Below are 144,179 nucleotides of genomic sequence, written 5' to 3' on the forward strand. Positions count from 1 at the left end.
TACTGAAATAAATAAATAAATATACGGTATATTGCCGCGTATAAGTAGACCCCACAACTCGTGCGCTTTGTTGGCACCAAAAAAGTTCGTAACATTTGACACGTTTCACTGCTGTGTTACGTGCAAACATCAAGCCTTCTCATTCATTTCTACCTTTTTTTTTTTCATAACTTTTTTCACCCTCTCCTATTGACTCAAGGGATGCCACACCCTCCGTTCTCACGTCATTGCCTTGAATCAAAGGACAGTGATTGCTTCAACCAGTTGTGAAGAACAAAAAAAAAAAAGAAGCTATAATGGCATCGGAACATAGTCTCTGTATTATTCCTCCCCAGAGTACCGCTTATGAAGGAAGAACAATATTTAAAAATGCGTGTTCAGATAACGTGAAGGTTTGTTGACTGTTGTGCGAAGTAATGACACCTTTGCTTTATTGCACTTGACGCATGGTGACTGTGCCCTTGGCTCTGTGATTTCCATCAGGCGCTGAGAAACATGCTGCTGTTCCTGATGCTGTCGCCACACGACAACGAGCAGCACGACCTCATCCACCGTGCCAAGTTGGACAAGAACCTCGACGAGCTGCCACAGTACAAGTGAGATGTCTTTTCAGCACGCCTTCCTGGCCGTTGCTGTTGCGGGTTCTCCTTGAGCTCCACAGAAGGGGATTAAGGGGTGCCTGGGGAGGGGAGTGCGAGTGTTGTGATGCTGGAGGATGAGCTCTAAGTCGTGAATTGTTTTATGGTTGCATGCAATGGAGGCTAACAGAGAGCATTCGGCTTAAGTTAAGGGCAACGCAGCGAGCTATGGAGAGAAAAATGACAGGTTTAGAGGAGTGGGTGAGGGAACAAAAGCGGGTTAATGACATCCTAGTTGAAATCAAGAGGAAGAAATGGGCTTGGGCAGGGCATGTGTAATGCGAAGGCAGGATAACCGCTGGTCCTTAAGGGTAACGGAGTGGGTTCCAAGAGAAGGCAAGCATAGCAGGGGGCGGCAGAAAGTCAGGTGGGTGGATGAGATTAAGAAGTTTGCGGGGATACGGTGGCCGCAACTGGCAAAGGACAGGGGTTAATTGGAGAGACATGGCAGAGGCCTTTGCCCTGCAGTGGGCGTAGTCAGGCTGATGATGATGAGGGTGTTCCTGCATGACAAAGTCAAACACAAAGGTGATACGGGTAGCACCTGTGTCGTCTTTCTTCCTGTCCGTTGTCTTCGTCGCGTTGGGACGCCACTGCGAACGAAAACCTACTCGACCTATAAGTTTCACATTCGATGTCCATGCACTGTTGCACACACATTCCCAAAATTTGCAACGCCATGAAGACAAAGTCCTGACTGCACCTGCTTTTCTGTGCCGTGGAGCCCTTAACGCTGTATCCCCAGTGGCCCTTTAATGCCATTCTTGAGCCATTGTGTTCTGTGGTGCTACTTCGTCATTTTTGGTTGCACGGAGTCTTCATTTTTAGTGCGTGTAGTGCTCATAAAATGATTAATGGGTGTTGCTCGCAGGGAGCTGCTCAAGCTGTTCATCACGCCAGAGCTCATCGACTGGCGCAGCATGTGTGAGGCCTACGAGAAGGAGCTGCGGACAACGGCGGGCACCATCTTTGCCGTTGGCGATGAGATGGGCGACCGTCGCTGGAACGACTTCAAGAGCCGGGTTGTGGAGCATGTGAGTCAGCTGGCAGAGGCAGATTGTTTCTGAACGGACATTTAGCTCATGTGTGCGTTGATTGTGGTCACTTTTTTTCTATTATAAGAGGCTACTCCTGTTTGCAACCTCATTTAAACTCTAATGCACTGTGCACTATCGTGAGAGGTCAAAAGGTACCATCAGAATGTTTGCTCAAGCGATGTTTGGTTTAGAGTAAACGTCTTAAGTTTTAGTGACTCTATTATGAAATCAGAAGCAAAGGTTAGTTCTCGCATCCAGTCTGTCAGTTGATTGGTGGCGACTTATTCTTCTGAAAGATCACCTATTTAACTGTGACTAACCGTTTCATTCGGGAAGGCGTCTAAGTGGGAAGCTAAGAAGATTTTTTTGGTGTCCTGTAGACTTTGTAAATTTTTAGTGCGGAAGCATGATTTCTTTACCAATCCTGAAAAAGGTATGGTTTGTCTGAAGCCTCTAGATACGTGCAGAAATAAAATAAATATTGCTGCGAAACCCCCCGGCGACGCGAACAGATCAGCTTCGCTGGCCAATGTACGAGAGCACTATGCTGCCGCTGCAGCCGAACACGCCTCATGCTAACTGTCACCCTCTCGCACTGTGCATTGCTCGTCATCGTGTTCACGAACTTCATCTGTGCGCAAAAGTCACGAAAGAAAAGGAAACGTGCATAACTGGCTTCCGGGGTCAGTGGACACCTCAGTCGCGCTTTGAGCAAATGTGGCAGTAGTGAGAGAGATGTGCGCTGCTTGTGTTTGTGTTGACAACGTTTTGGCAGAGACGCAGCACTGGAGCAATATGTCACTGGCGTTCATTGGCATTGGCAATGTTGTATACTCCGTTGATTTTGACAAAGGGAAAGGAGTGTAATTGGTTCCTTGGGTCAGTGGACACCTCAATCGTTTCAGGTAGGTGGCAGTGGTGTCCACCTGCTTTTTCACAGTATTTCATGCTTAGCAATGCTAAACCGGCAGCAGTTATTTACTGGTTTGTTTTACCACTGTAAGACCAGATGTTGCCGCTACACTTCTCATTTACCTCCAAATGTTCTTAGAGGAAATCAGGGGTGCCAAGCTTATTCTCTACCGTTGATTGAGGATTAACACTGAAGTTGGGTCTACGGAAACTCTGGAAAAGGTATGTTTATTGTACATTTATCAAATTACAGGTTAATAGCTTGCACTAATATAGTTGTACAAACCAAAAGCAAGGGGCTTTTATTTTCGAGCTGCGCTAAAAAAAAAAAGTTGGTTTCACGAAACCGCTGTAGTCGGGCCAAACGTCTGCATTTTGATTGGCATTGCTGAGCAGAAAAAACTGAAAAGCTAAATAAAAGGTGCACAGTTTGAAAGAGCTTGCAAGTGTTTCGAATCGGCTGAGGCCCGCCCAAAGTAGCAGTGTAACAGTGTCGTTTTTTTTTCGTCTATTTTTTGCTGGATGACCAAGCTCCCGGGCACAGTAGGTAGAATGTAAAAAGGGGAGTTTTTGGGAAAAACCTAACTGTCACTTTTTCTTCCCTTTCAGAATATCCGGGTCATGTCTCAGTACTACACACGCATTGCGCTGGAGCGCATGTCTCAACTCCTCGATTTGTCTCAAAAGGTGGGTGTTCTGGCTTTGCTTATTTAGTGACGCACTTCGATGTGCAATTCATTCTTCTTCTTTTCCACTCTGTGTGCCTCTGTGCATCTTCACTCTATTACTTGTCATTTAATTATGCAGTGAAACCCTGCTACAACGAACACTCCGCTCACCGTACACCGTCAGCTCACCGTACAAAGTAACGAAACAAAGATCTCATCACAACGAACCATTTTTGGAACGCGTTTCCACTTCACCAAAGTTTCTGATAAGTGGAGCTGAGTTCAGGAATTTATTTGACGATAGAGTATGCATATCGTCTGCAATCTGTACACTTCCGTAGGTCCATGCTGCTTTGTTTCACTCAAAATTTTTGCTGATATAAATATATCCTCCTTCTAAACCACCCATACACCACTGTATGAGTACACTAGCAGAAAGGCCACCATTGTTTGGTGGTGATGACAACTGGGCTGGCTGTGTTGTGACAAGGCGCAGTTGCAAGCTCCCGTTTTCTTCGTAGCCAGAGCTACGATCAATCCGTATCCTATGTCACATGAGAACATCAAAGAATGCAGCACGTTTGCCCTATATTTTTTCACTTTTGCTTGTGCGCGCTGCACTCGATGCTAGCACGGTGACCGGGTGTAAAGAGGGAAAGTTTCTTTCTTTAGAAAACAAGTCGCGCGTAATCGGCGAGGCATCAGATGGCAGGAAGAAATGAGCCATCGCAGTGAATTTGGGCATCGCTCTCAACGATTATGAAATGAAAAGATGAGATATCTAAGGCCCTGTTTCTTCAGGAGCGTCTGCAAAAGCTGACGCAACCGGCTCATGAGGAACTTGAGAAGGCTTGGTACGTGTGGTTTTTCTGCATGCACCACAAGAAAGTACCGATAAACGGAACTGAGCTGCAACAAAAGGCGCTTCGCTATGCCTATGCATGCTGGGCATTGATGATTTCAAAGCCAGTGCAGGCATGGTGGCTGACCCGTTTTAAGGCTAGACTTGACGTTGTTGCTAAAGTGTTGTGTGGCAAGTCGGCTTCTTCAGACTCCAGTGGTGCATCGGCTTGGATATTGACTGCTGCGCCTGAAGTAACGAAAGAGTGTGCTACATCAGACATTTATAATGCTGATGAGACAGGACCGTTTTATAAACTCCTGTCCACTAAGACGCTTCACATGAAGAGCCAGCCATGCAGCGAAGAGAAACAGAGCAAAAAGCGCGTGACCGTTCTTCTGTGAAGCAACATGGACGGCTCTGTCAAGCACTGCCGGCTGGTTATTTTCAAAAGTGCGAAGCCGCTGTGCTTCCAAGGTGGCGAGAACCTGCCCGTCAAATACTGGCCAACAAAAGGAGGACGCAGGCCATATTCAAGGACTGGATCACCGCTTTCGGCCGTGACATGAAGTCCCAAGACCATAAGGTTTGTTTGTTGATCGATACCTGCTCTTTGCATAACGTTGAAGACATTGGGCTACAGAACGTGGAAGATTTTTCCCGCCGAACTGCACAGCTTTGACCATCCAGCCCTTGGATCAAGGTGTTATAAGTACAGTTAAAACTCGATTTAACGAAGTTGAGGGGAGCCATGAATTATTTCGTTAAATCGAGAACTTCGTTAAATTGAATGAGGCATTTCTTGGGCACATAATTCGGTACATTCGATTACAGTTGAACCTCGATATAACGAAGTCCTACTTGCAGCCGAAAATTTCGTTGCATCGCGAATTTCGTTACGTCGAGGTTCCCATGTTTCAGCTGTCAAAATAAAGTATAACTGGTTCAGGAACACTGCTTGTTGATGGGAACTTGTAAATCACTTATTGAGGAAATACGCAAGAAAATCGAGTAATAGTATCGCTAACAAGGGCACCGGATGTTTTTTTCTACATCAGGAGCATAATGAGTGATAGCAAACACTGCGACGGCATCATTTTTCTCCGTGTGCGCATAGCAAAAGAACGAGCGCAGCGCCTAGTACTGAAAGCCGCCACAAGATGTCGCTACTGGTATCATCATCATCATCATTGAACATTTGCAGCCGGGGACGCATCAGAGAAAAATAAAGAAAAATGTTCGCATCGCTCACGCCGGCGCGGTGGGATTGTGCTCGCGGCGCGGTTATACTCCGACGTAGCGCGAGCGCGCGTGCGCGCGCGGCACGGCGACGTCACGTCCGCGAAACAGCGGCGCCCGATCGCCAGCGTGTTCGGCGGCTACCGGCGCGGAATGCAGCCGGCTGCATTTCGCGCGGGCTGCGCCGAGAGCGCGCCGAAGCCGCCCACCCAGAATGCACCGCGCGCGCCTCCCACGCCACGCCTCCCCTCTACCCCCTTCGCCACTCGCCTCCTCTGCCAGGGCACGTTTTTTTTTTTTTCGCTGCTCATCCGTTTTAAAGGTACGACCACACTAGCTCCACGAGTTTGTCAACACTGAAGACTTTTTTTTGTTGTTGTCTACGAGGACATCGCACGGAAAAAAAAAAAACGAACGGACGCTGCAAGAAAATTCCGGTTTGCGCTTTCACGTTCAGAGTCTACAGCTCGCCAGTGGCGTCATGGCGCGGCGCGTCTTGAAACTTCCATGCCGCGGGCTTTGTATGCGCACGACAGATGGTGCGGCGGTACGTTCTCGCAGATTCCCACACTGCCGGCAAAATTGGCGCGTAAAAGGGCAAATACAAACTGCGTTTCGTCTCGGCTAAACTTTTAGCTCTCATTCGATTGTCAAGGTAGCTCCTGGCACATGCATGCGATGCGCAAGGACTTCGTTACATCGAAAGTGCGGAGCAAAATTACTTCGTTAAATCGCGAAAAAAAATACATGGTTTTCAATGGGGAAGTGATTGGGAAATGAAAAAAATGCGTTACATCGCGAATTTCGTTACATTGAGGTTCGTTACATCGAGGTTCGACTTATATGGTATGGCGGCATCCAGAAAGCTATCACAGCATCATATTTGTGAAGCGTAAATGCTCCCAAAATGAAACTGCGGACCGCGGAAACGACCGGCGCCACTAGCGCGTATGAAAAGAAACAACAAAAATTCTTACTCAACAAGAAAGGCCCGAGGGGACTACAAATTTATTTTCCGCCAAAGAAGTCGGTGATCTTTGTCTGCTTGCGCTTTGTGAGCGACGGCCGCACCGATTTCTCGTAGGTCTGAAGTGCGTCTAGCGCGTCTTCCGTCCCCTCATGTGCGCCAGCAAAATGTCGCAGCAGATCGAGAGCATCCATCACCTGACCTGGTGTCGGCACGGGAGCTTCGGCACCTGCAGGGTCGTCGGCAGCGTCTTCAGCCGTCACTCCCTCCACGCTTCCTACAAGCCGCAACATATCAGCATCAGTCAAAACTTCCGTTGTGACTGTGTTTGCATCGGCATTCACGTAGTCTGAGAAACTTATGCCTGTGGGCACTTCATCCACTGAGCGAAGGTGTTCCCAGGCATCTTCATCCTCGTGCACGGCGCTCGCGCAGTCCGGACCAGCTTCGGCAGTTTCAGAGCCTAGTGTACCGAAACCGGCAGTCCTGAAGCAGTTGACAATTATCGACGGCCTCAATACTCTCCAAGCCGCCGTCACCATCTCAACCACCATAAAATTATCTATTTTCGTCTCGCGCTTCAGCTCCAGGTTGAGGAGAACTCTGTCGATGACTCGACGCTTGTATGCGCACTTCACGCTATTAATTATCCCTTGATCCAAGGGCTGAACCACGGACGTTGCGTTTGCGGGGAAGTAGCGGAGCTCCACGCTGGTCAGCTCGACCTCTGCAACGTGGTGGGCCATGCAGTTATCCAGCAACAGGCACACTTTCCTTTTCTGGCGACACATGTCGCTGTCGAATTCCTTCAGCCATGTAGCGAAAATGGCACGCGACATCCAAGCCTTTGAATTGGCAACGTACTTCACAGGAAGCTTTCTGGTGCCTTTAAAACAGCGCTGCCTCGCACTCTTTCCGATGACAAGCGGGTCTCGTTTATCGGTGCCGTCCATGTTGACACACAGCAAGAGAGTCAGCCTTTGTTTGCTGTGTTTGCCACCGTGGCATGCCTGTCCCTTCAGGGCGAGTGTTTTTTTTAGGCAGCATTTGGTAGAATAGACCGCTCTCGTCGGTGTTGTAGATGTCGCTGGGGGCATATTTTCCCAGAATGTCGGGCACGTTTTCAGACTGCCAGTCACCGACTACAGCCATGCTTACGCTGCTCGCTTCACCGCTGAGCACTTTCCCGACGATGCCGTGTCGTTCTTTGAAGCGCGACAGCCAGCCGGGACTTGCCTTGTACTCGTTGTCGCCCAGCAAGCACGCGAAAGAGCGAGCTTTTTGTTGGAGCAGGTCTCCACTCACGGGAATATTCTTCGCCCGCAAATCCATAAACCAGGCGAAGAGGGCCTCTTCCATTTTGCTTTGAGGAGTAGTCTTCAGCGTTTTTTTTCATGAGAGATTCCCCGACGAAGTGGCGTGGAGAATGTCATCTTTCCCTTTCAATATTGTTGAGAGAGTACTCGCTGGAATGCCATGTGCTGCAGCCACGTCACATTTCTTCTGTCCACTTGTCACAGCACTAATTATGTCCACTTTCTCGTCCAGGGTAAGCCTTCTTCGTTTCTTGCAGGGCTCCATCTGCTAGTCAGGAGGGTTAGCGGCGCGCTTGCTCGCACACACCACGTCCGCGTTCACGATAGCAAGGCTAGACTGATGGAGGCCTAACAAGCTGAGCTTGACAAAGACGTACGTTCAAAGGCACAGAGAAATATCCGCACAAGAGCGAACACAGAGCAGAACACACAAACACACAAAAAAAAACACGCGAACTGCAACAGCGCCATCTATGAAATGTGGCACGAATCTTTTTTACTGCTGGTGCCATCTCGTGAGCTCGACTCAAAATTAAAACTCGTTTTGCGTCGCGCAGTTTGAAAAAAGCGGCGGGCCGAAGATGCTCTGCGCTGTTACCGCTGGCTCGCAATCAATAAATTTTGGGGTGCTGACTACAAAATAGACCAAAAATTAACACTTTTTCACCTTTATCTCGAAAAAAGGTTCGTTAAATTGGGACGGGTCACGGAATCGGTTTTGTTATTTCGGGTTAGTCAAAGCATTGAACGCTATGGGCGTCTGAGGGGGAATTAGGATACCTTCGTTAAATCGGGATTTTCGTTAAATCGGGTTTCGTTAAATCGAGTTTTGACTGTAGCATAAAAAGCGCTTACCCAAAGCAGTTGATTCAGTGGCTTGTGTTAAAGATCGACGCCAGTTGGGAAACCAAAGTGGATTTATACATGGCGCTGCAGATGATCACAACAGTGTGGACGGCAACTAGGCTCAGTACATTACAGCACTGCTTTGTGCACGCCAGCTCTGCTTGGTGCTCAAGTGCACATCAGGCGAGGGAGACTGCAGTCCAGTGGCTCCACCCTCCACGGTGGCCACTGCAGCATGGGCAGCCCTGTGCAAATTCCGAGGTCCGCCAGCTGATGTTCACCTCAACGACTGCACTGCTGTTGGCACAGAAGTGATAGCTGATAAGGAGCTGAGTGACCGAACTATTGCATCTTGGTGGAGCAGCATAAAGGACGGGACACAAGAAACAAGGAAGGACGTACTCAGGCACTGAAGCGTACACAGGTTTCTGGTGTCCCATCCTTTGCGCTGCTCCACCAAGATGCAGCAGTACCAACTAGCCCAGCAACTTGCTCTTCTGACCAAACTACATTATAATACCCTGCTGTAGTAAACCCGGTTATAGTAAAGTGAAACTGCGGTCCCATTTCGCCTTCCATAGACAACTGTACATTTTTTTTTCGTTTGTAGTAAAGATTTTTTTTTACAAGAAAAGGCTGTAGTAAAGAGCGTCCGGCTGTGGTAACGGACTTCCCACATAATCATGACATCGCGGCACGCGCGAAGTCGGGGATCGCGAGGCCAGCGTTTAGAGGCAAATGGATACCGAATGTAAAACGGCGCTTTTTTGAGATGGCTTCTCCACCAAGTTCAAAAGCGCGAGGAGAAACCAACTTTTTGAAGGCCTTGGGACCTTGAGGCAAAGTGTGTGGCGTGCATGAAAAAAAAGTGAAACTGGCTATGAACGTATAAAGAAGATGGTGCAGTTCACTGACAAAGGAAAGCTAGCAAAAATAGAGTGGTGAGTAGAGAACGAAAGAAGAGGATGAATGTTCGCAGCTGTTGCTTAACTGTGCTGCACACGTTTAACTCTTGCCTTTTAAATGACTTTGAGGCTGCAGAAGGTGACGCCGTGTTTACGCAAAGCCTTGGTTTTTACATGGAATCAAACTGGTGTTATATTCGCAGCGACGTTGCATTCTTGCAAATGCTGCTCAAGACCAAATCGAAAACATGGTAACATAAAATGTGTTAACTGAAAATAAATAACTAGCACTTAAAGGGTTGATAACAGCAAGATGTTAGGTATTTAGAAGTGTTTCTTTTATGAGGCAACGCTTAGTATTAGTAAGTAAAGAGTATCCTCATAGCCGTGCCATCACCAATTGATATACCTAATAAGGTCCTTGATGTAGTAAAGATTTTTGCTTGTCCAAGTGACTTTACTATGCAGGGGTTCTACTGTATACTTGAAAGTGTTCACTGCAGCGACGGATCATGTGAGTTAAACCGCACCATTTGAAAAGAGTACCGCTTGCTTGTGTGTTCCTTCTTATATTGGACAAAAATTTGTATGTCGGAATCGAGTGTAGATGCCTGACCTGGGAAAAGTCCCTGATATAGCTGTGGCCGTATGTCTCAACTCGTTAGTCTGGCCATTTCATTTCCTGTTGTGGTACGTTTAAGTCCACTTGAATTCACGTTTCATTCTGGCCATGGTCACTTGACATGGGGATATCCCAAGCTCTGCTTTCCTTCTCTTCCTCTTGCCTTCTATCTCTTCTCACAGAAAACCGGGTGCTGTGCTTAGTGTAACCTCTGTCTTGTCATATTCTTACTGGATAGTGTAGTACTACATGCATGTCCATGCTTGCATTGCGATGCATTTGAGGAAGCAGAATGTTTCGCTTGATGTTTAGAGTCTTGCGTACACATGCGCTCATGTGGTGTCACGACGCGTACACATGCGCTCATGTGGTTTCACGACGCGTACAGATGCGCTCATGTGGTTTCACGACGCGTACAGATGCGCTCATGTGGTTTCACGAAGCATACAGATGTGCTCATGTGGTTTCACGACGCGTACAGATGCGCTCATGTGGTTTCACGAAGCGTACAGATGTGCTCATGTGGTTTCACGAAGCGTACAGATGCGCTCATGTGGTTTCACGACGCGTACAGATGCGCTCATGTGGTTTCACGAAGCGTACACATGCGCTCATGTGGTTTCGCGACGCGTACACATGCGCTCATGTGGTGTCGCGACGCGTACTCATGCACTCATGTGGTGTTGCAACATGTACACATGCGCTCATGTGGTGTCTCGACGCGTACACATGGGCTCATATGGTTTCACGATTTTCCCATGCACCTTCCAGGGCACGGAGGAGGTCCTCTCGGAGCTGGTGGTGGCCGGCCGGGTCTGGGCCAAGGTGGACCGGCTGGCGGGCGTGGTGTGCTTCAGCCGCCACAAGGAGCCCAACCAGGTGCTCAACGAGTGGTCGCACAACCTCAACAGCCTCATGGCCCTGCTGAGCAAGACGAGCCACCTCATCTCCAAGGAGGAGATGGTGCACAGACACCTGCACGCCCAGACGCCGCCACCCGCGGCCGCCGAGACCACCTGACCACCTCAATCGCACCACCTTGTACATAGACAGCCAGTGACTGACCCCAGAATGAAATGTGCACTCTTCCTCCCATTTCTTTTTTTTTTTCCTTCTTTCGTTGTTTCAGCCAAGCTTGATTTATTCTGGACAAACATCACATAAAAGCTGCTGCTAAAGAGGCTGCGATGGGGCTGTGTGGTGTGCTTTGGTTGCTGGGCAGCTGACTGAAGTTGCCTTAGAGGAAGCAAATGCCAGTGTGCTGACATTCTTGATCACTCACTTGTTTCCCCAGGAAACGTGCTAAAATGCATTCACAGTTCAAATTGTGGGGGTTATTTGCTTATTATTAACGCACAATGGGTTAGCAGTGGCTGCATTCTTCTTCTAGCCTCTATGTGCCAGCCCTAACGATAGAAGCTTTGACTTCCCAGACCGTGGTGTGATGAGTTGCAAACATTTCAGGTTTACGCCAGAGTGGACTAACACGAGTCTTCTACTCAAAAAGAATTTGTGGTACTTAAGCAGTAAAAGGCAATAGTAACAGACCACTTTAGCGATGGAGCATTCTGCACGCATGCAGGGTTGATAGCTGCAAAAACGATAAGTGAACACTGCACTGCTCGTGGCTCGGGGTGGTAGTGGCTCATGGTGACCGAGTGAATCAGGGACAGTATAGTCCCCATGGTACAAGTGAGATCCATGCATGTACACCCCTCCCTTCCCATGCAGCGTGCTGCCTTGGGCGAAGCAGGTACAGGGAGTATGCATGCATATGATAGATACATATGTATCCCCACAAAAGATATAAGTTTGCATCTTTTTTTATGAGTAATGCACTCAAACTGGACTGGCCGACCTGTAATCATGATCGAAGGAGCTCGCCAGCAATCTTCACCAAACATGATCTGACACACTGTTTTCACTGCACCAAATTTTGACGCAGGTTCCTGGTAGGCCATTGCTAACTTTATCCTGAGTCCTGGTGGGTGTAGGTTAAAATATGTGACAGGCACGTGCTGGTCTCACGAATGTGAAGTCTTTGAGGCATTCTGAGCTCTGATGTTTTGAAAATGCTAGCCAAAATAAATCTTTGTTGCTTTGACGTCATCTAGCATCTCAAAAACTAGTCAACTTGAACATTTTTGTATCGTCCCGCATGTTTCAATGTAGGGAGTCTGCATGCATTTGCGGCCAGCTGATATTTGCAAAAGACAGTGGTGCTCGCTTGAGCAACACAACTGAAATCGGTGAGTACTAGTCACTGTTGCAAACTATGCTCATTGACAGCACGCTGACTTTTTAAAAAATTTTCGTTCTTGGCGTCTTCATTTCCGTCATCTTTTAATGCCGTGACATCGTTCATTCTCTACTTTCCATTCAGGAATCCTTGGGAGTTCTCATACCTCTCGTGACGCAGTGGTGCAGCAGTTAAAGGGATAATGAACCAAACTTTTGCAGCTGCTCTTTTACATGTAAACAAGAGCTCGACTGCTGAAATTGATGAATGCGACAAGCATTTAAGCGAAAAAGGCGGATAACGCTTTTTTTCGCAATTTATTGCCGTATCGTTGCACACCTGGTGGCTGCCTGTGGAAGCTGCGACTAGAGGCCATTAACGTGTTGGTCGTGGTGAACTACGGTGGTCGTATAGAATCCAATGGGCGACGGCACTGCCACGTCAACGTAGTATATGCCCTGGTTGGTTTGGTTTGATTTATAGGGGTTTAACGTCTCAAAGCGCCTCAAGCTATGAGGGACGCCGTAGTGAAGGGCTCAGGAATTTCGACCACCTGGGGCTCCTTAACATGCACTGACATCGCACAGTACACAGGCCTCTAGAATTCCGTGTTTGTGTTCGAGGGCCCGAGTGCGTGCCTTTGTGTGTTTGCATGTCCATGTTGCGCTGTAGTGGAAGGACCCAGAGCTTGTGATGCCATAGCTCTGGAATCCGACACGTATCCTCTGGAGTGCACCCATGTTGGATGTGCACATCTAGCAGGCGGCGTCCAGATGCTGTCTGCGAGAGTCGCATATACTGGTTCATGAGGTGGGCCTCCTGTAACTCTTGGCAGGAGTTGAGCTCCCCCAACGCCGACAACTTAGTGTTGGATGTGGCCATTGGGAGGTCCAGTGCTCGCTTTGTAGCCTTTCTAATGATGGCGTCGATTTGTGTCTCGTGTTGTTTTGTAGTGCGGTGATAGAGAACAGAGTAGAGGATACTGCTGGCCACGAAGGCATGGGCGAGCCTAAGCGCGTCCCTGCCCCTCAACCCATCGTGTTTGAAACGTGATGGATCATGCGCCTGACCTGTTCGCCTAAGCACTTGAGTTTGGCTATAGTGGATACTGGGCTGAGCCTGTTATGAACAGACCCAGTATGCGGAGCTCCTCGACCTCTGATAGGACCTCCTGTTAGAGTGATTCACAAACTCATGTTTTCTTTAGAATTGGCTCTGATTTTCAGAAGTTCCGATTTCGTGGTAGCACATTGAAGACCAGAGTAGATAGCGTAACTATCGACTATGGTGGCGGCCCACTGGAGGTGGTCTTCTATTTCCCCAAGGTTCCCTTCTGTAGTCCACATTGTTATATCATCCACGTAGAGTATGTGATGGATGTCCCCCACCCGGGCCAATTGGCGTGGAAGCCGTGTCATGGCAGTGTTGAAAGGGAGCGGTGACAAGACCGTGTACCCTGTGTACCTATTGTGTATGGTCCATATTCGTCTTCCTCGAGGGCCTGACGCTTCGAGAGAAAGTCTCGTACATAGGCGAATGCCTTGTGCCCACTATCGGTGGCACTCAAGTTTGCTAGGATACCGTCATGATGGATGTTGCGGTCCCTACCATTCGCGTGAAACAGTGAGAATCGCTGCACCTTTCGTTTCATCAAAACCAATTTAGTAGTTTTGAGGAATGGAAATAGCGCAGTGACTGCCTTCCTTGTCGGTGGACATCTCAGCCAGCCACGCCGTGAGGGAAGGAAGGATTGTGGGAGTGAAAGCTCAGCAATTTTGTTAACATGCACTGACATTGCACAGCACGCGGGCGCATTTTGCGTTCTTCCTCCATTGAAACATGCCTCCGTCCCCACTTCCTTCTCTCATAGCGCGGTTGTTGTCGATGGAGAAGTGAGACAGTTACTTTGCTATTTCCTTTCCTCAAAACCAATTTTTGTAACGAAAGCTACACTAGGCTAGCAGAAACGCACTTCGCGGTGCCTGCAGAAGGCCACTACTGCGCATGCGCCATTACCAAAGCAACCAGTACCATGGCGCCGCTTGGACTGTCAGTCAAAAGAAAAGAATAAGAGAAGAAAGTTGGGGTCTAGGTGGGAGAAACAACCGGGCCGCCGGCGTACGAGACGAAGACGCTGCCACGACACTTCAACGTTTGAAACTGAACTGAATATGTATTAAGGCTGACATGAGTAAATACGAGCATGTTAATTACAGATGTCGCAGTTAAGCGAGTACCAAATTCCCTCCGTTTCCGGGAAGTTTCCTCCGTGCTTGGCGTGTAGTAGAAGCGCCATCATGTGGCACCCACTGAAAACCCCTCTTGCAATGTATGGCGCTGCCCCGCAGATGGCGCATATGGCGGACCGCGCACACCTTTCGCATTTTCGCACGTAAGGAGACAAAGGTGCACTGAAGAGGAATCTGAACTCGTATATTTACCGCTGGAACTGGACCTACACGTTCCGAGTGTTCTCGGAAACTTCGAAGTATTGTCCTGTGCGGCCGATTTCCCTAATTTAAATCGGATTAACGTCGGGCTCCCGCCTTTTTTTTTTTTTAATTCCCCGCAAACGGTGCGAAAAGTCCACCAATCTTTCACCCAGTCCTGTGGTGGCTTGCCGCTCTGCCATCGGCGGAGTGATACGTTATGATTGGCGGAAGCAAAGTGTTCACACGTATTTTTATTTCTGTGGGCCTAATTCGCAGCTATGCAGTCTCTGACTAGACCTGTTTGTTCACGGAAACCTAAAAAAGAAAACAGTAAAAGCGGTAGCAAAGTCGCCACGCGAATGCCTGAAAGGCACTCCATGCGTTCGTAGACTCCTCCCACCGTATGCGGGGAATTAAAAAAAAGCGGGAGCCGGACGTTAATCCGATTTAATTAAGAAAATCGGCCGCACAGGGCAATAAATCGCAGTTTCTAAGAATGCTGGGAACGTATAGATCGAGTTCCCGCAGCAAAAAGACGAGTTCAGATTCCTCTTCCGTGCCCCTTTAAGTGCACTGCCATGCTCGTCACGACAGCAGTACAGGCTGCGTGAAATTGAGTCTTCCGATCCAGAAGACGTCGCATGGTACAAGGCCGGCCGACAGTGTGAAAACGAGGCGGAAAGGCTAAGCGGGCGGCCGAGACGCCCGAAGAACGAGAGGAACGTCTCGCGAAGAGACGCCGCCGAGCTGATGAACGACAACGACGGCGTGTCGCTACCGAAATGTCAGTAGACGAAGCTGCTTTCGTTACGTATATCCTTGCCTAGCTGAGCTTAGCCCCTGCCAAAGTTTTTATTTATGCAGCAACCGGGGCACTCCACTACGGCGTCTCTTTCTGCATTCCATCTTCCACTCCCACCTTTATCCCTCCCCTCGCGGCGTGAGACACTGCGTCTTTGTTGCCTGAAAATCCATCGGCCATTATGACAAGAAAAAGACGAAGTTAACTGGTCCCCGACTTGCTGGGGGACCAACCCTAGGGTAACCACCTACCTGGCCGGGGCTTCGTCAAAACAAGACCTGGGTACCGGCTGGGAAATCACTGCACTCCAGATTATGATGGTCATCTGTACCGTAGCAAAACAAACAAACAAACTGACCAAACAACTGAAACATACAAAGCGTGGCCTTGTGGTAGAGCATCCGCCTCGCATTCGGGAGGTGCTGGGTTCGATCCCCAGTGCCGCCGGGTACTCACCGGTTTCTTTAATGGGTACATTTCCCCTGGCCTGGTGCTCGGCTCTTCTAGGGTGAGATGCCTGGGAAAAGGGTCTTAGACCACAGTTGCCTTGACGGATGAGAGATAAGTTCCGCCTTCAAGCAACCCTAAATCCGCCTCGTGCGGTAGAAGCCCAACTTGTGACCCAATAGGAATGCTTGCCCAGGTTGGCCGCGCAGTGGGCGCTTTTGATCTTGGAGGACCTTGGTGTGAGTAGGGGGCTGTCATGGGCTGCGTGCGTGGTGGGGCTTTGTGAGACAGCTAACGTGTCCTTCGCACTAGAGAAGCACGAAAAAATAGGCGTCTCTTCAATACACAGTAATGTGGCACTCCTGAAGAAATGCTGCACCGAGACTCTCACACTTGCATCGAAATATGGTTTATTATGCCAGAGCGGTGTCGCAAATACGATCTATAAAAGGTGCTGTCAAGCTATGAGTGAAGTAGAAACTTTCTCCGATCTCTTGGTGATAAAGTGGGAGACAACAAAGTCTGGAGCGTCACCAATTGAACCAGCGGCACGTCGGTGAGGCGGCAGCAGTCCCAGCGCGCTGCAGCCGTCAGTCGCCGTCGTATGAGGCGGTGGAACCGGCGCGCGTGTCGTAGGCCGTGAACACGCGCCGGCCCGGCATCACCGTGATGCCCTGGACGGTTCCGCGCCACTCGAAGTGGCGCAGCCGGTGGCCCCGCCGCTGTAGGCCTTCCTGGACGTCCTGCGCACCCCGCGATGCAAACGAAGCAGTTGACCACACCCTGCCAGTTTAACCGGCGTAGTGGTATTTTATGTTCTTTGTAGCGAAAGCTACATTGGCCACAAACTTGCGATTTCGCTGTAACGGTGCTGCGAGGAGGCACAGAGACCAACCTTGAGCCGTTGCCTAGCAACCGCCGCAGCTGGCGGACTCCGCGCGCTTGCGCGCCATCTGGCATGACGTCACACCGCGCGCCTCGACGTTTGGTATGACGTCACACCGCTTGCCTCGTTGCTGCGCTCGCTTTCGCCACGTATATCCTGGCAGAACCAAGCTAAGCCACTGCCTATTTTTTTGTTTTGAAGGAGCAATCGGTCATGAGACGGCGGGCAACGCAGTCACTTATTCATCCATCCCATGTCCAACAATCTTTGGCAAAAATTTGAGTAATGAAAAGTGTAAGGTACGTACTAGTATAGAAATATTGAAGCTAATGGTTCATTCTTCCGATATATAGCAAAATCTTTCTGGCGGATTCAGCTGCCGCCAGCGGAGCCCTGGACTAGGGGCCCCGACAACCCGGTTCCTGCGAATTACTCTGTTTCAATTAAAGGTTTTCTCTCTCTCTCTTATAGTGTTTCCATCACTTTCATCGGGCAGTTTAGACTGCATGCCATTGAAAACCAATGGGGAACGCTTTTGACGATAGCAAAATCGGTAATAGAAAAAGCAATGCAATCCTTCCGACGGCAGATCTGCGAATATATTGATTGTTGTAGTGAAATGTTACAGTATATGAAAAAATTGCGCTCATACACTTTTTTCCGTTCAAAAATGCTTTTGTCACGAATTGCCGGGTATGCATAAAGGTGGGCGTCCGACGTTACGGACGCAGCGAGGGAGATGAGGGCCGAAAAGAGGGAGAAATCGTAACGTCCCCAGTGACGTCACTGTGCATGGACCAATCAGTGCTTGGCAACCTGGCCAGTCTGCGTGGTGCGTTGTCATGACCACCAATCAGCGTGACGCGTCGCACCTGGCGTGTTTTAACAGGAGGCAGTTACAGGGCAGTTACGCTTCCTATAATAATTTCGACTGTCCATACCCTTGCACTAAGAAATGCATTCCGAACGACGACGCATAAAGCTGGAAAGACGCCTTAACAACTGACGCTGTGAAAAATATATCGGCAGAACGATCCGATCACAGCGTAGACGCAAGCACGTCCACGCTGAACTGCAAGATAAGAGATTTCGACTATCGCTTTGGGAGAGCTCGCATTTCGTGACACGCGAGACCGCCCGTTGTTGGGCCTGGGCCTCCGAGCCAAGAACGGTCGAGGCGACGGTGAGTCGAAGGACGTTTATGTACAATATGTACAAGGGCGTTTACATGATAGATACAAGGGCCAAGAGCACCACGGGCTAGCACAAAGAAGGGCGGCGCCCGGCGGCGAGCGTAGCTCCGGCGTGATGGCTCTTCTGCTGCCCATCTGCTGCTCGTGCTCAGCGCGGCTCCGTTTTTATAGCCGCCGGTGTCCGTTGCGGCAGCCAGCAGTTCAAATCCTCCAATCAGGTCACGGCACTGGCCACCGTTCAAATTAGACGAATGGTCGAGAAGGGCTCGGCCGTTGAAGGCTTGCGGACTGGAAAGGGCGACCGGCGAAGCGTCGTAGGAGTTCGCACCGACGGTGAGGAGGGGGAGGAGGAAGGGTCCGCGCCGGCGAGGCGGGATGATTCACGCTGCAAGCCGCGACATGTCCGATGAGAGTCTGGGCTTGCTTTGCGCGACGGCGGGCGCGCGGCGCTGGTTTCCAGAGAGGCCAGCGGAATGTGGGCAAAAACACAACACCGTGTACTAAAATGTGTTCACGCATTAAATAATCTCCCCTGTTACGCTGTTCTAGGCTGGTGAACAGGGTTGTCTTTCTTTCACCATGGCTGTGACGCCAGCGCTCGCCACCAACTGTGCCTGCTTCGTTCCTAGAGCAACCCACGGGCTCACCACGTGTAACTCATCTTGTGCCTCCCTTCACACTTCTCCGGTTAGGCACGAGAGACAAAACCCACAAATTTCAGAAATGGAACTCAGCTCCCTTAATCTGTTAGTGCGAGCCGTAATTGCGAACAGCGCGAAAGACGGACTGAAAAGTTGTCTGCATAGCCGGCCACGTCGTCTGCATTTTCGCCACCAACGAATACGGACCCCAATAGTTCGAGTTAACGCGCCCTGCCGCTTTGAAGCCACCTGCCGCCTGTCGACAGCGCTCCTAACGAAACAATTGAACGGCTTGAACAATGGATTCCCCTCAGCACACAACTCCACTTCGCACCAATCTCCCCTCGGGACCGATCCGGGAGGCCAAGGAGATCCGCGTCCTTGGCCTCTTCATACACCACCAACGCAGAGTCGACAGCACCCTAGCCAAACTTCGCACGGTGGGAGACCAGGTGGGACGCATAGTCCACTGTGTCTCCAACAAGCGGGGCGGATTACGAAGCAAGGATGCACTGCGGCTTGTCCATGCTTTCGTAACGAGTAGAATCCTCTACTCAACTCCCTACTTGCCCCTGCGCAAACACGATGATGACCAACTAAAGGTCATCCATCGAAAAGTCATCAAGCGGGCTCTCGACCTCCCGGTAGCCACGTCCAACCAGAGTCTTCTGGCCTTGGGCGTAGTGAACATAGCTCCGAGAAGCCCACTTAGTCAACCAATACTCGCATCTCGCAGAGACCACCTCCGGTCGCCGCCCCTTGGACCGGCTACAAATCACACATGACTACCACATTGAGGAAAGGGAGAGGGTGCCAGAGCCCTAGAGACGCGCCCACCGGGTCCGACCCCTTCCCCGCAACATGTTCAAAGCAGACCACAGCGGTCGTCGCCAGGCGCGCGCGGAAGCGTTGGGGCGATTCTATGGACACCAACAACACGTGTATTACGTGGACGTTACCGCCCACACCACGGGGGGTGGCACACGGCTGCAGTAGTACACAACACAAACACAGTTAACGGGCTCACTTTCAAAACCTACAGCGTCTACAGCGATCAGGCCGCCCGCGCACTCTCCCCGGGCTATTTCCCTGTCCACGGAAGCCTACTCCCAATCAGACAACCGGGCCCTTACCATCAAACACACCACCGATTACTACAAGGAGGAGCACCGGTGCTACCCGTTCCCTTGTAAAGGACAGGATCGCGCCGACGACAGCCTCATAAAAATTCTCACAGACACTGCTGTACTGTGCCCGGCGGTACTGAAGCATTTCAACACATCCTTTGATGGCGCGTGTCAGTTCTGTGGGAGGTGGCTGACACCTTCCACATGGTCTCGATGTGCCAATAAAACCCATCGATTCCCCCCCCCCCCCCTCCAACTCCACCCGACCAGAGAGGACTGGGAGGCGGCCTTGCTCGGCTGTCAGGACCTCAAGACCCAGAAGGCCTTGGTTCAACGGACGCGGGTGGCGTTGCTTGCCAACCGGGCACCGGATTAAGGGCTCCACCTAGTATTGTGAGGGCTCAGAGGGCCAATAGTGCCCTACCCCAGTCACCTTTCTGTAACAAGTTAATGGATGATAAACATTTTTCACCACTACCACCCCATAACACCAATATATAAGAAACCGATACACTACTGAAACCCTCGACGTTTGCGCATTTTCACGCCTCCTGCAGCATTCAGACGAACTGCTCAACGCTACTTAAGCTTCATTTATAGGGTGGTGGATGAACAAGGGAAAAGAGGGCCCGTTATGACATACATGATGGAAGCCAAGTTGCAGGGCACCGCCAGCAGTTGACCACTCAACACATCAGCCGTGCTTCTGCATGTTCACTTCAAGAGTTACTAGTGCGGGCGAGGACTTCTTCTATCGACCGCAATATGCAGTGTGTAAGATGACCCCTGCGCCCAGCCGATGCAAAGATGTTGGCAAACGTTCATCGTAATGTGATCCCGGCCGCGGCGGCCGCATTTTAAAAGATGGAGGCAAAAACAAAAGGCATCCGTTTGCTGTGGTCCCTCATGGCCTGTGCGTCGTTTCGCGACGATAAACTCAGCAATTAACATTTTCATTACCGCTACATAATAAATCACTAGAGCCTCAGTACAACGTTACACTGTATCTCTCCGGAGACCTTGGTCACCTGGAGGAATGGTCCGTAGGTCTATGCTCGGATTTTTATCCGGAAGAATCGCGAGCTGGCTTGGAGCCATGCTAGTAGTATTGTGCATCTTTATCGTGAAGTCTTAAAAATTTTCTCGCCTCCACCGCTGGCTCGCTTAAGCTGAAACTGTGCACAGAACTTGGGTATTGCGGCAACTTTTGTCTCGTAGTAAGTTTCATTATCAGCAGTACTTATCTGGTTTGGCCGTGCATGATACAAACCCATTGTCGTCTGCTCCGAAATAGACAAACCGAAAGCCGCGAACTCTGGGTTTAGGCCGAAGAGGCCGCCATTGCCCTGGCCATCACACGCACGGAGGCTCGATATATACTGTCAGATTCCAAAACTGCCATACTAAATTTTGCTCGCGGGAGAGTTCACGTCCCTGCATTTCGCATACTGGACTCCCTCGCCGCGCACCCGCCCCGCCATGTGGAGCTGATATGGGTTCCTGCCCACTCCGGGAATCCCGGAAACGAGGCCGCCAACGCTTTAGCCCGAGCTTCTCTCAACCGGGCACCGGCGGCCTCCGACCTGGGGTTCTCGCGGGAGCGCATGCACTCATTCAGAGAAATGACGCAGGCCTGCAAAGCCGAGCGTCGGCTCTACCCCCCACCTCATCCTTCCCTCGACAATTACCATCAGACACTTTGGAGGCGGCTCCAAACACGCACTTTGCCCTCCCCTTATATACGCTCGCGATATCACCCAGTCCACACGAACCCTTCCGGTACCCTCTGCCACCACCCCAAAGCCACTCTCGACCATATTCCTTTCCTCTGCCCGGCGGATCCTCCCCCGCGGGGCCTGGAGCACCTTACCACTTGGGAGGCTTGGGAGACCCCTACTGCACTCCGAGGACCCGGCCAAGCAAGCCATCGCCACCGGCCGGGCTGCCAGCGTCATGAGCCTCCGGGACTTGAACGTTTGAGTGCAGTGGGGCCGTGCGGGGGCCCAAGGACCGACGTGTCCAAAACTCCCTTGTTACAAATAACGTTTTCATCATCATCATCAACTCTGGGTTTTCGCGCAATGGCGTTTATGGCGCCATCTCTTGTTTACGTAGGAAAGCGCCACGACGCGAAGGGCGTAGTGATGCAAAACTATCGAAAAATTGACTATCGATAGTATCGATGGTTTTTTTTTGAAACTATCGATAGTGTAAAAAAACTATCGATAGTGCTAGTATCGGTAGACTATCGATAGTAATACTATCTATTCTACTATCGATAGTACTATCGATAGTAGCACTATCAATAGTAGCATCCATAGTATCACTATCGATAGTACCGCTATGGATAGCAAGACTATCCATAGTGAAACTATCGATCGTAAGACTATTGATAGTAACAACATTGGCATTATGCATTTGTTGGCCAGCGATATAACCAAAACATTTGCGATACCTGATTGGTTTCACGGTCTCTTGGGCTTAACATCCCAGAGAGACTCAAGCTATAAGGGATGCCGTAGTGGAGGTCTCCGGGTAAATGAATTGCGACTAGCTGTGGTTCATTAAAGTGCACTGGGACAGTTCGGAAAAATACCTGGAACTGCATCCGATGGAAGAACAAAGAGCACAAATTGTGCTGGCTTACGCGACATTACCGTGCACTGCAGACTTCCGTCTTGCTGACGTAACCGCTGCAGTAATGCTTTTCGCATTCATGCTTCGAAACTAGGACATTCGCACGCTAACATTTCATCCAACAACTTTGCATAGGGAACGTCTGCAGAGCTCGGTGACGCGTATAGGCCGTGAAAAGGGGCGAGTCCTGTCAGTTAATCGTATCATCTCCATACCACACACTCGGGAAATCAAGTTTAGGTGCAGTGGGTACGCGTGGTTGATTTTATGGAACCGATAGTATTTTCGAACATGCCTTACTTCTCCATGTACCTATTGTTTGCGTTGGTGATTTCAACATTGATCTGTCATCTGAAAGCCCTCTCTGCCTACGTTTCCGGGATACCTTCGAGTCGTTTGGCTGTTGTAATGTTATAAATGCACCAACCAGGATTACACCTAACACAGAAACACTGCTTGACCTGTGCATAACTAGCCATAGTAACGAGGAAACTATTTCAGGAATTTTAACACTGCCAATTAGCGATCATCTACCCATATTCTGTTTTTTTTCCATGGGCAAAAAGAAGGGGAGGTCGTAATCGGTTTGCTCCAATTTTTCATCGTAATTATAGTGCTGAGGCGAGCTACGTTCCGTACTGGGTTAGAAGCGACAAACTGGGATGATGTTTACTCGGAGGAAAACCCGAGTTTATCCTATGATATTTTCCTACTTAAGGTAAAGGAAAGTTATAACAGAGCATTTCCTTTGCAGCCGGTCAAAGTTTGCAAGAAATCCAGAAAACCCTGGGTAACCAAACAGTTATATAAAAGAATAAAGGCACGCGATAAACTGTACGACAAGTTTGTTCGGTCAAAGAACCTTGATCTCTTAGCTGAATATAAACGAACCAGGAACAAGCTCAGTTCAGATCTTAAGAAGGCCCGGTTACAATACTACACGCAAAAGTTTGAAGCCATCTCCAGTAATACTAAAAAGGTATGGAACTGACTCAAAGACATTATCGGAAAAACTAGCAACAAGATACCTAACGTTCTTAAAATTGATGGTGTTGAGTATAAGGACACTTGTTTGGCCAATAAATTTAACACTCATTTTGTAAACTCTGGGGCTACGACACAACAGGTGGTAGATATTGATGGACTTGACAAATACATATCTCCTAGTGTGGTTGATTCATTGTTCCTGACTCCATGCAGTGAGCTTGAAATTATTTGCTGTCTTAGCTCTTTAAGCAAAAATGCTTCCCCAGGGAACGATGATATCAAGGCTCTGCCTATAGCATCTGTTGTTGACCTCATATCTCGTCCTCTGCAGCATATATGCAATAGCTCGTTAGCTACAGGAATCTTTCCAAACAGCATGAAAATTGCAAAGGTGGTGGTTTTGCATAAAGGTAGTGCGCATGATGATATTAACAATTACAGACCGATTTCAGTACTGCCATTATTTTCTAAAGTGCTTGAGAAAGTGATAAAATCACGCCTAAGTAAGTTCTGTATTGAAAGAGAGCTCCTTGTGAGGCAGCAATATGGTTTCCGTCCAAATAGCTCAACTGAAATAGCCCTTCTGAATATTAAAAACAAGGTTATCAATAATTTTGAAAATAACCGATTCACGCTAGGTCTGTTCCTTGATTTCAGAAAAGCGTTTGATTCTATTAAACATCAAATATTATTTCATAAACTTCCTTTTTTTGGAATCCGTGGCGTTGCTCTCAATCTGATTCGCAGCTACCTGACGGACAGATACCTATTTACAAGCCTTAATGGACATTCTTCTATTCTAGAACCGATTGCATATGGTGTTCCACAAGGTTCAATCCTGGGACCCTTGCTGTTTATAATTTATATTAATGATATTGTCCTCATACCAAACACACCCGATATTATACTTTATGCAGATGACACCAGTGTGTTTTTTTCAGGAAAACAGTTATCTACACTAGAAACCTTCGCGAACACCTGGCTACATGAGCTTTCATGCTGGCTCCGGATAAACCAAATGCAATTGAACGTTCGGAAAACAAAGTACGTAATGTTTAAGCCGCGAAATAAACCTGAAAATTTTAATATCCTGGTTAAGTACCAAGACTCAGCCCTTGAACGCGTTTCCATTTATAAGTTCTTAGGTGCCTTATTTGAGGAAAACTTAAGCTGGACTTCTCATATAAATAAGGTTCACACAAATATCTCTAGATCTCTAGGCATTTTGTATAAAGTGAGATATTTGGTTCCCAGCTCTATTAAACGTCAGTTGTATTTTGCTTTAGTACAGTCTCATTTACATTACTGTCTGTTAATCTGGGGCACCACTACCAAGACAAACTTGCACAGGCTTGAGATATTGCAAAAACGAGCTCTGCGTTGCATAGAAGATGTAGGTCCGCTAGAACATACATACCCATTATTCTTAAAACATAATTTACTCAAGATAAATGGACTGTTTCAGCTAAAGCTTGCATATCATATTTATCATGAAGTCACCCGTGATCCAGTTTCCTTTTATGATTTATACTTCCCTAACAATAAACCTTATGATTTCAGGTATAGTCATTTTCAAATGCCTCTGATGAGAACGAATTATGGTATGCAGCACATTGATTACTTAATTCCTGATTTACTTAATAAACACCCACGTATTATGGAACTTCTGCAGCAGCCTCGTTCCCCCCGTAACTTCAAGAATAATGTTAAAATGTACCTTCTGTCCCTGTCTCCTCACAAAGTATAGTTTCTAGTTTTTTTTTGTTTTTTTTTACTCGCTGGGTGTATGTCCAGGTTCGCTCTTTTTGGTTTTCTTGTCCTAAAGACGTAGGAGGCATGCGATGCGGTTTTCATTGTTTTTGGTTTGCGTGCTATTTCTCCCCTTGCCTGTATGTTAATTCTGTGTATCTCATTGTTTGCTATTTCAATTTTTTTGTTTTGTCCTAGAGACATTTTAGCTATGCGTTGTTGTTTCCTTCATTTTTCATTGAATCTGTGTTAATTATGTGTAACTCATTGATCTTTACATATAATTCATGTAGTACGTATGCGATGTTGTTACTTTTCTTGTTTTTCTTTTGTGTACTTTACTGTGTAATTTGCCACCCCCCTGAGCAATGTAACGGGTGACGGGGCCACGTCAGGCAAAAAATGAATTGCCTTTTGTCCCGTCACCTCTGACAAATTGATGTCAAAATAAACTTCACTTCACTTCACTTCATATATAACAAGTAGTATCGATACGGCTATCGATAGTATTATCAATAGAACTATCGAAACTACTATCGATAGTATATCGAAAGTAATAACTATCGATAGTACTATCGATAGCGCGCTATCGATAGTACTATCGATAGTCTTTTTTGCCATCGATAGTTCGATAGTGAATCAACTATCGACAGTACTATCGATAGTTTTGCATCACTAGAAGGGCGCCGAGGTCATCATTACAAACTGTGCGGGTCCTTTGATGGCGCCACTGCCGCCCTTCGCGGCAATCCGGCGCTGGCGGCTTTCATATCGTCGATCCCGACGCAGACGATTACAGAGTTACATCATTCGCGGCTGATTCAAGTAAGTATCGTTTTAAAACTTGCTACGAGACAAGAGTTGCCACAGTGCGCAAGCTCAGTGCTCAGTTTTACCGCGAACGAGCCAGCGGTTGAGGCGAGAAAATTTTTTGAACTCTTCACGATAAAGACGCACAGTACTACGTAAGCGTAACGGTGCTCACCGCGTCTACGAATTCCTCGGCACGCACGGAGTCCGGCAGCAGCGGGTGGTGCAGGCGTCCGCAGTCGATGGCCTGCTTGATCGAGTGCTCCATCCACATAGTGCGCATCAACACCTGCGGGTAGAGTTACTGTATAAGTACCTACAGCTGAGCGTAGGTCCGCTATATTGTTCTCCAGAACATTCAAATTATGAGGGAAAGCCGCACCTCTTGCACGCAGGAGGCGGACATGGTGCAGCTGTTAGAGCGAGTGCAGGCTCAATCCGCTTGATTCTGGCTGGCGAACTTGCTTTATTCTAGGCAGATTATTGTCGCATTTAATGACAGAGCTTGTCATTCAGTGCACCAAGGTCTATCTCAATGAGTTAAGGACGAAATAGTCGCCATGCGGTAGATGGGTGGCGCCATCTGTTGTAAGTGCCACAAATCACAAACGTTTTCTTTTTACTAATGGGTGAACACTGAATGAATTGCGCGTTATTGATTCAAAAGCGTCGTTTTCAGTGAAAATCTGTACTCGGACAAAATAAAATGGCGCGAAGCGCGAGGACAGTATGTGTACGAATGGACTGTCAGCAACGGTTTAGTGCTAGACGATGCAAAGGAGTTGGTTTCTCCGCAATGTATGGATGCTTTTCAAACATGTCATCGCGTTTAGCCATTAGAGACGCGAGCTGTCCAAAGCAGACGCGCATCTGCGCATGCCCTGTCGTACCTGTGTCTATTTTGTCCTCGTTTTTTCGTGCTGCTACGTTTTCAAGATGGATCAATACCAACTGGCCCAAACTTCGGTGCTTCTGCAGTGAAGCTCCGCCCACATTCAGCCTCCGCGTACAGAATTCCTCCACGACGAAAAAGTAGTACGCTGCTTAAACGTTTATTGTTACCTAAACAAGAATCTTATCGCAAGAAAAAATTATGAACTCTAGACTTTTGATACGTGGATTGTTTGATATAGTGAAACATTAAAAAGTTCATTTTGTTTACTGTTGCGATTGGCCAGCGTAGTAATACAGGACGCCTCGGACCGCGGCCCAGTTTTTCAAATGCTGTTTTTTTAAAGTTGTATCTTACTATAGGTGCTTTATACATTAAATCTTCGTTGTCCGCACGGAGCGGTATTCAAGTGGGAAGTTGATGACCGTGTACCTGTGCGGCCCCCGTGACAGCTAGCGGGCCCCCAGTGGGTGCCACGATGGCTCGCAGCTCATCGCCGTTGGCCGTGATGACCAGCGGGGAGGCGGATGCCATGGGCCTCTTGCCCGGCACCAGCCGGTTGACCGCCTGCGGCGGGTATCCCTGGAAGCCGTGGCGGCCCGGATAGGAGAATGCGGCCAGCTGGTTGTTGAGCAGCACGCCCGTCGAAGGCGACAGCCACATTGAGCCGAAGCTGCGACCCAGTGCGACTTCGATAAGCACTTCAGGCAACTTACTGCGACGCCAAAGACGGTAAAACTGCTCATCGCCAAGAACCTAGGTGTCAACAGCGATGCAAGCGCACCGGTGGAAGGACCTGAGAAGCGTTGGATACCCAAACACTCATTCCCTTAGTTGGGTGCTTTAATTCACTTTTGCTGGACGGTAGTTACCACACGATGGACAGTTGGGGTTTTCCTATTCGAAGAAACCAGTATAAACGTGTGTCGACCCTGTCAGTCTAATTTTGGGCTGACTAAATATCTGAAGCCGAAAAATAACCAGCTCGCGGTCTGCTTCGCATCCGTGCCGAGGTCTGGCACCGACAAGCCTGAATGCTGGCTGATACGCAGACTAAACCTTATGATTCCTTCCGACGCCCTGAGTATGCGGCCCAAATTCGGACGAACAAAGATCCTACGTGGCACAAAAAATTGGTGGGGCTTAGCTTTGGTTAAGCCTAGGTAATTGCGAAAGCAATATGGTGTAACTTGTAGCATCTTCGATATCCATAGCCTCCATCAGGTTAAACGGTAACACAACACAATAATCTTGACTCGCTTCCGAAGTCTTCCATACCTATACCGAAGAACCGGCGAGCAGGCGCTACTTTTCTCTACACCTGCGCTTGTTGTGTTATCTTCTTGTCCGTGTCTTTTTGTGCGCAGTACCCCCCTTGTATTCACCTGATAGCGCCTGTATGTCTGTGGATGACGTCATACCACACGCTGCAACACACATCCATCACCGCAGCAAGGCCTGCAAGCTCTTGCAACTTATATGACGTCGATCGCTTGCCGCCGTTAGCAGGTGGTCGACCGGCCGCGAAGTTGTAGCTGCGGCGCGCTGAAGAGCCGACTTGGTGCCCCATCTCTCGCTCTGGTATGACGTCAGTAGTCACATGACCGACCACCGACCGTGAAGGGTAGGCTGCGGTACCGCGAAGAGGCGACACCTGGCGTAGTATTGCTTTCGCAATAAAACATGCAGTACGTGTCCCAAGTTCATGGGCGATACGCGCAACGTGGGATTGGCTGTAAGATGCAACGAACGGCGGCGCTGGCTTACTCCCAGTTGAGCGAGGCGACCATGACCACGGCGTCTCCGTCGGGGCCGAAGACGGCGACGAAACTGGACCCGTGGTCTTCGACCGGAGGCGCCTCCCAGCCGTAGTCCTCGATCCGCTCGAGCGGCGCATCACCCACGGCTGATGCCAAGCTCGAGACCAGCTCGAAGCTCAGCAGTTCGTCCATCACCTGCGGTTAAGCACGCGGTACAGATAGAATATGATAGGATAAAATTTATTTGCTCTATTTTACAAGTTATTACGGTCAACACAGGTCGGCGCCTCTATTCCAGGGCACCGCTGAGCTTGGCTGCTCGCTGGGCATGGATGTCCAGTTCTCTCTGGAAAACCGTGTTGCCGCTGGAGAGCTAACTCTCCCATTGTTCCGCACTCGGATTTTGCATTCTATGGAAAGCCTCGTTTCTTTTGCATTCCCACGTGATATGATATAGATAGGTGGGTTTGTCCCAACACCATGGGCATATGTCCCTGTACTGATCCGGGTACATTTTGCTTAGTATAGGTAAGTTCGCAAACGTTCCCGTTTGCAGTTGCTGCCAGTATGTTGATTTAAAAGTTTTTTTTTTTTTTGGGGGGGGGGGGGGGGAGGATACTTTGCCCTCATTCCTCTGTAACAATTCAATATATCCGAATACTCCGGGACTACCCGCGAGAACTCCTCAGGGGCCGCGTGTTGAAGCGCTCGGTTCGTGTGCTCGCGAGCTACTTCGTCGGCCTTCTGGTTGCCCTCGATTCCAGTGTGTCCCGGTATCCAGAAAATAGTGTATCTGACTGGTTCCTTGGGGAAGTCTGCGCGAAGGTGAATGCGAAGTGCTTTCCGACTGATTCTGCCGTTCATATAGTTGCGGTACTGAACTCTCCGACTTGTCGTACTTCCCTTACGCGAAGGCAGATTAGTGACCATGCTACGTCCCATCCACTGTGTTCATATCCGCCCACCATGTATGCATACATCCAATTTGAGGTCTTACCGGCCACGGTGGCTGAGCGGTTAGTGCGTTCGGCTGCCGAGTGCGAAGAAATGTCGGCCGCAGCGGTTGCGGTAGCAGATTGAAGTGAAATGCAAAAAAATTGGCAGATGCTTAGCTTGGTTAAGCCCGGTAAGTTGCGAAAGCAATAGCCCTGGCTGCGCCTGGTTTGGCTGGTGGTGTGTCTTGCTAGTGCTCTTAGTAAAGCTTATGCGCATGAAAGTTTTGCCGATTTCTTTTACATGGCATTATACTCACCACACGAGGGCCTCCACGTGCTGGGAGATTTATGCGTGCCTCGGTCGCCAAAACGAGCGGCTGACGCTAACGGGTGATTGTCTAGAAGCTTCCCTCTTCCTTCACTCTCACTTCCTCCCTTCCTGTGCGGTGCGGTTCGGGGGTCCGCCGAGATGATAGAGAATTTCCTTTCCTCAAAAAGCGTTGCGTTCAAATGTCAAGGCATCGCGCCGAACGGGTGGTGGCGTTCCTCCCTTCCTGTGGTTCGGGTTTCCACCGAGATGACAGAGAATTACTGCGCCATGCCTTGCCCTTTGAACGCACCGCTTTTTGAGGAAAGAAAATGGCGCAGTAATTCTCTGTCATCTCGGTGGACACCCGAACCGACCGCTAAGCGCTCCGCGCGCGGCAGGAGCGGGAGTTAGGCCGCGCTTGGTAGTTGCGGCCTCGCTACGCGACGGCGCGAGTTGGGCCCCTGGTTTTTGCGGCAGATGGCATGACATCACAGCAGGGAGTCATGCTAAAGGTCATTGGTAGCTACCGGCCTCGCTACGCGACGGGCTGAAAGTGCAACTAGTATTGCTTTCGCAATAAAAGACTCCTGTGTTGCTTGGCGCTGCCAATGATGTTAAAGAACCCCAGGTGGTCAAAATTTATCCGCAGCCCTCTACAACGACACCTCATTATCTCGTCCCTTGAACACACATCCCTCCACCCATCTGCTCTCTTCAGAGGCCCTCACTTATATGAAACTTAAGACAGGAGTCTACTATAAACCTCCGATATAGGCTCGCCCAAAAACCTCCAATATACATCCAATATAGGCACTCCAATATAGGCCCTCAATACCTCCAATATAGTTCCACCTTCACCCTCCAGAAGCCTACGCAGAAGCAGCACGAAAAAGTGACGGCGAAATTAAGGTCGAAGATGCAACGGGAAGGCGACTAATGTAAAGCGAAAGTCACAACCGTTCCCCTGCTGTTGCAGTTTCACCGCATGTACCAAACTCTGTTGTCACCTCACAATCACTTAGGGAATTTTTAGATAAGCTGCATGATGTTTTATTGTCTACATGAATTATATGCCAGTGTTTTATTTTTTGTATAAGTGGTGAACGCTTTATGTACCGAATTTTTGTGCCCGTTTCAATGTTTGTGTTTTTGCTATTTTTTATACCTCATTATCCACTCCTGTTATAGCTCGTGATCTGGGCTGACAGTATAAATAAATGAAATGAAATGAATGAAAGTTGAGATGATCCTCAGACAATTTTATTTTGTGACGTGAGCTACATTGCCCACAGTCACCGTTTCGCGTGCTCTTGCATGACCATACTGCGCATGCGCGAGGAGCAAGTGATGTCACTACGCACAGCTGGCGTGCCTCACCCTACGTGCTTGCCTTCCTTTTCTTAAAATGATCGGAGTGTAAAACGTTGACAACGCCAACGCCAATGTACACAATGAACGCCGACGGCCTATGGCTTCAGCGTCCCGTTCATGGCACAAACTTGTCAATGCCTGCAGCCCACAAATCTCTCTCACCACCCCACGTACCTATAAGCATGATTCAGGCGTCCACTGATCCAGGGAGCCATTATGCGCACTTCCTTTCCCTAAAATGGTCGGAGTGTAAAATGTCACCGCCAACGCCAATAACACAACGAACGCCGACGGCATATGGCTTCAACATCCCGACGTTCATTGCACAACCTTGTCAATGCCTGCAGCCCACAAATCTCTCTCACCACCCCACGTACCTATAAGCATGATTCAGGCGTCCACTGATCCAGGGAGCCATTATGCGCACTTCCTTTCCTTAAGCTGGTCGGAGTGTAAAATGTCACCGCCAACGCCAATAACACAACGAACGCCGACGGCCTATGGCTTCAGCGCCATACTGTACGGAGGTGGCTGACACCTACCATATGGTGTGGGCATGCCAGAAAAATCCTTCTCTCACCCCCCACCCCAACCCAACCCGAGAGGACTGGGAGGCGGCCCTGCTCGGCTGCCACGACCTTCCGGCCCAACAGGCCTTGGTCCGGCGTGCTCGAGTGGCGGTAGAGTCAAATGGGGTCCCGGAATAGGGATCCCACCTAGTATTGTGAGGGGGGTGGCGCACTAGGGGCCACCTCCCAAACTACCTCTCTATGTGCAATTTGTAATAAATGCTTTTCACCACCACCACCACCGCGTTTCTGGCACAACGTTGTCAATGCCAACGCACGCAGCGCACGTGTGTCACTACCGCCACGTATTCAATGCGAGCCAAGGAAGTAGCGACAGCGCTTGCTGCCGCCCACGCCAATTCGAGAATCATCATCACGGACTCCGGAAAAGAATGTGATCATTACTTGGCAGGGGTGGTGGTGGTGAAAAACATTTATGGAAAATTAAGTTCTTTACAGAAAGGTGATTGGGGTAGGACCCTATTGGCCCTTTCCCCTTACAATACTGGGTGGAGCCCCTATTCCGGTGCCCCATTGGCAAGCAGCGCCGCCCGCGTCCATTGAACCAAAGCCTTTTGGCTCTTTAGGTCTTGACAGCCGAGCAGGGCCGCCTCCCAGTCCTCTCTGGTGGGTTTGGGGTTGGGGGAGATAGATGGGTTTGATTGACACGCCCAGACCATGTGGAAGGTGTCAGCCACCTCCCCACAGAACTGGCACGCGCCATCAAATGATGTATTGAAATGTTTAAGCACCACCGGGAACAGCACAGTGTTAGTAAGAATTTTGATGAGGAGGCGCTCGTCAGCCACCAGGGCTTACGAGGAGGCCGCTGACGCGGCTGCCCGAGCGCTTATTCACCGGTCTCCTCATCCCAGCTCTTCTGGCTCGGAGACTAACCAGCCGCTGCTGCGATTCAGGGAAATAATAACGCATTATAGCGACAACCACCCCCTTTTCCCGGCCCCTGCAAAGGGGCTGAGTAAGACGGAGGAGCGAACTTTAAGGCGCCTGCAGACAGGTACTCTACTCTGTCCTGCAATCATAAAACATTACGATCCTAGCACGGATGGGCGATGCCCGCACTGTGGGGATACCTGTGATATCTTCCACATGGTGTGGGCATGTACTCAAAATCCCCACCTCCCCACCTCCCCTCTTCCCCTACCCCCACCCGAGAGGCAGGGGAGACTGCCCTCCTCAACTGCTCCTCGCTTGAGTCCCAAAGGGCTCTGGCGAAACGGGCGAAAGACGGGGCCTCGTCATGCGGTGTTCCGGACTAGGGACGCCGACCATGTAGCGGGGCCACTCTGTGGCTCCCAAACTCTATTTCACCAAATCAAAGTTTTCACGACCACCACCGCCACGTAGTTTAAAGCACGACTCAGGTGTCCACTGTTCCAAGAGGGCAGTTATGCGCCTTCCCTCTGGTTCAGGTGTCCACCGAGATGCGGACACCTCGCCCTCATCTCACGCTACGTATATCCTGGCATAGCAAAGCTAAGCCACTGCCAATTTTTATGCGAAGCATATTACTAGAGGTACACTACAGCCCTTCGCCGTGGTTACGCGCTGTGCACACCACGTGGTACAATGACGTCACACCACGTGACATACCACGTGACACAAGACGTCACGACAGAGGAAGACGGAGGTACACTACAGCCCTTCGCCGTGGTTACACGCCGTGCACACCACGTGGTACAGTGACGTCACAACACGTGGCATACCACGTGACACACGACGTCACGACAGAGGCATTCCCGCGCATTTCGAACGCGCGTTCACACTCGGTGTAGGTGAAACGCTCGCTCCACCGGGCATGCGGACGCGGCTTCCGTGGCAATCCAGGCGCCCACCCAACGCGCGTCTCGGGGTTAGTCGGCGTTCCGCTGTAGCCATGCCGTTGTCTTCCCCCACGACGAAGGCTTCTAGTGGTTGTATTAAAATGACCAAGTATTCAACCAAGGAAAGCCATGTATTACCAAGCCTAGCCATCAATATGCTTCGCATCTGACCAGGGTTAACCAAGTTAAGCCTCAGCCATTTTTGACAGCGACAGCTGTTAGGCGCCCGTTGCCTGGATTTGGCGTCGTAGCAGCAGTGCGTAACCAGTAGGTGGTCGCCATGGGAACCACTCGGACAGAGGTTAAGGCGAAGGTTTCCGCGCAGAGCAGCTAGGTTTTCTGTCGTAGTAGTAGTCTTAAAGCGTCCGTGGCTCCCAGCGTGAGTGGAGGAGGAAGGGCTGGTGTGATCACGTGATCGTACCCCAGACGTCGACATAGCCCACGCCTTGCGCCTCGCACTAATTTTCCCGGAACAAACTCAGCGAAGGTTTCTGGGAAAGCCAAGTTGGTGTTCGTGGTCATTTCGCGTCGGTGCAGCCGGTCGTGACCAAGGGGTGGGGGGGAGGATCCGGGACCCCGCACGGGCTTGAAATTATTATGCAGGGTGTTTTGCCCAAGACTTCGCACTATTTTCAAAAATAGGCGTTTCAGGTTTTGCCCGCCGCGGTGGCTCAGTTGGTTAAAGCGCTCGTCTACTGAGCTGGAGTACATCGGTTTGAACCCGACCGCGGCGGCCACGTTTCGATGGTAGCGGAACGCTAAGAGCGCCCGTGCACTGTGCGATGTCAGTGCACGTTACAGATCCCCAGGTGGTCGAAGTTCTTCTTCTTCTCCACATGAAAATGAATTAATCCGGACACCTTCTTCTTATTCAGCCTCTTTATTATGGCACATACCCACGTGGGGGGATTGGCCAAGGTGTAGCGGCACCTCTTTCTCTCTTTCTTCTTTTACTCCTACCTTCCTCCCTTCCCTGACGGCGCGGTTCAGGTGTCCATCGATATGTGTGATACAGATAATACTTTCCTCAAAAACCAAATTTATTTTATTGCAGTGAAGTTGTTTCTCTCCGTATATCTAGATGTACTTTCCTGATTTTATAAGAATTAATTACAAATAAGCGTCATCTACAGCATATGCCACCCGCCATGACAAGCAGCTTTCCCATGGTGCGCGCATTTAGCGTTGCAACAGTCTGTATATGAGCACGAGCCGTAAGCTTCCGTGTGAAGTTAGCTGGTGAGAGCGAAATGAGAAGCAAGCTTGTGAAACCGTGGCTTCGCGCTTATAGCTTTCCCCGCCGTCGCAGAAAGTTGTCCCGGAAACTCACCCACGCACCCTATCACATCACTGACCGAGCACCTACACGACGCTAAAATTGCATAGCCTTTTATTCGATAATCACGACGCCCTATATTATATGCAAGTGGCGCGCTGATCAAGCGAACCACGTTTCAAAGGGGGCGCTCCTATCATCATCAGAGAAGAGGAAAATGTAAAAGCCTGTCGACTAGCACAAACTACGGCCACTTTATGTCACCCCGTATGACGCACTTAAAAACACTGGGAAGGCTTCGAACTTGTGTCCATAATTTGCTTTTTCTATGCAAACTAAAAATACTGTTGGTTCATAATCTTGCTAAGTGCGAAATATTGTACGAATGCACAGTTTTAGTCAATATCATGTATCTTGCCACATAGTGTATTTTGCCGCCCTACCCCTATCCTTTCTAACTATCGCTGCCCCCCCCCCCCCCCTTTTTTGTTTCCCTCTCCCTGTCCTTTTATTCCCGCTAGCCGCAGCTCAGGTGCTTCAGGTTTCGATGACAGATGCCGCGGCTAGCAACATCTCTTCCAGACCAGTGGGAGGCCGCATTGCTCAGTTCCGACTCGGACACACAGATCCGGGTTGTGACAAGAGCCCTAAAAGTCGCCGAACGCCACGGGCTCATGGCCACTTGATGGGGCTGTAACCCCACACCGTCAGATACATTTTTTCGACGGAAATAAAGTTTATCCTCCTCCTCCTCCTCCTCCATATTTATTTTTATTTTTTCTTAACAATAAATATCCACTAACAACCACAACAACATTACTCGTGGACTCCACCGCCTCGTACATGACGGACCGATTGAGGTGTCCACTGTCCCTGGGAGCCAGTCATGTACAATAATTGGTTTTTGAGGAAAGGAAGTGGCAAAGTAACTGCCTCGCATATCTCGGTGGACACCCGAACCGCGCCGTAAGAGAAAGGAGAGAGGAGGGAGTGAAATAAGAAAGGAAGAAGGAGGTGCCGTAGTGGAGGGCTCCGGGATGATTTGGACCACCGATGATGATGATGAAATAACTTTATTGGCTCCCGTCAAGGAATCAGAGGGCGAAAAAGACGAGTCTTGACCGCCGTCATCTTCCTCCCCTTTCAGCAGGCTGGGATCCCTTGGGATTCAGCGGTGTCCAGGGCCAGACGGATGACTTCTTTTTGTTCTTCTTTCTGGCTGGCCATTAAAGCCTCCCAGGACTCTATATTCCTGTCTGGTTCGTTGTGGCTAGGGCATGTCCACACCATGTGGATCATGTCTGCTATTTCATTACAATGTTTACACCTGGGGTCTTGGATCGCCGGATGCCATCTGCTTAGTGCGAGTGGGTTCGGAATAACTCCCGCCTGTAACTTTCTCCAAATGACCTCTTCCTTTTTGCTGAGGCCCTTGCATGGTCCAGGTAATGTCTGTCTTCCTAATCTGTAATGGCTAAGAATATCTTGGTACGTGTTCAGCTCCTCGCTCGTCTGAAGGGGCTCTCTGCTCGACGAGACCGCATTGGGGTCCCGGTGTGCGAGTCCTCGGGCCAATGCGTGCGCTGTCTCGTTTCCCCGGAGGCCCTCGTGGGCAGGAGTCCAGACAAGGTTAATTAGTTCTGCCGGTGTCGGGCCGGCATTCAGAATTTTGACTGCTTCGACAGATACCCTGCCTGCGTTGTAGTTGCGGATAGCCGATTTGGAATCTGTTATAATCACCCTGACATTCCGTTGAGTTAAAGCCAGCGCAATGGCTACCTCCTCAGCCGCTGTTGCATCTCTCTGTTGGGTGCTGCAGCACGAGACTCGGTCTCCGCCCTCCCTGGTCGCTAGGGCTACGAAACCCGTTCTGCCTTCATATTCCGCCGCGTCCGTGTAAACCACGTCCTGTCTATTGGCTAATTTTTTCTGCAGAGCTTTCGCTCTGTCCTTTCGCCTACCCTCATGGTGTACCGGATCCATATTCCTTGGGAGTGGTGGGATTCTGATTTTGTTCCTTATGTCTGTTGGGATATTCTCCGTGTGTTTGAGCCGCGCTCGAGGTTCGAAGCCTAGCTTTTCTAGTATTTTTAGCCCCGAATGGTTGCGTAGGAGTCATTGTTGTTGCGCTACTCTGGTAGCCTCAATGAGCTCGTCTAGTGTGTTCGAAATCCCCATGTTCAGAATTTTCTGGGTAGATGTGTACGGGGGGAGGCCCAGAGCGGTTTTGACGCCTTTCCTAATTAGGATTTCAATCTTGTTTTTTTCTGCTTTGGCTAGCCGTAGGTATGGTGCCACATATGTGATTCTGCTGATTACAAATGATTGAACTAGTCTTAAGAGGTTCGTCTCCTTCATTCCCGCGTGTTTATTTGCTATTCTTTTGAGTAGCCTACACGTCTGGCTTACACTCGATTCGAGTTTTCGCATCGTTTCGGTGTTCTTACCGTTTGCCTGTATCCTAAGACCCAGTACTCTAATCATCTCCACTGAGGGTATTTTGTCCCCGTTTACCGTTAGCGTTATCCCATGTTCATGGGGCTTTCTTTGTCTCTTTTGTGGGCCGAGGAAGAGCGCTTCCGATTTCTCGGCAGAACATTTGAGTCCTATTTGTTTTAGGTACGACTCAATTTCCTCGGTCGCTCTTTGGAGGGTACCTTCGATGTGCGTGTCACTGCCTCTGGTAACCCAGAGGGTGAGGTCGTCCGCGTATATTGTGTGGTTGAGCCCTTCTATACACGCCAATTTATGTGGCAAGCCAATCATTGCAATGTTGAAGAGTGTTGGTGATAGGACCGAGCCTTGGGGAGTACCTTTGTTGCCCAGCCTTATGCCTTTCTCTTCCTTCCCTCCTAGGCTGATAGTAACTGTTCTGTTTGAAAGAAAGTCCTTCACGTAGTTGTATACCTTTCCCCCTACATTTAGAGTTTCTAAGCGTTCTAGTATGGCTGCGTGGTCAACGTTGTCAAAAGCTTTGGCCACGTCAAGGCCGACTATTACTCTGGTATCAGCTGTTTCGTTGTCTAGCACTTGTTCTTTAAGTTGGAGCATAACGTCGCATGCAGAAAGATGTGTCCTGAATCCGATCATCGTGTCGGGGTAAAGCTTTTGTTCTTCTAGGAATCTGTTTAGCCTCGTTTGAATAACGTGCTCCATTAGCTTACCTACACATGAGGCAAGCGAAATGGGCCTCAGGTTTTCGAGACTTAGTTTCTTACCTGGTTTTGGAATAAGGACTAGGTTGGCCTCTTTCCACGAAGGTGGGATTCGGCCCTTATCCCAACATTCCTGCATGTACGCTGTTAGGTTTCTAATTGATGCATCATCCAAATTCCTCAGCATGCGATTGCTGATTCTGTCTGGACCTGCCGCAGTTTTAGTTCTGAGTATGTTCAACTCCGCCCTAACCTCTCCGATGGTGATGGGCCCATCGAGAAGAGGATTCTCTGCGCCCTTGTACTCGGGGAGGGGTGTGGGTGGTGTGCACCTCAAGTACCTGTCCCTCACTTCAGAGATTAGTTGATCGCTAGTGCCTTCGTATTTATATACGAGTTTCTGTAGTTGTTGTCGTGCCTCATACTTTGTCTTGTCCGGGTCTAAGAGATGTCTGAGCATTTTCCACGTGTTGACTTTGCTGATTCTGCGGTCCATCTGCTCGCAGATACTACCCCAGTTTTGTCTGGTTAAGTTCAGCGCGTGCTCCTCGATATCTCTATTCTGTTTGGCTAGGAGCTTACGTATGTTTCTGTTCCCCTTGTTTTGAGCAAGTTTTTCTTCTAGCTCCCTTTACTTGCGCCACAGGCCTATCATACGCCTGTCTACCTCTTCTTGCGTTTCGTCTGCTTCCACCTCTTCGGTGGCTTCTTTAACTGCCGCGAGAATGCCTGTGCCCCAAGATTCTATGTCCCTGATTGCGTCTCGGGTATGAAGGTTCGCCCTGAATAGATCCCAATTTACCGCTGCGACCTTTTTGGGTTTCGGTGTGGGCGGTCCGTCTTCTACCACGATCTCAATAATTTTGTGGTCGCTTCCTAGGTCCTCCCCCGTGTTACACCACCTTGCCGTGATTTGGCCTCCGGTGAGAGTTAAGTCAAGTGTAGTGTCCCTACTCACGCTATTGCCCTGTCTTGTTGGTTTGATGGGGTCAGTGATCAAGATGAGCTCATTGTGGAGAATACTGTCCCAGAGTTCTCAGCCCTTGATTTGCGTATATTTGTATCCCCATGCGGGATGATGAGCGTTAAAGTCCCCGACAATGACGATAGGGTTTTTTCCCACTATCTGTTTCGTTTTTGCGAATAGCCTGCCGAAGCGGCAATCCTTTCTCTGTTTCGGAGAGCTGTATACGTTTAAGACGAATAGGCTTTTCTCTCTCCGCTTACGCGGTATCATTTCGATTAGAGTGTGATCTAATTGGACGTGCCCTGTCTCGTGCTGCAGCGCGGTAACGTTGCGTTTGACAAGGGTGGCAACCTGCGTGTTGTCCCCTCGGCCCGGGTACGATTTGTAACCGGGCAGCTTCGCGTAAAGCTCCTGTAAAGCTCTTGTAAAGCTATAATTTCGGGTTTGTCTCCGTTTGCAAGGAACGATTGTAAAACGGCCCGTTTACGCAGAAAGCCCCTACAGTTCCACTGCCAGATAGTATTATTGTTCTTTGGCCAAGGCATTTTTGGTTGCTTGGAATTCCGCGTATATCCATTGGTCCCTTTTCTCAAATTCCTCCGTGAGAGCAGCGTCTCGCTTTGCAAATTCTACTCTGATCGTTTCTGTGACTTGTTTCATGAATTGCATTAGTGTTCCGGTCAGTAGTTTCATATCCTGTTGTTGTTTGTCGTTTAGTTGTTCGAATTTGGTCTCAAGATCCGACTCTTTGGTGCGTTTCTTTTTTGAAGGGGGTTTTTCAACCTTCGCTGTCTCTACCTCTTTATCCTGCTCCACTTGCATAGGCGCCATTGCCTTTTCCTGTTGCGGTTTGTTTTCCTCGGGTTGTTTAGCTGTCGTTTCTAGCATTTTGATCCGCTCTTCTTGCTTCTTAATATAATCAGTTAAAGTCTTAATCTGATCTGCCTGCTGTTTAATAAGTTCTTTTAATTCTTTAACTGTCTCGGAGTCCTGGGAAACTTTAGTTGGCCAGCTCACCTTTGCAGCTTGCTCCTTGCGTGGCTGTTGCTGTCCGGTTTGTAGCCCGGGGAAGGACTCTGACCGAAACCTCGTTCTGCTGCCGGATCTATTACGGGAGCGGCTGTTCCTTCGGTCTTCTTGCTTCGCTTCTTCAGCCTCCTGTTTGGCTTCCCATTGGCGTTTCTTGACAATATAAGGGGTGCGAAAGAGATTTTTGCACCTCTTGTTCCCGGTGTAGTGTTCTTTGCCGCATAGTTGGCACTGCGGTGTACATTGGTGCCCCTCGGGGGGCGATGTCATGCCACAGCCGCGGCACTTGGTCACCTCACTGTCGCAGACGTCCGAGCGGTGGCCAAGTCCTCCGCACTTGTAACAGACCTCATAGCGTTTCTTGTATAGAAAGCATTTGAAAGTGATTCCGCTCAAGACTACTCTGCGTGGTACTTTCTCTTCTTCGAAGGTGATTAGGCAAGATTTGGTCTTCCCCATTCATCGTGCATCTATGACTGAAGGGTTGAATCCGTTAATGTTCAGTCCTTCTAGTACATACCTGTGTGTGTATTCCTCATCGATGCCATGGATGACTCCCCTGCCGCAACTCTCTGGTGCGTTCATGTAGGTGGTCACACCGCGTTCCTTGTCTCCGATCTTGACCGTTTCAATTTTCTCCACCTTCCTCGCGTTTTCGTAGCTAGGCGAGTGGTAGGTAATCGTACCTTGCTTGACGTTTATAGCTAGTCTGTCCTTCAGTGCCTCCTCGTCCTTGATTCCGGTTTTCTCCCTGATGGCCGCCGCAATTCTCATCTCGGTGGTGCTCTTCAGCATTGTAAGTCCTTCTTTGGGACGCAGAACTACTTTCCATCCGGTCGCTGGAAGTCTCGGGAGGACTGAGGCTATTGAACGTTCAGCGAGTTTCCGTCCCGCCTCTCTGTAGGCTCTCGTGTCGCTGCCGTCGGTCGTCGCAACAGTGGCGGCGTTCGCTGCCGCCGCGTCTCCGGCACCATGTTGGCGTCCTAGGTGGCGTTCGTCGTTCTCCAATTTTTCCGCTTGCTTCTTCAGTCTCATAATCCATTCCTCTTTTTCTTTTTCTTTGGGGTCGATGTCGGTTCCCACCACCGTCACTTCCATCGTCATCGTGGAGCCGGGCGTGGTCGGCGATGGCGGGAGCTCGCCGGTCGCCGCCTTCCCGGAAGTAGGCCTATCGTGGCGTGTAGCGCTGGCGAACTTGGAATGACGATACAGTCTTTAAAGATGCACTTACAGGCACAAATGTGGTATCCTCGGGTTGCTTGCACCTTAGGAAACAGGTTTAAAAGACATTTACGGTCAACGTAGGAAAAAATCCGCCATGAAATCACCGATTTCGCGGAGCCGACGTGAACGCGTCCGCACTCCTCGACGCCCCCTGGCGGTCCCCTGGACCACCGAGGAATCTTTATGAGTGACATCGCACAGCACACGGGCGCCTTTTGCGTTTCGCCTCCATCGAAACGCTCCCGCTGCGGTCGGATTCGAAACCGGGACCTCCGGCTCAGTAGCCGAGCGCCCTCTTCTACTTTTATGCCATTAAACCCGAGGACATCATCATCACCATCATCATATGCTGGTGGCCTATGCTCGAGTGCCGCGTTTCTGCAGCAGTGTTGCCAATGCCAACGCGCATTGCCCTATTACCGTGTTTCTAAACCCAGCGTTGCCTACTCCAACGCATGCAGCGCACATCTCCCTGTGGCTACCGCCAGATAGATCAAAGCGCGAATATTAGTTTGATAGCAGTTATATTTGATGAAAACGAAGATGCGCAATGCACAGCGCGAGAGCGTTACCCTCGCAATATTTATTCGACTTGTCAAGAAGGCAGATGACAAAAAGTACTCGTGGAATCTCTGTTCCCCATGACGTGTCGGTAGTCTTGCCTTGGTGTTATGGATCCTAGTTTATTGAGCCGCCGCGGTGGCTCAGCGGTTATGGTGCTCGGCTGCTGACCCAAAAGACGCGGGTTCGATCCCGGCCGCGGCGGCTGGAATTTCTTTGGAGGAGAAATTCTAGAGGCCCGTGTACTGTGCGATGTCAGTGCACGTTAAAGAACCCCAGGTGGTCGAAATTTCCGGAGCCCTCCACTACGGCGTCTCTCATAGCCTTAGTCGCTTTGGGACGTTAAACCCCATAAACCAAACCAAACCTAGTTTATTGAAGCAAGTTCAGCAAATGGATATTCAATCAACTGCAAAATTTCATTTTTTACTCCACACTTTGACTCTACCCGTCAAGGCCTCGCTTCTCTCCAAGAGGACTTTTTTGTAGGGGTGTGCGAATATTCGAAATTTTCGAATATAATTCGAATAGTATATCTTTAGTATTCGTATTCGATTCGAAAATCTAAGTATTCGTGTTGTTTCGAATATTCGATCCGACGCGAATATTCGTACCCAGCCGAATATTCTATTGCGAGCACCGGCGTTCATTTCGGTCCGCAAGTCCTATCAAAAGAGACATAATATAGCGGCGCCCAGAGCAATGCGTAACGTTGGGCAATGCAGTAGCTGACTACGCTGGTGAGCTTCTTTGTGGCTATGCCTGCGAAGCTGGTATAGTCAGAGCTCTGCACGAAATACCTCGCAATACGTGCCAGTTCAGTGCCAAGTGAGAGGGCATTTTTGTGGCTGGAGAAGTCGCTTCAGCTAGAAAGGAACTGACTACTTCTGCCTGACCGTGTGGAGCAGCCGGTTTTCCTTCACGATAACCTTTTATGTTCATCCCAGCAACGCGCTTTTGTACTTATGGCAAGCTAGCCTTAATGCTATGTACTAGCCATCTTCTCTGATATTTCCACTCTTCTATGAATAATGTTCGAGACTTTGATACTTTTTGTGCAGCCGCACTCATCTTTTGTGTTCATTTCATCACTGATAGTTGAACTGTGATGTTCTTGGGTGCTCAAATAATGTTTTGTAGTGGTTAAATGCATCTGTCCTTGATTATTGGATATTCGATTCGATATTCGGAACCAAGTAGTCGTATTCGATTCGTATTCGAAAAATTTGATATTCGCACACTCCTACTTTTTTGCTATGGTCAGTGAACTGTCGCCTGTGCGGCCAGCCACAGAAGATCGATCATTGCTTTGTGTGGGGCCGCGATGCAGCGTTTTTCTGGGAAATACTTCAGTGGACAACCAAAAAGGGCATTGAGATCTCACCTTACAGTATACGGTTCTTGCATGTCCTGAGAGACTCCGGGATTCCTTGCGATCTGTTAACGCTGATTGGACTTTTTAGCCTGTGGAAAAGCTGCGCATGATGGATCGACACGAATAACAACCTCGTTCATCTATGTTCCGTGAACAGTGCGTGGGGTATATGCTGCGCAGGACCGGTGGCCTGAATGGTTGCCGCTTCTTGACGCATGTGTAAGTCTGCCGCAATTTCGATGTGCAGGTGGAGTGCAGTGTATGAACACATGAGAATGGAGTCTGCATCGCGGAATAGTACGTGTGTACGTAAACAATTTGGTAGCTCGGCGGGATTGATTTCCACGCAGCAAAGAAAAAAACTGCGGTTTGGTTTCTTTTATGGGGTTTAACGTCCCAAAGCGACTCAGGCTATGAGGGACGCTGTAGTGGAGGGCTCCGGAAATTTCGACCACCTGGGGTTCTTTAACGTGCACTGACATCGCACAGTACACGGGCCTCTAGAATTTCTCCGCCAAAGAAATTCTAGCCGCCGCGGCCGGGATCGAACCCGCAGCAGCCGATTATAACTGTTTGTCTCCTTAACTATTGACAGGAGTGAATACCACTGTAAATAATATTCATATCAGCTTTTCGAATTTCGACAACGCGATTAGCCTCGGTGCCGCTGTGGCCCAACAAATTATGGATATTTCGACGAGGAACATTTACTGGAGAGGTTGCTTTTCGTGCAAGCTTCTCGAAAGCGCATGTATTTTGGCATGATGTCTCCAAAATTTCTTCGGCTACAGCGCCGAGGGTAAGCGTAGCTTCGAAATTCTAAAAGCTGATATAGAAATCCGTTACGGTGGTTTACACGCCTGTCAATAATTAAGGAGCCTAACAGTAATAGTTAAAGAGTCAACTATTCAATATTAGTTAACCAGCCTGCTATAGTTGGCACGTCTTGGCCGTATTCCGGTGTACTACACCGCTGACAATACTATGCCGAAAAAAGGGCTATTCTAACTCAAAAAGCGTATTATTCAAAATTGTGTAAAGTCTTATGTGAGGCACCCTGTATAGCATGCCAGCTAACGCTGATTTTCCGCATTACCGATTGTGTAATCACCATGGGCCAATTTTCAAAACGAAAAGCATTTCTCCATGCTGTTCGACAGTAGCTCTTTGAAGCAATATTTGATCGCTTATCTACTTGTTGCCTGTAAGCTACAAGCTTACTTTAATACGCACTAGCGGAAGTACCGGTATTTTTTAAAATTTATTTCATACTGCAGATCATGTTACAGATACAAGCAGAACAAATACACATTAGATATTAAAGATACAAGGGAAACAAGTAAAATAAAAAGAAACACTAAAAATAAAAAAATGCTTGCAGGATGACTATGCGCTGACATTCATCGTGTCGTAGAATTCCACTCGCTGATGGTACGCGGCGGGAAAAAGGAAAATTTAAAAGTGTCAGCTCTAGCAAAGTACGGGGTAAGTGAACCGGGATGATGGTGACGTGTGATGCGTGTAGCAAAAATTGATAAATAGGGTGCAGGATCAAGCGCCAATTTGTTATTTATGAGCAAGGAAAGAAATTCTTGTCGAATATTTTTTTATTCTTGCCTCAAGAGGTTGGATACGATTAGATTTCATTAGTCAGACGGAGAATCAAAGGGTGAAAATTTAATCTTCCTGCTTTTCTTTGGATTCTTTCAATTTTTTTTAATTTGGTATTAGTATAAGAATCCCACACCACGCATGCATATTCGAGCTTAGGCCTGATTAGTGAGTTAAACGCGAGAAGTTTAGCCTGAGCGGGGGCTTTGGAAAGTTTATTTCTAAAAAACATAGTTTGCGAAAGGCGGACGAACAGATATCTTCCACATGTGAATTTCAGGACAGAGTGCTGGTTAATGTTACACCTAGGTATTAAAAACTGGAAACTTCCTGTAGTGGTGTTTGTCCGAGGTGACACCTGTGGTCAAAAATATCTTTTTTTTTTTTTACGTGTCACGCGAAGGACGTTTGTTTTTTCTTTGTTTAAGGCACCGGGAAACTGCTCTTGAGTTCTTGCCCCGCTTTACCGAGCTTCACACGCATCTGATTTTTATCGTACTACCCCCGCACACATAAGACATACAAATTTGAGAAGCCTTGGACAATTACGCCTCTTTTAAAGTTCAGACAAGGTCAAAAAAGAGGCCATTCAATACCAACTAGCCGGTACAGAGAAAAATTACCGACGATTACGTTACTTCCTAATGCGAAATTTGAGCGCAGCAAATAAGCTGTTTCACCTTTTCGATAGTGAGTCAACCCCAGCTGCGGAGTTGGTTTCAGGGACAACGCCGCCGATGCCGACACAAACAATATGATACCCTCGCTTCCGCAGCGCTAAGAACCAGGTCTAGCCGTGGGAAGGTGGTCACGTATTCGTCGACGTGCCGGGGCCTACGTGAAATAACCGGCGCGTCGGCAACTGAAGAGCACCCTATCCGCCACACAAGAACAGGGGGGGGGGGGGACCCTTTCCTCCTCTTTCTGCATGGCGGCGACGGTGTTCTATGCAGTCACGTTATCTTGACTCTCTAGCGGCGTCAGCGGCATCCAGCGGTATCAGTCGGTCGCTGCTAGCGCTGGGGGGATGAAAGGGGGGCGGAGCTGGTTATGAGGCCGACGACAACGCCGACGACGACGCGAAACCCAGGAACGGACGCCAAAGAGCTGCGCTCTAAAAAGTTGTTGCTTTACAAAGTTCGACATCGTTCTACATATACTGTTTTGAATCGTCACTCGGGAAGTTTGAACCCAGATTAAGGCTAACGCGGGTACTGAAAATTGCGGTTGTATGTAGCTGCGCGGCCATCCGGAGTGAACTTTATAGTAATGGTTACCGCAACCTGTGCGACCTCGGAATACGTTTTTTACTCGGGGATCCGTAACCACGGAAAGCGTTTCTGCGCCTACGTCGGGGGTTTCGATGGAGGCGAGAAGCAAAAGGCACCCGTTTGCTGTGCGGTGTCAGTGCACCTTAAATGTCCCCAGGTGGTCGAAATTTTACCGGAAACCTCCACTACGGCACCTTTTTCTCTCTATCTACTTTCACTCCTTCTTTTATCCCTTGCCTTACGGCGCGGTTCGGGTGGTGGTGAAAATATTTTAACGAAATGGTTTAGGAGGTTGTAGCGGCGGTTGGAGCCCTCAGTCCGGAACCCCATTGGCGTAGGCTGCTGTCCGGGCTCTTTCGATGAGTTCTTTTTGACTCGTTTCGTCCGAGCTGGTCAGAGCTGCCTCCCACCCCTCCTGCGTTGGCTGGTTGTCGACAGTGACCGCTTGATTTCGTTGGCAGGCCCATTGGTACAGGTCCGCCTTCTCCCCGCAGAATGTGCAGTGTGAGTCAAATGACTCCGGGTCTATTGCGTGTAGTCTTCGTGGGTTGTTGTAAGTGTTGGACTGTAGCCTTCGGAGGTGTAGTTCCTCCCCTTTGTCCAGTGTCTTAGCCGGCAGAGGGTAGACCCGACGGGATAATCTTAAGTGCTGAAGTATGTCGTTGGAAGTTAGTAGTGGGGTAGGAGGTTCTACGGCATCCGCACTGGGTGCCCGGGGGAGAAATGCTCGGGGTGAGGCATGTGCGCTCTAATTCCCTGGTGACCTGGTGACCTGGTACCCATATCAAGTGTTTGTGTGTGGGTTGGTAGCCACGGAATAGCTATCTTGCAGGATTTTAGCTGCTAGCGGTGCGACCCTACCCCTGAGGTAATTGCGATACGCTGTCTGTGAATCTGTAAGAATGTATTCCGAGCTAGTGTGTGTTGCAGCTAAAGCAATCGCCACTTCTTCGGGTATCCACCCAGATACGTTTACTGCGTCATCTCTCTTCCTCCAAACCAATTTTCAATCATTCTTACATCGGGCAAATTCAAGGACGGACCACACTCTTAAAATATTGCAGGGCTTTGAGTATTTCCAGATTTTAAGCTATGAAAATGATTGAAGCGACAAGTTATACGTTCAAAACTCGTTATTCTTTTTACGAAATGCCGGAAACGCTAGAAAAAACGAGACGACCCGCTTGCCTGTTCCCGGACACGCTTACAGCTCGCGTACCTTAGTGACGTCACCGAAGAGTGGGTCTTCCAGCCGGCTTCTACGGGCGAAGCCGTACTTGATTGCCTCGACGAGCCGGTGAGCCGTCGTGGCGTCATCAGTTAGCTCGCCCTGCAAGAACGGGCGGAACCTGCGCGCATATGCGGCGTAAGGTTAAGCTATGGGTAGTGACCGCTGACCCGGATCATCAGAGGGAAACAACTAGAAGAACAAAAATGGGGTGCAGCGCATATGGCAGGTTCTCTCAGATCATGAATGGCAGCTTGCCAATATACCTCATGAGAAAAGTCTACAACAGCTCTATCATACTGGTACTCACCTGTGGTACAAAAACGTGGAGGCTAACGAAAAGGGTTCAGCTTAAGTTAAGGAAAACGCAGCGAGCTATGGAAAGAAAAATGATATGTGTAACATTAAGAGATCGGAAAAGGGCGGAGTGGGTGAGAGAACAAACGCGGATTAATGACATCCTAGAGGAAATCTGGAGGAAGAAGTGGGCTTGGGCAGGGCATGTAGTGCGAAGGCAAGATAACCGCTGGTCCTTAAGGGTAACGGAGTGGATTCCAAGAGAAAGCAAGCGTAGCAGGGGGCGGCAGAAAGTTAGGTGGGCTGATGAGATTAAGAAGTCTGCGGGTATATGGTGGCCGCAACTAGCAAATGACGGGGTTAATTGTACAGAGACATGGGAGAGGCCTTTGCCCTGCAGTGGGAGTAGTCAGGCTGATGATGATGATGATAGATGTGAATAGGTTGAAAGCCGACAGCCACAACGGGCTTAATTAAACTGGATTTTTTTTTTAAAACGCGGAATGAATCTTGTTAGCGCACTATTTACTGCGTTATCTTAACTTTTCGATAAATAAGATAATTCGTAAAATCGGGTTTTGCTAAACTGGAGCTTTACTGCGACCGAAACAAGACACTCGCAACGATCTGCGAATGTCTCATTGAGCTTGGAGAGGAAAACGTATTTGTAAGTGGAGTTTGATGGGTCCGAACGCGGCGGGCCCCTTTTTGGTACGTGCAGAGGAATACGTAGCCTCTCCTAGCGTACACCTTTCCACTGAGCGCTGCCTGGGCGCCGCCATATCGCTCGCTGTGTGCGCACCTGGCGCTGCACTCGAAACAGGAAGGAGTAAAAGGGTGTAAATTGGCCTCTAGCGCATATCCTTATATAAAAGGACAGAGGAAAACTTACTCCCTTTTTACCCCCATATAGGTGTATTCTAGTTTAGAATTTAGCTCAGTGGACGTGGCAACGGAACCGGTTTGCAACAGCCTAGAGAGGAGGCAGTTCGAATTCGCCCTCGCTCGATGGGAAAGTCCATAGACTTAACGGGTTTCCTGGGCGCCGCCATATTGCTCACTTGGCTGTCTTGTGCACCTCGCGCTAGCACGGCGAAAAAAAAAATGAAGGGAACGCCGAAGCTCCGCCCTAAGGGTATGCCACCATAGCGTAGTCAGTTAATTTCCATATATGCAATAGGTTATTCTGTGATTTACGTTCATAGATCCCCGGCAGTCCTTATGCCGCTCCTGGAGCAGTGGTGCAGCGGTTTAGCGACGGCAGGTGCTCCCAGCGGAGTGCCCTGCGCGGCCCAGATTCCTCTTCTCGAGCGACCAATCATTAATGCCACATGCCACCTGCTGCAGTGCGCTGTTCACTATTCGGTGGGCAGGTTGTGATGACGCTGAAGGTCACGTCACCCTTACAAAAATGACTTTTGAGCTTCAGTTGACGCCTTGTTGAGCTCCTGTTGAATCAACTGGAAACCAACATGAACTCAATGTATGTTGAGACTGCTCAACACCTGCTCAACAAAATTTTTGTTGAGTGTAGTCAAGATAGTAACTGTTGAGCAATTTCTGTTGAATTTAAGTTGAATCGTCTCAAGGCAGCCGTTTCTAAGCCTAACTAAATGCAATCAGTTCGACAGGCATCGTGTAAACAGAACCTGATCACAATATACACATTAAGAACGCTTGCAGCACCCGTTAAAACTCTCGTAAACCGCTCAAAGTCATTTTCTTGCATATAAAAAAGTGCTAGTTAACGAGAAATTGCAGCAATAAATATGGATATACCGCCGAAAATTGCATTGGTAGTCGGTTCATCTAGCGTAATACGAGTGTATTCCCAGGATGTTTTGTTTTTTAGCACCAGTCAAGACTCAGAATGATGTGTTGATTCACCCCCGTAATTTCAACGTGAATTCAACATGAATGCAATGCAGAAATTTCATTGCGAATGCTCAACTCTAGCACGGTGGCCACTTTTCCAATGAGTTTCAACTCGGCCTCAGTAATTCACCAACACTGGGCCATCCTGGTCACAACAAAAATTCAACATGGCATGTTTAGTCTGCTCATGAGAACTTCAACACTGTCTCAAGAAGCATTTTTGTAGGGGCACCTATCTAGATGGCCCACCTGCCTCCTAGGCTGCTGTCTGGACACCACACGCCAGAGCCGGGCTTGTGATTTTAGTGCGTTCGCTCTGATAGATTCCTCAAGGTCGCGTTAGTATGAAACACCAGGCCATTCAAGTAGGACCAGTGGGTGGCACCGTTGGTACACATATTAAGGCGAAAGCCTTCAATGCCCCATACTGTCGTTAGCAGCCGTGTCGGCAGATTTGCCCGCGTTTGGGCGTCACTACTTAAAAAGGAACTGCGTGGAGGCTGGGAATCCAACCAGGGCCTTTGGCATTTGAAGCGGAGACGCTACCACTCCGCCACGAAGGCTCAAGGTTTGAGCACGAATAGAGGCGCATCTAGTGAGTGCATGGGTTTCATAAATAAAATGAAAGGAATGAAAAATAAAAATAAGAAGAAAAACTAAAGGCAAGAAAAGAAAAGGAAGGAAAAGAAAATGAAATGTGGAAAATAAAAAATAAAGAAAACAATCAAATAAAAATAAGTGAAATAAAAAATATGAAAAATAAGAAATAAAGAACAATAAAAATAAGAAAAGAAACAGCAATGAAAAATAAAATATGAAAAATAAGAAATAAAGAACAATAAAAATAAGAAAAGAAACAGCAATGAAAAATAAAATATGAAAAAAGAAACAGTGCGCCAGGAAAAGCTTTCGCCTTGCAGCACTTTAGAGAGCCAAAGTGCCCCCTGAATTTTTTGCGGACCACCTAATCGACGTAGAATGTTTGGAGTTGTATCAAAAAATTAAGCGCGTTACGGAGCGTAAAATTACTAGTCGAATCAAAGCGTAGCCTGTCATAGGGATTCGCACCGACGACCTTTGTTCCCCAAACCCTGACTTCTTGAAACTCCAAACGTCCATTACGGCCAAACTAATTTTCGTAGGACTTTCGAAGTGGTGTCAAACGATTCGCCTTCTTGCGCTGTATACGTTGGCATCAAAGAAGTAGATATCCGAATACAACGAGAAATTCGTACCTTATAGAAGAACATGGCTGATGTCGCAATAGTAGTTCGATATTGCTAATGCTCGATGCTCATACGCTGTCTTAGCGTTTTGTTCTTTCGCTCACAACGCCGATGCCGGGTTTTCTGGGTAACGGGATTTTCAACGCTATGGCGATTAAAATCGGCGCAGCACCTGCCAGCCAGCGACAGGATGAAGCTGGACACGATTCCGGACGAAGGAGGGGGAGCCGACCACGCTCTCTCGCCGTTGCCGAGCGCCACACTGGTGGCATTGCCCACCCGGGGCTGGTACTCGGCCAGGTCTCGCTCCGTCAGCAGGCCCCCTGCGTACGTCCGGCGGACGCGGCATATCGCATGGCGAACCACGGCCGGCACTTATTTTAGGCACAAGCCTAGGTGCACATGTTGTGTTGCACCACCGCTTACTAATGCGAAAGCATTAGATCACTCATCGACGCGGAAACCCGACGCCGGCCCTAAAAGGGGCGGTGCTAAAAAAATTTGCGATTGGTCGGAACGGTGCGACGTCATCGAAGGCGGGAACATACAAATGTTAATGCGCAATAATTAGTACGAGTACTTACAACTGCACCAACTCCAAAGGAACATGATATATTTAGAATATAATTGTGATAGGATTGAAATAGTAGTAAAGTAGAATGGGAACAGAATTATAATGTAGCACCGCCGGGGTGGCTCAGTGGTTACGGCACTCGGCTGCTGGCCCGAAAGACGCGGGTTCGATCCCGGCTGCGGCGGCCGAATTTCGGTGAAGGCGAAATTCTAGAGGCCCGTGTACTGTGCGATGTCAGTGCACGTTAAAGACCACCCCGGGTGGTCGAAATTTCCAGAGCCCTTCACTAAGGCGTCCCTCATAGCCTGAGTTTCTTTTAGACTTTAAACCCCAATAAACCAAACCAATTATAATGTAATTGTTATAGAACAGAAATAGAATTGCAGTGCTTTCGCATTACTCGCACGTAAGTTCCTTGAAGTGCCCCCGGTGATTCTTCGGCGCGTGATTGCCTTCACTCTGTACAGCTGTTTAGAGTAGATATTGCCGCGAATGCTTGTAGTGTTTGTTCATTCTTTAAAGCTGCCGGCACGCCGCTTTATCGCTTTGTTTCTGACGCAAGACGCGACCAGATTTATCTCTATCGATCGCGTCCAGGTGGAGCCTATTCTGCGTTGTTCCAGAGTGTCGTCGTAACTATACACGCTTTATCTCGAAAGTTGGCTACCAGCTTTATATTTAGCCCGCCCGAGAGCGGCGGGCATTCTGTTCTACGACCGCCGAGCACGCTTGTTGCTACGCCGCCGCCGAGTCATTCATTCCTTTGTGGGCGCAAGTAATCCTAATAAACAGTTTCGTTTGGAAGGCCATTTCGATGTGTTCCTGTACGCCGGGCTGCCGTCAGCACTACGTGACAATATTCTCTCAGCCTTTCGCCGTGCTTCATGCACCACAGAATGGCTGTCGCTGCGACCTTGGTCCATGCTCCCTCAAGCGCGGAAACGCTAAGTTAAAACTAGGGCCCGGAAATTTAGGCACTAAAGAACCCCGAAATAGGCAGGCATCTAGGCTCTAAAAAATACTGAAATAGGCGCTGTAAATCAGAAATAGGCGTTTTGAATGATACTCTTTATTCATAAGTACAAGATTTGCCAGTCAAGCACGGAGTGCACGTAGCCCTCAACTGAAGCAATAAAGCGCATTCTCAGGTTTTCGAACTTGAAGCTCCTTCGATTTCGCTAAGCATAGCTTTGTACTTTGAAAGGCTTCTTTCGACGCCACATGAAGTTAGTGGCGCGAACCTAGAACATGAGAGTTGATAAGGGCTCAGGCTTTCAGGTGATGTGGCTGTATCGTCTCCGCATAGAAAGTCTCTGATTTGGGAAATTGTTTCTAGGCATCTATTTTTTCTACCAATTGTTGCATCTTCGTAGAAGCAGCAGCACTCTTTTCTTCCACTCCCCGAAGTGCTGCTAGTACTTCTGCCCCTACTTTCAATGATTCATCTATTCAGAGTCCAGCCTTTTCCAACTTTGTGATCCTTTCCGTCCATGATGAGTAGTTTGCACTAATGTATGTCAGGCCTCTTTCCAAACTCGCCTCTTGCTACACTTCGAGAAAAACACTTTGTTACACTACGCTCTAAGTACTATTCGAGAAAAACGTTTGGCGAGACCCGCGCCTTTTGTGAGTGCATCGGCATGCGCCTTTCATCCTACTTAGACAGATGTCTCAAAATTGAAAAACAGCACCGAGGACCGAGATGCCGGATTTAGGCATAGATAGGCAAAAACTACGGTTTAAATAGGTAGTATTTCCTAAAAAATGACAAAAAGGCAGGCAAGTGCAAAAATCCCCCATTTAGGCATTTATAGGCAGGAAAATGCCTAAAGTTCTGGGCCCTAGTTAAAACACTCTCTTCTACACCAGTGAAGTTGCTGGTGGCGCTACCTCTCGTACTCAACATGAACGTCATACCGCAGCTCTCGAGTAGTGCGGGATTTCGCCGCTAGCCCCATCGAGACGCTGCTAGTGATGCAAAACTGGTTTGCTTGGTTTGGTTTATGGGGTTTAACGTCCCAAAGCGACTAAGGCTATGAGAGACGCCGTAGTGGAGGGCTCCGGAAATTTCGACCGCCTGGGGTTCTTTAATGTGCACTGACATCGCACAGTACACGATGTCAATGTACTGTGCGATGTCAGTGCACAAAACTATCGAAAAATAGTTTTTTTTAAATATCGATAGCATTGAAATACTAACGATAGTGGTAATATCGATAGACTATCGATAGTATTATTGATTGTCTATCGATAGTAGTATCGATAGTCTACTATCGATAGTGTTGCTATCGATAGCATTACTAGCGATAGTACTGTCGATAGCAAGACTATCGGTAGTGAAACTGTCGATGGTAAGACTATTGATAGTAACAATATTGATATTGTGCATTTGTTGGCCAGTGATATAAAAGAAAACATTTGCGATACCTGATTGGTTTCACAGTCTCATGAGGCTTAATGTCCCAAGGAGACTCAAGCTATGAGGGATGCCGTAGTGGAGGTCTCCGGGTAAATTTCGACCAGCTGTGGTTCTTTAACGTCCACTGGGACAGTTCGGAAAAATACCTGGAACTGCATGCGATGAAAGAACAGCACAAGTTGGGCTGGCTTACACGACATTATCGTGCACTGCAGACGTCGTCTTGCTGACGTAACCGCTGCAGAGATGCTTTTTGCACACATGCTTCGCAATTAGGACATTCGCACACCAACATTATATCCAGCAACTTTACGTAGGGAACGTCTGCAGAGCTCAGTGATGCGTAGGACGTGAAAACGGGCGAGTCCTGTCATTACTCAGACCATCACCTCCATACCACACACTCACGAAGCCAAGTTTAAGATGCAGTGGGTATGCGTGCTTGATATTATAGAATCGATAGTACTATATATAGCAAATAGTATCGATACGACTATCGATAGTACTATCGATATCGATAGTAAAAAATTGGAGGCTTATCAAGGTTAAACCCAGTGGATGCGAAGCATGTCCTTAGCGTTTGGAGGCATCTTGACCGCATACACGCCCGGCGCAAAGACGCTGGCGCGGTTGCGGGCACAGAGACTGACGCGACGGCGGGCGAGCGCTGCCTTATCCCTGGCGTGACGTCACATATCACGTGATGCAGCGATGGTGGCGCCGCCGCCGCGTCGCGCGCGACGGCGCGAACCGAAGCGTGGATAGCGTGGAGGCCTCCGCCGGGCGACCACCGACGGCGCGATATGAGGCCCCATCTGCAGCCGGTGTGACGTCATCACGTGACGTCACATCATGTGATCTCACTTCAAGGTCAATGGTGGCCACCGCCGGGAGGCGACCGACGACGCGATATGAAGCCCCATCTGCAGCCGGTGTGACGTCATCACGTGACGCCATGTCACGTGGCCTACTTGAAGGTCACTTGAAGGTCAATGGAGGCCACCGCCGGGCGTCGCGCGAACCGAAACCTACGTTAATATGCTTCGCATAGTTCCATAGTGACTCAACTATCGATATAGTATCGATAGTACTATTGATAGTTTCGCATCACTAGGCGCTGCCCACTGACCCGACGCGCGAACGTCGGCCAGGAGTTTGGCGGCCACGCTCCCCTCGTAGAACTCCTCGACGCCGCTGTTATTGGCCAGTGTCTGCAGCGTGCGAGCCAGGGCGTCGTTCACCACCAGGTCGCCCGCGTCCACCAGGGTGGCCCCGCTGTTCTTCGTGAAAAGCGACCTGCGTAACGTGCCATAAAACAAGGTGAGAAGCGGTGCTACAGCAATACGTAGGGCGTTTCGCTTAGTCCGCCAGTGATTTTTAATAAGTGGGCCTTTTGAAGTGTGCACTAAATACGTCCTTTGCGGAATATTAATACCAACGATAAAATAAGCAGACCGTGTCAGCAACTATGCTTCTTAACGGAATTCTAATAATTTTTTGGCATTAAAGTTAAGTGGCTCGTTCTTACAAAGTATTGTAGCCGCCCGTTGGTAACAGCCATATCAGTTTTAAGAGTTTATAGAAAATGCAATTATGCGCAACGCTGTAACGCAAACACTTCTGGTGATCCTGTGCGTTCTTTGGAAACAACGCGGCTGTGTAGTCTTAGCACCTCAAAAAGTGCATTTTCAAAACCGACTGTTGGCGCTTCGCTCATCGCGACACGGGACAAGTAGATCAGAACCTATCATAATTTGCAGGAACCGGCAGCTTCATGTAGCGTCGTCTGTTCTGTCGTAGTCATGCAGAGTGTGGTGAACTGCGCAAAACTGGACAAAATGCCCGTTCATGGCTTCGCTGGTTTAAACGAGCATGCGAAATTACGTGATACATGATTTAGGTACAGGTTTATGGGAGTTGAACGTTCCAAAGCGACTCAGGCTATGAGGGACGCCGTATAGTGAAGGGGTCCTGAAATTTCGGCCACTTGGGGTTCGTTAGCGTGCACTGCCATCGCACAGCACACGGGACTCAAGAATTTCGCCTCCATCACTGCTTAGCACGGTGCCACTGACGTGACCAGGCCAAAGGAGAAGCGCAAGCAAAGAAAGGGCCATAACTGTGGCGAGGACATAAATTCAGTGTGCTTGTGCTGCATTGTGGAGACTAATAGCGTTGATGACTGTTACAGTTGAGTTGGCAAGACGTGCTTAAGGAAATTGGCATGACCAGGACATGTGATGTGGAGAACTGGCACAGGTGGTCTTTCATGGTAGGCACCGAGGGCAGAAAATTGACTCGATGATGGTTGTGGCTCAAAAGGAGTGAGGTGGTCTAAAGGTTTGCTGGGATGACGTGGCCGCTTCCGGGACACTGAGAGGAATAATTAGAAGCCCGGGCAAAAAAGCCTTTGTCCTGCAGCATACTGGACTTATTGCTGGTTGTGCTACTGTTCGTGCACTGCGCAAGCAAAGTTGAAAGAGCAGCGCCAGGTAGCGACGGCAGTCCAGAGAGCAATACAACGGCGACAAATGACCGCTCCAAGGGCGGCGCCATATTGCTCACTGAATGTGCGCTGGCCCAAGCATGGTGGAGGTGGCAGTGCGAGCTTTCATAGTGAATGCTGCACGAATATACCTAACTCACACTTCATGTGCCTAGCCGCCGACCTTGAATGACCTTGGTTGAGCTGTGGCGGGTGTTGCGATGCGCTTATCTCTGGTTCTGGTTCGAGCCTAAGGCTGGTGCTGCTATGTGCTTATGCCTTGCCATGCGTGGTCCACGGAGTGGACCACCCTTGCCCTTTGAGCTTGACCCTCGCCCTTTGAGATTTGACCTTTGACTTTAGTGCTAGTGCGGAGATGTGGAAGAAGTCACGTGACCTTCGCGTGCTACCACGTGATTGTGTCGTGATGATGTGTGGGTGTACGTCAGCGTCGACAGCTGTTGATAACCGAGAGCTTCGCGCCGCAGGCTTTGCTACTGTTAACTCGGTGCGGCCAAGTCGAATCGCAGCCCAGCTTTTTTTTGCAACTGTTCGAGAGTGTCCAGAGAGCAACGGTTTTGAAAGATTCGGGTACGCCATGTTGTTGTGTGTGGGGTTTAATGGCGCATAAGCAGCTAAGGCTATCATGCGCCAAGCTCAAGGTATGGAAAGGCCATGGAAAGTTGAAATGAACGGCGGCGCAACAAGGACACTATCATGAAAGGGACATCACATGCGCCCTTTCTAGTTACCGTATATTGCCGCGTATAAGCTGACGTTTCTTTTTGTAAAATGTCCTTCCAAAGTTGGGGTTCGACGTATAATCGGAGTCGACGTCTATGCCGAGTCTTAAAGTCGGGCTATATGCGGGGTCAAAAGTAATTTCGACCGAGTCGCGGATAATATCACGCCCCGTATGCTCGTAGTACCATAATAGTTGTCGGACACGGTGCGATAGTGGATCTGCTTAAAAAAACTTGAATTTAATTGAGATATGCACCAAAGGTTTGTTTTAATACGATACCAAATTGTTATCGACAAACCGTGGGCGTTCCACGGAAAAACGGCCAAAGCTGGTCGGACTGGCAATGTTTGATACAAATGGGACAGCTATAAATCCAATCCAATCCAAAACTAGACCACACCTGACCAGTCGCATGAGCCGAGAAGCATTTTCGCGTGTCCTCACAAGCGACGACAAGTCAGAGATGTCTCTTGAACGAATAAATGTTTCTTTATGACTCGGCCTTCTGAAAAACTTTTTGGGCGAAGTAGGACCGCAGGGTACAGCAGCATCGACCTAAATTCGGAGTCTAAATTTTTTTTTTGGCCAAAGGGGGTCGCGAGTTGGGGGGTCGACTTATAATCGGCATTATACGGTAGTGTCCTTGTTGCGCCAGCGTTCATTTCGTCATGCACCAACTCGGCCCTCAGTCGTTATTCTGAGGTCATGGTAAAGGTCTGTACGTGTAGACTAGTAAACCTCCCTTCTGTTAAAAATTCCGAGCTATTTGACCATTCGAGTCGTGCGCACCTGAGTGCCGGGTTTTCGAGCACGTGTCGCTTGCGACGCACCAGCTGGGCGTGCATCGCTGGCGACACGGGCGCCCCCCAAGCCGCCATCTCGATGGCGTCCTCGAACAGGGCCGCCCAGGGCGCGCTCGATCCTGCCGCCTTCAGCAGCGCCTGGAAGCCGCGCAGCTGACCGGGGACGCCGGCCGACCGGACTCCTGGGACCAGAAATGTCAGCTTCAGTGGTTGGCCCACGCAGCCTAATGTCGCGGGTTCGAGTCCCGACCATTGGTGGTAGTGCAACGATAAAGGCGAAATGCAAGAAACGCTCCTGTTGTTGCCCGATTTTAGGGAAACGTGAAAGAATGTCAAGTGGTGGAAATTATTAATGCGAGGGCATTATGCGGCTCCGCCGCATCAGCAAACAGTGTACGCAATTTCGTACGCATGATTACGGCGTCCTCTGAAGACAAGTGTGTGAAAATGTGATTGTGACAGATAGTGTGTGATAATATGGTGCCGTGGGAAAAACTATGGATGAGGTGCAAGTAGTTCGTTCACTAAACGCGAAAAACCGCGAAAAAACGCGAAAAAATACACTTAGACGTCAATATAGCCATAGAGGTCGATATAGTATGTGGACGTTTTGTTTTTGCATAGCTCCAATGCGGGTCACAGCAGTGATCTCAAAGTTTTTTTCCGGGGGCCTCCACTATACCGCGTCCCTCAAACCCTCAAAGTTGTGAGCTGTGGGTGCGGTCAGCTTGGCTGGTTTACTGGTTTATTGGGGTTTAACGCCCCAAAGCGTCTCAGGCTATGAGGGACGTCGTAGTGAAGGGCTCCGGAAATTTCGACCACCTGGGGTTCTTTAGCGTCCACTGACATCGCACAGTACACGGACGTCTAGCATTTCGTCTTCATCGAAATTCAGCCGCCGCGGCCGGGACCGAACCAGCGTCCTTCGGGTCAGCAGCCGAGCGCCGTAACCACTGAGCCACCGCGGCGGGGTGCGATCAATGATCGAACTTGTACTGGCTCATGCGGTGTAGTGCACTTTGTTCTAGTAGGCTATAAAAGCAATGAAAAACGGATCCTTGGCCGTCAAATTATAAGATGCAAAAAAATAAAAAATTACAGGAGGCACTTAAGCTCCGGCTACCTTAAGGGTTGGACGCCATGGCGTTTATGGTTTAATGGCCATGTATACTTTACATTCATGTATCCCCGGTAGTCCTCGCACCACCCCAGGCGCAGTGGTGCAGCGTTTAAGCGGTGCGCCACTGCCCTGCGATGGTAGGTGCTCCAAGCGGAGGGCCTTGTGCTCCCCCAGGTTGCTCTTCCCGGGCAACCTCTCGCGTCCGATCATTAACTGCCACCTGCCACGGTGGGAAGGTTGTGATGACGCCACAAGGTCACGTGAACGATAGAAAATTTTCTTTGGTGCTTTTTAGATAGGGCTGCTTTCCCGATTGCTTGTTCCACCCGAGCCCTGTTCCTCCTTTCGACATCGCCGCCGCGGTGGCTCAGTGGTTATGGTGCTCGGCTGCTGACCCGAAAGACGCGGGTTCGATCCCGGCCGCGGCGGCTGGAATTTCTTTGGAGGAGAAATCCTAGAGGCCCATGTACTGTGCGATGTCAGTGCACGTTAAAGAACCCCAGGTGGTCGAAATTTCCGGAGCCCTCCACTGCGGCGTCTCTCATAGCCTTAGTCGCTTTGGGACGTTAAACCCAATAAACCAATAAACCAACCAATCTTTCGACATCGGCTAGAATAAAATTAACCTGAATTTGTTCTTTAATTTGCGCTTATCGAGGACGGTACACGGAAAACCTTCTAGCGACTGAAACAAGCAGATAAGCAGACGTTCTAACATGCTACAGGTATACTTCGATGACGTCTAGTCGCTTAAAGTGAAAAAATTACAGGATAGCACTTAAGTCCGCTCAAGAGCGGAAATGTGAAAGCCTTTCCATGTCCTCTCTTTCTCCTTCCAATTTTTTCTTTTCTAATCGTTATATTTGCCCATATTTATCATTAATTTTTATTTTTGTCTTGTATCTTTGTTTCTGTATATATATCTTATTTCGGGGTTTCCTTTTGTTTTTCTTTTCTTTGAGTTTTTTTTGACCAAGAAAGGACTGTTTAGCCAGTTTAGCCAATGTAGGCATTGTTATGTGGCTAGTGTTGGATTCGCGACGGATCTGTGTGGTCGGACGAACGCCACTGTTGAGCTAAGAAATGCTTTCGCATTAATAATCCGACTCATAGCCACTGCTCTTAAGCTCCACTTTAAGCTCCATTCAGAACTGGAGACTGCAAGCTTCCCGACTCACCCAAGATCGTGTCGTTGGGGTGAGTGACGTAGTGCGCCTCGGTCGCTTGCAACGGAGCTGTTTCGCGGGCGTCCACGTACGTCACCGGTAGAGCGCCGTTGCTGAGGAGACATCGGTAAGAACAAGGTGAGCGGTGTGTGGTGGGATAAACGAGGACATTGACCCCCCCCCCCCCCTCCTCGCTTTACTGCTGCCGCATGTAGGTCGTAATGTGCAGTGCCCCGGTATCAACGACCTCGGTTGCAACATTCCCAGTGAATAACCGGAAAACGCAGCCGTCCTCGCAACTCTTATTGGGTTTCTCGAAAACACCGTACCATCAGAAACGAATGAAACGCGAACAAGAGAACTGAGGTGGCAACACAAAAACACCTGCATACAGGGTCTGTTCTGAAAGTAGTAGGACTCATTTTTTTAAATAAAATTTATTCAAGAGAGTAGTACAAACGATTAGAATTTTTCAAAGCAGCACCCTTCCGCACCTACACGCTGCTGACAATGAGTTTTCCAGTTTTCGTACGCCTCCAAGAACGCCTGGACCGGAATGCTGTTTAGCTCCCTCGTCACGGCCTGCTGAACATCCTCTACCGATCCGTGATGTTTCCCCTTGAGCATCGATTTTATTCTCAGGAATAGAAAAAAGTCTGGCGGGGCCAAGTCGGGGCTGTAGGGGGCCTGAGGCAGCGTTGCCGCCTTGTGCTGGGCAAAAAATCTGGGTTCTCATTCACATGATGAAGATCCTGGCAGATCACTTTCCGGTTGGCCTTTTGCTCCACTGTCAACACTCCCGGCACCAACTTCGCGCACACTGTCCTCATGGCTGAGTTTTCTGTCACTATCTGAAAAACTTGGGTTTGAGGAATGCTGAAGTCATCAGCAATCATTCTGATACTCATCCTACAATCACTGTTCAGTAAATGTTTCACTCGCTACATATTTTCGTTGGTCTTGCTGGTCGAAGGGCGCCCGGAGCGGACGTCGTCTTCCACTCTTTCCTGACCTTCTCGGAACAGCTTGTGCCACTAAAAAAACACCTGATCTACCCATGGCAGCGTCATCGTAGGCCTCTTTAATAATGTCGTGAGTCTCTTTGCCCGTTTTACCAAGATTTACACAAAACTTTATCGCGTATCGCTGATCCAGTAAACGCTCGATGATTCTGCGTGACGAGACGTTTCGACAGGGGTTCACAGTACAAGCGACCTGCTCTCTTCAACGGCCGAGAGCCGGCTGCCGATTTTCCCCAGGATTCCCGATATCCCCCTTCAATGATCCTGCACGCGCAGGCCGCCTCTCGTCCGCCCGTTCACCCAGGAAAAAATCAGTCCTACTACTTTCAGAACAGACCCTGTATATAGCTTCTGGATAGGAATTACAAGTGAGGTCCGTATAACACTTCTGTGAAACAGTCTTCGCGCCTTGAAAGTTAAAATAAAAGGAAGTAGTATTGAGCTTCCCCTGGCTAAGAGCTTCGTATTCTGCTGTCCGTGGTTCGATTGTTTTATTCGCGTTTGATTTCTTGCTGATAGCACAGACATAGGCACCTGTGCAATTTATGGACAAGCTCAGGCTAAGGAAATCGAAAGCATTAGCAAATAACAATAATCACGCTGCTGTCTGGCAAATTCAAAGGTTATCGCTACCACAGATTTTGGTAAGGACGCCTTTCGTATATTGAGTGATTTCAAATCATATTCCTTCAACATGCCGGCATGAAGAGAATTTTCTAGTACTCTCAAATTTTGTTAACTACTATCCCGGTCTTCTTACTATACAAGCCCTCACTGCAATTTATTTCATGGCGGCGTGAAACACTGCCACCGCCAGTGTAGCCGACACTTCTTACACGCTCCACCTTATCCTAAGCAGTACCAACTTGCAACCGAACAAGAAGAGAAATCGCTGCTTGGTTGTTGTAGGCGTCAGTTGGTATTTGTGACTGCCACAACAGTGGATCACGTGGGTCTCTTATTGACCTAACCAAGGAGAAGATTTAATTGGCCCAATATTGATAACGGATGGTTTCACTCTTTGCCTTTGTTGGGCAGGCATTTGCAAATACGTTTCTGATATTGGGCCGATTACCTGTTTTACTTGGGTTGAATTCTTCACGCTGAGTGGGAAACGTCGGTATCATTACCTCATTGGTAGCTTCTTCGGTCGGTCTTACCGTCCGTCTTCTTTTCACGTCATTGTCGTTATAGTGCGGTAATGTATCGATACAGGCCAACTTCGATCTGTCCTCAGTGCCTAGTAACCCTGATAGTTCATTTAAATAGGCGACAAGTTTGTTGATTTCCGGTTTTTGTACCAACCAGCAGCCCGTATTTTGCTGCATGGAACCCACGTGATGGTTCTCAGAGATCAGGAAGTTTGCGGCGATACGGTGGCCGCAGATGGCGAAGGACAGGGTTAATTGGAGAGACATGGGAGAGGACTTTGCCCTCCAGTGGATGTAGTCAGGCTGTTGATGATGATGATTATTGCGGAGCGCTGGTACCAAGAACGTGGATTATAACAAGTCCTTTATCTTTACGCCGACCCGTCTGGTGTCCTTACAGCTTGTAGTGTAGCGCGAAGAATCCTCCTCCCAGGCCACAGGCGTGGGACAGCACGACACAGACGCACAACATGGCCGCCACGGCAGCGTCGGCGGCGGTGCCGTTCATCTTGACCAGGATCTTCCTGCATAGCGCAGACAGAACAGAATGGTCTTTCATTGCTGGGGTAAGCGTAAGGAGCATTTTGGCTCCATGGTGAGCTACTGCGAGGAAGCCTAACGGTGTTTGTAGTGTTAACAGAGAATAGCAGTGTTCAATGTTCAGTGCTCTAGTGCGCTACATGTTCAACATTCTGGGACAAAAAAAATTGAAAATTCGAAAATTGTGAGACACTGTTGGTATTCTTCTGACATGTAGTATAATCTTTCATTTGAAGTGTTTCCAGCAATCGTATTGAACAGTTAAGTCCCCCATAAAAAAACCAATGAGGAACGCTTTTGACGACAGAAAGAACGTTAATAAGAAAAAAATACAAGACTGCCATCGGGTAATATGCGGATATATTGATTTTTATAGCGAAATCTTACTTTATAAGAAAAATTGCGTTCATAAACGGTTTCCCAGTCAGAAATGTACTTTTGTCCAGAATTGTTGAGTATGATCGTGGTCATTCCCAGAATTTGGGCGTTCAGTGTTTGTCTGTCCGTTTACCTGAAGCCGGTTATGTGGCAGGCTGCTGACGTGCACACCGGGTGGGGGTAAACCAGCCCACAGTGTCAGGTTGGAGCGCATTTAATTGTGAGAGGGTGCTCGGCAAGAGCAACCTGGGTCGCACCATAAACCAAGCAATCCAAGTCCCACCGATGGCAATACCTGCCATAGCACCTGCCTTTTGCCACTGCGCCACTGCCCACCTGAACATTGGGTGAATTACTTGCCACGGTGTAGTCGGTGGTAACCAGGCGACAACCAGGGGCGCTAATTAGGCGGCACCGCCCCTAATTGCTAAACGGGAGAAGTAGTTGGGGTGGTAGTTAGGTGGTAACCTGGTAGTACCTAGTAGGTCGTAGCTCTAACCGATAACTGACGTCATGCTAGCGCACATACACGCTAAGCACGAATACACCTATATGGGAGTAAGGAGGGAGTAAGGTGTCCTCTAGCGAACACCCTTCTTTAAAGGGTGTGCGCTAGAGGAGACCTTTACTCCCTCTTTAGTCCTTTCTGTTTAACCCAAACCGACTGTCATTTTTTTTACAATAATGCCTTTTGTAGAGAAGGATGGATAGCTGGCCGAGTTTGTAATAATACATCGTGGGAGGGAACTATTTCGGCTCTCAGGGGTGCCTTTGTTCGGAGTTCACCACGTGGCATATTGTGCGATTGGTGATCTTGATTCCGCTGGACCAGGGGTTCTCAAACTGGGTTCCGCGGAACCCAGGGGTTCCGCGGGCTGTCTTCTTGTGTTCCGCGAGAACCCTCACCGGCTCTGACCCGGCAGCTGATATGAGACTGGCTCTGAGTGCTACTGAGCCACGCTTTGACTTGCTCTTAAAAGGGAAGCAGTACCACCCATCACATTAGTATTTGTATTAATCTGTGCAATAAACATTTAACTTTTGCAACTCTCTCTTTGCAAAAATGCACTCGACAACATTGCTGGTAAGTGAAAGCAGGGGGGGGGGTTCCTGGAACTTATTGAAGGCTTTTGGGGTTCCTCCAAGCAAAAAAGTTTGAGAACCCCTCTGCTAGACCAATGCTCGTTGCTCTGTTTGTTCACGTGATTATGATGTATATATGTTTTCTTTTTTCAATAAAAAATTCAGTTTCGAGTCAGCGTTCGTCTTTGTGTCCTCTTGCTTCGTCTGTCGTCTTGTTCGCGCTGTTCCCTGCCACGATGTCTTTTGTAGAGACCTGGTAGCGAATCTATGGGAGTTGGCCGCGCGGTTAGTGTGACCATTAAAACAAACAGAAGAATACAATTGCCACTCGAAGAAAAAAGAGGAAAAGAAACTCCAGAGAAATCACTGGTGTTCATAAAACGCCCCAGATACCTCCACATAGTTCAGCTCTTCCTTTACTACTTTTAAGCACTTGTAAGGCGTGGTGCATGGTATGAACTAACAGCTAATCATGTACAAGGCATAACGGCGTGGCCATGCCCTAACAGAAACCAGAAGAATGAAGCGAATACGCGCCGAACAATGACCAATAAAACCAACACACACAACAAAACTTGACAAATGACTTTGTGATCTGTAAAGTTCTTGGATTTCTGCTTTATAGGTTGCCGGAAATGGTTCACAAGGTGTTATGCATGGTATGAGCGGTGCCTTGTAGGTGTGCAGAAAATACAGTAAGTTGTGAAAAAATCAAACATGACAATGCTTGATGCACAAAAATGTGATGTGGTGCGCCTCTAACTGTATCTTGTTGTTCTCGTGAAATATGGTCTCCCTGACTCCGTTTTTGGTCGGTTGTTTTGCGAAACCTACTCTCTTGATTTCTTTCAGCGCTCAGGGGAGAAAAAAATTGCTTTAGTTTACAGTTTGCTTCCCATAATGCGAAAGGCTAAGTTCCTTGCCAAAAGTTTTGATTACGAATGAGCTCTAACCCAAAGTGTCGGTGTTTGCTCCTTACCTCTTGTAACTACCGTTGTAAAGGCAGCTTGCAGTATGACTTGGGAGTTCTTGTTCAGGGCAATACTAGTTTGTATTCGTTGTTCAAACGTGAGCAGTGTTGTTCTTGAACCGCTCTGCCGCATCGTTGCATCGAGGGCAGTGAGGACGACTCCATCCAATTTTTGTTCACAGTAAAAACCAGTTAAAGGCTCTCTGTAGCAATGAGGATGTCCGGCAGGAAAATACGCATTTATTGCGGATGAGACTGGATTTGAAAAGGGAATATTTTTTTTCCACTGTTGACTCAAATTCGTAGCGTCCATTACGAGAAGGACTCAGTGGTCACTGTCAGGAACTGAATGGCAGTGTGACATTGCCTCAGAGATTGGTAGTGAGACGCAATGACGGCATTGTTATTTGCCTGTGAAAAGGGCCGGTGGAGGCGCTGAAAATGAAAATTGATTTTTGGGGAAAGAATATGGCGCAGTATCTGTCTCATATATCGATGGACACCTGAACCGCGTGCTAGCTAAGGAGAGGTGTAGATGGAGTGAGAGAACACCTGTATTTCAATTTGTTAGTGCATGTTGTGGCTCAGCTCAAGCCAGTGGGCAGGCCCGTGAGTGCACCTTCCTTATTATCCTTCCTTAAGTCGCAACAACAACAACAACAGCTGCCTATCTGCCATTCGACCGCGTTAATGTACCGGTGCGTAGGCGAAACTGAACTTGCCCGTAAGGGTCCCCTTGAGGATCGGCGGGCAAAGCTGTTTCAAGGGTAGTACATACCTCGGGACGTGCTTGCAGTTCTCGTCGCCCACGATGGCGGCCCAGTGCGAGAAGCTGCCCATGGGCGCGTTGCTGATGGGCCTCTTGCCGCGCCAGGCGTGCCGGTGGATGCTCACGCGCAGGTACAGTAGCAGCCCGGTAGAGAGCAGCACTGCTAGCGCCGCGGCGGTCACGATGCGCGTCCCGCTCGCGTGCAGGTCCACGAAGCGCTGGGACCTGCGCGTGCGGGGGGGAATCGGCTTGAGGAAAGGAATTGCGCAGCAGCTATCTCACTTTTCGGTGCATACCGGAAACGCGCCATGAGAGAGAGAGAGAGAGAGAGAGAGAGAGAGAAACTTTATTGTCGGAAAAGACCGGGTTCTGAGATTCTTAGCAGAAGGGCCAGGTGGCCTTTACTGATATATGGTGGTGGTGGTGGTGAAAATTATGTAATTATAAGGAGAGGTGCTGGGAGTTCAGGTCACGCCCTTACAACCACTAGGTGGGGTGCCTAGTCTGACACTCCATTGGCGGTTGCCGCAGCCCGGGCGCGCTGCGTTAAGGCCCTTTGGGCCTCGATGGTGCAGCAGCCGGACAGGGTCGTATCCCAGTCCTCTGGGGTGGGGTTTGGGATGGGGACGGGTTCTGCTGTCTGGCCCACACCATGTGGTAGGCATTAAAGTCCTTCGCAGGAACTTTCATGTTCTGTCAGATATTATCCTCAGCGTACTGAAAAGTGGCGAATTTCCTGAACGCCTCAAAACTGCAGTTGTTTTACCCCTACACAAATCAGGAAATAAAGATCAGGTTGATAACTACCGACGAATTTTTGTCTTACCTGTAATTACCGAGGTCTTCGAAAAATTTAATTTTTTTCACTATGTCTTCTTTCTTCGACAAATTTTCAATCCTCAGTGATCGCCAGTTTGGCTTTGTCTCCGCGCGAGGTACAGTTGCTCTTCTTGAGGAATTTTCGGCTGAACTGTTTTCAGTGTTTGATCAGAATCTTTTCACGTGTGCTCGCTTCTTATATGTAGCGAAAGCATTTGACTCCCTGAGCCAACAAATCTTGTTAAGCAAGCTGTATTTAACAGGATTCTGTGGGCTTTTTTGCCACATTCTCAACTCAACAATCGTTACCAAGTGGCTGCTATCGATGGTAAGGACGTTTTCAGTTGTAAGTTACCGCTGAATGCTGCTGTACCTCAGGGGTCAGTTTTATCGCCAATGTTGTTTATTATTTTTGTCAATGACTTCCCATTGGCCATTTCTAAATGTTAGCTGTCCCAGTATGCTGATGACACAATGTTACTGGCAAAGCACCTTCCCTGTAAAATGGCCTCTGGATTATGCAAAGTGACATTTACAATGCAATGCGCTGGTTGGCTGTCAACGCCCAAAAAACACAGCTTGTCTATTTTCGTTCTCCACTAAAGACAACTGTTATTAACATTCCTATTTACTTATATATTTCTCACTGTGTATCTTGAAAATGTTCACCTATTGAATATGTCAAAATTTGTCAAATATATAGGAGTGTCTTTCGACAGCAGCTTAACTTGGCATCACCAGTTATCTCATATTTATTCTAAACTGAGATCATTGGCATGCTTGTTGTTTAACATGAAAAGTTTTGTGCTTTTACCAGTAAAAAAAAATGATTGTGCACGCTTTGGCATGCAGTGTGTTAATATATGGTGTTACTATCTTTGCCTTTTGCTCGGATCGTTGGATATACAGGATCGACAGCATTTAAAAAAATATTCTTAAAAACATTGCTTACAACACAGCTATTTTGTCAGCTTCGAATATCATCCGTGTAATTGACACCATCGTTCATTGATGCAGTTGACCTTAAGCATTATTGGTACTGTGAATCTAAACAGGAAACTACCTCTACGAAACAACTTAGGAAACATAGCCGTTACGCTGTTCCTCGTTCAATCATGAGGTATTGTGGGCTCAAGCGATGCGCTTATGTTCCGGATATTCATAACAAACAAACTGCCGGATGAGATCTTTACGGCTAATTCTAGAGGCAAGCTGAGATAATTATTGCTGAACGAATGGAATAGCTAATTTTGAGATTAGTGCAATTTGTTTCGCGTTCTTAGATTCTACGCCGTTATGTTCTTTTCAGCCGACATACTAGTTTTTAGTGTGCTTTTCTCATTTTTAATGTGATTTTGTTTTCTTTGTATACTCATTCATGATTCATGCTTTCAGTCAACATGCATTTTTTTAGGCACGGCCGTACAAGCCGTCTGAATGCTTTGACTGGCCTGTGTCGCTTGGATTGCAACTGACGGTGACAAAATAAATTATTGTTATTTTTATTACTGTGACAATTACTACTACTAACTATTACTGTCGCTAACTATTATTATTGACACTACCTGTTACTGTCAATATTTTTTATTCATGGGCGAGCATTATGTGGCTCTGCCGAGTCTGCAGAAAGTGTCCGCAGTTTTGTCCGCACGACTACGTCGCTCTCTTAATATAAACGCGTGAAAGTGTGATTGTAACAGATAGTGTGTGATAAAGATGTTGCCATGGGAAAAATTTGGGTGCGGTGTAATTTGTTAGTTGATTAACTGAACGCGAAAAAATACACCTAGACGTCAAAGTAGCCTTGGACGTAGATATAGTGCATGGACGTCAGAACCACCACGGACGTCGATATAGTATGTGGACTTTTTGCTTTCGCATTGCTCCGATGCGGGTGCAGTGATCTCAAAGTTTCAATAATTAATTACCTGTTATTATTTTACTTCATTATTACATGTTTCATTTCATCAATTCTTACCTGTTAATTACCTGCTTATCTTTATTTAACATCGTTCTTATCGTCGTCGTCTCGTGCACACATCTCGTGGTCACGCCATCCATGAGGCGACAAATGATTTCGCATTAAAAAATTGCGAGGACAATTTGGCAACTAAATTGTTGAGAGGCGAAAGACGAAGTCACTACGGCGCGACGACTTCCGGTGGATGTGACGTCACACCGTTCCCGCGGCTATATCGATACCCAAATTATGCATCTTTCAGGGATCTCGTGTTAATTACGCTTAATTGCACATTTTTCCATCTAATTTTACACCAATCCGGCGTTTTTCCGACCATTCTGTGACAATTTTCACTATGCCGTGAAGGCTTCCGGTGCATATGATGTCCCACCAATCCTGTGGCTATATCGACGTCCGCGCTATTTCAACGCAATTTCGACATTTTTGCCTATAATTAATTAACCAGTTAATCTACACTCGTCAAACTTGGCTCTTGGGTTCATTTTTTCCTTCTCTATCTGAAGCATCCATTGATTTTGTTCTATCTCTTATAGTTCCCGAGTTAAACGCGTGTGACACGCTTTGTTAACGGACGACAGTATGAGCCATTAAAGGCTTTCGCATTAAAAAGGTGCGTACTCACATCGCTGAAATTTCGCTGAAGAGGGGCCTTTCGGGCACGGGCGCCTTCCGCTTCCGGGCAATGATGCTCGGTGGCTGCACATCCTTCGCCAACTTCAGAGCGCTCCCAGCGTACCTCCCAGAGGACCTCGCGCCGACAGACCCCGCCTGTGTTCGGTCCGGCAGAGAGTGAGTGCCGATCGGTAGGTTCTTATTATTGCGAAAGCAATACTACTTGCACTTTGCACGGTGACCACTATCGTGCCGCGGCGGTGACCACCATTGACCTTAATTTGACCTTGATTGCATTAGTTGGATTAGATTGTATTAGATTGTATTACATTAGATTGGATTGGACTGCACTGGATTGAATTAGATTAGATTAGATTACATTAGATTACAGTAGATTACATTGGATTGGATTTGATTGGATTGTATTGGATATGAGTGGATTGGATTGAATTGGAGTGGATTGGATTGCTCTGGATTGGATTGGAATGGATTGAATTGAATTGAATTGAATTGGATGGGATGGGATTGGATTGGATTGGATTGTATAACCGATGCACCACCACAAGTCTAACCACAAGCACCACCAGCAGCTACACTACCAGCTGTACCATGGCGTAGGTACGGATATTGCTTTCGCAATTACCGGGCTTAACCTAGCTAAGCCACAGCGAATTTTTTAAATAATTATTTTACTCTCATGGTCAGGATCTACGGTCTACCTGCCCTAAGTAGACGTATTCCCTTGCCAAATTTACCCTCACCTACGGGGCAGAAGCGTGGAGGCTAACGAAAAGGGTTCTGCTTAAGTTAATGACAACACAGTGAGCTGTAGCAAAAAGATAAACAATAGGTGTATGTTAAGAGACAGGAAGAGGGCGAAGTGGGTCAGGGAATAAACACGGGTTAGTGACATCCTAGTCGAAATCAAGAGTAAGGAATGTGCTTGGGCAGGGCGTGTAATGTGGGGAGAGAGGATAACCGGTGGTCTTTAAGGACACCAGAGTGGATTCCAAGAGAAGGCAAGCGTAGCAGGAGGAGGAAGAAAGTCAGGCAGCCGGATGAGATTAAGATAAGATTAAGATAAATTGGTAAATTGGTTTTCGAGGAAAGGAAATGGCGCAGTATCTGTCTCACATATCTCGGTGGACACCTAACAGCGTCGTAAGGGAAAGGAGGAAGGTGGAAGTGAAAGATGAGAGAGAAAGAGGTGCGTAGTGGAGGTCTCCGGAAGGCCTCCGGAACATCGCACAGCACACGGGCGCCTTTTGCGTTTCGCCTCCATCGAAACGCGGCCGCCGCGGTCGGGTTGGAACCTGGGCACTCCGGCTCAGTAGACGAGCGCCTTAATCACTGAGTTACCGCTGAGGGTAATGAGATTAAGACGTTTGCAGGAATAGGGTGGTCGCAGCTGGCACGGGACAGAGTTAATTGGAGAGGCCTTTGTGCTGCAGTGGGCGTAGTCAGGCTGTTGTTGATGATGATCGCTTGGCTACAGTTCAAGGATATCGATTATACAGATGTTATTCTGAATACAGAATACGTAGCGCGACGATGACGACCAAAAAAGTTGTGAATTGGGTGTAAAGTCTCGAAGCGACACATGGCCTATGACGTAAGCTGTAGTGGATGGACCATTGCTATTCATTAAAGGGGCCCAGAAACACAATCTTAGTTAACTGTTTTGCCTGTTGATTGCATAGAGTGAGTTATAATGGTGCTATTAGCGTCAGTCATACCACGTACATTCCGTTTTTTAATATTTTATTGTCCTCCCAAAAACAACTTCATGGCTCTGATGATGTCGCCACACAGTGGCGGGCTTTTAGCAGCGGATATGACATCACCTGGCGCGAGCTTGATGACCGGACAAACAGTATACTGCAAATTGTGTGAATAAATAGAGACACATTTTGTCACCTGTCTGCGTTTTATATTAGATCAACAAAAAAAGCTTGCTTGTCTTAGATAAAAACCCTGCAAAGCAAGTAAAATAAAAATACACAACCAGGGGCGCTCTGGCATGGAAACAACGCTGCCAGTCTCAGCAAGAACGAGTTGCAGAGAGCAGGCAACCATGGAGTACAAACTTCCGCGACGTGCTCTGGCTGGCTGTTTTGATTGGTTGCGCCAGGTGCCGTCATTGGGAGAGCGAAATAGGAGTGGGAAGCCCCGCCAAAATCGAATTGAGGGCAGCGTTTTGTTTGCTTGTATTTTGAAATTTCTTCATTGAATAACTCCCGTTCCTGTGCATCGATTCCTGTAATTCTTTTTAAGTCAGCATCTGTGTGACATAAAGAACCCACTAGAAGTATAGCCGGTATTCCCACAGACAGTGTTTCGCAGCCCCTTTAACGCGTGCTGACATCGCACATCACAAAGGCGTCTTTGTATTTCGCTTCCATAGAAATACGGCCGCCGCAGCCGAGACCGCCATCTTGGGATCAGCAGCTGAACGCCAATGCTGCTCATCTACCACGGCGGATGAGGTCGTAAAGAACGTACCATTAGCAACAAATGAAACACAAACATGAGAACTGAAATGCCGACATAAAAACACAAACATATTGTCTCCTGCACAGGAAGTGCTAGAGAGGTTGTTTAGCATTTATAAAGCATGGTCCGTGCGATGAAATTTACTGCTGAGCTAGTATTCAGCATCCCACGGCTAACATCTCATTTCACTAGTGGTAATTGGTTGTCTTTTTCGTGAATAGTTTGTTGCCTGTAGTACAATCCCACAACACCAACTTCCTTGAACGTATTACCACACACAGGACCCGAATCTTATGCTAGCCGTGTTATTACCAGCACCGCGGACTATCACACATGCGGTTCCTACGAAAAAGCATATGAACCGGATGACACGTGAGATCATTGAAACAGAATAGACTACTATATTGAGGGCCGACTGTGTGAGGAATTCCTCTGTTCCTCGTTTCAAAGTAGCTGATATATCTGGGTGGCACGTCATGCTAGCGATTTCTGATGTTGCGTGCGATGGTGGGACGGCTGGTTTACAGGTAGCCCAGCAATTCCGGGTTATATCATCTTTCATCATCGGTCTGACTCGTCATTATTTGAGGACTGCGGCTTAGACGTCTCGATTCTCGTTGAATAAAATGGTCGTGTTTTCGTCACAGGCCGTCTTCAATCGCTGAAGGTGTCAAGAACCCCGGTGCGAGGGGAAGACCGTGATGGGAAGACCCCCAGTTGAAACCTAATTGTGGTTCGGAAGCCATGGACGCCAACGCAGGTGATACGCTTGGAAACTGCTCTAGTTCACTGGCGACTCAAGCGACATTGTTCTTCGAACACTTAATCATGAAGCTACCTGATAAGTTAGATTTCTGGGGCCTAAACGACTGGAAAAGATTATTCATGTGGAACGAGCGCTATTTGGTCATCTCCGGGCTCAATCAATGAGACGCTTAGACCCACGTGAGAACATTCCGCTAAGCGATGGGTAGAGAGGAAAATGTTCTTTTCTCGCTCGATGTGAGGAACGAAATGGCGAAGTTTATTCTGCGGAGACAAGAGCTCGGCGAAACAGTCTAGGGTGTCGTAACAACGTTGCACTGGGTTGTGTGTACTGGTGACTACGGCTCTTTGAGAGACCAGCTAATCCGAGAGCACATGTTTGTAGGCCTTCAAGACAGAAGACTGAACGAGAAAAGGCAGCTCGACGTGAAGCTTACCCTCTAGAGTGTCATCCCGGCAGCCCGTTTGTCGGAGACGGTGAATCGACAACAAACTAAGTTGCATAACGCGATATCCGAGGATTTTGTCGAGGAAGTGAGCAGAGGACAGCAACATTCTAAAGGCAAGAAGAAAGCCACAGTACGTCATTGCGTTCCACACATTCACCGCGTTCGACTAACCGATCCCGAGCAGAATTGCCTATGGTTCGGTGCCTTGCAGAAGCACACAAGGCAGAAGTACGTCGCTAAAGAGAAATGCGACACCTACAAGAATGCCGGACATTTAGAGAGCCTCTGTTTTTCCAAAATATCTGTGGAAAACAGCAAGCCTCAGCAATCCAGTCTTCGGCTGAATAAATACTTTCAAGTGGAGTTGGCGCGCGCTGGCAACGGCTATCATAGGAACATCGCAGCGAAAGTCGAAATTCTGGACGTCACGTTCCAAGTAGACACTCAGGCAGACGTAACAGCCATACCTCCAAGTGTGTGTGAAAGAACTACCCTGTCAGCATTACAGCTAGCTGGTACAAACCGCTTTCAAGAGGGCGGCTCTCCGTTGAGCACGTTTGACATGTTCTGTGCAAATGTGTAATAAACTTTTAAGACGGCGCAAAAAACTATCTACATGCTGAAATGACTTCGACAACTTTTATTGGGGAGGCCTGCAATACAAGCGTTACAGATGCTCACAAATTTGAGCGAAGACAAGGCAGTAGTTGGCAGGCCAGCTGAGCGCATAGAGGAAAAGTAACTAACACTTTTCGGTGGAGTGGGGAGAACTAATGTCCAGTACAAGATAGCTCTGCACCGGGACTCACAACCAGTCGCTATCAGACACCCAATACGACAGCCAATACATCTTTTGCCAGCAGATGAAGGCCAGTTGCACCTCGTGCTTGACAAAGACGTCATTGAAAGAGTGTACCATGAGACTGAATGGTGTGCACCAATGGTAGTCCAGTAATAGTATGGCAGTTAAGTTTGCATCTGTGTGGATTGCATTCAGCTCGACCAGCAACTCCTGATCATCATGCCGACTGTCAATGAAATTCTCGCGCCTCTTGCAGGAGACACATTGTTCACTAATCTTGATAACAACGCTTCCACTGGCAGGCATCTCACTCGCTTCAGAGTCAAAGGAACTAACCGAATTCATCACGCCTTTCGGGCACTTCCAGTTTAAGAAGCCCCCTTTCGGCATTACTACAGCCCCTGAGTCTTTTCAAAAAGAGGGCAATAATCTCTGAAGGTGTGCTAGGTCAGGTATGCCACGTGGGTGACATTCTCGGTTTCAGTAGGGTCAAATAAGAGCACAACAAAAACCTCGAACTGGAGCTGATGCCACTTGTGAAGGCAGGGGTGACACTGAACTCCAAATAATGTGAAGTTGCCAAGGCAAGCGCCAGGTTCCTAGGCCACGTCCTGTACAGCAGAGGTATTAAAGCATACCTCTAAGAGACAGATGCATTGATCAAGATGTCGCCGCCAGGAAGCCGGGTAGAGCTGCCCTCTTTTCTAGGGACGGTGAATCACTTAGGGAAATTCTTGCCTGGCACTGAGAAGAAGACAAGAGCACTTCTTTATCTGCTGCGTGCGGATGCCAGCTGATTTTGGGCCAAGCCTCAAGAAGAAGCATTCCGGCATGTCAAGGATGTCCTGTGCGAGACTGCAATCTTAGCGTTCTACAGGAATGAGGCGCATCTCATGTCAGCAGGTGCATCATCATGACGAGATGGGGTGATCCAATTGCAAGACCAAGGTGAGGGATGTAGGAGTCCAGTAGCATGCGCTTCACGACTCACGACTCCTCTAGTGCAGAAATAGGCCAAATGAGAGAAAGAGGCTTTGTGGATTTCTTGGGCCTGGAAAAATTTCCGCACATACGCTCTGAGACACGTGTTCCACGTCGAGCCAGACCAGAAACTACTGGTGTCGCTTTTCTCAACTTTTGGATAAGGTGACGCCAAGGCTATAGTGGCTGAGGATGGGTGTCTTCGAGTATGACTTCACAATCTCACATTCCAGGCAAGTATGGCAGATGTGTTGCCTACGGAGCCTCCGCGATCTGTGCACTCTGCTGAGACAAGCGAAACACCTGTACTAGAGTACAGGATTCTGACAGATCTCTCTTCCCAGCGGCCAATTCTTTCTTAGTGAAACTGAGAACTAAGTTACCCGGGGATCAATGAATGGCCAGATTGATGTAATACTGCGAACACGAGCAGCCGACTGCAGTGATGCAGCGGACCTGAGTGATGCAGAGACCGTTGGCGTGTAATTAGGGCCTTGGTTTCCCACCAAGTTTGCAAGGTCAAGTTTTGAAACAGCCCAATTGTGGCCATCAGGGCATTGTCCGATGCCGGACAAGAGCCAGGGAGACTGTCTGGTGTCCGGGGATACCGCACAAATACACGGCTATATGAGTTACTTTTCGGAATGCCAGCAACATCGCCAGGCAAACACGAAACCACTTCTTCAAACGCCTTTGCATGGTTGTCCATAGGAGGATATAGGCACAGACTTGTTCGAACTAAATGAGAATAATTTCGTCGCCATAGCTGCATACTACTCGAAATTCTTCGAGCATGATGAATTGACGCGAACAGCCACTCAAGACGTAATCTAGGTATTTTGCAAAATCTTTGCACGACATGGCTACCTTGAAGTTATAAGCTCTAACAAGGTCCCCAGTTTTGATCATGGAAGTTTCTTTGGTTCTTAGCTGGTTGGGAAGCCATGTTGGTAACGCCAAGCCCGTACTACACCCAAAGCAACAGCGAAACAGGGACAGCCGTCCAGACAGCCAAGAATCTTAAGAAGTGTGCTGACCTGGCAAGAGCACACAAAGAGCAACGACAGGGCAAGAAGGTATTTCCCCTGCAGAGCTCCTTATGGGACAGAAGTTGACGTCAACGCTCCCGGTTGCTCCAAACAACCTGAGACCTCGCTAACACCATACTAATACGTACCGGTGGAAATACAAGAGGCGAAAGGTGAAGGGGCTTCAGACTGCAAGCGGGGAAGGTGTGATGCCACCACTACGCTCAGCAGTTTGGGGACATACTTTGCAGCAAGGCAAGTCTGGCCAACCACGCTCATACCTAGTTGAAACTGATCACAGGGCTGTATCACGTACAAGCAAGCCTGTGCCAGCAGAAGCATCTAGACCCACTGGAGCACCTACGGAGGCATGTAGGCAACAAGCAAGGAACAATTCGCCACTGACAACTCGGAGAGCAGACCTATTTGACCACCTGACAGTTACGGACAACGATTGCTTCGAAGGGGGAGGTTACACATAGCACAGCAACACTGGGTGGCTGTCATCTTCAATCACGAACGGTGCGACACCTCACAGGGATTGCGGCGTACCTATTTCAGATGCTCATATATATATGATATAGGGTTTGTGTGTTCTTCACAAGCCGAGTCTTCCGTCGCCGTTCTCCCGCGGTTCTCGGTACAAGACACTGATAATACGGTAGAACAGTAGCTAAGGCGTAATGCAAGAATGCGGCTTTCTAGGCAGGTATCAGGATTGTATCCTGGCACAAAGGCAGTTTGGCAGGCACTATAGGTACACATCTACGCCCGACATGGTCGCAGATTCGAAATAGTTTATGATTTATGGAGGTTTAACGTCCCAAAACGATTCAGGCTATGAGGGACGCCGTAGTGAAGGGCTCCGGAAATTTCGACCACCTGGAGGTCTTTAACGAGCACTGACATCGCACAGTACACGGGCCTCCAGAATTTCCCCTCCATTTCCCCGCGCCCAGGATCGGACCCGCATCTTTCGGGTCAGCAGCCGAGCGCCATAACCACTGAGCCACCGCGGCGGCTGCGCAGGCTCGAATTGTGGGCTGACAAGACCCTTTGAGTTAATTCAACAACGCTACGTCTTAAGGAGACGGGTCGAATATTGTTCAGAGTCTAATCTTCGCCATAAGCATTTAGAAATGAATTTACCTTGCCGCTGGATATGTAGGACGACATGGCCACCGGTTCAACGTCTTCTTCCTTGAAGAAGAGCCTAACACAGCCGCCTGGTGTTCTTGATGACGATGACGAATTTCAATGACCGAAAGGCAGCTTCGGCCCAATAACGCCAAGGCACAAGGGAGGGTTGGAAACACATTTTTCGAGCATTTTCACTATTTCCAAGCATTTCCAAGAAGAGTTGTAATTGAAGAAATTCCGCAATATCAACTGAACACAGTATTATTCGAAGTTGTCTTTGTTTTAATTATTTTTCTTTAATTCAGCTTATTATACGATGTTGGGGAAAAGACTAAACTTAATATGCTAATTCACTCGCTTGGAAAGCGCGGAAGCATTTAAGTAGCAGCGAAAACCGGCAAGGAGGATGAGCAAGGAGGACAGTGTGAATGAAAGCGGGCTGGGGAGACGACGTTGAAGTGCCTGCGGAGTGCGGTCAGAAAAAAAAAAAATGACGGACGATTCAGTTATGGTTCGGCAAAATTGGTGAATTGGTAAATTGGTTTTTGAGGAAAGGAAATGGCGCAGTATGTCTCACATACCTCGGCGGACACCTGAACCGCGCCGTAAGGGAAGGGAGGAAGGTAGGAGTGAAATAAGAAAGAGAGAAAGAGGGGACGTAGTGGAGGTCTCCGGAATAATTTCGACCACCTGGGGATCTTTAACGTGCACTGACATCGCACAGCACACGGGCGGCTCTTGCGTTTCGCCTCCATCGAAACGCAGCCGCCGTGGTCGGGTTAGAACCCGGGTACTCCGGCTCGGTAGACGAGCGCCTTTCCACTGAGCCACCGCCGCCAAATGCGAATTAGGTGCTTTAGCCCTTCGGTTTGCACTTTCGGTTCGAGACTTTGTTTCCAGATGTGCAATGCGATAGCGATCTGTTATAGATTGATTGTGCACGGATGGAAGTTGATGAAGACGGTGACAATCAAAGCAAAGCACGAGAGTCCGCACCAAACCCTGGCCAATCACCCACCGTGGGCATGTGCCATCGCTTCAGAGGGAACCACAACAACAACTTGCAGCTAAACACGCGGGATACTGGGCTATAGTAATGAAGTAGTGGCCTAATGCAGTTGCCAGCAAAGGTGGTCGGCTCGCGCCGCCGCGGGTTCGAAACCCACTCGCGGCCATAGATTGATTGTAAAACATTTTATTCGTCGGAAAGGGCTTGGTGCTAAGAGGTCGCGTTAAGTGGTCGAGAGTACATAGCCCTCAACAATTTTTCAGCGCACTCCACCGCCAGAACTTGCGTTCTGGGGTTAGAGCTAGCCAGCACGGTCTCCCACCGCTCGAGAGAATGATCGGTAACTAGGTCACCGGAGGTGGCTCTGTTAAGGCGAAATCCTTTAATGCCCCATCGTTGTCGACATAAGGTCGTGAGTAGAGGTGTCACGCTTTTCGGTTGGTTGAGATGGTTATGACGTTAGAGTGCGCGGGTTCGAAGTAAGGAGGTGACCCACGGATGCCTGACGCCCCCTTTTGGAGCAGACGACAACTAATAAAATAGTTGTCGTCCGCTCCGACAGGGGGCGTAAGGCGTCCGTGGGTGACCACATTAAATACCTCATTACTGCGAACAGAGCCATGGATACAACCGAACCCATCGAAGCAGAGAAAGAGTCGTGCTAAAGAAGCAGTCAAAGTCGGCAGTCAAAATGTGTAGGCAAATAAAGCACTAGTACAGCACAAACAGTCTCGCAGTCAATGCCAAACAGTGCGCCAGGAAAGGCTTTCTCCTTGCAGCACTTTAGACAGCCATAGTGCCCCCTGGATTTTTTTCTGCAATCCTATTGGATATGATCTTAGTTGGCTCATTGGCCGCAGTGTTTACACTTCACGTTGTATATAGTATACGTCAGGTTAAATGTCCGCGAGGAGTGATGGGGTGCGTGCGTGGCTTAGAGTGTTTGCCATAAAGTTTTAGCATAGGTGGCCATAAAGCCTGCTGGCAGGTTGCCCGCAAACCAGTGGCAGAGGCTTCGTACAGACAAACAGGAGGGGAATATTAGATTGGATGATTTTAGTGCTAGGGCTCTAATATTATGCGCACTATAAGCGGGAGCGGGCGCCGCTCTCACACTCACACCCGCTCTAAACATTGCTGCTAACCGACCACAGCGGAATCCATTATGCTCACTCCCGTTGGTGACCAGCCGTTACTCTACGGACAGAATACACTAAGTTCTGAGCTGGCAACAGCGATATTTTAGTCCATAGCATTAGAATCCTAATTGAAAAAAAAAGTAACGTCACGAATAAAATTTGCCCATGCTGTTACCGAAAGCGACGCTAATGCTCTCGCCTTGTTCGGTCGTAATGTAACTGAGGGTCTCTGTGAATATTTAGATGTGATGCTACCCGGTATCACGATGGCCGTCACTGCCATGAAACTGAAGCTTACAGGCTGCATTTCTGGACCATATTTTTTTTCTTGCAGATGGGGTGCTTGTGAGTACAAAATTTAGATCAGAGCTTTCAACGTAATTTAGTGTTCAAGCAGGGAGGGGTTAATTTTTCATGCTTTGCTTTGTGCAAGATTTTTCATAATGCCCCGGTGAACTCCTGTGGAAATATGGATGCTGTCGGAACGCGGGTTCGCTGCCGTTGCTGTTCAGGGTCTATGTGTAACGACGCCAGCTTGGACGCCATGCTCGCCGTGATCACTCTTCGTTGACCGGTTGGCTGAAAGGTCAAGAATAATCCCTTACACTGATGATGAAAAGCTGATTCCAACACCGAAGTGCACTTCTTTTGCAACATATTGGACTGTTTGACTTGTCCACAAGCAGACTGGATCGCGGTAAGGTGTGGCACAGAATAATAGGTGCGGAAAGGAAAGAGCTGGACAGATGCAATAGGGAAGCACAAATCATCGAGAGGTGTGCGCTGCATGTCTTGTGCTCGTTCTTGAAATTTTTGTGGTTTAACGCAACTAGGCAACTCGCTTGTGTCGCTTAGTGACATTAGAAGAGATCTATAAAGCAGCCGCACTATGGAAACGTACGAAAGGTGTTCAACAATAGATACACTAGAACAATTGAGCGACAAGGCCCTGTAGTTGGTCATGGAGTCCCGCCTACTCAGGCCTTGCTGAAAAGCATGATAAGATGCCATTTTCGTTTTTTCATTTACCATATCATCTCTTTCGGCTAATAAAAACACTTTTTCAGTCACACTGCTGTTGAATAAGATGACGGAATATTTTTGTCGTTAAAACGAAATGTTTATGTTTCGACATGTATCTTCGGTATACGGACAAAAAGCTTGTAGCGTCTGTCAACATTCTCTTTGTTGTTGCGCGGTCTTCTCTCTTCACACACAAAAAAGACTACGTAGCAGCAGTCACCATGCAGTAGAGTAGAAAATGCCGCGTAATTTGTGCCATTACGGTCGGATGAGAGATCTACTATATATATATTTATCACGCTATGAGGCACAGCAAGCCGTCATTTAGGATGTATAACGGCAGCACTGGTCCGGTAACTGCTCTCGAGGAAATGCTCTTTGGAAAGAGACAAGCCGACACATATGCTTGAAACAACGAACTCAGGGAACGCATAGATTAATGGGCGGGTTCAGGCGACTGCTCTCTTGATTCCTTCCCAGGTCTCCTGCACGGTGGGTAGAATGTCCTCCACAGGAAGCATGAATCCCTGGTTGCCTGTGGTCTGGAAGAACGAAGGTTGAAGCTCGAGTACGAAGGACTTCTTCACACCCGCGTTCTCGTACGCCCAGTCTATGCTGGTTCCGGACACTGCGTCTGGAAAGGCGCGCAAAAAGCGGCTGCCGTTAAGTTCAGTTAAACACCGATATACAAGGAGAGAAACACTGTTTGATACTGGAATGGTAAATTACTCTCCTATGCTTTTAAATATACTCTTGATTAGATTCCTATCATTGATTCCATTCCTATCCTTGATTCAATTCAATATCCTCTTGATTCTTGATTGAGTTCAGATATATAGCTTAGATTGGACTTTTTCGAACGCTTAGGTTAGGATAATTTGGGGTACAAAATTTAATTGTTCTATCTTTTGCTGAGTTTCGAATTTCTGGCTGCGAGCCGGTAAATGTACAATACGAATGAAATTATGAAATTTCCGAAACACAGAGAAAAATTATAGTTCCCTTTTCTCTCAAGTGGGTGCTATATATGTGTGTCCGTTGCACTGTCACTAGTGTTCAAAATGATTAAGCACGTTTTACCACCTCTTGAAATGCAGGTGATTGCTTTTTACCGCGATGGCGATAAGGAGGTCACATCCCTGTAAATCCGGCGTCACCGACGGCGTCGTTGATCGGGAGCAAAAAATCCGTGAAAAATCGCCCACCTAGGAAGCAGGTAGGCCACCTAGGTCACGTGATCTTGCGGCGACGTCATCACATGGCCGCCAGATCATAAGCAAGCTGGCCACCGTACCAGGTGGCAGTTGAATTAATGATTGGTCGCCAGAGGTTGCTCGGGAAGAGCGACCTGGCTCGCACAAGCCCCACAGCTGGCAGCACCTTCCATCGCAGAGCAGTGGCGCATCGCTTAAAATCGCTGCACTATTGAGGCGAAAGCCTGTAACGCCTCATGCTCGCGGTGTCCGTCTGTACGCTGGAATCGTAAAAACTGTGGCCTCTCCTCCGCGCAGCGGCGCAACCTCCTCCCCTCTTTAGCAACCGGTGCGGCGGTGGGGGGCGCCAGTGTGCATAGCAACCGTGACGTCACACAGTAGGGGTACAACGAGCGCGCTCGCGTCGGCGGTGGCAGCTGCACCGCCGCTCCTTCGCCAGACGTCTCGTTGCAGTCGAGTGAGTGTGACGCATGACTCCGAAGCGACCCAGTGATTCCGCGCCAAGCAGTTCAGGTAAGCGACTATGGGTTGACCACAAGGATTTCGCCAAGCACACTTTAGAATTTCCAAAGTGTCTTCGGTAATTTTTCGCCAGGAGTGACATGAGGACTCCCGGGGATCTATGAATGTGAAGTAGAGAATGAGCGATTCTGAATATATGAGCATTAGCCGATTTAGTTATTGCGTCATATCTTTAAGGCGGGGCTTAAGTGACCCTCCAAATTTTTCCTTTCTTTACCGCCACCGTAGAACGTGTTTGCACTGACTGCTATCTTTTAGAGAACTTCTGGAGAGAAAACACCCACAAAATTCGCCATCACCCTGCATGGAGAAGAAAATGACGGACGAGTTAGCGTGGTTAGGCGAAATGCGAAATATGCGCGCTAGCACTTCGGCTTTCACTTCGGTTTCGGTTCGAGGCTCAGTTTTCAAGAACAAGCAGGATTCGGACGAAGATCGACGACATCGCACTTAAGCCACCGCCACCGAGAAGCTCCGTCTGAGGGTATGATGTGATAGCTTTAATGGGTTAATGCCCATATATGCGCAGTCCGCCTTTCTCACAAGGCCTCTCTGCGCATGCGCGCCTTTTCCTCCTCCAGCTCCACTGGTTGAGAATGAAACCGCCTGCTCCTACTGCGTATGTGCAGTTCATGTTAGTGACAGGCGCATGCGACAGATGGCGGCAGCTGTCAAGTACACGCACTCGCCACTTCGCACGCACAGCTGGCTCCTCGTGCAACCAGACCGCGCCTGCGTCTTCTACGAGCGTTTGCTTTCAACCACTAGCAAACGAATTTTAGCCACTCCCCAGAGGGGGCCACATCTTGTGAAGAAGGCGGATTGGTCAGTCTTTTTAACATTCACAGATCGCTGGGAGTTTCCTTACCACTCCTGGCACAACGATGCAGCGGTTAAGCGATGCGCCACTTCCCTGCGATGGCGGGTGCTGCCACCTGTGGGGCTTGTGAGACCCAGGTTGCTCTTCCCGAGCAACCTCAAGGTCATGGAGAGAAGCTTCAGTTAGACAAACATCAACTAAATCAGAGGTTGAGGGTTTTAGTGCTAGCGCAGTGAAAGTGATAGGTATAGTCGTAATGAGATGGGCGATATCTATGCAAGTAATGTTTTTGCAATCTTTGCCTAAGCCTCCACTATACATACACAGCCTACTCGAAGGCGCTGTTCTCGCACCATGGCGAATGACGTCATTATAATGTCGAACAAGGCCAGCACCTTCCTCGGACATTCGGCGCCCTTCAAGAGGCGGAACACGGCAGGCAGGTGTATACTGCTAAAATTAATATCCTGCCTATTCCGATTTGAGTTCTGGCGTTACTTTTCACTTGGTTTAAGCGTCCCCTCAGAACAATGGACGTCGCTTTAATATTCATTCCGTTCAGAAGGAATGTTTGAATGCGTAAATTGAAGATGGGGACCCGAATTAAGCCTTCATATGGCGTTAGAAAGTAACAATCCGCCTCGGTGCTCGGCATCACGAATGAAGCTGAGAACTCGTGCACTGATCATTCAATACGGTATTTTTCAGAAAAGAAAGGGCACAATGATATAAAAAATAAAGTTGAGCCACATTGTCTTTGAAATGCTTAATTTTTATGCTTTATGAGTTCTAGCGTTGTTAGATGCATTCAAGGCAGCAGGGGGCTTAAAGGACGGTTTCATGAACTTTAAAATGTCATTGAGGTCTCGCTCGTGCATGCCTACCACATAAGCTGCAGAACCGTCTGACTTATTATTGCAAGAGAATTATATGGCTCTGTCGCGTCAGCAAAAAAGTGTCCGCAATTTTTTCCGGACGATTACGTCGTTCTCTGAAAATAAATGTGTGAAAGAGTGATTGTGACAGTGTGATGAAATCTTACCGCGGGAAAATTTTTTTTGATGAGGTGTAATTAGGTAATGAATTAAACGCGAAAAAACGCAAAATATTGCATTGAGACGTCAAAATATCCGTGGACGTTGATATAGTACATAGACGTCAGGACAGCCACGGACGTCGACATAGCGTGTGGACGTTTTGCTTTCGCATTGCTCCAATGCGGGTCGCCGCAGTGATCTCAAAGTTTTTCAAAATATGCTTAGAGTAATATGATGGCTTCGAAGGAGAAATGCGATTGTAATGGTGTCTACAGGTCAGTTAGAATTGAATGGACGTTTCTTGTACCGACTCCTCTTTTTGATCTACAATCTACTATCGTCACCGCCGCCACAGTAGTAGCTCACTCTCCGACAGCGGCAGAAGAAACCGCCATCGCGCTGGCCATCGCTGACCCACGTACGCGCACAGTCCTCAGCGACTCCAAAAGAGCGATACAAAATTACTCGGCAGGTTTTATCTGCCACCCCGCTGCACGCATCCTTCGCGGCTGCACTCCCGACCATAAGATCAACCTGGTCTGGGTACCCGCCCACGCGGGAAACTCTGGAAACGAAGGGGTCGACCGACTAGCCCGAGGACTAACCAACCGGGCGGCCGGCCCCACGGACCCAGACGCTCTTGCCGAGGCTCCCCAGACCTTTGCTGAAATTACCAACCTCTACAGAGAGATGAGACGCCAGTTCCCGCCTCCACACCCCGACTTGAATCGAGCGCAAGCCACCTTGCTCCGCAGGTTGCAGACACACTCCATCCTTAGCCATTCTAGACTTTCACTCATCACAGACGGGGAATACGACCCCGTCTGCCAAAATTGTTACCAGGGAGAAATCGCCACCCAGGCTCACATCCTCTGGGGTTGCGCGGGAAATCCGCCCCCTCGAACCTTACTGCCAGCTCCCTCCGAAGACGGATGGAACCAACTCCTCAGAAGGCCAGACAAGAGCATCCAACTGGCACTCATTTCGTGGGCCCAGGAAGTCGCCCCCACCTGGGGGCCACATCAAGCCCACCTGCCCTAAATCCCGCCAATCTATGGCAATAAAGTTGTTTCTCTCTCTCTCTCTCCTCTTTTTGATTGTTTCATACCCTCCTCAACTATCGGTGTCTTCTTCCTATGACGTAAGCAACACAGCCAGCATCACCATCTACCGGCTTTGACATCAAAGACGGAGCTGACAAACAGGAAATGGACAAAATAATAAAGCCGGTAAGGAATCCTTAAAAAGCACCCTGATGAGAAAGATTTTCTGAAACGGCTAGCTAGCTTGTGCTTGGTGCCAGACGTTTTGTGGTTTACTTACATAAGGTCGTAGAAATGGGTCCAACCGTGTAGCTGGTCCCGCGCACCCTTTTGATGGCTTCCTTCGCATTCAGCGAGATGTTGAGCTAAAAGAGACAAAGTTGTAATACTTTGTAAACAAATCGACGCGTACTCAGATCAGCGTGCACGCACAAGCAGCTTAGGAGTATTTATTTTTTTTCATTACCCTCAACGACCGAGGGCATTACAGAGGAGAGTTGGTTGCATACGAAAGTGAAACACAAAAATGCAGCAGTATAAATACATACAAATGGAAATATAAATGTGGCTCAGGGTAAAAAGGAAAGAAAGCATAATCCAGTTAACAAAGAAAGTATAATCCATATTACAGTTATGACGCGTAAATTTTGATTATTTCTGCAAAACAATCGCAGGAGTAGGCAAGGTGATTTATGTGAGCAAGGTAACGCCTCGTTCTGTTTTGCCCCTTCTTCCTTCACCCATATGACCTCTGCTACCAAGTACAGTCAAGAAAAACAAATTTCGCAGAAGTTATTTTTCTTATATTTTCAATACTGTAAGGCTTTAGTAGATGGGCACACACAACTTTCACATGGATGCTAAAATCAGAAACACAAAGAAAGTTCACACAGCGGCAAAAACACGTGCCTTAGTAAGTCAGAAAACAGTAAGTACTTGAAATACCTGAGGACTGAAAAATTGGCGGGGGCTTAGCTTTGGTTAAGCGTGGTAGGTTGCGAAAGCAGGTGTTTTATACTGCATATGCAGCGCCTCTAGTGGGAAGAGCGCGACGCGACGCGCCGTGCCAACCGGCCGCCGTTACCCGACAAGCCGAGTTGGCAGCCCGTCTCTCGCTCCTGGTATGACATCACGCTGTGCCGTCACTAGGCATGGTATGACGTCAGGGGTCATTCTAAAGGTCAAACGTGCCAAGTGGCCGCCGCTATCCGAAAGGCCGTTCTTGGGAGTTGTATTGCTTTCGCAATAAAAATGTACAAGTGGGTCTTCAGTTAGTTATAAATAAAAAGTAATCAAACATGGTTGACAGTGTAGAACATGCACATAAAAAGTAAAAAAAAAGTGTTTGCACGTTTTGATAGTGGTAAACTTTATTCAGTAAAAAGCTTTGTGCCCCCCGAAGTGAGAGAGGCCCTTAGACCAGGGCATCTACGGACTTAGCTGTTTGCGGCGTCCTCTGAACCAGCTGTCTCTGTTCCTCTTGGCTTGAGCTGTACAGTACAGCCTCCCGCTGCTAATGTTGTAGATTTGGGCCATGCGACTCGCACAAGCATTCAAATGGTTTCAGTTGCCTAGGATACACTTCCTGCTTTTAAATTTTGGTTACTTTTAACTGGGACGTCCGGCACATATTTTCTTGTCCCCAGAAATTCAGATTTCCGCCAGCCTTATGGCAGTATGTCCCCGATATTCCGCGTCGTTCTCTGCTCGTTGGCGGGCACTGTCGGTGCTGTTCTCCTTAAAACTCGGGTTCAATAAAACGGAGAGTGGAGCTAGTTGGTACATGTTGCTTGGAAAAAACAGCGCTAAGACGAAGGACAAAGAAAAGAGGACTACAGCCGATCCTGTAGTCCTCTTTTCTTTGTCCTTAGTCTTAGCGCTGTTTTTTCCAAGTAAAAAAAAAACTCGGGTTCGTTGGTCGCTGCCTAGTGCGAACTCACCAGCTGGTTGTACTCGGGAACGCGTTCCCTGCTGTAGCCGTACGGGAACATCCAGAGCTGGCCGAAGGAGTGCACCGAGAAGTAGAACTCGGTGCGCTTCAGCACCGCCCCCAGGGCGTCCCGGATGGCGCGTGCTTCGGGCTCCGAGAAGGCGTTGTCTCCGCAGTACGTGTCCGTGCAAGGGTTGGGGCTGGATTTGATCTCTGCGGTACAGGCGTCATCGGCGTAGTTGATGCTATCGGCTCAGAGGTAGATTGTGGTTCGATGGCTAGACAATGGCTAGACTAGGGATCATTAAAGTTGAATTGTACAAGTACAGCTTCCGACAAAAAGTACAGAGCCCAATGGATCTGCTTATGGGCGGTGTTGTGCGGCTCGTCGTGCATCACCAGCGTTCAGAATCTCTTGAAATTGGAAGAAATTCTCCTTCTCACCGCTCCAGTACTTAGGAGCACGGATGCTACAGGGACCACACTACACATCTTATGAGCAAGCTCCTTGGGCTCTTTCCTTTTGACAGCCAGTGAAGTTACTAATCCGTGAGGTTTCTATTTTATGGCTCTTGAGGAGTTCTTAGTTTGTTGTACCTCCAAAGCCACAGCCAATCCAAAGCCAAACCTCTGCCAATCTGCAGGGGTCTTAAAGCCCCGTCGAGCTACCAAAAGGAAGTTTTTGCTCCGTAAATCTGCAGGCACGGAAATTTGGCGGCAAACAAAACAAATGTTTGTAATCATTGATTTGGCAAGCTGGTGGGGTTTTGAACGTTTTCAAGTTGCGCGTGTTCTATGAAAGACGCCGTCGTGAAATTCTCGGGTTCTATAGACATATTGGGTTCTTCAACACATGCTCTGGCATCACACAGTACACGGATGTTCTTTGCATTAAAGCGAAGCCTTTAATGGCTGATACTGTCGTCCGTTAGCAGAGGGTGTCACATCTTTGGCAGCGTTTAACTCGTTGTAACTCGTGAACTAAAAGAGATAGGATAAAGAGAATGGTGGCTTCAGATAGAGGAGGGAAAAATGAACCTAGAACCCTTGTTAGATTACTGTAGATTAATTAGTTAATTATTAATAGTCAAAAACGTCAAAACTGCGTCGAAATAGCGCCGACGTGGATATAGCCACGGGAACGATGTGACGTCACATCCAGCGGAAGTCGTCACGGCACAGTGTCCTCGGCTTTCGCCTCTCAACACTTTAGTTGCCAAAGTGTTCTCGAATTTTTTTTTCCCTTGATCGAAACTCCGCAGGTGCGGCTGGAATCCAGTCTCGCTACGCTCTAAACAGAAAGGAGTAAAAAAGGAGTTTTGAGTAAGTTGTCCTCTAGCGCATACTCTTTTATAAAAGAGAGTGCGCTAGATGACAACTTTACTCCCCTTTCACTCCCATATAGGTGTATTGGTGTTCAGAGTGTATCTCATGGTCAGCCATAGAGAACATCTCCCAATTGTATCTGCCAATGCTTACCTGCCAATAATTGCTCTTGTAAAGCGCCTAACTTATCGAATAGCGTGTACTGCGCCTATCTAAATTTGAAGCCCAATTTGCAGTTCCCTGATTCGTAAATCCCTTGCAGAGCCGCGAAAACCGACGATATTATCGGAAGATTATGCACCGAGAAAATGAAAAAAAACTACCAAACTACCACGCCTTCAAATCCTTCTCGGCCTTTATAAAAAAAAGAAAGGCCGTCCTTCACTCTAAACAGTAAAACGCCTAAATAGGAGTAAAAATTGAGTGATCTGACCTCTAGTGCACTCTCTCTTATTAAAGGAAATGCGATAGAGGACAGTTTACTCCCTCTTTACTCCCATCTGTTTACAGTGTATCTCGTCCTCAATGCAATTCTGATGCAGTTGCAAATTTCGTCCACTTTCCACCAAGAGTAAAAACGCATCGCAGTAGCAGCACAAATGTCTTGCCTAAACGGAGGTTCACAAGATGCTTCAGCGAACAGATTCGACTCAGCATGGCGGTGTTAAGGTGACAGTAATACGAGGGAGCTTAGGTTGGCTGGACGTCCTTTGTATGCGCGGTTATACGTTAGCTTGCGCTGTGTTAGGCTGCTTAGAAAGCAGTATTCGGGGCGGTGGCCAACGGTAGGAGGAGTGCATGAAATAAAATAAGGCTGCGATAGAACGGCCCCAGTATACTCACTGCAAAACATTCCGACGTTGAAGTTCCTGTTGGCGTCAGCACCTCGGCAGATCCTGCTGTAGATGCTTTTAGAGCGGGTCTTCCTCCAAAACCGGTCCTGCATATCAGTAAGATGTTCACTGTTTATTGCTAGTCTTCGTCCTTTCATCTAACCTCTGTGGGCAGTCAGGCGAACTTGACTGCTTAACAGCCTCACCAAGGACGCCTCTATCCGGTTCTTGCTTGAATAAAAATCCTTTCTATTGCTTTTAATAGATATGTTGATATTTTCCCGGCCGCAAAAGTGGAAGTTATTGTTGAGAAAACTTCATTTAAAATTTGTACTGGAACTTTATTCAAACTCCTGACATCTACGCCGAAGGACTCCGTGATCAGTGTTTTGAAGTGAATAGCGGTGCATCAGTGCCTCTGAGATCTTTCCTTAAAAAAATGTGTCGAAGCACCGCAGTTTAGTTGCAAAATGACCCGATGGTGGCGACACCTGTATTTTTTTTGCACCTTTTCTGGCTTATAAAAACTCCGTTTCCAACGAAATTAGAGCGTTTGTCGTGGAAATGCGGTAATTGAGGCCGACTTAAATTTGCCCTAAGTGTTAGTTTAAAAATTTCATTTTCCAATTGTTGCCTTCGTCTTCGGTTACAATAGTGTTCATAGAGTTTCTCAACGTAACTGGAGGGAAAGCTGGGTGCGCTACCCTTCATACGCCATGGAGAGGCGCAGGAATGCCGGGAAGACTAGTTTTCTTACTTGGCTTGGCTATTGTTAGGCATAAAACGTTTATTCAGCACTAAAGATACGACACTTCTCGATGTAAACCTCTAAGAAATGCTGTGAAAGTTTTCATTCCAGGCCAACACCGAACTTTCTCTAGCGTTAAATCTATGAAAGAAGTGAGAAACCCAGTGCTGAAATAATTTAACCTGCGCACATAGGAGGGCACCGCGGCGCTCGAGGTACAATCCTCGTTTCCAGCCAATCGCTAGCCAAGCCAATGACGAAATCTCGTCTTACCGAAATTCTCTCGGTGGATGAAGCCCTATTTAAAGGGACCCTGAAATTATTTTGAGGGGCATATTCTAGTGGAACAAATCTGTAGAGGTGGTCATTATAAGTATTCGAGTAAAATTTGAAAGCTCTGCGTGGACCCTACCGATAGAAAAAACTAGAAAAAATCTCTCCTCGCAGTAGCTCGCAACCGATTAGGGCGACGCACCGCATCGCGCGTCCCCTACCCCGATGACGTCAGTGGGCAGATTTAGCGAGCTTGAAGTGTGGCTATTCCAGCCTCCAGTGTACACCACATACGCAAACGATAAATTTCAAACACGCAATCAGCGAAATTAGTTTAGTATGATACAGTTATAAGCCCACTGGGACAGATTGCGTCGTCGGTTATAAATTTCGCCACCGGCTAGAAGGGAGTGACGTCATCAGATCGGAAGTGACGTCACTGTCGCATTGCCAAATCATATTGGAATTAGTTGTCTGTGTGAAATCTTTATTTTGTGCTCACGTCTCTGTGAATACATAAGGGCTTGCCGTGAGCGATCTTGTTAACTTGAGTAAAACAGAAGACAGAAACTTAGAATCCACTTGTTGAGACGGAAAAAGGGTGCTGCAACGTATTATTATGGATAGTAGTTGTTGGTGTAAAGAAGACGAGTAAGTATTCTAAATATAAATGAAAGATTTCTTAAGCGGAATTTTTACTGCATGAACAGGGTCAGCATTAAAGGAAGCATTAGTGTCGATAGTAGGCTTACCGTAGTATGCGTGAACTCGTAGCCGTCCGGGTTCACAACCGGATAAATTCGCCACTCGTACTTAGACACCAGGTTGCGGATTGTCTCGTTGGTCTCGTACTGGGTCGCCAGCTTTAGTATAAAGAAACAACAATACAGTTAGCGCCTTAGGAGTGCACTAAAAAAACAGGTTGCGGCAGTAAAAAAAGCCGCAAATCTTTCTTTAAAGTGTTTCCATCACTCGCATCGAGCAGTTAAGACGGCCATAGAAAATCAGTGGGGAATGCTTTTGACGATAGCAAAAACGTTAGTAGCAAAAAAAAAATGGCTGAGGCTTAGCTAAGGTTAAGCCTAGTCAGATGCGAAGCATATTGATGGCTAGGCTTGGTAATACATGGCTTTCCTTGGTTGACGTTCATCCCGCTCTTCATCGTCTCTGTGGCACGCTGAAGCTTTCGCTTCTCGTTCAAATCAGCCCTGCTTCTAGGCGGCATCCCAACACCTGGCAGCCTCGTAAGTGCCCAGAGAGCGAGGCAAGCTCAGCTTTATACCGCTGCTGTAGCGTCACGTGGTCAGCTGCAGCGCCTCTGATGTGGAGCCTCCACCGCCGCGGCCGACCGCGCGAGCCGGCAGCCCATTTCTCCTCTGCTGTGACGTCATGTTGTCACGTGGCGTCACGTGGTCACGCTAAAGGTCAATGGTAGCTACACCGCCGCGCTCGACGGGCTGTAGTGTAGCTCTAGTAATATGCTTCGCATAAAAAATGCAAGACTGCTGACGGGAGATCTGCGGAAATATCGATTGTTATATCGAAATCCTAAAATATACGTAAAAATTGCGTTCATAAACACTTTACCGTTCAACCATGCTTTTGTCCATAATTATTGGGTATGTATTAGAAACTGACCCTGCTTCCTATTCCAGAAGTAATCCTTTTGCCCACCCTAATAACCTCTTAGGCACCGTCGGCCACGGCAGAGGACCCTCACCACATATCCCCAGGCGATACCTTTTGCGTGGCCTCCGCGATCAGCTCCGGCAGCACGCTTGATCGCGGAGGTCAGGCCTCTTGCCGCGTGATTGAACCCCGACTCAACGTCAGCTACATGGCGCTCCTGTTGCGAGCAATCGGAGGCCCCGTTCGGTAGCGGAGGCACAAAGTGGTCGGCGGTCAAGTCACGTTCACGCTGCCAATGGCGTCCGTGGCATCGTAGGGACCGCAGCATCAGCAAGAAGATGAGTAAGATGTCACGACACTCCCGCGTGGTCCGATCTCCACCCGTGCCATAATACGGCGCTGCGATTTGGTTCTCTAACCGCAAATGTAGACTGCAAAGTCACGGCGAGAGCTGTGAGAGGTGGTCGTGGTGAAAACTTTTAATTGCTGAAATAGAGTTCGGGAGCCACAGAGTGGCCCCGCTACATGGTCGGCGTCCCTAGTCCGGGACACCGCATGACAATGCCCCGTCTCTAGCCCGTTTCACCAGAACCCTTTGGGACTCAAGCGAGGAGCAGTTGAGGAGGGCAGTCTCCCATGCCTCTCTGGAAGGGGTAGGGGAAGGGGAGAGGTGTGGATTTTGAGTACATGCCCACACCATGTGGGAGATATCACAGGTCTCCCCACAGTGCGGGCATCGCCCATCCGTGTTAGGATCGTAATGCTTTAAGATTGCAGGACAGAGTAGAGTACCTGTCTGCAGGCGCCTTAAAGTTCGCTCCTCCGTCTTACAAAGCCCCTTTGCAGGGGCCGGTAAAAGGCGGTGGTTGTCGCTATAATGCGTTATTATTTCCCTGAATCGCAGCAGCGGCTGGTTAGTCTCCGAGCCAGAAGAGCTGGGATGAGGAGCCCGGTGAATAAGCGCTCGGGCAGCCGCGTCAGCGGCCTCAGGCTATTCGCTTGGTAACATTTTCGGCGACACCGAGGCAGCAAAAACTTATCACGTATTACCTGTCTCGAGACAGGTTCTCAACTAAACTTTTTTTTTGAGGAAAGGAAAATGGGTCAGTAACTGTCTCACATACCCCGGTGGACACCCGAACCACGCCGTTAGGGAGGGGATAAAGGAGGAGGGAGTGAACGAAGAAAGGAAGAAAGAAGTACCTTAGTGGAGGTCTCCGGAATAATTTCGACCACCTGGGGTTCATTAACGTATACTGACATCGCATAGCAGACGGGCGCCTTTTGCGTTTCTACTGCATCGCGTCGTCGATAAGGTTAGCGACCCATGCTGTCACGATGTCGAGCTGGGTGGCCCGTTAGGGCTAGCGGGCCGGCGCCCGCTTTATAACTATCAAGTCCGGCAGAAATTACATAACACCTTTGAGGAGCTACGAGAGGCGCAGCTTGAGTCGCAAAAACTCCGGCTGTTGCAGCCAACGACTGCAAGAGCGCTCCTACAGAGGCTCGAATACCGAGAGCAGATGCGAGAAATGACGAGGACGGAAACCATCCCCGACGAGCTTCGCAAGACCCTCAAGGTAGCGCCAATACCAAGAAACAAGGATTCCAGCCTCCATCGAGACAGACGAAAAGCAAGGGCCGAATTCATCGAGAAAACATACGCTTCTCAAGCCGCGACCGTGTATGCAGACGCGTCTTGGAGAGGAGGTGATACCAAAATCGCTGTGGCGGCGGTGGTCGATTCGTCTTTACGCGAAATGACCATCGCGTCTCTCCGAGGCTGCACAGCTGCAGGGTCCGAGGAAGTAGCCGTTGCTCTAGCGGTGGCAGAGGGCTATAGAACCGGTCGGTTGCTAACAATACTCACGGACTCTTAAACGGCTTGCCGAAATTATATGAATGACAGGGTAGGTCGTCACGCGCTCCGTATACTCCTCGCAGCGAGCGACAGAATTAAAAACCAGGAAGAACAAAACGACAAGATCCCACACAAAATTGTGTGGGTACCGGGGCACACGGGGGTGGCAGGGAACCAAGAGGCCGACAGGATAGCTCGAGGATACATTACTTTCCGAGCATCCGACGAGACCGCGGAACTCGCGCCAGCACCCAGAGAATACTCGGCCATACTACAAAACTATAGAGGCAGAAGAATGCGATATCCCCCGCCGCACAAATCTCTTAGCAGAGAGGAAGCTGTCACTTGGAGACAATTACAAACAGGCTCTTTCCCAAACCTACATATACTAAACAAGATGCACCCTACGATATACGCGGACAAATGTCCCTGGTGCGACGAAAAACCTACTCTATACCACATCACATAGGCCTGCGAAAACATAGACGTGGTCCCCAAAATACAAAACCCGAGTGCGGAGCAATGCGAGACTCTGCTGTCCAGCGACCGCTGTGAAGGCGAACGAGGTCTGGTACAGCGAGCTCAATGGGCGGCAGTGGCCACGGGAGCCCTGGACTGAGGGCAACCGACCATTGATTAGAGGCGGACGACTTCGACAGAGAAGGCTCCTGGGGATAGAACCAAGACGTCTCTGAAGATGCCCCAAACCGCAGGAAAAAGCTTTAGTGAAAATAGTTTGTCCTTCCTTCCTTCCTTCCTTCCTTCCTTCCTTCCTTCCTTCCTTCCTTCCTTCCTTCCTACCTTCCTTCCTTCCTTCCTTCCTTCCTTCCTTCCTTCCTTCCTTCCTTCCTTCCTTCCTTCCTTCATCGAAAGGCGTCAACTGCGAACCGTTGAAATAGGCCTACAAACAGCGGTAAGTGATAAGGCTCCCATAAAGCAAAAAAATCTGCTTAAATTGACTACCAAATAGCCTTTCACTAAAATTTAGACAGAGCTGGCTCCGAAATCTTGATGATCAACATGGCTTTGGGCTGCTCTAATGCTATAGAAAACGCACAGCACGTTCTCTGCAGTGTATTTTGCGAACTATGCGCAGCGGGCATCATCTTCGTCATTGTCATCATCATCCAAACTACGTCGACTGCAGGACAAAGGGCTGTACCGTCCGTCTCCAATTAACCCTGTCCTGTGCAAAACGAACGCAAGTTTCAAGTTTCAAGTTTGTTTTATTTACATCATAGATGTGGGTAGGTCCGGGAAAAAAAGTGATCGCAGATCACTTGAGGGACCCCCGGACCCCCCTTTACATGGCATACAGCAGCAAACATCGGAAGATCGGTGCAACGCTATAGACAAAACTTTTTACACAGACACAGTCATACATACAAAATATTTTATTCATCACAAAAAAAAAAACGTACTTAACAACGTTTTGCTGCTTATTTAAAGGGAGCTTTAATTTCGCGCAAGCTGTTTTTGGAAGTATCGACATTCATGGACTGTAATTGGTTTTATAAGCGGGGCATATTGAAACGTAACATCTGATTCCCGTAGTTGGTGCGGCAAAAAGGAACAAACCATTTTTCTGTATTGAGCAGGGTATAAGCCGGTAAAGTTTGAGTGAGGCAGGTCAAGTCTAGAAAAGCTCGATTATTATTGAAACTAAATGTGCTAAAATACACTTCCGTCCAGCTTTGTGACTGAGAGCTGAATGAGATGATAAAAGAATAACTCGACACCGCTCCAAAACCAAAGACGCTCCCCAGAATCTTGCCAAGGTTCAATGCTTTCTTCACAGCTTAGCGTACAAAAACCACCAGCAGGGTATTTGATTTTAAAAACCTTGATGCCATGAAAGCGTAATATATTTGCCGAAGGAGTCGTTCGTGCAAATCAACTGAAGGATGTTGAAGCAAACTCTTGATCGCGACTCTTGGAGAGGTCGCGTAAACATCAAGTCCCGCATGCCAAAACGTTTGCGTGGTGCATGGCATTTTTGTATACAGCAATCATAATCATAAGTGGTAACATTGTCGTCAGCACTATTGCCTTGCACGGAACGAAATCTATTGCGTTCTGGGAAAATGCTTTTCTATACTTGTTATTTCAAAGGGAAGTTATTTACTGTGCAGAAAGAATATTTCCTTTCCCAAAAAAGCTATGCCATCTCTTCCTAAATTAACATTGTTGTTTCATCTCACGTTGAAGCTGAATTAAAAACAAGAGCACTGCCAAGTCACTCTCATGGTATTCATTGTTTTAGCAATTCAGTCAGTCCTGACCGTTACGCTAACACAATACGTTCTTAAGAGCACGCTATGGCGATTTCTTCTTACAAGTACAAAACTTAAAAAGTTAGTTCCAGATTGTGACGTCGCTACCCTTGCGGAAGGCTGGTCAGTAGCAAGCTAAGCATGAATCAGCCACTTGATACAGTACAATTCCCCACAAGGCCGTTGAAATTTCTACTGTTTAAATAAATGTAATCTAAAGCTGACCTCAAGACCAGGCTGCAGAAAGCGCCAAACATGATTTTAAAATGGAAATACAGGAAACTAGAACTCGAGCGCCTCTTCTTAAGACACAACTGGGCCTTCAACGGGCAGTCGAATTCTCATGTAAGAAATCGTCTTGAGCACGAGCCTGAAGAGCTCATTTTCCGGGTAATAAATACGGTCATGAGAACTGGGCGACTCTTAACCGTTGTCTTATGATGCAGCCGCCTTCTATAGTCGGTTTCGCTAAAATAGGTAGTCGGCTATGGTAGGAGACTCATCGGTCATAAGCGATATTTATTGTAAGGACCGAATGGTGGCCGATGACTCCTAGTGGGTTGCGTAAAAGATGGAAGCCATCAGCGCGGTTACTGTCCTTGAAGTCTTTCATGTGGGCAGTTCCCAGTGGGGAAGAGGTTGGCTACGGGCGGCAGCACTTGCCTGATCGATCATGTAAAGACAAGCTGTATGGGCGATCCACTCCCTCGCGTGAATACCACACTCCAGGAACACGATGGGCAGGTCTTCCTTGGCCTTCACCTGGGGCGAGTTGAACAGGCGAGCATTATTAGAGCACAGCACTCGAAATTACTTGTTGAAGCGCACTAAGTCAAAATTTTTTGTTTCGCTGAGCTGCACTGTCTATTTGTGCATAAAACGGTTGCACTTCGTAGTAGTTACCAGACTTTCAAAAAACTAGTTGAAGTGTGGCGCTTGGTAAACCTAGTGATAAGAGCGATAGCTCTATTAAGTGCGGTTATAAATGGTTTGGCGCCGGAGTCGGTCCGGAGCGCGCGCCTCATCCATGGTGAGACTGAGCGAACGAGCGCCAGCGAAGCAGCTAGTCCCGTGGTACCGCAGCAGCGAGGCTCCGAGCGAGCGCAGCTGCGGCGCAACAACACAGCGAGTCACGTGGTATGACGTCACTTGCCACACCTCAGCTCCGCCGGCTCAAGGTCAAACGCGCACCAAACTTGACCTTGGAAGTTGTAGTGCGAAGATACAGCTTTCGCTCTAGTAACTCTGCAATCTCAGAAAAATAAAGTTGTTCAGGCTACTTGCATTACGCAGAAAATACCTTTCGAAAAAGTAGCCATTGCATTATGTTGCTTTTTCTTACGTAGTCTCGGCTAAGTGAATATGTATTGTTTGCACCTTACAGATAGGCGCTCTTAACGATTTATCTGACTCTGTCGGATCAGTCTGTTACTTTACACCCTAACCACAGCGTAAGCTGTTAAACTCGGCATTTATGAAAATGGTAAAACATAAACGGACGTACAAGACAAAACACGAAATTTAGTGTTGGAAAAGGCGTAGCTTGATAGTCCAGTTGGTGCATGAGTGCAAAAAAAACAGAGTAAAAAAGGTCTCATTCAAAAGAGGAAGGAGTAGAGAGGACAACGCCAGAAACGCAACTGAATTTTACATGAAATGTTCTTGGCAAAACAAAGCGATCTACATTAGTATACTGGCAGCAGTAAGCGACGGTGTGAAGAAAGAAAAGTGCGCGGGTCTCTCGACCAACACCAACTGGGCCATTAATTTATTGAAGAAAACAACGGCATCAACAACAATAACAACAGCAGCAACTGGGCCACTGTCACCATCGGGGCAAGCTAGAACAGGGGGGCCTAGAAAAAGTAAAGCACGCATCCTACATTCGAATAATGTAGCTTTAAATTACTTTTATTTTGTTTGCACAGGAGATAAAAATTTACAAGAAAAAACAACATGTGTCCTATATTTAAACTATGAAATTAATTCCTCACGGAGTATTTGAGAGTTTGAGGAGTATTCGATAGTTTGATAGAGGTGCCGTGGTGGCAAATATCTTAGCTGTCTCGGTTTCTTCTTGTAATGAAGGGTTTGTGAGGCCTCATAACTGGTGAAAAAAAAAGCCAGTACTGAATGTCAGATATCCTTATCTAGTTCAAAAAAAAAACTTTTTAGACCGAATTATTTATCGTAGTGTTAGCTTATTATTTATTATTATTAGCTTTTCGCTCCGGCGCAAAACTCAGCAGGCAAGTCACCGCCCGTTCAATCATTCCAAGCATGAAATCTATGCTGTTGGGCTTTCAGAACAAAACGTGCTTACAGAAATGAAGGGTTTTAAATTCGTAAATTGTCTATTGTCTGGCTGTATTTACGGCTTTCTGAAGAAAACACCGGTGAAAATTAAAGCACAGCTCTTGAACTCACTCACGTGAACACCGATGAGATCTCGTCCTTCGTACGACCTACCAATGGACGTGTAGGACACGTGGTCGTACTTGTTCCCATACTCCCTCAGTGCTTCCTTGAACTGGAAAGGGAGGGATTAGGGTCAGAGATCTGCCGCCCTTGACGTTTAGGTCGTTTCCTGCACATTCCGGTCACGGGGCAATACTGGTGAGTCTCATTTTACGGAAACCTGTGGAGTCGCCTGCGGTATGGCGTATGCACGGAATTTCCTAGCAGCTTCGCATTCGCAGGATACTTCTAGGCTTCTTGGCGTGGGACATCGTTTGTCGCACTTTTGCAAAGTCCAGGTAATCACGCTACACCCTGTCCATTGCGCGCTGGTGGAGTCCGAGTCGCGGCAGAAAAGGAGAACGCGCTTAATATTTTCGCGACTCATTGGCGAGTGTTTATCTTTGGTATTTATGTGGTATTTATCACAAAAAAGCATAATCATTCTTTAATGGTAAAGAAAGAAGAGTGAAAAAGGGCTAAAAAGACAGAGAATGGCGTATAGGGTGGGTCGGGGGATTATTAGAGAGGGTGGCTTCTTAACGCCACATCGCCTACAATTTCATCTAAGTGTTTCTGACTGGGTACGCTGAAATGAATTTACACATGAATATTCTGCGGGAAAAACCTGTCTCTAGACAACGTGAGGTATTGACGAGTCTGTCTTAGGAGTCACGTTATCATATATCAAAAACACGAGAATCATACACAGGAATGTGCTAAACGCAATATAAAACAAGCAATAAAAGTAAGCCTAACAATTCTGCACAGCGGCGTTTCTGTAGGGGAACCTGTTTATGAATGCAATTTTTTTTCTATGTTGTAAGATTTAACTATAAAAATCAATATATCCATACATCTCCCGTCAGCAGGCCTGAATTTTTTATCTATTATCGTTTTTGCTGTCGTCAAAAGAGTTGCCCCTTGTTTTACATGCCAGGCTTAATTGCTCGATGCGAGTGATGGAAATATTCTAAAAGAAAGATTTTGCTACACATCGGAAGATTGAACCATTACATTCAGTATTTCGATAACAATACCTTTCAATACTCATTTTTAAAAATTGTTGGTTCAAGAATGTTGTACACGAAAACAAAACAAAAACGCTTTCTACATATATCACAGCGCGGTTTAACTATGTCCTAGGTCGCGATGCAAAAATAGGAATGTCTGCTTCATTGAAACATTTAAACACAAGGTAACATCAGTCTCCAAACTCGACTACCATTCGGCTTTTATTGACCGACTGTTCTGGAATCTAGGCATTCGAAGTGCCTCTTAAAGGAGAAATTTTTCGTGTGCATATTGTACTGGACCCAATTTTTTTGGCGAAGAAAGCTCCAATTATGCACGTGAAAATAGGCGAAACATACCACATGCGACGTTTTCTTTTCTTCAGATAGTTTTAAGACGACTACTTTCTCGATTTAAAATCAAAATCGTGCCATGACCGGAGACCAATGTTTAAATTTTGGCAGATAGTGGCACAGCTGTGAGTTATACAACGAACTGTTTAGCAGCGACCAGCATCTATCCTGTCTCTACTACTAGTAGTAGTAGTAGTAGAAGACGTTTATTCGGCCAAAATTTACAGGCCGAGCATATCGACCGCCTGGGCGACCAGAAGTCGCTGTTCTTCCTCCCCTTCAGCGCCAAGCCAGACGAGCCAGGTGGTGATGGATAAAGAAGGTGGGGGGTAGGAACCCGACTGCTGAGCAGCCGGGCAATAGAAGAGGCAATGGGCAAGGTACGCATAGATACAGGGGATTTTGGGACAGCAAGGGTCCGATCGATAGCGATAGAGAAAGAGGCGAGACGGGGCGATTATTGCATTCATTTCAACGTGCCGAAGAAGGCGAGCCTCCGGCACTGTGAGTGATGGATGACGGGGAGGGTAAAGGCGTTTGTCGAGGTGGAGCTCGAGGTAGACCTCTTTTATGGTGCGGCGAAGGGTGAGTCTCCAACCGTCCTCCGAGGGCTTGGGCCAGGGGATCAACGGTGCCCGGAAAAGTGTGTCGCGGGCGAGCTGATGAGCCAGCTCATTGCCGTCAATCCCTGAATGCCCAGGGACCCAGCGGAGGAAAACGATGGAAGGCTGCAAAGCGGAGACCGCTCGTTCGACCTCCTGTTGAAGAGAAGGGGTTAGGGTGCGTTTCTGTATGTGGTGTATAGCGGCTTGTGAGTCTGAATAGACTGTGTACTCTTGAAGAGAGGGAAGGAGGGCAAATGACTGGAGGGCATGCGCAATGGCGAGGACCTCGATGGACAATGCATCCGGAGGGCGTAGAAACGGCCCGCTGGTGTGAGTTTCAGGAGCGGGGAGGTGGGGGTGTCTCTACTATAACCACATGAGAGAGCAGCGTTGGACTGAACACCGCAAGCGGAACGACATTCAGCTAGTTTGTATATTTTGAACCATAGTTCCCAACGCTGATATAGGAGACACATTGAGAGTTTTGGAAGTAGTATGATGAAGACGTTTCGGTAGAGCCTCATACGGCACCAAAGAGGTTATAAAAATGATGTGTGTACGTTGGACTTACTGCTTTATAATTCAGGTATTTGTCGAACCGTGGTGTTGCCGTCGTCGAGTAATCTGTGAAACGCAGCGCCTTGCGTTCGTTGTCAATCAACCTGAAAAGGAGAAGAAAGACAAAAGACAGGTATAGCGTACGAACTTCACCTATGTGCCCTTTTGTTGTTGCTTTCTTGCCGCGACTGCTGTCATAACTGTACGATCACCAAGCAAATTGTTCGGTCCAACGGACTGCTGCCATAGAATTTCTTAACAGCGGTCATAATCGTCTTCATAACGTCAGATGTCGTCGCCAATGATATCGATGATCGAAAGCGATAATAACCACAAAACGCTGTCCACAAAGCGAGGAGAGAGTTCCACGTATATTCACTTGAAGGACTCGCATTAACAAAACACCGTGATAGAAATAAAGGTGAACGAATGGCATATTTGGTATGTTTGAAAGAAGGAATGACGTTGCTGTTTCTATTGACCATCTTCATTAATCGGGCATGAGGCGATTTTTGCTGGGAAAGGACAGCTCAGGTTAATTGAAGAAAGTTGTGCTGGCAAAGAACAGCTAGGGTTAATTGGAGAGATGTGGTAGAAGCCTTTGCCCTGCAGTGGGCGTAGTCAGACTGATGATGGTGATGATGAATAAAAATGAGCTGTAGGCAGTGGTCGTTGTGTGCGAAACTGACCTATAACACATGTGCAGCACTTGGGTGGTCAAACTCGCTGTGCCGCGCGCATTTGTTCTCTTCGCAGTTTGCATGGACATTTTCGGGCATTGCTTCTCAATTGCTGTTGCCGCAATTGCTGTTGCCGATTACAATGCGTGTTGTAATCATTCGCAGTGTGATAATAGTGAATAAGACAAAGCAAAGGCTATGATTACAAATGTCTCGACACCGTTTTTCAGCCTCTTTTCTCTCTGGTTTTCTTGAACTGCTTTGCTTTAATTAAGTTATTTGGCGTTTGCTACTTTATATGTACTGCCAAAGGTTATGAGCCCAATTTGTACGCACGAGAGAATCCAGATCGATTTATATGACTGCTGGATTCTTTCGTATATCTAAGCCAGCGAAGCCCTCGCTTTCTTATCGTATTTCCACTTACTCCAATATTACCGATACTCCTGCAGAACACAATCGCAACTTCACAAGAATCTCTGTCGAGAGTAGGCGGTGCCGAATTTAGATTTTCCCCCATCTTGCGCTTGGGCACACCTTTCGTACTGCACGATACCCTGGAAATGCCCCTTTTTTGAAGTGCGTACCCCACCCTCTGCTATTCCACATGGGAATGCCCCAAATCCTACTCAGCTACTCCTCATACCCTATTCCTCGTCCTCCCAGTGGGAGGCCGCCGTGTCTAGCACAGCCCCGGACGACCAGCGTAACCTCGTCACGCGTGCCAGCCGGATAGCTAAAGCAAAGGAGGCCCTGGACCGAGGGCCTCATACCACTGGGTCCTAATCTTCGAATGATTTTTTCTCTCATACTCTGCTTTGCGGGGACTGGAAGCGCACACAAGTTCATGTGTAACATTCTCTGACAAAAATTTTGAATATTGGAAAAATGTAAGCTACCTGTATGGAAATATTGAGGATAATCGACCATCCTTCTGATATGTATCAAAATGTTTGTACTGTTTCCATCACTCGCATCGAGAAGTTAAGACTGCCGTAAAAACCAACGGGGAACGCTTTTGACAAAAGGAAAAAATTTAAATTCTGCCGATGGAAGATCGTCGGATATATGGATTCCTGTAGTGTGATCTTACAATATACGTAAACATAGCGTTCATAAACTCTCTCGCACCCAAAAATGCTTTCGTCCAGAATTGTTGGCTATGAGTTGAGGCAAACCAAGATGAAATCCCTAGCAATAAAATCTGTTTAACAAGGTAGGGAAAATACTTTAGTTAGTGCCATTGAATTGGTGAGGTTAGGAAGTTTGCAAGGTTACAGTGACCGCAACTGGCGAAGGACAGGGTTAATTGGAAAGACATGGGAGAGGCCTTTGCCCTGCAGTGGGCTTAGTCAGGTTGGTGATGATGATCATGATTTAATTGTTGAGATGATCAGCCACGTATTATGCCGGATAAGTACACCAGAAAGGCGGCTGACGGGCTACATTCCTACAGCAGCATTGTAGGTATACACAATCTCTTACGCTTGCAGGTTGGAGCACGTTGTCGTCACATGGAGATTCGATCGGGATGTGGTGGCTAGGAACTCTGCGGCCACTTCGGGTCTGAGACGGAGGAGCGCTGGCGTCCCTACGCCGGTAGCATGTTGCCAGACGTCGATCTGCGGGCGAAATTAACACGGAAATCTGGAAGAGGGCCGGTAAGTGCGACCGAAGAAGCTACAGACGAGATAATAATGTTTACATCGCCGGCCATTCACAGTGAGCGTGGCATTGTGCGCCGCCCTTGCCGATACGAAAGCGAGATTACAGCATTCTCCACTCACCCGAAGCCTATCAGCCAAAGTGGATAACAGACCCACGTGGTCCGCAGTTGTTGGAGTCACAGATACCAGCCGGTGCCTGAAACGAACGAGCAGTGATTTCGCTTCCTGTTCTGCTGAAAGCTCCTCCTGTTGTGGATCGGGAAGTGTCTAAAAGTATTGAGTAAGGCGCTATTACATGCATACAGAGCGTTTTTCTACGGCATAAACTGAAGTGCGACGAGGGCGTGTGTATTAAGATGACAAGGACATTGGATTACAATGTTAAATAGCCGCAGAAAACTCCCCTAATGCCAGCATATTGAATGGATGGGATTCCAAAACACTCAACCTCAAGAGCACGGAGGAATGTTATGCTTACCAAAATTTGTGCCAGCAATAGCCCTTCAGTTTACCGGCAGTAGTGTTATCACTGATAACGGCGAATCTATTCGACCTGTTCATTGTGCGGTCATACATAAATCGAATAAATCTTCAAGGTTCTACTTTCTAACAAAGAATATGAGGACACCTGCGTCTGCCAGTTATTCAATGGTTATGTTGCTAATGAAATTGCTGAAACACTAAAGGCCCACTAAAGACCAAATGAAATTGGCTTGTATTGATAACCTACCGCATCCCGATCACAAAGACGTTACTTTATCTTAAACCTCAGCTTCTCTAAGCTAGAAAAGGCAGAAAAGAATGAAATACTCAAGTCAACATTACAGGTCAATTTTACAAGTATAGTGCGCTGCGTCGAAGAGTTTTTACGATGATCTCGGAGGCTTGGATACACCGTCATTCACCTCAAAATGGGGATCACGGAGTTATTTTGAGCATTGCTTGACAAGTTGAGAAATTTTCTAAGCAATAAGTACATCTATTAGCTCCGGGAAAATGTCGTGCTACCCTGTCAAATTACCTTTAGAGAAAATTATATGGATTTGGATACATTGTCCGTTTAAGCCGCTCCTTATCGTTGTCTCGTCGTTTACAACGCTCTCGCCTTCTGTTCTTGAGTTTTTTTATACTTATAGACAGGGTTTTTATCGTAGCGGTGCGCCTTTATATAAATCTTTATCAAACAGCTTTGTAAGGATTTCGTGGTGTATAAAGCAACACTGCGTGAATAGCACACTCTTATATGCTCACTTGTGCAGAGTTAACATTTCGTAAACCAAACTCTGCTGACCTGTTCAAAGTTGATACTGCTCTCACTGCCGAACATTTTCAACCGTTTCAGGTGTTATGAACACAGCTACGTACATTTCAAATTCGCAGCCTTTTCTGGGCAAGTCTTCAAGCAGTAAAGTCTTAAAAACCGTGAGCTTGGCCGCACGATCTTCGACTTACTCGTGCACAGAGATGCTGTCACTCGTTGCAATATTATTTTTTTTTCGGCTGTTCTAGCGTCGTGTGAATCTTGCAAAAAGAAATTCACCCTATGATACCTAGAGAATGCCATAATTTGAAACCACCATGAAAATGTTTATGAAATTTTGCAGACTTTGAAAAAAAAGAAGACAACACTTGCCGTTTTGTATCAAAAACATGACTAACTTGTCTAACTGGCTTTTGTGGCCCGGAGAGACTTCTGAAGACAAATTGCCAGTGGCGCCAGAATGGGCAAAGCGTCCTCATCGATGATTACGAATAACATGTGCCACCTTGAGTGCATTGCCATCTGAGAGAACTTGGAGGCCGAACAGTATCTTGGATAAATATGGGCTGGGTACCATATACAAAGCCCTGTTTTTGTGGACATTAGTGGCAGAGCGTAGCACACCATACACTTACAGTACACAGGACACGCATGTTTAAAACAATTAATTTAGGACTTACCCGGTGTAGTCGACTCTTCTTGTCTCGTCTTGAGTGGGAAGCGCCGATGAGGAGTTCAATGCGACCAGGAGGGTCACGGTAACGGTTAAGCTTACGCGCTCCATATGTGATGCGGTGTTCTCGATATGGGTCGGTGTTCTGCTCTGGGACTCCACTCTCGAACAACTGCTCTGACAACTACTTATCAGAGGAGGCGCAGAGTCCCTTTGGCAGCGACAACATCCCTCACCTTATCAGTGGAGCTGTTATCGTGGAGTGGTTGCGCGTGGCTTCCCTTTGGGTTTTCTAAACCGTTTTCCAGCACTAAACGTGGGCACCACCTAACATGCAGCTTGGGGCATAGCAAGGATACTTGGATACTCGTCTCTTCTGCTTCGGTGAATGTGTGCACGAACGGTCACTCTTGGGATTTCTCTGATTGCCCTAAATTGCTGCATTTGAAACGCGTTGTGTTAGATGCAACTTATGCGACATTTTAATAGTGAAAATGCATTGTGTCCCTGGCTTGCCTCTGTCGATCTTCTAACGACCATCGGGCTAGAATCTGCAGTAGCATGTCCTACGCAGCAGGAACCTGCTTAACCTGCTGCTAGTGTTGCATCATTTTGCTGGAGTTTTCTCTTGTTCTTCCCCGCAGGGAGGCGTCTGCAGCATGCAGACGTTGGTGAGTGGCGACACCACGGGGTTAACCCGATCATCCGCAGGGACATCCCCCCAGGGGGATGATGGTGAACAATGCGTCACCACGGACCCGAGCATCCGCGCTTAGCCGTGCGTGGCATCGCCGTGTCCGGGGAAAAGGGGATCCTGGTGGTTGAGCCGATGCCGAGCGTTTGGACCTTTAAGGCCCCTCGGCGGAGGCAACACACCACTTTGGCCCCAGCTTCCTGTAGACGGCACCTCCGGCCTGACCCGACCGGGGGAAATCGGCAGTCGCCTTTTCCTATCCTCCCCTCTATCTTTCACTTTCCTATCTCTTTCTTACAACTCTCCTGTCTCCTCCTCTTTTCTTCGTTTTTTCCTCTTTTTCCTGGCGGCGAGGGTTAACCGTGTGTGACCAACTACCCTGAGTTGAGTCATATTAGGTTATAGTTAAGGTGTACAGCTGGCGTGGGCAGGACTTGCTCGCAAGTTCCTGTTCCGTCCCCTTGTTGGGCTCCATGGTGGGTGGCTGGCACCATGACCGCAAAACTAGAATTTTTATGGCTCCCCCTTTTTCCAAACCAGATCGCTCTCTCAAGAGAGGGCGGAACGAAGCAGATGTTTTTTTCCAAAAAAGAAAATTCAGTTTTCCTAAATACCATGTCATCCATAATGAAGTACAAGATAAGCAAGCTAGAATCCTGTCCCCTTCCTAGTGTCAAAGTGTTGACAGAAGCCTTGGGCATTGGCTACAAGGTATCTAAAATGGCCAGCGGTGACTTACTGCTCGAACTAAGTGACAACGTCCAACACTCAAAACTCGTAAACATTGTATCTGTTGGGGATATTCCTGCCTCCGTGACGTCACACCGATCTCTGAACACCGTCCGAGGCGTTATATCCGAAAATGACTTTGTCCACATCCCTGAAAAAGAGATGCTCGAAGGTCTGAGTGACCAAGACGTGATAGATGTTCACAGAATCAAGATCCGGAAGGATAATAAGGAAATAGACACAAAAAACATGATCCTGACGTTCAACACCAGCACACTGCCCGACACAGTCGAAGTAGGATATCTGAAAGTTAACGTAAGACCATACATTCCCAACCCTCGCCGATGTTTCAACTGCCAAAGGTTCGGTCACGGCTCACAAAGTTGCCGCGGCCGGAAAACGTGCGCGAAATGCGCCTCGAAGGATCATTCTGATCAATGTGACGCAGCCCCGCACTGCGCAAACTGTGAAGGAGACCATGCAGCGTACTCCAGGGCGTGTCCGTCCTGGAAAAAAGAAAAGGAGATAATCACCATAAAAACAAGGGAAAACATTTCATTTAAAGAAGCGAGAAGGCGTTTTGCACTCACGAACTCATTCTCCTTCGCAACAAAACAAAACTTCGCCAATGTGGTGCGTGGGCGCGGCGCACCACACCAGGCTTCGGCACCCGTCCAGGTCACACGCAGTGAGCCTGTGGCGGTGCCATCCGCGCCCAAAGGCAGAGCAGCTAACGCTGCTCCGCCAACTGCAAGTCAGGCTGCGCAGACCCCCGGGTCGGCGGGCCTCAAGACCTCTTCCCACAGGTCGAGGTCAAACTCGAACGCGAACGTGCCTTCTGCACGGTCGTCCAGCACCTCCGCAGAGGCGATGGACACGGCCCCGGGCAGCCCGCGCCGTTCACGTCGGACGGTCGGCGGAGCTCTCTGGATCGATCAAAAAAAGACAGGCCCCGAGTCACGGGGCCATCGACAACTTGATCTACCTTTTCACCCTTTAGAAACACAAAATTAAGATGGCTTTCATAATACAATGGAACTGTAGGGGACTTCTAAACAACTACAGTGATATAAAAGACATACTAGGAGCACACGCTCCTGTCGCCTTATGTCTACAAGAAACAAATTTAGGTCCCCAAAAAAATAACTTTCTTAAGAATTATACAGTTTTCCGCCGCGATCGAGAGCAGGCGAGCCGGCTTTCGGGTGGCGTTGCCATAATAGTTAAAAATGGAGTCGCAGCTCGCGAACACAAACTTAAAACTAGATTAGAAGCCGTAGCAGCCATCCTACACACATTTAAAACAATTACAGTGTGCTGCGTATATATTGACCCTCATCTTAAAATAACAACCCATGACTTAGAAGACCTTTTAGACCAATTACCAGAACCGTTTTTAATGATAGGAGATTTTAACGCCCATTCCTGCTTTTGGGGTAGTGAGAAAACCGACACTAGAGGTCAACTGATTGAAGATTTAATACTATGCAATAACATTTGTCTCTTAAATACTGGCAAGCTAACCTATTGTTCTCCTAGCTCAGGAAAAATGAGTTGTATAGATTTATCTTTTAGTTCGTCCTCTATTTTTACAGATTTTAATTGGGATGTCTTAGATAACCCATATGGGAGCGATCATTTACCAATAATAATTAGCTTAGCACATTCACCCGAAATAATCCCAACTAAACCGCAACGGTGGAAACTGCACTTGGCCAACTGGGCACTGTTCTGTGAAGAAGCCAGCTTAGATAAAATAGTTTCTGACGACCTGAGTATAGACGAACTTAACGAATTGTTCACAAACTGTATTATTGCCGCTGCACGCCAAGCTATTCCTCAGTCCTCTGGAATAGTAAACCAAAATCACAAATACTGGTACACAAAAGAATGTAAAGAGGAAAAAAGAAGCAAAACAAAGCCTGGGGCATTTTTCGGAGATACCCTACACAGGAGAGTTTTATAAAATTTAAAAAGGCGAGAGTGAAAGCTCGATATATTCGTCGCAGTGCCGAAAAATCTTCGTGGAAAAATTACGTTTCACCAATAAACAGCTCGACCACGTCTAAACAAATGTGGGAGAAGGTCAGAAAGCTAAATGGCAACTACTCTCCGTTCACAGTCCCCCTTCTGACAGCTCCTGGTGTACAGACGAGTTTAGAAGAACAGGCAGATATTTTAGGCGAATATTTTTCTACCCTTTCCAGCTCATCACACTACACAGCAGCTTTTCTGAAATACAAAAACACAGCGGAGAAGCAAAGACTGCCAACAAGTTGTGGTACAAATGCACACTACAATAATTTAATTACAATGCAAGAAATCAAAACAGTAATTTCTGCCGGTAAACATACTGCACCCGGCCCAGACCAAATACATTACCAAATGCTAGCCCATCTTTCAGAACCTGCCGTAGAAGCACTTTTAAAGTTTTTTATTAAAATATGGGTCTCCGGGAAGCTACCTGAGACATGGAAGAAAGCAGTAATTGTACCTTTCCTTAAACCCGGAAAGCCACCAAGTTCCCCCGGTAGTTATAGACCCATAGCGCTCACAAGTTGTCTTGCCAAAACTTTTGAAATTGTTCTTAATATCCGGTTAATGTTCGTCCTTGAATCCCGTACACTGCTTGATATACATCAATGCGGTTTTAGGAAAGCGTGCTCAACAACCGATCATCTAGTCCGCCTTAAAAATACAGTACGAGAGGCGTTTATTCACAGACAACACTGCCTGGCAGTTTTTTTCGACATGGAAAAAGCTTATGACACCACGTGGAGGTTCGGTATTCTTCGTGACCTTGCAGATCTAGGCATCTGCGGCAGGATGCTAAACTGCATAAAGGACTTCCTCTCTGGCCGTTCATTCCAAGTCCGCCTTGGCTCAACACTTTCGAAGAATTTTAGTCAAGAAAATGGAGTGCCCCAGGGGTGTATTCTCAGTACAACTCTCTTTATTGTGAAAATGAAGTCTCTTGTGAAAATAATGCCAAAGTCTATTATGTATTCTACATATGTTGATGATCTTCAAATAGCGTACACCTCCACGAACCTCTCAACATGTGAACGACAAATACAGCTCACGTTAAACAAACTGGCAATTTGGGCTGAAAGAAATGGATTCAAGTTTTCCCCTCAAAAAACAGTCGCCGTTCTTTTTTCACTGAAGAGAGGCTTACAGGCCGACCCCACACTCCACCTAAATGAAAAAGTACTGCTTGCGAAAAGGGAGCATAAATTTTTGGGCGTAACATTTGACAGAAAACTTACGTTCCTACCCCACATAAATAACCTAAAAAAGAAAGCCACTAAATCACTGAACATAATGAAAGTACTGTCTCGAAAACACTGGGGGTCTGATAGAGCATGCCTCCTACACATCTATCGCTCCTTGACACGTTCCATCTTAGACTATGGATGCGTAGTGTACGAATCAGCAAGGCCATCATATCTGAAAAGACTAGACCCCTCACATAACTCAGGCCTTCGTCTTTCATGCGGCGCTTACAGAACATCGCCCATAACCAGTCTCTACGTCGAGACAAATGAACCCCCGCTAGAAGTCAGAAGAAATGCCCTTACTTGTACATATGTTTTCAAAGTGAGATCCTTGCCAAAACACATCTGTTATTCCATCGTAACAAAGGGCCCCTCTAAAATAATATTCGGGAACAAACCACAAGCTACTAGGCTTCTGATTTTAAGGTTCGAAGAGATATGCCAGAATCTTGACATAGCTGACACATTACCTGACATGGCTCAAAGACGGGACCCACTTGCCCCATGGAATAATTTTCACACCGACTGCGATCTCACGCTTACACAGTTCCGAAAAGCACAAACTCCCTCACAACACATCATCCAAGAATTCCTCGCACTCGAGGAAAGGTACAGTGGCCTTGCAACTTTTTATACTGACGGTTCAAAAACAGCCGATTGTGTTGGCAGTGCCGTAGTACAAGGAAGATGGGAAAAAATAATAAGACTTCCGCAGTATGCATCCATCTTCACTGCTGAATGTTATGCCATCTGGGTTGCGGTAGAGAAAATATTAAACGAGAACATAAGCAACAGCGTTATTTTCACAGACTCGCTCAGTGTTCTCACAGCGCTTCACATCAGAAATGCAGTCACGCCACTACTCGGCGACATCATACACAACATAATAACAGCCACTGCCCACGGACTAAACGTCAAATTCTGCTGGGTCCCTAGTCACGTCGGTATAAAAGGGAATGAAAGAGCAGATGTATGCGCAGCTCAAGCCCGGAACCAACAAATCGAGAAAGTAAATTTACCTTTTAAAGATTACATGAAATTAGTACATTCTAAACTAAGGGATAAATGGCAGGCAACATGGAATAATACAATAAATAATAAACTCCACTTGGTTAAGCCTGTGTTGGGCGAATGGAAAACATGTACTCACCAGGAACGCATTAAGGAAGTCATTTTATGCCGTCTTCGCATAGGACACACACACCTCACACACAACTGCGTACTAACAAAACAAGACAAACCTATATGTGACGCATGCGGAGACGACCTCACCGTAAACCATTTGCTATACTCATGTGGAAAGCTCGAAACACTGAGGAAGAAACATTTCACACGGTTTTACAATGAACAAATCCCTTTTCATCCATCACTGGTTTTGGGAGAGAATGCACTTGTCGACTGGTCCTGCACATTTAACTTTTTACAAGCAAATATTCTAAACAAACTATAGGTTACAACAACTGTAACACATAAATTCTAGAAACATGCATTTAACCCCGTGCTTTACAATTTATTGACACACCTCATCTTGCCTTGTTTTTTAAACACCTCAGCCACTTTCTCATTCCTGAGAAGACGGCTGAGGTCCCTATTCCATCGGGTGGGAACCTCGAGATCCTTGCCCAGCCAAGGATGGCTGCTGAGGTGTCCGACCCTCTTTAAAGCTTTTACCACAAGTCACTTCTAAACTTTTGTCTTACGTTTTTACTAGGTTGCATGAATTAACTTTTTAGGCCCTTTACACCGCCGTTCATTTAGACTTTTGTATAACATCTATATAAAACAATTTTTATACCCTGAGCTTGGCGCATGATAGCCTTAGTTGCTTATGCGCCATTAAACTCAACTCAGCTCTCTTGTTCTGCTCTTTTTTAAAGACACTTTTGTGAACTTGATGTTCTCTCATTTCATAACAGGAAACCTATCAGCTGTTAATTTTACAGTGCGAGGTGTATGAGAGACTTCATCCGGTACCAAGAGATCGACCGGCCATGTCTGGGACAAATGGCGTCGTACTTTGCCGGAAACATATTTCACACGTTGGTCTTCTATCCAGAGACACTGCTGCCCCGATGAGAATGCTCAGTGATATGTTGAACAGTGTGTGGCGCCCTAGAGAATGATAACACCGGCCCTTAATACAAAACTAGCCATGTTTCTTACAAGGTGTGGTCACTTTTCTTTTATTACTTGTCGGTTTCTTTCTCTGAATTTCACGCACGATATAATTTATTGTGGTGTACTCTTTAGCCATCATTGCCGTTTTCGCGTCTCTTAAGTTTACGTCTACCATTTTTTTCCATCGCTCGCAGTGCGGTCTTCAATTTAATCGTCACGCTGTACTTTAGCTGTCCCCTCACGACGCCTGAAAACAAAGCACAGAGTGTGGACGCGCTCGCATAGCGCTTCTACTGTCTGGCTTCAGGCACCTGAGTCCGCAAGCTTTTGCCCTGGTAGAAATTACATGTGGCGTTTCTTGCGCTCTCGAGGCGCACGCGCCAAAGAAAATTTGACGGCCTGGCGCCGACTTTTGGTTTTGGGACGGCTATGGTGGCAAGATTTTCCCTCTAGTGACCGGCCAGAAAGGTGGTGAGTTCCATTCAAGACGTCGCGCAATTACTGCGGGTGGGACTGAACAAAGCGAGCGTTTCACAGCGCAAGGCTAACCTCTGTTGCATGCAAAAACACTAGGGAATTTTAACTTAGTGTATACCGCTAGCTCTATCGCTTATAGCATATCACGCGTCACCAGAACGCACAAACGGGATGATTGGTCCTGATGCTGCAGGCGTGCGCGCAGCTGACCTGCAACTGGCGGCCTCAGGGCGACCTGTAAATGTGTGCAAACTTAGCTAAGTCCCAGTCATAACCATAACCAACAGGAGCTTGGTAGGGATGGCGTCGGTAGAGGCAGATGAGACGCCTCAGACCTCATGAAGTAAATAAACTTCCGTTGTAAAAACCGGCTGTGGAGCTTGCTGACACGTCATCACTAATTTCTGCATTCTATCGACACACAACTAAAATCATGACTGTCAACCAGACTTTCTCGCCTCGGAAGCTCTTTAGCATCGACTTCGTCTAAAAGCTGCATTTACGACCGCCTACAGTTCCTATTAGGTCAAGCGAACAGTCCGCGTTGCGGCAACTGCGGCTTAGTTGAAACACTGGAACATATTTTGTTAGAATGCCCAGCGTATGCTGAGGAGCCTGCACATTATGAACATCTAATGGAACCACTCACTCAAGTGCCTCTGACACTAGACTCTGTATTAAGACCTTTAGCCTGCCATAGGCAGCAGATTGGTGGTGATGGAAAAGGTTTATTTCCTCTATTTTACAATGGTTTTTGCGGCTTCAGATGGAGTATTCGATCTTCTCTTCAGGATCGGTTCCTTTAGTCCGGGGCTCCGCTGAGGGTAACTTCCCTGCGTGCACGCCTTACTAGTCCTTGTTGGACTTTCAGAATGTCGCTGGATAGCATCCTCTCCCACTGTTACACACTCGGGTTTTCTATTATGGCGAGCTGGTATATTTTCTGGCAAACCCATGTGGTATGGTATAGAGTTGGTTTGTCTCCACACCACGGGCACTCGCTCTTGTACTGCGTGGGGTAGATTTTGCTTAGCATGTTTAGACACGGGAATGTTCCCCTTTGTTAACTGCCGCCATGCTACGGCGTCTTCTCTATTTAATTGTTTGTGTGGGGGCGGGTATTTTTGTCTGATCACTCTGTAGTAGTTCAATTATCATCTCTGAATAGCTTTGGGCCACCGGCTCGGGTTCCTCAGCGGTGTCGGGAATGTTGGATGCTCGGTTTGTTGCGTACCCTCGATCTATCCTATCCGCCTCCTGATTTCCCCTAATGTCGGCATGTCCCGGCACCAAAACTATCGTGTGTTTGGCCTCGTTGTTTTCGGTTTTGCCACTTGGGCGGAGAATGCGGAGCGCGCTGTGGCTGATTCTGCCTTTTAGGTAGTTGCAGCATGCAGCTTGTGAGTCTGTATGGTTAAGGACTTGTTGGATCGGTAGCCCTCCGCTGCCGCTAGAGACACGGCTGCCTCTTCGGCCTCGACTACCGTACAGTTCCGGATTGATGCGCTGGTAATTTCTTTTAATCCGAGTTGAGAACCGTTGCCACTTTGCTTTTTTGCGGTTTCTGCCCTCAGCGTATGTAGCGGCGTCTACGTACACTGTGTCTTTTCTAGTGACGCGCTATCAACTTTTTATTCTGTTATATAAATGACATTGTTCCCCTATGCAAACTGTAATCCCTCTTTTCAGCTCTCTCACTGCACTTTCTCTATGCCGTGAACATGGTCATCCCATTTCTTACACCGCTCTCATTTCATCTTTCTCTCCCTGAATACCTTCCCCACGCAGAGTAGCAAGTCAGCGAATTTAACTGCCGGCTGAATTCTCTGTTTTTCGATTGAAGAGCTTCTCTCTCTTTAGAGGCAGTACGAATGGACACTGTTGTTTCATGTGGCCGACCAAAAATGAGATTCAAGCGCGAACATCGAGAATTGTGTGGTGGTGATTTTTTGTAGCACTCATCAAAGTTGGACGGAGAAGAATAAGGCCTGGCAAACTTGTTTATAAGTTTGTTTTTGTTTGTTATTTATAAGTTTATAAGTTATTTATAAGCGCTGTTTCCAAGGACCTTACTCATTTGGAATTTTTTTTGCAAAGTGTAATATGTGTACATGTAGGAGAACTACCGCTGATAATTTGCACAAAAGCCGTTCCACCTGCTAGCTGAGGTCAGCAAGTTGTTCACCATGTCTGAAAATCGGCAAATGGCGATATAGATGCATAAATTGGCGATTAAAAACGCCTAAACGTGAAAATAAAAGGTAGCTAAGTTCGTCATTGTGCGGAGATAATACATGAGGCCCTGAAAAATAGTGTACTATAACTAACTAGCAAAAAGCTGGGAATCCCCGCGGTGGCGCCACTCACCGACACCAGCTAGGGTGCTCACCGAGACACCCCAACTCCAGCATTTACCCGAAGTGCCCCAAGCTTCGGCAGCTGTAGTGCTCCTGCGGGGAGCCGCTTCCAAATCGGCATCGAGAGGAAGACGACTTAGATCGGAACCACACCGACTCGCATTGTTGCGTAGCAGCGCTGATCCTGTTGGGGTCCTGAATAGCTTCGCGTTCCTTATGCCTCAGCCGCTTTGAAAAGCTCTGCCTCTTCCTCGACAGCTTCCTCCCGAGGTGTACTGCTCAGCCATTCCGCGGCCAATGTAGGCTGGCTTTGGAACCACTTGAGCCAACCTGGGCTCCCACACATCGCGCCTATGCTGATTGGCAACCCTCTATCCGTCATTGCGTGAACCTATCGAGCAACTATAGCTCGGCGAGTACTTGGACAGCGTGGACCCTTATGTACAGTCGCGGGTAAGAAAGATTAGCACACACGAAGGAACACCAGAGTGCCGGAAGGACAACGCGTGGCGCTGCGGGTGGCGAAGAGGCTGATAACGAGAGTGCCGGGCCGTTCCCATTCTACAGTATTAGGGGGGTTCAGTGGACTGCCGCGGACAGCAAAATTACTGGCTAAAATCAGCGCTATCATCTATTGTTCCCGCGAATTCCTTTTGACAAACCATCGTTGACATAAAAAAAAGAGAAAAAATTCAGGGCGACTTTGACTGTCTAAAGTGCGTAGAGGCGAAAGCGTTTTCCGCACCACTTTGACTGCTCCTGTGGCACTGGTGGCGTCACATATAATTGAGTACTAATTACTAAGTGATGACAAATCACAAGTTACTGATTAATGCCTGAATACTAATTAACTGCTAATTAATGACGCTTAATGTTCGCCTTTAGGAGTGGAACGCGACAGCGTGTTGTAGCGCTGCCAGGGAGTCCACGGAACGCCCCCACCCGTTCGGCGCGATGCCTTGCCGTTTGAACGCAACGCTTTTTGAGGAAAGGAAATGGCGCAGTAATTCTCTGTCATCTCGGTGGACACCTGAACCGCACCGTAGAGGAAGGGAGGAAGTGGGAGTGAAAGGAGAAAGACAGAGATGGCCCGTAATGAAGAAAATGAAAATTACGAGGAACTTTAGCGGCTAAAGTGATGAAAGGCGAAAGCCTGAGTGCTGCATTCTGCTATGCGAGTGTCCACTTCACATTGTGTTCGTGCACTAATTACATCGTGGGAGGGAACAACACTAATTAACTGCCAATTAATGACGCTTAATCTTTGCCTTTAGGAGTGGAACGCGACAGCGTGGTGTAGCGCGCTGCCAAGGAGTCCACGGAACGCCACCCCTTGTTCGGCGCGATGCGTTGCCCTTTGAATGCAACGCTTTTTGAGGAAAGGTTCTACGCCTTGCTCGTCGGAAAATTGGTTTTTGAGGAAAGGAAATGTATCATTCTCTCATATCTCGGTGGACACCTAAACCTCGCCGTAACGGGAAGGGAGGAAGATGGGAGTGAACGAAGACACCGTATTCACTAGACGCGCCTTTGTTCATTCCAAACCATCGAGCTGGCATGGCGGAGTGGTAGCGTGCTCGTCTCGCACTCCGGAGACCGGGGTTCGATTCCCGAGCTCGGCCAATTTCCTACTCGGTTTTATTTATTTATCTGATCTGACTAGAAACGTTAATTAGGCTAATTGGTTAAGTAAGTCCCGCTTACTTGGAGCATCACCATACGATCCCTTTAATTGGTTGCATGGCTAGTAGCCAAAGTACAATTGGCCCCGTTTGAAATTCGCGCACTGTGACGTCACGACCGTTTCGACCAATTGAAAAGCGTGACATTTCTGTCGACAACAACTGCTTACAACGATGAGGCATTAAAGGCTTCCGCCTTAAAATTGTATTTGAGGAAAGCAAATTACGCAGTAACTGTCTCACATATCTCGGTGGACACCCATCATAATTCAGGGGGGCACTTTTTTGACCTAAAGTGCGGTCACTGATGTGAGGTTAAGATGTTAAGCTTCGCCTCTAAGAGTGGAACGCGACAGCGTCTTGCAACCCTGCCAGGGAGTCCATAGAACGCCATCGCCCATTCGGTTCTACGCCTCGCTCGTCGGTAAATTGATTTTTGAGGAAAGGAAATGTATCTTTCGCTCATATCTCGGTGGACACCTAAACCTCGCCGGAAGGGAAGGGAGGAGGATGGCAGTGAGCGAAGACACCGTATTCACTAGACGCGCCTTTGTTCATTCCAAACCATCGAGCTGGCGTGGCAGAGTGGATAGCACGCTCGTCTCGCACTCCGAAGACCGGGGTTCGATTCCCGAGCTCGACCAATTAAATTTCATAACTCGGTTTTATTTATTTATATGGCCTGACTAGAAAAGTTAATTAGGCTAATTGGGTAATTAAGCTATTAACTAAGCTCAGTCCCACTTACTTGGAGCATCACTATATGGTCCCTTCAATTGGTTGCATGGTTACTAGCCAAGTACAATTGGCCCCGTTTGAAATTGGCGCACTGTGACGTCACGACCGTTTTGATCAACTGAAAAGCGTGACATTTCTGTCGACAACTGCTGCTTACAATGATGAGACATTAAAGGCTTTGGCCTTAAAAAAAAGAAGCAATCTTTGGTCATGATAACCGAGCCAAAATAAATGCCGCAAGCGCAGTCACGTAGGGTCGGCACTTCAACGCTCGGGCGGTGCAAGCTTGATAAAGCTTACTTCCTGCCGTCCCCCCTAGACTGCAAACATGGAAGCGGCCCGTTAGGCAGGTCTGCGTACCGCAGCGCCGCGTGGTGAGATATACGAATTCTAATCGCCAGTGATCTGTGATTTTTTGCTCGCGACTGTACTTGCAAGCAACAAACGTACGCCACCGAGGGGAGCACTCCACCTTTTATCCCCATATGATCATCATAGCAAACCTCCAAGGCCGGGGCCGCCGAGATTTCACGATAAACAGAAGGGAGTGAAAAGGGAGTAACCTATCCTCTAGCGCACACCCTGCGATAGAGGACAGCTTACTCCCCTTTTTGCACCCATATAAGCGTATTAGTGCTTAGAGTGTGGAGACCCCAGGCCTTTTTGCCCTCCTCCGAAGAGGTTGAGGGGCAGGAAGAGTTTTACGCATTGCCTCGTCCTACAACGTCGCCTCTGCTGCCTGAAGCCGGGGCGCATCGTATACGCGTACGCCTCAATTGTGTACACTTGATTTGCGCGTCGCTAGAGATGTGAGTCCTAGTTTCTGCTTTTGGCCTCGCTCTCAATCAGAGGGCACATCACGAGAAAGCGATACGTCTCTAGTGCGCTATAGAGCGATGCCTTCCTCCCGCTTGCCTAGGATGAGCTACCGGTAAGCGTGACGTCACATCCGCGCAAGAATGTGCCAAACAACAAGTGTTTCCTAAGAATATCTTGCCTTAACAGAACATGTAGAATATAGTTCATAGTTTCAGAAACCATTATAGCGCACACGAAAGAACACGGGATAGATTTGAGAACTTAAATGAAAGTTAGTGTGTGTTCCAAGTCCTTCTCTTTCGTGGTTGTCTTTCGTATGTACTATAATGGTTACTGAACCTTATCTGAGTAGTGCAGTTATGGTACGTTCTTCATTCTTTTATGCTTTCTCTCAGTACCACTTTACAAGCGATACGGGGAACAGGGACAGATCGCTTGTGGTGGTTTGACGAAAAGCCGTACATTTATTTTAAATAATAGGTGCAAAGGTTCCCTGACGCTTAAAACGACACCTAATATCGCGGTTAGCCCGTTGACTTGAAAGAGGATGCTTAGTATGATTCGAATAGTTGTACCGAACTTGCGGTCAGTTTTTTGTGCCAATGACGAAGCTAGGAATTTTGCCAAGCGAGGCCAAAACGGCGTTTTTGTTGTAAGTTTTATTTGGTGAAGTTTATCCAACTAAAACAGCACGTAATTTAATTTCCAGAAATTATTGCACACAAATCCCGACTTCTTGCAGCATATATGGGCGCTTTATTGTGCTTACAGTGTTCACGATCATCACGTGTGCTAAATAGGGGTTATCTTCTGGTTTATTAGAGCTGGTGTAACATGCTCTCCGGATATACAGATCATCACGATACAGGGTGAGCAGTCCAACGTAGAGGGGTTTGCGAAGCGTGAATTGGTGAGATGTAGCTACCTCGCCTTTACATGACTGCTGCCTTAAGGCCTTCCCATGCTTCCTTAACGGCCAGCGGGATTTCCCTCGGCGGAAGCATGAAACCCTTCTTCCAATCGGGCACTCGGTACGACGGCTCCAGCTCCATCGTGAATGATTTCTTGATACCAGCATGGTCGTAGGCCCAGTCCATGCTCGTGCCGCCCGCTTCGTCTGAAAGGGTTTGAAAAAAAAAAGCGTTAATATTTCGCCTTTCATATTCAAACTGGAATAATCAGTATTTGAACTATGGTTGAAAATATTCATATCCTCTGTGTTCTTCTGTTCTGTTAGCCTGAATCTGTCAACATTGTTACATTCCAAGTATATAACGGCGGTATCTTACCGCTACTCACCTACGGAGCAGAAACATGGAGGCTAACGAAGAGGGTTCAGCTTAAGTTAAGGACAACGCAGCGAGCTATGGAAAGACAAATGATAGGTGTAACGTTAAGAGATCGGAAGTGGGTGGAGTGGGTGAGGGAAGAAACGCCGGTTAATGACATCCTAGTCGAAATCAAGACGAAGAAGTGGGCTTGGGCAGGGCATGTAATGCGAAGCCAAGATAACCGCTGGTCCTTTAGGGTAACGGAGTGGATTCCAAGAGAAGGCAAACGTAGCGGGGGGCGGCAGAGAGTTAGGTGGGCGGATGAGGTGAAGAAGTTTGCGGGGATACAGTGACCGCAGCTGGCACAAGAGAGGGTTAACTGGAGAGACATGGCAGAGGCCTTTGGCCTGAAGTGGCTGTAGCCAGGCTGATGATGATGATTCCAATTCAGGGTTATACGCAAGAAGTCCTTTTAACTCCAATTCCCGGCAGACTCAACGGAACGTCGTCGAAGGAACGCTACGAATATGGACCCGAATTTGAAGGCGAACTTCGCGAAACTTTCCGTCCGTGCGGTACTTTGGTTACCTGCTGCGTTTCCTTCACAGCCCATGTAAGTCGTGGAGAAGGGACAAGGCGCTTGTTTACAGGGGGTTGTGAGCGCCTTCACACCGCAAGAATGGGTTTATGCGCGCTCTAGCTTCGGGCTGAACAACGCACTGACCGCACGCGTCTATATAGAAAGATTGCTTAACGCCTCTAATTTTGTCCTTGCCGTAAACTCACAGTTGAACATGTTGGAACGAACTCTAATGCAAGAATATCTGAACAGCACCGCCGCTCAAAGGGCCGCGCGTATATTAAGCATGCAGAAGTAGGGGGGAGAGAGAGTTATCAAGTGTTATTCTCCGTGCGTTGGCATGTTGAGAGTGTACTTTGTAACAGATCGTACGGGGCATGAGAGGATGACTAAACGATTCAGAGACATTGAAATTTCACTTTTTCTTGATATAGTTAAATTACGTTTTGAAAGTGCAAAATAAAAGGAAACCTCCGTACCTAACTAGACCGGCATTTAGTCGCTAAGTCTTATCGTCTGCTTTAAACACTGACGGCTGTGCCAAAAATTACATCTGTTCGAAAAGCATTACGGTTCATCAGCTGGAAAGAGCGCGTTTGGCTGATATTTTGAAATGCGTTTTATTTCTTCTTTTGCGCACGAAAGTTGTTCAACAGCTGATTTGAGAAATGTAAATGCCATGATGGTCAGACCAAAATTAAAATGGAAAAAGATGTTTGAAAAGCGGCAGGGAAATCATTTTCAGAGGAGAAGTCCAGCGGTGAACTTACATAAGCTCAACGATGTAGATCCAAAGTCGAACTCTGTGCGCCGAACCTTTTTAATCGCTTCCGTAGCCTTCAGTGAGATGTTCACCTGCAAAAAGGTCATACTATTACTTAGAAAGCGCAGAAAATATGAGAGAAAGTGCTTTCTTTGTTTAAACGCCACCCGCTGTACTTACATATCAAGATGTGCGCAGTCTTTAAACTCCGTCTATAAGTTACTTCCACGTACAGCGAAATACAGGTTAACTGCTCACGAATTCAATATGAAGGCAGCCTATATCAATGAGAGGTTTAGTGATGTTTTTGCCACTTATTTCGCAAATTTCGCAAATATTTGTGTGAAATTATTTGTCAAATATTTCGCTTTAAAGTTACTGCCTAAATATGGACAAAAACTGTAAAAAGCAGTATGGGGCACGACAACACATGTAATGATTGGTTCATAGTAAGCTTCTTTGTCCATTGAAATCCCTGGAGAATTTAAACAGTGAGGGGGAGTTTGCCGCCTGGAAAACTATGCAGTTTATTCTTCTCTTTTAGTGAGAAAACTAATAAAAGTCGCCCCCCCCCCCCCCCCTTTGTTGTTTATGAACAATGGGGCGATTTAGGTTTACTTCTGAACTGGGAACTTAGCACGGCTTTCGCTTCCATGAAAACCTTTTCCTTGAAGACCGTAAGGTATGCAGAGCTTCATCCTTTCTCTCACGGCGCGACTAAAGCGTCTGGCGAGAGTTAAAAGAGCTACAGTGCTTTCACTGAGATAGGATTAGCCAAGTGTAACTATGAGAAAATGCCGGCGTTTGAAGCCCCTGGGAGTCAGGCCTCCACACTTCACTGGGGCCACCAACCAGCTTTTTGAACCCAACTCTGCAGTCCTGACGCGACATCCACCACAAACAAACCCATCTTCATTCTCGACAAGGCGTCCAGCCATTAGAAGAGCACACTGCACTGAGACGAAAAAGTGAGGGCGAAATAGAATTCCAGGATGTGCTGTATGCAACTCGCTAAACACTCAGGCTGATATTTGCCATTTGTTGTGGGTTTGTCTAGGGCTGAAGTCAACGAGTATTCGGCACCTGGCAGCAGCGGGTCTCCCATCCGACAACCCGTCCTCGTATACTGCTTAGACGCAGGGGTGACATCACCACTCCCTCCTCGCCTTCTTTAGATCGGCCTACCTCTTCTCTTTCATTCAACACCCACTCTTTATTTTTCTTTCCACCTTCTCCCAACTTCCAAGCTGTAAAGCTGCTCACCCACGTACCCATCGGAGACCACGACCCACATGTCCACATCACCTTCATCCTTCAAAAGCGCCTCTATTTGCTACTCTTGAAGCCTCGGCTTCGGGAAAAAATTCATTACAGGGAAAGCATCAACACAATCATCGAAGGCTAAGAATACTACTGGCGCATCTTTTTCGCATCACGACTGTGTGGCCAATTTTAAGCCGAAAGCCTTTAATGGATCATGCTCGCGGCGTCCGTCCATGCTCGCAGTGTCCGGCCTTGCACAGGAATCGTGCCAGCTGTGGCCTCTCCTCCGCGTAGCGCCGCAACCTCCTCCGTAATTTTCTTTCCTCAAATTGATGTTCTTCAGTACGGGCCCTCTTTCGGTTCCTTCTTTCATTCCCACTTCCTCTCTTCCTCTGCAAACGGATGGCGGGTGTCCACCGAGAAATGCGAGACAGTTACTGCGTAATTTACTTTCCTAAAATACAATTTTCATTTTCTTCATTACGGCCCCACTTTCTATTTCTTCTTTCGCTCCAACTTCCTCCCTTCCTGTACGGTGCGGTTCGGGTGTCCACCGCGACGGCTTCTAGGCAACGCCTCTTGCAGCCGCAACAACAACACAAAAGTGCGATCCAGGCGTCCACTGACCCAGGGAGCCAGTTATGAGCGCTTCTTTCCTTAAAATTATCGGAGTGTAAAACGTCAACGCCAGCGCCAATGAACACAATGAACGCCGAAAGACAACGGCGACGCCGCGAAACGGGCGCCAAAGAGCTCGTTCTAAAACACTGCAATCAAAATAGAGACCGCAGTCACCAAAGACAAAATTACGAGGAACTTTAGCGGCTAAAGTGATGAAAGGCGAAAGCCTGAGTGCTGCATTCTGCTACGCGATTGTCCACTTCACATTGTGTTGGTGCACTAATTACATCGTGGGAGGGAACAACACTAATTAACTGCCAATTAATGACGCTTAATCTTTGCCTTTAGGAGTGGAACGCGACAGCGTGGTGTAGCGCTGCCAGGGATTCCACGGAACGCCACCCCTTGTTCGGCGCGATGCGTTGCCCTTTGAATGCAACGCTTTTTGAGGAAAGGTTCTACGCCTTGCTCGTCGGAAAATTGGTTTTTGAGGAAAGGAAATGTATCATTCTCTCATATCTCGGTGGACACCTAAGCCTCGCCGTAACGGGAAGGGAGGAAGATGGGAGTGAACGAAGACACAGTATTCACTAGACGCGCCTTTGTTCATTCCAAACCGTCGAGCTGGCATGGCGGAGTGGTAGCGTGCTCGTCTCGCACTCCGGAGACCGGGGCTCGATTCCCGAGCTCGGCCAATTTCCTACTCGGTTTTATTTATTTATCTGATCTGACTAGAAACGTTAATTAGGTTAATTGGTTAAGTAAGTCCCGCTAACTTGGAGCATCACTATACGATCCCTTTAATTGGTTGCATGGCTAGTAGCCAAAGTACAATTGGCCCCGTTTGAAATTCGCGCACTGTGACGTCACGACCGTTTCGACCATTTGAAAAGCGCGACATTTCTGTCGACAACAACTGCTTACAACGATGAGGCATTAAAGGCTTCCGCCTTAATAAAAACCGCACATGCGGGAAGCCCGCCACGCGCCAAGCGGTTCGGGAAAGTGGCGGTGGGTTGACCACAACGCTTTCGCCAAGCACATTTTATAATTTGCAAAGTGTCTTTGGTAAATTTTTTTTCTCTTAATCATTTGTTACAGACAACTCACCAGGACGTCGTTATTCGGTACTGGAGGCTTGCTGTGGGCGTTCGGGAACAACCAGAGCAGGCCGAAGCTGTGCACCGAAAAGTAGAACTCAATGCGGTCCTTGACGTCCATCACGGCGTCCCTGATGGCGCGGGTTTCGGGCTCCGAGAAGGCACTGTCGCCGCAGTACGTTTCTTTGCAGGGGTCGTCGCTGGCAGAGGCATCTGTAATACACATATGCCGTGAGACGTGAAAGCTTGGGCCAGTTCTGCAGAATACTGCGCTTAAATTAACAGACAGAAGGGGTGTATATATCCAAGACCACGTCCGACGTACTACGCTCTCTGCTCTCGATACCGTTTTTTTTTCAGTGTACGGTGACTGGGGTAAATTAACGGCGAATAAAAGAATTCCTGGACACTCAATACTATTAATGCGTAGTGAATGCCCTAGCATGTTGACTATGGTTTCGGGAGCGTTTTTTGTTGACCAGCTGAATTCATTCACACAAATGGTATTTTTTCGTTGTTGCCTGCTGCGATTGTTTGTTTCGTATTGTTGTTCGTGTTGTTGTTTGTTTGTTACGGTTTCGTATGATTTTCCTGATGTTCGTCAGATAGCTCTGGCGGTCCAAATCTCTCGCCTTCCGTGTCATTTCGTCCAAGCTGGTTACTTGGGCCGTGCCTTTGGACTCTGATGAATGTTCATGAAGACGACGATGTCCAAACCTGAGCGCCATAGGCTGGAAGTATATACGAGTGCAATTACTGAACTTGTTAAAACGTAACTCGGGTTACGAAGACTGTTACATGTAGTCTCATCACGTCTCGCGTTAGCGTGACTTTCGTAAGTTCTTCTTTATCAAATACATAAACTTGGCTCATAAGTGGCTTTTTGAAGTCTTTTTTTTTTACGAGTGCCTAAATATCCGCATTCCGGAGAAAATTGAAGCAACACTTACTGCAGAATTTGGCAGTATCAAAGTTTCGGTTGGCGTCGGCTCCAAAGCAATCGGTACTGAGCCGGCTCTTTGAACGTGTCTTCCTCCATAGACGATCCTGAAAATGGAAAAATTATTTTACGCTTTTGTGTCCAGTATTTATTATTTTCTTTCGCGTTAAGGACGCTCCCCCTCCCTTAGATAAAGCTGCAGTTCATAACTTGGTGCTGCCGTGATAATGCTTGTTCGTTAAACGACACGTATGCAAGAGTCATATTTCTAGTTTTTCGATCGAAAGCGGCTTGAAAACACACCATTCTCTGATTTATTAGCATGGCACTACAATTTCATGCCCGTTGAAAACACCAGAACAAGCTTGCATAGCGTCTAGCGGCTCGGAGCGCTCGGAGGTTTTTCGAAGCCTTATGAGAAAATGGTCGTTGAGGTGGGACAAAAGATGCGATAGACCGCTGTGAGTTGTATCGCCTTTTCTGGTAGCCTACAGCTCAGCCAGCATCCTGTTACGTGCCCAGAGTTCAAGGTACTCCTTGAAGTTTTGTTTTCACCTCCTTTAACGTCCCCCTATATTGTTGACCAACGAAAAGCCTTTTTTACAAGATGTACAGCGGCGCAGGTTCTCGTCAAACGATGTTAGGCCAGCCCTTTGTTGGCACAATCTTCTTTTCTCCGAACTGCTTGTCTGCCCTCGTGCTACTAGGTACAACTGGCTTTGAAATCAAGAAGTGCCTTAAGACACGCCATAAGACGCTCTTTCCGTTATCCCAGGCATGAGCTCCAATCTCATTCAGAGTCTTTGACTTTCTTGTAAAATGGCCTCCTTTTTAAAGGCTTCATCGGTCTGGGCAAGATACTGCATTTTTTGGTATCTATTATTTAGCGACAGGTCCATCTGACGATTCTGAGTGTTGACAGAGTGTATTTGAATCAGCCGCAAGCGTTACAGACATTTCACAAGCCCTGCTAAAAAATAAAAAAAACCCTAAGTGAAAGCATTCTAAACTCGACGATGGATCACATATGTGCGGTCTTGCTTTGAACTGCCTGTTTTACTGGTACTTTTGGACTGCTGCGAAATTACCCTATTAAAATAGGGGAAAATTGAAGGCTTGTTTTATGAATCAAATTTATTGTAGTAAAAGATAGAGAGGCCTAAAAATCACTTTTGATACGTCGGAACAGAGGACGGTGTTATGTCCGGGCGAGTCTTTATTCTTTTTTCAAAACCTCTGCTTTTTGCCGCTTGCTGGACGCCGCAGGTGGGCAGGCCGCAGCCTCCCACTCCATAACAAGTTCAATTGCGTTGCTAAGACCGTTCAGGCAGGATGACTTCCAGAACCGTGTGACCTCTGCTGCGCTATTCCGCGTACATCGGTATTGATCAGCCACCCCTTGCATATCGTCCTTGGTGGTCAAGCCTGATTTAAAGTCCATTTTTCGAGTGTGCAAGTAGCACTAATAAGGTAGCAGTTTGGGCTTGTTGGTAACAATTGTCAAACAGAAAGAGCGCAGGGGCAGAACAGGGACATGTGTGTCCTTGCTTGTCCGTGTTCTGCCCCCGCGCTCTTTCTGTTTGACAAGTAACAGCAGTTTGGGCTTGTTGGTAACAATTGTCAAACAGAAAGAGCGCAGGGGCAGAACAGGGACATGTGTGTCCTTGCTTGTCCGTGTTCTGCCCCCGCGCTCTTTCTGTTTGACAAGTACCACCTAAAGAAACTACATATGCATTCTGACACCAACTTACATTAAAGCTTGACTTTTAAGCATTTATAAGAGACAGAACGTGCTAGTAAATGGACCGTCATCTTCAAAGTGTTTCTGTTCCTTTTAACCGAATTTCAGATTTCAGATACCATGGGTGCAAGCGCACTTAGTTCATGAAAGAACTCTGTCTCGCTTGTTTTCCACGTAACTCGCAGACGACCAGGGTGCCCTAAAGATTTCCAGTACCGGCATAGGTGATCACTAACCGTGGTGTGCGAGTAGACGTAGCCGTCGGGGTTGACGACCGGGTGTATGCGCCACTCGTACTTCTCGACCAGGCCACGGACGACCTTGTCATCCTCGTAATTAGTTGCCAGCTGTTCAAGGAAAATGTTGATGAAAATTGTAGCCTTTCCCATTTTATAAACACGTTTGGCTTTAGAGTATCAGGGTGCCGAAAATGTAGAAAAATAAACAAGAAACTTGTAGTGCTCAAAAGCACCTCTCTAAACGATGAATTTTCTTTTCGTGGGCAACAATGCGAGGGCCTTTGAGAACAATGAGAGCCTCAAAATAACAAACTCGCCGCAGCTGTTTTCTTTTTTTTTTTTTTACGTGGTGCTATAACCTTAGTCAACGGTTAGCAAACACTACATACTGTTTAGGACTGAAAGCAAGCTAAACTGAGATGGAGAGGTTCAGAGTGAAGGATTTGATAGGTCTGATTGGGGCCGAAATATCTTCTCTTCCTGCCCTGTATTTTCGGAACCGGAGCCTTGGAAAAAAAAAAAAACTTGAAAACAAATGAGCGGGACAGGAACTTTGTTTTCAGCGTGTCCAGCGGCAATGCAAGAACGGTTTAGGCATTGAGCAGCACTGCTCCGTTTCAGTTTCTGTAGCCCAGCAAAGAGATTCGTCCCACGTGATATCTTTCTCTATGCGAGCACTGTGGATTTAGACCATTCGCGTTTGTGACTCGAAAGAGTACAGTGAGCTTTCTTTAGTTCTACAGTAATTTAACGGGTTTTGACAGTTTCACTTCTGCTAGATAGGTAAACTGGTCTGATTATCTGGCTACTCAGGCGGCCGCTGGCGTACAGAGTGAAATTATTATTTTTAAAAAACCTACTTGCTCAATTCGAACCGGGAGCTAGACAAGGCACCAATATGCGATTTAGATATCCCGAGGCAGAAATGTATATATGTGACTACGTGGTGCCTTTCAGTCTTTGTAGAATTCCGACCAGAGATCGATCAAGCGCTTCCTTAAGAACTGCCTTTAGCTAGTTATGATGGACATTACATTGATACGGTCATCATCATCATCAACAGCAGCCTGACTATGCCCACTTCAGGGCAAAGGCCCCTCCCATGTCTCTCCAATTAACCCGGTCCTTTGCCAGCTGCGGCCACTGTATCCCCGCAAACTTCTTAATCTCATCCACCCACCTAATTTTCTGCCACCCCCTGCTACACTTGCCTGCTTTTGGAATCCACTCCGTTACCCTTAAGGACCGGCGGTTATCTTGCCATCGCATTACATGTCCTACCGAAGCCCGTTTCTTACTCTTCATTTCGACTGGGATGTCATTAACTCGGGTTTGTTCCCTCACCCACTCTGCCCGCTTCCGGTCACTTAACGTTACGCCTATCATTTTTGTTGAGAAGGTTGCCAATGTGAACTAGCCCAGGTATTACTATATCCTCTGCCTTATTCGGCATATTATTCGGCAGCGCCATTGTCCTTGCCTGGTCGATGAAGTAGAGACAGGCGGAGTAAGCGACCCACTCCCTGGCGTGGATTCCACACTCCATGAACACAATGGGCAAGTTCTCCTTCACCTTGATCTGCGGGAGGACAGAAAGAAGGATGAACTCACTGCACTGGATTGATCTCAATTAGGGCAACATTCTAAGGCTAATACATAGCTCTTTAGGCTGCCATTTAGACGGGAAAACTGGCTTCACACAAAGTGAAACGTCCATAATTTAGAGGGACAATAATGAATGTACGTCGCTCTAATGTTGCTGAGGAAACAAGATTTCACTCGCTCTACTGAAAAAAAATTACCGACGATTACGTTACTTCCTAATGCGAAATTTGAGCGCAGCAAATAAGCTGTTTCACCTTTTCGATAGATTGAGGCAAAGAAATCGAGCAACACATGTATGCGCTATCACAGAATTTTTTTTTTATTTTTCACACGTATTCGCAATTTCGGCTCGGGCGGTGCACATATACAGATCCGCCGCCACCGATCTGGCTCTCTGATTGCCACCGCACAGGGGTTGCATTGGAGGAGGAGCGAAGAAAGGAATTAAGTTCGAGCCGGCGCTTTGACAACCGGAGACTCGCAGGAAGAGGGGGGAGGGGGGCGGCGTGTACACCCAGCGGCAAACGATGGGGGCAGAAGCGCGCGCAGCAAGCGGACAACACGATAAAGGGAGGAGGGAAGAGATAGCAGCGACTGACTGATGCCGCTGACGCCGATAGCGCTGGGGGGATGAAAGGGGGGCGGAGCTGGTTACGAGGCCGACGACGACGCGAAACCCAGGAACGAACGCCAAAGAGCTGCGCTCTAAAAGGTTTGTCTTTCTAATATGATTACGTTTACTTTCTTCGACGAGTGCCTTTTCTGCATATTTCAGAAATTTGTTCAAAGAGTAATCTAATAATTGGCTCCTTAATGGAGGGAACACGGAAAGGTATGAAGGTCTTTTTCGAATCGGTGTGCATGACTACATGACAGTAAATTATTCAAGCACTTAGGAGATTTAAGCAAGCCTTCTTTTTTCTTTTTTTGTGACCCATTTGCAATTGGCGGTGTCGTGAAAGCTCTGCAACTGATGCGTTCACCAGAAAGCAGTGGTTGCGATTGGAAGCGGAAACTTTAGGGTTTTGGAGAAGCTGAGTCCGCACTGCACTATTAAATAAGATAACAACGAGTTAGTTTACGCTTATATATTTTCCAGCTACGCAATGCACTTCTAGTCTTTGCAGCTCGACGAAGTTCTGCCTTTTGTTGCACTTTTGTGTCATGGTAAACACCAAACATTCTGCAGAATTTGTCTTGTAAAATTTGCCGTATTTCTTGGTTTGCGCACCGTGTCAAACTTTCTGATTTGTTCGAGCAGCGATTACGAATATGATATACACCATACCAGAGAATAGAAAGGAAATTTTTGCCTTGTATTATATTCCAGATGAAGAAATGAGTATTTGTTGAAACACCCGGAAATCTAGAAGGAATCGCAAGCAAAGCTTGTAACTGGAATAACTTACGTGAACACCGATAAGATCTCGTCCTTCATAAGACTTCCCGATGGACGTTAACGCAACGTGGTCGTAACTCTTTGCGTAGTCCTTGAAGGCGTCGATCAGCTGTAAAGGATGGTAGGGCATACTTTTATGAATGCGGTGCAGTATTCGTTGAAGCCACGGGTCAGGAAGAAAACGCTATTAATATAACTATGCAAAAGCAAAAAGTACAAATGGAGACTGCTGTAAAGCCATCTGTGGGAATAATATCAACAATAACCCGATAAAAAGAAGTGTAACAACTTTCGTGTTGAGTGTTAGAAATACGTTAGACGCATAAAACGTAAAATATATTAAAGGGCTAAATAAGGTGCATAAAATCAAAGTTTCCGAATAGTAAGACAAATAATGAAAACTTTTATTGGTCCTCCTTAACGAAATCTGAAAGAGAGGATTTTATTCAAATGTGGTGTCACCAGAAAATCTGTTAACTACAATACAAAGCCTTACAGGAAATAATTCGGCCACAAAAAAAAAATAAAACAAACTGGCTCGGCGGGCCTCAAACATACCTCCTCAAATGTGAGGTATCTGTCGAAGCGGGACTTCTCCGTGGAGTATGTGGCGAAGCGCATCTCTTGGCGCTCATTGTCGATCAGCCTGACACGGAGGAGAAGGATGATTATTGGATGAAGTGAACACGAGTCTGTGTTGTATCAAGATTGATAATGTATACAATGCTTTCTGTGTGCGTGTAAATATGTGCGTCATTGGGTTGTTGAGGCTTTGGGCTTGGCTATAGCAAAAAACAGGCCAATACGCCATCTTGACAAACCGCTTTACCAACAGCATCCGAAGCAGCTTCATTAAAGTCATCAGTCTTAATCGATACTGAGGAAACGGAAATAGAAATGAGTTGAAAAATATCTTAAATATTTGTGCTTCTTAAAACTGTGAGTGAAAGTGTTTTTTATGATAAAAGCATGAGCTGCTGGCTCGCTAACACAAAGTAGACAGAACTATTACTTTCTCGACCGTACATAGCTTTCCTTACCACGCACACAATTAAGATCGCAATAGGGAGCAGAAAGTCGGGTTTAAAATTTCCTTACTGCCAGTAAGCACAGCACAATTTTGCTACCAACGGCTGAAATTGTTCGGGCGTATATATCTTAGTATTTCTTTCGTTTATTTGGTTCTTGTATGTTTATTTGCGGCTATATTGCACTAATCCGAAGCAGCTCTTATCTGAGGGGTGCACTACCTTTTTACGTAGCTCTGGTTACCTTGAAAAATGCAGCAAAAAAAAAAGTGTTAATCTACTTGCAGTGGTCAGCATCTGGAGAAAGTTTTTCGTGAATGAAAGAGTGAAAAAGTTGCCTGTTCCTTTTGTGCTGACAGAATCACTGCCGAAACATTTACTCAGAATAACTCTATCCACTGTCATATTTGCTGACGTCTATTACAACCTGATTGACAAGTGCAGCTTTCCAGCAGCAAAAGGACAGGTAGTGGTTCCCGCTACACTAGCTTCTTCTTAAGGGCTGTAATGCCCGTCGCATCAAATATGATAAAGTAAGTTTATAAAAAATGTTAAGATTTGTTTTGTGCTTGAAGAAGTATGTAAATATCTTATGTCACTGCACAAACAGTCTTTCGAGCCAGATTCATTAAGGCAATGTAAAATTTCTACGTGCAAGATAACAACGGTTGTGCGGTGAGGTAATTGATCGCAAAACCTAGATCAAACAATCAATCAGCTTAAAGTTCTCGTCGTACTGCAGCATTGCCAGGCGATGGAACAGTTATCAATTTGTTGGATGCGCCCCCGTATTTGATCAAACTTTTTTGCTCTTGGAGACACAAATTATCATGCTTCAAGCATCAATGAATTTAAGTATGCGTAAATTACATATTCCTAAACCAATCTACCACTTTTTGTTGTTTGGCACTTACTTTCGGAATAGCGGCGAAATACTGCATGTTCATTGCATTGGTAATAATATTTTCTTTTGTGACCATCGCAGGATAAAAATCCGCATGTTATGTTCAAATAAACCCCTTCGAGAAACTGTACCATATATTCAAAGGTATGCAAGCCCTTAAAAATGCTACAGCAGGCGTGTTTACCGTCGTACAAATAACATAGAATGACTTACTCTTGGACGTCGGAGGAGGCCATCGTGACGATCATTCCCGACCTCGATGCGCTCGCCACGAATTCGTCGGCGACTTCGGGTCTGAGTCGAAGCAGCCCAGGCGCTCCGAAGCGGTTAGGCTCCTGCCACACATCGACCTGCGTGGAACAAGTTAAACGTGACCACTTGTTGATAATCCAGGGGCTTTTATGCCAGTGGGTGGTGATCACATTTGTACATGTCCAACGTTCTGGAACAGAAATATCGAATATTGAAAAATTGTAAAACACTGTTGAGGATATATTGAAGTTAATGACCAATTCTTCTTATATGTAGCAAAATCTTTCTTTTAAAATGTTTGCATCGATCGCTTCGAACAGTTAAGACTGGCATAGAAAAGTAGTGGGGAACGCTCTTGACGATAGCAAAAAGGTTAATAAAAAAATACAATACTGCCGTCAGGTGATCTGAGATTGTTATCGTGAAATCTTACATTATATGAAAAAAATTGCGTTCATAAGCGGTTTCCCTCTCAAAGATGCTATGATCCTGAACATATCCAACATTTACATATACATATACACAGAAGTCTCAGAAGTTTCTGTAAAACACGGCAGTATATAATTATCTTGTAATGATGTCTCGCTATTTGAAAACCAAAAAAGGTAAAGTGACAGTATTTTTGCGCCATGTGGATACGGCTGAGGATGATATATTCTGTAATCGGAGAGTACATTTGAGACATTTCACTCGTCCGCATGTTCAGTCAGCCATTTATGAACCGCTCTTTGGCTTCATTAGAAAATAATTACTAAAGCTTTGCGAGGAAGGCTCGGCGACCAAAGCGGATCCGAGCAAGAAATTTTCAGGTACTTTCCCCGACTGTAGGAGGAAAAAAAAACAAAAAACCCCACTTACTGCTTAATTGGAAGGCAGCTGTAAGCTTTATGTCCGGAAAGAGCATTTCTGTCTTTTACATGTGTATAGTGAAAGTGGCAGGGAAGAAAAAAGAAAACAAAAGACCCAAGCTGATGCTCCCAGTCATTGACTCCCAAGGCAGAACAGCGCAAGCTACAAGGGACAAGAAAGTAGACGAGACACACGCAGCGCTGTATGTGTCTCGTCTACTGTCCCTGTGTAGCTTGAGCTGTTCTGCCTTGTGATAAACCAACTAGCCCGCAATGTGTTAATCAAGTACAGCCTTTGTCAAAAGTTTAGAGCCCAGGGGGTTTGCTTCTGGGCTGCATTGCTTTGCTCGTAATGCGACCTCAATGTCCCAAATCTCCTGAAGGTAAGAAGATTTTTGGTCCTGCTCCCTCCGATGCGTAGGACTTCCGCAAGTGCTGTAGGAGCCCCAGAATAGTGCTTAGAAGCAAACCCCCTGGGCTCTAAGCTTTTGACAAAGGCTGTACATTGGTTCACCCTTGATGAGCTCATCGTCCCATGTGAAGCGCCCATCCAATACGGGTGTAATGTTTCCTTTATATCGCTCACCTTGAAACGGTCCTGCATGTCCGATAACAGGCTGACGTGAGCCACTGTTGTGGGAGCTACAGATACCAATCGGTGGCTGCGAACAACAAAAGAGTAGATTTCAGTTAGTTTTGCAATGCCGGGGATACGACTTACGAAGTTGCACGAAGGGAATCAGGGCTGTTATCGAATGGTCGTGCACTTCTCACCGTTATGCAGTGAATGGCAGTGGAGAGGCAGTGGTTGGATGGGAGACAATCGCTTAGATATACCGCACTCACAACAATTTTGTAAGGAAGGCGGAGGTTCTGTACAGAGATCCGTGAAGGGATAGAGGACTGGACGAAAGAAGTGGCCAGCAAAGAGAGCGTTCTTTGAAATGGCCATTAAACGTCAAGGTTCAGGTTTGGCATCTTTACAAAACAAATACGTGTTTTCAGTGTTTCTTCTTTTTTTTTAAAAATTTTTTTCTTTATTTATTCTCAGAAACGGTACACAAACTGTTGGTTGGACCCATAGCCTTTACGGCTATGGGTTCAAAACAAGCACAATATTACTGCAGACCGTGTAAAATAAAAAACTTCAAGGTTAACACACACAATTGATTCCTACATTTCCATGGAAATTAAATAGTGTTTTAAAGATGCCGAAAAGTTTTTTTTTCTTTAACTTCATTCGGGATTTCATTCCACACATGGACTCCGCTGTATTCTAGGAGTCTCCGGCCGTACATATTGTAACAAGGTGGTAAATTAAATAGATTGTTAGTTGCAGCTCTTGTTTGTTTCATTGGTAATCTAAATAAACTAAGGGGTAGGGGGTTGTTAGATTTTATTACATTGTTTACTATTTCAGCTATCTTCAGTTTATATGCCAATGATAGGGGTAAGATACGAAGCTGCTGAAAGAGTGGCCTGCTGGGGTATGTATTATTTGAATAAGTTATCATACGAATAGCTCGTTTTTGAAGGCAAGAAACAGGATCTAGGTATGTTTTATATGTACCACCCCATGCTTCCAGGCAATAAGATAATTGACTGTGCACAAAGGCGAAATACAGAACGCGTAGAATTGGAAGAGCAAAGCAGTCCCTGGCCTTTAGTAAAACATGACAACCATAGGCTAATTTGGAGCAAACATTACTAATTTGTTCTTTCCAGTGCATATCAGACGCGAACAGGACACCAAGATACTTGTATTGAGGCACCCTCAGCAGAGTCGTGTGAAACCGTGTGAAACACGGTGTACTTTATTTTCTCAGTATTAAGGGTTAACCGATTACTTTTAAACCACTGCGAAACTTCACTAAGCTCTTCATTAATTATATATTTAAGTGCCTCTAAATTTTCCCCTGTAAAAAGTAATGCAGTGTCATCGGCATATATTACAGCTTTCGAATATTTCAGCGTTGATGAAAAGTCATTAATATACAAGGAAAAGAATAGCGGCCCAAGCAAGGAGCCCTGAGGCACACCTAGATTAATGCTTTGCGGTAGTGAGGCTAAATTGTTCACGACAACATATTGTTTCCGTCCTGTAAAATAGCTTTTAATTAGATCACAAATTTTCCCTCTTAAACCGTAGGTTTCCAATTTCTGTTGTAGTATTGTGTGATCAACCGTATCGAAAGCTTTTGATATGTCTAAATATACTACTATGGCCAGCTTGTTATTATGCAGTGCAGAATTTATAAGTTGTGAAAGAACAAGAACTGCGGATGACGTTGACCTTTGTGGCCTGAAGCCATGCTGATTGTGACATATAATGTTATATTTATTTAGAAAATTTTGTATACGTTTACAAAGAATCTTTTCAAAAACTGTATTAATTGCATTTAATACCGATATTGGTCTGTAGTTTCGCGGATCAGATCGCTCACCGCCTTTATAAATAGGTACAACCCTTGCAACCTTCAGCACTACCCTTATATCGAGAAATGAGCGATGTCAAGGCTACGGACAGGTAACATCCAGGTTTTCTTAACGTCTTTGTTCTCGATGTATCTCGATGTTCTCGATGTATGTTCTCGTTGTACGCTCATTTACACGTTAAAACCTCGGCGCTCATTTTTTCCTTGTCGTTCAAAGCATGAAGTCTTAAACGGCTCGCATATCAGCATTTCCCTGGAGTGGATGGCCGGGCATCATGTGACTCAGGTCACTGAAATAATATTTAGCCTACCTCACAGCTGATGCAGTGCCGTAGAGAAGCGATGCTTCCGTCCGGTTCCCTACGTGGTACGTACTCAGAAACTGTGGGCAAGGCACTTTTGAACGAAAAGTGTTTTACAAACGCAATTTTCTCACATACAGTAAGATTACAATATTACAAACAACATATCCGCAGATCACCCATCGGCAGGCTTCTAGTTTTTTTCCATCCAAGTTTTTACCATCTTTGAAAACGTTCCCCACTGTAAATGGATTCTAACGAACGTGCAACACACAAGACAGAAGACAACTCTGGAAGCCCTTTATTACGTCTGACAACCATGTTGCGCAGCAGCTCTTTTTGTTTTTTACCTTTTTACCTGTTTTTTTTTATTTTTACCTTACCTTTACCTTACCTTTGAATCGTAATATATTTAGTTTTTTTTTCTTGAGTTGAATACTATCTTTAAGTTCCAAGCATTATTTGTTTGATTTATGTGACGGTTCGTACAGTTTCTCTTTTCTTATTTTACGCCACCAGCACTCCTGTCTTCTCCCGCTCGTCTGTATTGCTGATCTGTAAATTTTGCTTGTTTGTATGTTTTCTGTTTATCTGTTATCTGTTTCTATGTTATAATGTTTCTAAGTTATCTGCACGTATTGCTTTGCAGCTTGCCAAAACGAGTTCTAATGTTTTCTGCACTGCGCCCTCATTCTGCCGACTCATCATCTCCGCCCCGCCGCGGTGGCTCAGTGGTTACAGCGCTCGGCTGCTGGCCCGAAAGACGCGGGTTCGAGCATCATCTCCGCCCCGCCGCGGTGGCTCAGTGGTTACAGCGCTCGGCTGCTGGCCCGAAAGACGCGGGTTCGAACTCGGCCGCTGCTGTCGAACTTCGTTGGAGGCGAAATTATAGAGGCCCGTGTACTGTGCGATGTCAGCGCACGTTAACGAAACCCAGGTAATCGAAATTTCCGGAGCCCTTCACTCCGGCGTCCCTCATAGCGTGAGTCGCTTCGGGACGTTAAACCCCAAGAAACCAAACTTATCATCTCCCTGTTCTTATTTGCTTCTAAACAGTCCAGTTCTAAAGCAACTTGATGCAAAGCCTCAAATAGAAGGGCGCTGTCTCTTGAATTATCATAGAGAGTTTCAATCCGCACTTTAATTCGCTCTTTCCAACTCTACATTCCCGCACTGGTTTGGTTTGGTTTATGGGATTTAACGTCCCAAAGCGACTCAGGCTATGAGAGACACCATAGTGAAGGGCTCCGGAAATTTCGACCACCTGGGGTTCTTTAACGTGCACTGACATCGCACAGTACACGGGTCTAGAGAATTTCGCCTCCATCGAAATTCAGCCGCCGCGGCCGGGATCGAGCCCGCGTCTTTCGGGTCAGCAGCCGTGCGCCGTAACCACTGAGCCACCGCGGCGGGGCATTCCTGCATTGATTCTTGTGTTGCAATTTTTTTGTGGTTATGTAGCCGCCTTCACTTCGGGGACTTTCATGTCCATGACAACCTCGTTTTCCTGGTTGTTGACGGCGTTCTTGAACGAGAGACCAGCATTTAGAGAAGGGGGAGAGCCGTCGGCCACCAACGGTTCCAGTTTTACTACGAACGGCTCCGATTACAGGTGCCTTCTCCATTTATTCAACTTTTTCTTTCAGGATGAGGCGCCACCTGTGTTGAGCAAGACGAATTAAAGGTGCACTGAAGAGTAATCTGAACTCGTCTTTTTGCCGCGGGAACTCGATCTACACGTTCCGAGCATTCTTAGAAACTGCGACTTATGGCCCTGTGTGACCGATTTCCCTAATTAAATCGAATTAACATCCGGATCCCGCCTTTTTTTTTAATTCTCCCTCGTACGGTGGGCGGAGTCGACCAACGCATGGAGTGCCCTTCAGCCATCTCCGTGGAGGCTTTGCTTTCGCTTCATTTTGTTTTTTAGGTTTCCGTGAATAAATAGTTTCATTTTCAGATAGTATAACCGCAAAATAAGCCAGCAGAAATAAAAATACGCGCGGACTATTTGCTTCTACGGATTACTATGTATTACTCCGCCGATGGCAGGGCGGCAAGCCGCCGCGGGACTGGGTGAAAGGCACTCCCCGCGTTGGTCGACTCCGCCCACCGTACGAGGGAGAATTAAAAAAAAAGGCGGGAGCCGGACGTTAATTCAATTTAATTAGGAAAATCGGCCACACAGGGCAATAAATCGAAGTTTCTAAGAATGCTAGGAACGTGTAGGTCGAGTTCCCGCGGTAAAAAGACGAGTTCAGATTCCTCTTCAGTGCACCTTTAATACCTACCAACACCACTATCTTACATCATATTTAATAGTATGCTGGACGTTCGTAGTAACCATGATATGGGGTCTATTCCGACTCCAAACAATCCTTTTAGCATGTGGCTGCAGTTGGGACGCCTAAATTTCTGAACGGAGTAAAACATGAACCACAGGTATTTAGTCAAGGAATTGAGTGACCGGTGCACTCTATAAACCAGCCACTCACTAATACTTATGGTAATAGTTAGCAGTGCGCATTTCACATCGTTTGCAATCCCGGCAATAGAGGCCGCTATGAAAACGTAATCATGCCATAAAATGTTTCTCTACCGAAGCTGTGTCGGATTATATATCTCGATACAAAAAAGCTGAATTTGAGGACAGCGCAATAGCAGGAGAAACGTTCGTTGGTAGCAATTCATGCAGGGTTCTTCATTTGTGGATAAAAAACCGGGTTAATTTGATCCTTGCACACCGAGCACATTCCTTTGAATTCTTTTGCATAAAAGCAGCACAGCATACGGCAACTAAGCCAACTAGCCCGGCTTATTACTCTCTTGGATTTCCTTGAAGTTGCGGTAAACTGAATTTCATGCACTTTGAAAAAAAAAAAAATTTACACAGCACAAAGCTAGCAAACGCCTTGTACTTAAGGTAGAGCACTGTTTCATTTAATAATTGAACTGTAAACCTTTTAACGCTCTTTATGTACGACATGGCTTTATCTATGGAGCAACTGAAAATGTTCTTTTTAAATGGTAACGACGCCGTTCTGTTGGCGCTTCAAATGACTGCCCAGCAAACCAAAAACCTCTCAGAGACGTCTAGCTAGACGTCTCTGAGAGGTTTTTGGTTTGCTGGGTGCTGTGGTGCTGATCAACTCTGCAGAGTACAAACACAGGCACTGGTGGAACAGACGCGGATGTGATGCCAGCGGAGATTTTATTTCGGTTTAGAAAAATTTGGACACATCAGAAAAAAAAATAGCCCTCAAAGAGCACTTTCTTTGTGCTGTCTACCATATAGACAGTATTTAAGGAAACATAGAAAATAATTAGAATTTACCGTTTAAAGCCGAATCCAAACTGTCTACTGTTTTCGCTGGAAAAATTGGCCCGAAGGTTAAAGTAACCAAAAACTTTTTATAACAGTGCCATTTCAACCCCAATTGGAAGTCAGCGCATTCCGTCACATTGCGTTCTCAGGAATGAAAAAAAAACAAAAAAAAAGAACAAAGGGCCCTAAATATACGCGGTCCTGTTCTAATTAATAAAGGCATTTTTCGAGTTCGACGAATGCCACCTGTGTGCATAAGAGTTTCTGAATGTTTCGAGTGTTTGTGACTCTGCATTCATAAGCAACTTAAAAGATTTTTTTTATTCCTGCTGGATCGTGGACTTTAAGCGGAACTTTATTTATTTATTTCTTTATTATTTACCTGAATCGCCCCACAAAACATTACAACAGGAGGGTACAGACTTCTTTAGAGGTATGGAGTAATTATTGCAGTGCATGGAAAAACGCATCATTAGATGTGATACATGCAATGCTCAATGAAACTGTTCCGGTCTCGAAGAGTTCTAACAAAAAAAAAGAATAACGCAAGACGTCACCCTTGCAAGAAAATTCCCTGACCTTCAAGCAGTGGTCCAGTCGCTTTGAGATACAATGAGGTGCCTAGATATGTTGTTTGCGGTTTATGCCAGTTTTCGAACAATAAATCTCATGGAAAAATTTCAGTCTGATGTACCTTCTACGTTCCTTCAACTCTTGCCATTTAAGTTTTCGTTTGCTTTCCGTCATACTAACTTGCCGATTATACTTACCAAGAAAAAATCTAACAGCCCTATTCTGAATTTTCTTTAATTTGCCTGCACGCTCAGATGTGCGTGGATCTCAGCAATAGAAATGATGCACCCGCCGCGGTGGCTCAGTGGCTACGGCGCTAGGCTGCTGACCCGAAAGACGCGGGTTCGATCCCGGCCGCGGCGGCCGAATTTCGATGAAGGCGAAATTCTAGAGGCCCGTGTACTGTGCGTTGTCAGTGCACGTTAAAGAACCCCAGGTGGTGGAAATTTCCGGAGCCTTTCACTACGGCGTCCCTTATAGCCTGAGTTGCTTTGGGATGTTAATCCTCAATAAAACCAACCAATAAAAATGATGCAATAATGCAATAGAAACTGGGTTCGCCTTCTGACGGAGTTTGGTGAAAAATTGCAGTAGCTACAGGAGGCGTGTCTTTCTGTCGCACAAAAACATCTGGAAAATTCGCCCAGAACTTACCCCGTGTAGTCAACACGTGCCGTCTTATTCGATGCAGGTAGCGCACTTGTCAAGGTCACCGCGACCATAAGGGCCGCCGCCATGCATAGCTTTGTGTGCGCCATATCAACATGCGATGCTTTTCGCTCCTAGGGTCTTCGCGCTTCCTCGGCGGCGCTAACCGGTGCGTCTCATGTGAGGCTCAAGCGCTTTTTGTAGCATCCACGAGGCGCCTTATCTCATCGACCTCTTCCAAAAAACTGCTGCGATCAACTCACGTATCGACATTTTCAAGGGTTGCTCTACTCACGGACCATCGCGCTATCATTTTGCGCACGCTACGTACGACACAGCACTTCGAAACTAAGCTGTTGCAAACACTCAAGCGGATATAATTCAGTTGTGTCTAGTACCGCCCCTTGCACATTGTTACGACCTCCCGCCTTGTCTTCTTGTGAGCAGTGGCGACAGGTAACCCCGGTTAGCGAACTCCACTATCGCGCATTGTGTGCGTAAAGCAGCTGTGTTCGAAAACGTGCAACACTTTTAGCGAGCGAGAAATGAAACCATTTATCTTAGATTTCGGGGATGTTTTTGCGTGCGAACCCTGTTTTCGTCACGTTGATGTTGCTCAGGAAGAGCAACCTAGGTCCCACCTCGCATCTCACGCGCGCACACACTCGCGCACACGCACATGCGCACCCACACGCACACACACACGCGCGCACGGACTCGCACGCGCACACACGCACACACGCGCGCACACGCCCACATGCGCACACACACACACACACACACACACACACACACACACACACACACACACACACACACACACACACACACACACACACACACACACACACACGCACACACACACACACACACACACACACACACGCACGCACGCACACACACATACACATTAATTACTGTGGGCTACATGCCCCTCAGTAATTAAGGAGAAGAGGCACATTTAAAATACTAAATACAGTACGGCGGCTCCGCAGTCGCCATAGCGCTAGCAGGGAGACGCGGTCTCCCCAGTACTGTTCTTCGCTTGTTTAGAAGAGGTATTCAGAAATCTGAGGCCCTATTCTACAAGCGAATGGCAATCAAAGGTTGTGCCTTTTTTTCATTTATTATTACAGAATTTTCTTTTTCATATCGTGCCACTTTTTATCTTTTTATTTTCTGTTTTTTATTTTATTCCGCCGTATTCGCGAAGAAACAGCTGCTTCGGAACAGGGGCCGTGGCGAGAGTACAGAAAAAGGAAGGAAAATATTTACCACCGTTGGCTGCCATTCGCTGAGACATGCAGCCAATGGTGAAGTCCTGTCGGGAACCAGCCAATGGTCGGTTCGAACAGTACCGATGACGCAGAACCAGACGAACACATGGACGCTTATACGATTGGGCCTCGTCTGCATTGCCGAGATTTTGCGGTAAAAGCTAATGGAGAATTCTTTAGTAATTTGCGACTGCCTGAACATTTTGCCTTGCTAAGTCACTCAGGTGTTAGATAAATGACGAAGCATGATGGGGGACTTTGATATGCAACACAGAGAGATGGGTCTAAAGATCAGTATGCAGAAATGTAATGTAATGTACAGCCTCGGAGAGCAACAGAATGTTCCTGCAGACAGCGTAAGCGTTGGAAGAGGAAAGGGGCGAAAATAGTTAGAATTGTACGAATAAAGTGGAATGCATAGGACGTGCACTGACAGGACCGGTCATGAATGGCTGTTTACCAGTATTCCGCAGGAGGAAAGAATGTCATCATCATCATGAGCCTGACTACGTCCACTGCTGAGCAAATGCCTTTCCCTTACCTCTCCAATTAACCATTTCCTGTGCCAGCCGCGACCATCTTAACCCCGCAAGGAAAATATATAACTGCTTTACAGTATGTTATTGGTACTTTAATATGAGGTAAAAGTGAGGAGGTTAAGCAGAGTTGTGGAACATAAATTCGGGACAATGCAGCGAGCTATGGAAAATAAAACGAAAGGCGTAACGTTAGGAGACGAGAAGGAAGCTGAGTGGGTGTGGGAACAAACAAGAGTTAAGACATCCTAGTCGAAACTAAAAGGAAGAAATGGGCATGGGCAGGGAATGCAAGGCGAAGGAAAGATAACCAATGGTCGTTAAGGTTAAGGGAAGGAGGCATGCGATGCATGGCGTGGCAGAATGTCAGATGGGCGGACGAGATTAGGAAGTTTGTGGGAACAATGTGGCCTCAACTGGAACAGGACCGGGTAGATTGTAGAGACATAGGAGACTTCTGCACTGCAGTGGGTGTAGTCAGGGTGATGATGATGATGTCTTTCCTTGCCAAGTCACGTAGCCATCGTTTGTTTTAATGACCTCAAAACTCCCTCATTAGGCACGTTGTGACCGATGGGAGTTGGGTCAGTTTGTCATATTACTCGACCATGGGAGCGTAGATTGTCACTGGGTGTGATCCGCCCTATACAAGTCCAGGGTTCGATTACAGGGTTATCCAACTTGCCCAACTTTCCGCTTTGTCGATTAAAAAAGCCGAACCGCATGACACCCTCGAAAACTGGTGCGAAATCACTGACGTCATGAATCACGAACGCCACTTGAATATTTTCAACCACATGGGACACGCTCAGTATTTCCGTCTAGACCACATTTGCTCCTCCTTTCGCTTTGTCGAACTGTGAGGTGGCACACGCAGAGAGTAATCTTGTTTAGACTCCCTCTGTCTTCTGTGTGGTGTCGTTGAAGTGATACGTGCGAAATTCTGAGTAAATAAATTCTTGAGGTTCTTTTGTTTCAAATGAGGTTGCAAGTAAACAGAAGAACGCGAAACAAAGGCCACAGGTTAGAGAACGCATGAAAGCAATGGCTCAGGCCAAGATGTCTCTTCCTCAAGCTATATTTGATGACGACAAAATGTAATCTTCAGTACTGTGTTGTTTCCAATTATTACAGATTTCTAGTGCAATCATATGTTCACCTTCGAGTGTACTGTACGAAACATAAACGTCCTTGAAAGAACCAAAAAACATAATTTTGTGTTCTGGGGACTGCAGTACGATTGCACTGCTTTCGTGTCATCTGCCTTGACAGATAAAAAGTTTATCTGAAGGTCTTGCTTCATGGAAACTGCTCAGAGGATGACAGTTACACCCACCTATGAGTGATTGCTTTCAGCCTATGAGAAAATTAAACGTTCAACATGCAGTGTCACCTTTATGCGTTTTTTTTATGGTGATGTCCTGCTGAACTACTGTCAGCAGACAAATTAGACGGACTGGAAAGTGGTTTATTTATTTATTTATTTATTTCAAAATACTGCGGCCTATGTGGCCCAGGCAGGAGGGGCAAACAACCTAACAACACGCAAAAGAAACGAAAAAACAACACAGCATCATTCGGCGATAACAAAGGGAAGATAAAAACAACAGCATTAAAAAATACAAAATGAGACAACTTAACCAAGGAAATGTTCTTCCAATGCGTTGCTAAAATTGCTATTTTGAAAAAGGGATTCTGAGAGCATGTTCCAATCGGAGATGGTTCGGGGGAAGAAGCTATACTTAAATGAATTTGTTCGTGCGAAGACAGACTGCAGTGTGTGTTCCTTAGTGTGTCGTGTACGTCTGGTGGTAGAAGGTTGAACATAGTTAGGTATTGGAATGTTTACCTCGCGTGAAAGAATCTTACGGAGGAACAAAATTCGGTTTATTTTTCGGCGGTCTGAAAGAATTGGGATATTATTTTCTGCCATTAGCTTTGTGGGAGAATCAAATTGCTGTATTTGTGGAAAATAAACCTGACTGCTTTCCTTTGAATGATTTCAAGGGAGTTAATGTTCTTTTTCGTATGCGGATCCCAAATAATGGATGCGTATTCGAGCTTCGTCCGAAGAAAAGTGTTATATGCCAAAAGCCTAATATTAGAGGGCTTTTGGCTTTTGGCATATATAATGGGTTTTATTGCTCGACAGTTGTTTCTGCGCTTAATGGTTTGTTTTAGGGGTTTGAAATTCCAAAGCAACTAAGGCTATGGTACGTCATATTGAAGGGCTCCGGTAATTTTGACCACCTGGAGTTCTTTACCGTGCACTGACATCGCACAGTACATGGGCCTCTTGCATTTCGCCTGCATCGCAATGCGACCACCGCGGCCGCGATCGAACCCGCGTCTTTCAGGTCAGCAGCCGAGCACCATAACCGTTGAGCCACCGCGGCGTCCACTATGATTTATGAGCGCCATGTTTAACATCCACCGGCATATGAAACTGGCAGTGCTTTGGCAGGGTTCGAGAAGTAACATTCCGAATCCGTTTCGCGGTCGAGTTACTTGTAGTGCATGAGCGGTACAGTACTTTTCCGGCAAAAAAAGCAGCGGCCAGTTTTTCCAAGGCCTCTCTCCACTGTCCGCCCACAATCTCCCCCTCTACCTAAGCAGCCAAAGTAATCGACCCACTATTGCAAACGAATGATTTCACTCTGGTCTTGTCTTCAACCAG

General features: G+C 47.4%; 4 protein-coding genes across 4 annotated transcripts in view; 1 reads left to right on the forward strand and 3 right to left on the reverse strand.

Moving 5' to 3' along the window:
- Rpn5 (regulatory particle non-ATPase 5) overlaps positions 1–11,174 on the forward strand; it is a 21,154-nt gene extending 9,980 nt beyond the window's left edge. Inside the window, exons 7-10 of the mRNA XM_089586671.1 lie at positions 484–596; positions 1,510–1,672; positions 3,197–3,274; positions 10,763–11,174. Of these exons, the coding sequence (XP_089442797.1) occupies positions 484–596; positions 1,510–1,672; positions 3,197–3,274; positions 10,763–11,011 (603 nt within the window). The 3' untranslated portion in view covers positions 11,012–11,174. The remainder of the gene's footprint in view (positions 1–483; positions 597–1,509; positions 1,673–3,196; positions 3,275–10,762) is intronic.
- Positions 11,175–16,460: 5,286 nt separating this feature from the next.
- On the reverse strand, positions 16,461–77,048 carry LOC149346748 (scoloptoxin SSD14-like). The gene is made up of 13 exons (XM_089541410.1): positions 77,022–77,048; positions 69,365–69,552; positions 65,952–66,167; positions 62,601–62,726; positions 60,042–60,142; positions 57,730–57,925; positions 54,840–55,006; positions 50,890–51,040; positions 47,311–47,440; positions 28,601–28,788; positions 27,266–27,506; positions 26,117–26,230; positions 16,461–16,654 (listed from the first exon to the last, which is right to left on the reverse strand). Exons 1-13 carry the CDS (start codon positions 77,046–77,048, stop codon positions 16,502–16,504), a joined length of 1,998 nt encoding a protein of 665 aa, XP_089397536.1. The 3' UTR covers positions 16,461–16,501.
- On the reverse strand, positions 76,895–105,121 carry LOC149346749 (zinc carboxypeptidase-like). Its single transcript, XM_089586672.1, has 11 exons — positions 104,968–105,121; positions 103,147–103,222; positions 102,845–102,981; positions 100,693–100,783; positions 98,124–98,222; positions 96,356–96,454; positions 90,682–90,792; positions 88,919–89,015; positions 86,760–86,962; positions 85,100–85,184; positions 76,895–80,817 (listed from the first exon to the last, which is right to left on the reverse strand). Exons 1-11 carry the CDS (start codon positions 105,069–105,071, stop codon positions 80,633–80,635), a joined length of 1,287 nt encoding a protein of 428 aa, XP_089442798.1. The 5' UTR covers positions 105,072–105,121; the 3' UTR covers positions 76,895–80,632.
- Positions 105,122–118,784: 13,663 nt separating this feature from the next.
- LOC149346750 (zinc carboxypeptidase-like) lies at positions 118,785–139,814 on the reverse strand. Its single transcript, XM_089541411.1, has 11 exons — positions 139,696–139,814; positions 132,993–133,068; positions 131,520–131,656; positions 129,933–130,020; positions 129,385–129,483; positions 127,851–127,949; positions 126,368–126,478; positions 124,401–124,497; positions 123,461–123,663; positions 120,474–120,558; positions 118,785–118,969 (listed from the first exon to the last, which is right to left on the reverse strand). The coding sequence occupies exons 1-11, from the start codon at positions 139,797–139,799 to the stop codon at positions 118,785–118,787; spliced, it is 1,284 nt and encodes a 427-aa protein (XP_089397537.1). The 5' UTR covers positions 139,800–139,814.
- Positions 139,815–144,179: the final 4,365 nt, after the last annotated feature.

This window comes from Amblyomma mixtum, chromosome 4, assembly GCF_055824585.1.
Source record: "Amblyomma mixtum isolate Tamu chromosome 4, ASM5582458v1, whole genome shotgun sequence".
Lineage (NCBI taxonomy): Eukaryota > Metazoa > Arthropoda > Arachnida > Ixodida > Ixodidae > Amblyomma > Amblyomma mixtum.

Coding starts and splice junctions, on each gene's coding strand:
- LOC149346748 (XM_089541410.1), bottom strand. CDS start 77,048: ATGTCGTCCTACATATCCAGCGGCAAG. Junction 60,143..62,600: donor TTCGCGCTACACTACAAGCT/GTAAGGACACCA, acceptor ATGTCTCCTCAG/CAACGGCGCTCTACCGGTGA. Junction 27,507..28,600: donor GTCGCCTCGCTCAACTGGGA/GTAAGCCAGCGC, acceptor ACTGGGTCGCAG/CTTCGGCTCAATGTGGCTGT.
- LOC149346749 (XM_089586672.1), bottom strand. CDS start 105,071: ATGGAGCGCGTAAGCTTAACCGTTACCGTGACCCTCCTGGTCGCATTG. Junction 98,223..100,692: donor AATACCTGAATTATAAAGCA/GTAAGTCCAACG, acceptor CTCCCTTTCCAG/TTCAAGGAAGCACTGAGGGA. Junction 86,963..88,918: donor CAACGTCGGAATGTTTTGCA/GTGAGTATACTG, acceptor CCTGTACCGCAG/AGATCAAATCCAGCCCCAAC.
- LOC149346750 (XM_089541411.1), bottom strand. CDS start 139,799: ATGGCGCACACAAAGCTATGCATGGCGGCGGCCCTTATGGTCGCGGTG. Junction 133,069..139,695: donor GCACGTGTTGACTACACGGG/GTAAGTTCTGGG, acceptor TGTTGTTCGCAG/CCACCGATTGGTATCTGTAG. Junction 130,021..131,519: donor GCCTCCTCCGACGTCCAAGA/GTAAGTCATTCT, acceptor CCTCCGTGTCAG/GCTGATCGACAATGAGCGCC.